Source organism: Myotis yumanensis, unplaced genomic scaffold (assembly GCF_028538775.1).
Source record: "Myotis yumanensis isolate MYYU_CA2020_CCGP unplaced genomic scaffold, mMyoYum1.0.hap1 SCAF_1, whole genome shotgun sequence".
Taxonomy (NCBI): domain Eukaryota; kingdom Metazoa; phylum Chordata; class Mammalia; order Chiroptera; family Vespertilionidae; genus Myotis; species Myotis yumanensis.
Genome location: NW_027223752.1, coordinates 93,975,033 through 94,119,211, shown reverse-complemented (window position 1 = coordinate 94,119,211; position 144,179 = coordinate 93,975,033). Strand labels below are relative to the sequence as shown.

The window sequence follows — 144,179 nt, the reverse complement described above, 5'->3', positions numbered from 1 at the left end:
TAAACAAACGGATACAATGTGTTACGGGCGGGGGGGGGGGGGGGGGGGGGGGGGAGGCGGGGAGAAGGCACCAAGAAGAAAGCATTTAGTGTTATGGGTGCTAGGAAGATGGTGGTACAGGAAGTGCTTCCTTAAGATATGTGCTTAGTCTAATATGTATTCTTAATCTGTACTTGCAAAACAATGGCTTGGCCTATATAATTATATTTGACTTGTTCAAAATATAATTTGGGGGCAATAGTAGTTTATTTTGGATTCCTCACATTTTTCCTGGGTTCTCCTTAATTTGGAAATTTTAACCCTCTTATTGAAATTTGTTTTCTCTGACTCTTGAGACACACTGATGATCTTTTGTTCTTGAACAAACTGGTTGCAACTGCTTTGGAATGTGTTTATAAAATTAAGAGATAAACAAAACCACAAAATGGTACAGTTCAAAATTTGCTTCTTATTAGATCTGCTACTTTACTTGAAACTTTAAACTCTACACAGATAAGTGCAAATTACAGAAAACCTAGGTTACAGGAGCATACCTAGTTGTGAACCCCATTATTACAAAGAACAAGTTATAGCAAAATTAAACTTTAGGCTATCCTTGAAGACATGCAAAGAAAGTTATATGTTACTAATAGACAATTTATAAGACTGAAGCCATTCAAAAGCCATAAAAGCAATATTCAAGCCAAAACAAAATTTGCTACTTTGTTAGAAAAGAGAATATGCTTTTGGGTGGGGAGAGACTAAATCCGAGGAAAGACAGAGACTAAGTACTCCATAAAGAGCAAGCCCCAGAGGAGATTAAAAACGGCGCACTCCCAGGAACAAACTAGAATTACAACTACCATACAAAGAAACCATCCTGAATAATCAACTGAAGACTAGCTGGAGAGAACCCTGATAACCAAGGATGGAAAGTGGAGAACGCATAGAGACTGAAAGGAAGGGCGGAGGCACGAAAGGGCTGGCTGGGCTCCCGCAGACAGCAGCTGAAGTTCCAGAGAGATATCTCAGCTGTGGGGGTTTGCCACTGAGAAGTCTAGGGTCTAAACCCCTATCTGAGAGCACCAGGACTGAGAAAGGTACCCACATAACATCTGGCTGTGGAAAGCAGCGGGGTTGCTGTCTGCCAAGGGGAGGTGGCTAGAAATGCAGGTACCCTCTTAAAGGGCCAAGGCACAACACCTCAAGTGCAGCCGCTCACCTTGAGCTCTGACAGAGGGTGGGCAGGGTGGACTGGAGCTGTGAGCAGAAGCCAGGGTTGGGGGTTCTGGTGTTAGAGCTCGGGGGTCAGGCACCCCAGTTCCTGTCCTGTGCTGAGTCATTCCCTCACTTGTTTATTTTTACTACCACTTGATTTCAATAGAGACATGCTGAAAACAAAGGGCTGAAGTAAATAAGTAATCATTAACATAAAATAATAGAACATTTCAATAAAAATTAATATTTTTTTCTTGAACATTAACTTACCAGACACTGAATAACTGAACAAATTAATAAGCATAACACAAATAAATCTATTTTTCTTGTTCTCCGAAAACGAAATATTTCCTGTTGTGCACACCAAACAAGTCAGTCCAAGACTAATGACATGGCAATCGGCTGCTAAAATATTCACTGCTGGTATTAGTGGAGAGAAATGGTGCGCATGCGCGTAAGGGAAATGAATGCAACATGATTATAGTAATCAGTCATAAGTGAACGGTGTAGTTTGTTATTAATAATTACGCATAACAGGATATTGTAAAAATTAAGTTACAAAATTTTTATTAAAACATTTCTTACATACCGTTATATTGGCTGGGCCGCAAAAGTATTCATTGTGGGCTGCATGTGGCCCGCAGTCCATGAGTTTGACATGCTTGCCCTACCCTGTTGGAGAAACTCTCGCCCCACCTGTGGACAATTGCCTGAGGCTTCTCAAGCCTGAATCCCATCAGTCTGCAGGCCGAGGCAGGTCTCTGGAGGCTTTGAGTCTTTTAGTGAAAAATAACGTTTGACACTGTCCTGAACTAGAGATTGGGAGATATACCAGATCTACCTAATACATAGTCACAAACACAAACAGGCAGCCAAAATGGGGAGACAAAAAAACAACCCCTAAATGAAAGAACAAGAGAATTCTCCAGAAGAGCTAAATGAGTTGGAGATAAGAAATTTTTCAGACATAGAGTTCAGAATAATGATGGCAAAGGGGCTCAACAGCATGAGAAAAGATATAGTAACTATGAAGAATGACATAGCATTAATAAAGAACACAATTGAAGGAATACATAGCAGATTAGGAAAGCTGAGGATTGAATTAGTGAATTAGAAGACAGAGTTGAAAAAAATCACTCAATCAAAGGACCAAAAGAAAAAACAGTTAAAAGCAGGAGGACAGCTTAAGGGAGCTGTGGGACAACATGAAATATAATAATATTCGCATATTTAGTGTGCCAAAAGAGGCAGAAAGGGATAGAAAATGTGTTTGAAGAAATAATGGCAGAAAACTTCCCTAACCTGGTGAAGGAAAAAGTCACACAAATCCAGGAGGCACAGAAAACTCCAAGCAAGAAGAACCCAAACAGGCCCATGCCCAGATACATCATAATTAAAATGCAAAAAATAAAAGACAAAGAGAGAATCTTAAAGGCTGCAAGAGAAAGCAGTTTGTTATCTACAAAGGAGCTCCAATAAAGCTATCAGCTGCTTTCTCATCAGAAACTTTACAGGCCAGAAGAGGGTGGCATGAAGTACTCAAGTTAATGAAAACCAAAGATTACTATATTCAGCAAGGCTATCATTCAAAATAAATGGTGAAATAAAGAGCTCCCGATACAAAGAAGACTAAGGAGTTTACCACCACCAAACCAGCACTACAAGAAATGCTAAAGGGACTGCTATAATGAGAAGAAGAAATAGAGAGAGAAAGCTAGGTATACAGAATTTAAATGGCAATAAATAAGTACCTATCAATAACAACCTTAAATATAAATGGATGAAATGCTCCAAACAAAAGACATAAGGTAGCTGAATGGATAAGAAAACATGACCTAACTATATGCTGTCTACAAGAGACCTACCTCAGAACAAAAGACACACACGGGATGAGAGTGAAGGGATGGAAAAAAAATTTCCATGCAAATGGAAAAGAAAAAAAAAGCTGAGGTAACAATTCTCAAATCTGACAAAATAAACTTCAAAATGAAGGCCATCACAAGAGACAACAAAGGTCACTACTTAATGCTAAAGGGATATCCAACAAGAGGATATAACCCTGGTAAACATATATGCACCCAATCTAGGAGCACCTAAATATATTAAAAAACTTCTAGAGGACTTTATGGGAGAGATAGACAACAATACAGTCATAGTAGGAGAGACTTTAACACCATGCTGACTTCACTGGATAGATCTTCCAGACAAAAAATTAACAAAGAAATCGTGACTCTAAAGGACACACTGGATCAGATGGATTTAATTGACATTTATAGAACATTTCACCCCAAAGCTGTAGACTATACATTCTTCTCAAGTGCACATGGGTCATTCATAAAGATAGACCATATGTTAGGACACAAAACAAGCCTCTACAAGTTTAAGAAGATTGAAATCATATCAAGCATCTTCTCAGGTCACAATGGAATGAAATTAGAAATCAACTACAGCAAAAACACCCCAAAACTCAAACACCTGGAGGCTAAACAGCATGTTATTAAATAATGAATGGGTTACCATCAAGATCAAGAAAGAAATAAAAAACTTCCTGAAAACAAATGAAAATGAACACACAACAATTCAAAATCTCTGGGATACAGCAAAAGCAGTCCTGAGAGGGAAGTTCATTGTACTATAGACATACCTCAAAAAACAAGAAAAATTCGTAATAAACTATTTAACCCTATAACTTAAAGAATTAGAAAGAGAACAACAAGAAAATCCCAGAGTAAGTAGAAGGAAAGAAATAATAAAGATTAGAGCAGAAATAAATGACATAGAGACTAAAAAAAAAAAAGATACACCCCCCACCCCCACCCCCCCGCAAATAAAAACACAATGAAACTAAGAGCTGGCCGCTGAAACGGGTTTGGCTCAGTGGATAGAGCGTCGGCCTGCGGACTGAAGGGTCCCGGGTTCGATTCCGGTCAAGGGCATGTACCTGGGTTGCGGGCACACCCCCAGTGAGAGATGTGCAGGAAGCAGCTGATCGATGTTTCTCTCACATCGAAGATGTTTCTAACTCTCTATCTCTCTCCCTTCCTCTCTGTAAAAAATCAATAAAATATATTTTTTTAAAAAAAGAGCTGGTTCTTTGAAAAGATGAACAAGATTGATGAACCCTTAGCCAGACTTATCAAGAAAAAAAGAGAGAGGACCCAAATAAATAAAATCAGAAACAAAAGCAGTGAAGTAACAACTGACACCACAGAAATACAAAGGATTGTAAGAAAATACTATGAACAATGATACGCAAACAAGCTGGACGATGTGGATGAAATGGACAAACTCTTAGATAAATAAAATCTCCCAGAACTCTATTAGGAAGAATAAAAAACCCGAATAGGCCATTAACAACTGAGGAAATAGAAGCAATAATCAAAAAAAAAACAAAACAAAACAAACAAACAAAAAACACCCAGCAAACAAAACCTCTGGTCTGGATGGCTTCACAGAAGAGTATTACCAATCATTCCAAGAAGAACTAACACCTATGCTCCTCAAATTATCCCCAAAAATCCAAGAGGAAGGACACTTCCAATCTCTTTTTATGAGGCCAGCATTATCCTAATTCCAAAAACAGATAAAGACTCCACAAAAAAATAGAATTATAGGCCAATGTCCTTGATGAACACAGATGCTAAAATCCTCAACAAAATATTAGCAAATCAGATCATCAATATATTAAAAATATCAGAAACTATGAACAAGTGAGATTTATTCCAGGGATGCAAGGCTATTACAATATTTGCAAATCAATTAACATGATACATCACAAACAAATTGAAAGACAAAAATCACATGATTATATCAATAGATGCAGAAAAGCATTCGACAAAATCCAACACCCATTTTTAATAAAAACTCTCAGCAAAGATGGAATAGAGGGAACATAATAAAGGCCATACATGACAAACCTATAGGGAACATCCTATTCAATGGGCAAAAACTAAAACCAATTCTCCTAAGAACAGGAACAAGACAGAGATGTCCACTTTTACCACTCTTGTTCAACATTGTACTGGAAGTCCCAGCCACAGCAATCAGACAAGAGGAAGAAATAAAAGGCATCCACATTGGAAAGGAGGAAGTAAAACTCTCATTCGCAGATGACATGATATTGTACATAGAAAACCCTACAGACTCCACCAAAAAAAACCCTAGATTTAATAAATGAATTAGGCAATGTAGCAGAATAGAAAACCAACGTCCAAAAATCCATGTCATTTTTATACACCAATAATGAATCCTCAGAAAGAAAAACTAAAAAAAAAATAAAAATCCCATTTATCATTGCAACAAAAAAATTAAGATACTCAGGAATAAACTTAACCAAGGAGGTAAAGAATCTGTGCTTGGAAAACTACAGAAGTTTGAAAAAAGAGATAGAGGATGTTATAAACAAGTGGAAGAACATACTGAGTTCATGAATTGGTAAAATTAACATCATTAAAATATCCTTACTACCCAAGGTAATCTATAGATTCAATACAATCCCTATTAAAATACCAATGGTATATTTTACAGATCTAGAACAAATACTCCAAAAATTTATATATAGAACAAAAAAAAAACACCCCGAATAGCTGCAGCAATCTTGAGAAAGAAGAACAAAGTTGGAGAATTACTATACCAGATATCAGATTATACTACAAAGCCACCATAATCAAAACAGCCTGGTACTGGCACAAGAACAGGCATATAGAACAGAGATCCCCCCCAAAACCAACCCAAGGCATTATGTTCAATTAATATTTGACAAAGGAGGCAAGAGCATAAAATGGAGTCAAGACAGTCTCTTCAATAAATGGTGTTGGGAAAATTGGACAGATACATGCAAAACATGAAAATAGACCACCAACCTTCACCATACACAAGAATAAACTCAAAATGGATAAAAGACTTAAATGTAAGTTATGAAACCATAAAAATTCTAGAAGAAACCATAGGCAGCAATATCTCAGATATCTCTGGTAGCAATATGTTTATTTATGGAAACATCTCCTAGGGCAAAGGAAACTAAGGAGAAAATAAACAAATGGCAATACATCAAAATAAAAACCTTCTGCACAGCAAAGGAAACCATCAACAAGATGAAAAGGGAGCCCACTGTATGGGAGAACATATTTGGCAATGATACATCTGATAAAGGGTTAATATCCAAAATATATAAGAAACTCATACAACTTAAAAAAGGAAGACAAACAATCCAATTAAAAAAAGAGCACAGGACCTAAATAGACCTTTCTCCAAAGCAGACATACAGATGGCTAAGAGACATATGAAAAAATGCTCGAAGTCACTGATTATCAGAGAGATGCAAATTAAAACGACAACAAGGTATCACCTCACACCTGTCAGGATGGCTACCATCAACAAATCAACAAATGACAAGTGCTGGCAAAGATGTGGAGAAAAGGGAATTCTAGTACACTGTTGGTGGGAATGCAGACTGGTGCAGCCACTATGGAAAACAGTATGGAGTTTCCTCAAAAAATTAAAAATGAAACTCCCGTTTGACCCAGTGATCCCACTTCTAGGAATACATCCTAAGAAACCCGAAACACCAATCAGAAAGAATGCATGCACCCCTATGTTCATAGCAGCACAATTTACAATAGCTAAGATCTGGAAACAGCCCAAGTGTCCGCCAGTAGATGAGTGGATAAAAAAGCTGTGGTACATTTATATCATGGAATACTATGCAGCAGTAAAAAAAAGAAGGACCTCTTACCCTTTGAGATAACATGGATGGACCTGGAGAGTATTATGCTAAGGAAAATAAGCCAGTCAGAGAAAGACAAATATCACATGATCTCACTCATATATGGAATCTAATGAACAAAATAAACTGATGAACAAAATAGATCCAGAGACACAGAAGCATAGAACAGACTAGGGAACCTCAGAGGAAAAGTAGGGGAGGGTGGTTGGATGGGAAGAGATCAACCAAAACACTTGTATGCATATATGCATAACCCATGGACACAGGCAATAGGGTGGTGAAGGCCTGGGGCAGGGGGGTGGGCTGGGGCGGGCTAGAAGGGATCCATGCAGGAAAAAAAGGGGACATATGTAATATTTTCAACAAAAAAGATTTAAAAAAAGAAAAAAGAGCAAGTCCCAGAGAATCTTACTTTTGAAGTGAGAGATCGAACCACCAAATGACCCAAAGACTTTCCTAGAAAAGAGAAGTGTTGTCCCAGTGTTGCTGTTGCTGTTGCTGTAGCTTACAAGTCTCAGAGTGTTTTTGGTGAGTTAGGTCAGGAGGCCTACATGAACTCTGGGGAAGAACAGAAACAGCATAGGAATAGGGTTGAAATGTGTGTGGGGGGCTGGGGCTTTGACAATTTATAGAGAGTTTGGGCTCAGATCCTGTTACACTGGGTGCCCACCCAGCATTTTTTAAAAGGTAAACTGAAGTTAAAATGGACATCAAAGCCTAAACGTAGAAAAGAGATCTTTCAGGTTGTAAAGATAAGGCATGATCAGTCCCACTCTTGGTGGGAGGGTGAAGAATAACATTGGCCACTTTGATTTTGCTACTAGGTAGAAAGACTGTTGTTATAAATATGAATACTGTTTAAGGGGAAGGGAGAACAATATTAAGTGCCTGTTATAAACGAACATTGTGCTTAGCACTTCTCTGAAAGGTAACAATTAACTTTTTCATTAAAGAAAAGCAATTGGAGCCCTGGTTGGTGTGGCTCAGTTGGTTGGAGTGTCCTCCCACACACCGAAGGGTACACCGAAGGGCCGTCGGTTCAATTCCCAGGCAGGGCACATACCTGGGTTGTGCATACAGGAGGCAAACCATCCGTGTTTCTCTTTCTTTTTATTTTTTATTTTTATTGATATCAGAGAGGAAGAGAGAGCGATAGAAACATCAATGATGAAAGAGAATCATTGATCGGCTGCCTCTTGCATTGTCCCCACTGGGGATGGAGCTCGCAACCCAAGCATGTGTCCTGACCGGGAATTGGACCATGACCTCCTGGTTCATAGATCAACACTCAACCACTGAGCCACGCCAGCCAGGCAATGTTTCTCTCTCTCTCTCTCTTTCTCTTTCCCTTTCCCTTCCCTTCTCTCTCTAAATTCAGTGAAAACATACCCTCGGGTGAGGATTAAAAAAAGAAAACAAAAAACAAGCAATTAGGCCCCAGTCAGTTTGGTTCAGTGGTTAGAGCAGGGGTGGGCAAACTTTCTGACTCGAGGGCCACAATGGGTTCTTAAACTGGACCGGAGGGCCGGAACAAAAGCATGGATGGAGTGTTTGTGTGAACTAATATAAATTCAAAGTAAACATCATTACATAAAAGGGTACGGTCTTTTTTTTTTTTTTAGTTTTATTCATTTCAAACGGGCCGGATCCGGCCCTCGGGCCGTAGTTTGCCCACGGCTGGGTTAGAGTGTCAGCCCCAGGACTGAAGAGTCTCGGGTTCTATTCTGGTCAAGGACAGGTACCTTGGTTGCAGGCTCAATCCCTGGCCCTGGCCCTGGCCCTGGCCCCAGTAGGGGTGGGGCAGGAGGCAACCAATCAATATGTCTCTCTCACATCAATGTTTCTCTCTGTCTCTCTTCCCTTCCTCTCTCTCTAAAAATTAATGGGAAAGTATCTTTGGGTGAGGATTAACAACAACCATCAAAAAAAACAATGAGAAGATTTAGAAATTTATTACCAATGCTTAGGGTTATCTGATCTTTGCTAGCCAATAGATTTAATGATCAAATTGATTTACTAAAACAATAATTTTTCAAAAGCCATTTTTCATGTATTTTTCTATTAACCGTGTCATTAACAGAAAGAGAGAATTGTAAAGGAGAAAGTAAGTGATGTTCAGTTGTGGTTGCATTACCTGAAATAAAAGCAGTGTGGAGGCAGGTGCAATGACCCAGACTTTAGGGACTGGACTGTGCTGCTTTGGGGACATCCATACTTGCATTTTGTATTCTTATTATTTAATTATATTGCCAAAGAAAATCTATTTTATCATGTATTGTAAACAACACTTTTCCCCAGACCTACCATAAGGTTTACAATGACGTATTATCTTCCAGTTGTCATAAAAATTACTGAGTTGCAGCAGTTAAAGACAAAACCCAGCTAATCTTGTTTTTATTCTTATTATAAAAACAATATATGCTCATTACAGAAAACTCAAAACAGCAAAAAAAAAAAAAATTTTTAAGTGAAAATAAAAAACACCAATTACCCAGCAATCCAGAAATAAATACTGGCCATTGTTAAAATTTTGATATCTTTTTGAAACATATGCATATCGTTTTGTAACATTATTTTTCACTTGAACCATATATTTAAAATATTTTTCCATGGAACTAAAATACACTTTTACAAGATCATTTCTAATGGCAGTACAATGTTCAGTTGTTTGGATATACAATAATTTATTTCATCCCTTTTTACTAAACATTTGAATTGTTTTCATTTTCTTTTTTTTACTAATATAAATAAAATTTTGATGAACATTCTTATAGGTAAAATTTTGCCCACAGTACCCAAAACTTCTGGGGAATATAGTAATAGTTTAAAAAGTGGGCAAATTTTGCACCTGAAGATTAATAAATACAAATAGGTGTGTATATCTCTAAGTTCTAAGGAGACATCATCTTTCTCCAAATGTTGGTCATTTGTATTTTTTCTTTTGTAAGGGGCTTTATGTGCTTTGTCCATTTTTCTATTGGGTTCTTTCTTTTTGTTTATAAGGCCTCTTTATTTATTAAGGATACTACTGGTAAACATTTACCTGTCATAATTATTACAAATATTACTGTGTTTTCCATGCTTTTAAATTTTATTTTTAGGTAAACAAAAGATTTTATTTTTATACTACTGGCCTGGTGCACAGATTCGTGCACATTGAAAGGAAATTAATTAGAAGAAATATTTTAATATCACTATTCACCCTTTCTTTATAATAGAAGTGTCAACCAAATTCACAATTGACAATAACAGATCAAAACACACACATGTGATTGGCATCAGCGAGAGCTTTATATGTATCACACATTCGAGAGTCAACTTAGCCTTTTATAATATAGAATAAACTTGCTTAATTAGACCTGCTTTCTGATTTAGCTAAACTTTTTCCAGCCCAGTGAAGCACCCAACTTCTCTTTCAGGTCATTGTCAGCAACACAGCAGTAAATATCAACACAAAGCAGATTGTTATTGTAGATCACGCAGGGAGAACAAAGGGTAAAATATTTAACTGTAGCAGTGTTTGACTATATTCTGCACAGTGAGAAAACCTGAAGTCATTTTCAAGGTCCACCATTTCTTACTTCTTTTCAGTCGGGTCAAGTTTCTAAGCTTTCTAAATCTCCATTTTCCAGCTAATGAAAAGAAAATAGGATTCCACCGAGTCTCCTATCTACCTACTCCAGGACTTCTGTGAGGATCAAATGAGATGAGGCATGGGAAAATGCTTCACAAACATTTGCTTAAAGTGTAAAATGTTTGCACCTGGCTATAAAGCAGTGGTTCTCAACCTCCCTAATGCCGTGACCCTTTAATACAGTTCCTCATGTTGTGGTGACCCCCAACCATAAAATTATTTTTGTTGCTACTTCATAACTGTAATTTTGCTACTGTTATGAATCGTAATGTAACTATCTGATATGCCATATGTGTTTTCTAATGGTCACAACCCACAGGCTGAGAAGCACTGCAAAGCAAGTCATGTTCCTGGGCTGAAGAAACTCCAAGGAGGCAGGGCTGGGCTGTGGGCCGCATTTTGCACCATAGGAGTCTTGGCAGCATTGGCTGCGATTTGGTGGGATGTCGCTCTGGGGTGGTGGCAGGGCCTGTGTCCCACTTGAGGGAAGCCGAGTGTTGCTTTGTTGGCACCAGATCTGTGGTGCTATTTCTTTGTACTAGTAAATGGCCAGTGCGTGTCATGGCAGCTCCTGCATTGAGTACCTGCCCCCTGGTGGTCAGTGTGTATCATAGTGACTGGTCGGATGGTTGGAGGGACACTTAGCATGTTAGCCTTTTATACATAGACTAGTAGCCCGGTGCACGAAATTCGTGCACTGGGGTGGGTGGGGGGGAGAAGGGCCCCCTCAGTCTGGCCTTCACCCTCTCCAATCTGAGACCCCTCAGGGAATGTCCAACTATCTGTTTGTGCCCACACTTTTAACAGATAACAGCTCCATTGTTGTTCCTTTCTTATGCTTAAAACCATTGGAATTAGTAGGTATTCAAAGTGTGTATACATTTTCGGGGGACACCCTGTATATCTCTAGTCAGTGGTGAAAGAAACCAACAGCAGATTTGAACCCCCAGACAAGGAACCTTGCTCATTCCCCACATGTCTCCCCACTTCACTTTCCACCTTCATGGGCAGCAGGAGAATCAACATTTTCTCTCATTAATTCGGAAAAGCACGTCCTGTCACCCGCTGCCCGGCAGGAGTGCGCTAGGCCCCAAGCAAGCAAGGCTCAGTCAGGGCAGCCTTCACTCATGGGTGCTGGCACCCAAAGTGCACATTACTCCTCTACAGTCGCCCCGACTATCCCACTGTTTCACTGAGAGGACAGAATTCCTCTCTGCCTCTGGGCTCTTGATCTTGAACGCTGACTGAAGGCACCTCAGAGAGGGCCGCCCGCGCCCACCAGGTGTGTCTATCTGCACCTGCTCCTGCCTCAGCACCTGCATTAACTCCCCAGAGGTGATCTCGTAGCTGCACTGGCCTCCGTGGGAACAGGGCATCACCACTCCGCCCTCTCACTGTCATCTCACAGGCGCCCACTCTCAGCACCCAGAACACCCAGACACTCTCCAAAGGATGTGAGCGCATCAGAGGGGATGTGTGCACATCCTGTGGGGGTGTTAGGCATGCTGGGTTGATGGAAGTGCGATGGAGAGGCGGGGGGGGGGGGGGGGGGGGGGGGTGGGGGGGGGGGGGAGGACTTGTGCACGCCTTGGTTTGCAACTGTTGCAGGCGCGGGAGGGTGACAGTGTGCTGGGGGATGTTTGCATGCCAGGGGGGATGTGCACACCGGAGGCCTCTGGCTTTGCAGATCCGCAAACCCCCGTGGTGCAGCCAGGAGGACATCAGTCTGGCCCGCCACGGTGGCTGTCCCTGCAATCCTGCACCTTCTGGACCAGGAGGCGGATCTTGCGCAGTCACTCCTGGGCACTGATGGCTGCCTCCCCGCCGTGAAGGTTCACGGATCTGAGTCCCAGGACCGTGCACAGCCTCAAGTGCTGCCTGCCGGGAGCCGGTCCATCCTTGCTGCTTGACACAGTCGCTGCAGGAAAGAAACATCTGCACAGCATATGTTTCAAGGGACCTGGTATATATAGCATATTGTTCTTAATATGTTTGCTCTCTTTAGCGCCATGTGTTTTAACCAAGGTCACCTCTCCGAGAAAGGTTGTTTCCCCAGGTGGGGATCTTTCCCTGAGGTTAGGGAGGGGATACAACCCCTTAATTAAGTGCCAGGCGGGTAGTTAAGCTACATAATCTTTACTCCCTAGAATGGAGATAAGAAACGCCCTAACCTTTGTAATAGAAATTGACAGGATTAAAATCGGCTGGTATAAATATGGATGTAACAAGACAATAAACATCAGCTCCTCATCAGCTCCTCATCAGATCCTAACCAGAACCTAGCCAGAAAACATGGCAAAAGATCCTGGACAGAACCTGGCTACAGAACTTCACTGGAGAACCTAGACAGAACATGGCAAAAGAACCTGGATAGAACCTGGTGACTGAACCTGGAGAACCTGGCTGGAGAACCTAGCGAGAGAACATGGCACCAGAACTTCGCTGGAGATCCTGACCAGAACTTCGCTGGAGATCCTGGAGGGAGAACCTCGCTATGCTGATGAACTGAAACCAGTTTCCATGTCATTCATTCTTCGCCGACTCCGTCCACACCTTTGGGAACCCCTGGAACAGGATTCCCCTAGGTTAGCTCCCCCCATTGAGAACCCCCACACTCGGGACGGATAGGACTCCACCAGGGTGCTACAGACCCCCCTATAGAGGATAAGTAGGGTAAGAAGGTGGATAGTACAGAACTTAGATTGAGAAGATGTGCCATACTGAGTCCAAGAAAGAAGACTCTGTATTGATCTTTAGATTAAGAAGATGTGCCATACTGAGTCTAAAGAAAAAAAGACTCTGTATTGATCTTTTAACACATATGCTTGCTAGCAGAGGAGTTAAGGTTACTCCCAGTCAGATGCAATGTTTTATACAAGAAGTATGTCCATGCTTTTCTGAGGAAGGAAAGGTGCCGGAAAGGTAAATGTAGAGGCATGGGAGAAGATAGGCCCAAGGAGCCTTATCCTTAACCCCACTGCAGCCTTTCCACCCCGGAAAAGTGCAGGATTGGAAAGCTCTCCCTGGGGTGATAGATCAGGACTCCAGTAATATCAGAAAGCGCCAATCCTACTCTTAAAATGGATACAAGAGAGCATTTGGGTTTTTTTTCTTTTTAATGCCTGCCTTGGATTGAGTAAATGCATTATGTGCGTCACCACAATGGATCCAGAGAAGCTCCTTGTCTCATCGTTCCAAAGACTTGGAGTTGCCCCATGACAGAAAAGCGGAAAAAAGAAGAAAAGGAAGGCTATGCAAGGGACTGAGATGCCAACATGGGGTCAGCTGAAGAAGTTAACAACTGAGGCCCAACAAATGGTAGAAAAGCAAGAAGTGGAAGCTACTCTCTCAGCTAAGTCCGAGGACTCTGAGTAAATCAGCAAAAGAAACTTTCATTTATCAGAAACTCACTTATTTCGTCAAATGGAAACACTTACTGACTGGAGCCTGAAAGGGACCTGATGTACTTTTAACCTGGGGGAGAGGAGATGCTTGTATATTTCCATAGGATGCAGACTCATCTGTGTGGATTCCAGACCATCTAATCTGACCTTATGTCACACCACCCTCCATCTCCGCCTCATCCTCCTCCCCGGTATCATCCATATCGTCCGACCCAGAGGGCACAGCTGACTCCTCCTCGGACACCGACACCACCATCAAGCACGGCCCTGATGGACCCTTTGATGCAGCCCTTCAACTCTCTGACACGTCGGGAAGCCCGTCACCAGTGATGCCACCCGCTAGCCAGACCAACAAAGACAATCAAACCAACAACTTGAGGACAGCTGAAATCTCTTGACTGAAGAGGCCGGCAACCTCATAAGGAACGGGGCTCCTTGTGTGCTTCATCCACTATGTTTATAGCTATGTTTGTTGTCATTGCTTGCCAGTCTTCTTCCGAGTCTTAAACAGCCCAATCTGAGAGGTGGCCGCTGATTTGCATGCGCTATCATTTGAAAAATAAAAAAGGGGGAATTTGCCGGGAGCCGGTCCATCCTTGCTGCTTGACACAGTCGCTGCAGGAAAGAAACATCTGCACAGCATATGTTTCAAGGGACCTGGTATATATAGCATATTGTTCTTAATATGTTTGCTCTCTTTAGCGCCATGTGTTTTAACCAAGGTCACCTCTCCGAGAAAGGTTGTTTCCCCAGGTGGGGATCTTTCCCTGAGGTTAGGGAGGGGATACAACCCCTTAATTAAGTGCCAGGCGGGTAGTTAAGCTACATAATCTTTACTCCCTAGAATGGAGATAAGAAACGCCCTAACCTTTGTAATAGAAATTGACAGGATTAAAATCGGCTGGTATAAATATGGATGTAACAAGACAATAAACATCAGCTCCTCATCAGCTCCTCATCAGATCCTAACCAGAACCTAGCCAGAAAACATGGCAAAAGATCCTGGACAGAACCTGGCTACAGAACTTCACTGGAGAACCTAGACAGAACATGGCAAAAGAACCTGGATAGAACCTGGTGACTGAACCTGGAGAACCTGGCTGGAGAACCTAGCGAGAGAACATGGCACCAGAACTTCGCTGGAGATCCTGACCAGAACTTCGCTGGAGATCCTGGAGGGAGAACCTCGCTATGCTGATGAACTGAAACCAGTTTCCATGTCATTCATTCTTCGCCGACTCCGTCCACACCTTTGGGGATCCCTGGACCCGTTGGGGTTGGACCCCAACAGCTGCCCCCCGCCCGGCAGGGTCACAGATCCGTGTCTTGGTCCCATGGACCGTCTCAAGCACTGACCCCCACCTGGCAGGGTCACAGATTCGGGTCCCGGACTGCAGACAGCCTCCCGTGCTGCCCCCCTGCCCACCAGGTCACAGATCCGGGTCCCAGGACCACGGACAGCCTCAAGCACTGCCCCCCGCCTGGCAGGGTCACAGATCCGGGTCCCAGACCGCAAACAGCCTTGCCTGCTGCCACCTGCCTTCTGTAACAAATTAGCCACCATCTTGTTGCTTCAGGGTGGGTGTCCCCACTGGGGTGCCTGGCCAGTCTGGGTGAGGGGCTGAGGGCTGTTTTCAGGCTGGCGGGCGACTGAAGCTCCAAACCTCTCCTTTTTTTCTTTTTTTTTTTTTTTATTCTGGCATTTATTTACCTTCTATGCCTGTCACTGGAGCTGAGAGCCGGCTTTCTCTCTGAGGTTCAGCTGCTGAAAGCAGGTTTCTGGCCTTTGTTTACCTTCTGTATTTGAAACAAACAATGTTGCGGTCTTGTTGGCTGAAGCCTGGCTGAATAAAGCCGGTTTCTGGGGTTTTGTTTAGCTTCTATATTTGTTACAATGTTTCAAACTGCAAGCTCAGAGGCCTGCAGCGCAGGCGGGGAAGCTTGGCTTCCTCCGTCACTGAAGCATGCAAGCCTCCCTGTTCGCTTCAAGCTGCCTGCCTGCCGGCCGCCATCTTGGCTGGCAGTTACTTTGCATATCTCACTGATTAGCCAATGGGAAGGGTAGCGCTGTATGGCTAATTACCATGTTTCTCTTTTATTAGATAGGATAGTTAATTTTATCAGTCTTTTCCACTTTATTGTTATCTATTGTATCATTCTCAGGCAGGCTTTCTCTACAGTAAGGTTAAATAATACAAACATTTTCTCCTAAGAGTAAAATTTTAAGTCAGAATAATATGGCTTACACTTTCATGTTTCTTTTCCATATAGTATATATTCCATATGAAACTTATTTTGAAATAAGACATATGATAGAGATATTATTGATCTTTTTTCCCAAATAGTTTGCACAGTTGATCCAATACCATTTTGATCCATCTTACCCCACTGATTCAAAATTCTACCTTTTTGTATTCTAAATTCTTAGCTATACTGGGGCTATTTCTGGACTTCTTTTGTTCCATTGATTGATCTGTCTATTCTCCCTTCCCTTTTCTTAAAGCGAAACAAAGTTTATTTACTTCGAGGGCAAGACAACACAAACCAGTAAAAAAAAAAAATTAGTTCACTGACTCACTAAAGGAGATTATTTTCCAGAGCTACTAAACTTTTTACAATCCCACCAGCAATGAGTGATTCAGTTTCTCTGCTTTCTTGCCAGCATTGTTGTCATTATTTATTATTTTAACCATTCTGATAGGTGTGTACTAATATCTCATGTGGTTTTGATTTGCATTTCCCTGATGGCTAATGATGTTGAACATCTTTACATATGCTTATTATCTGCCATCCACATATCCTCTTCAGTGAAATGTCTGTTCATGTCTTTTGTCCATTTTCTAATAGGGTTGTTTTTTAACTGTTGAATTTTGAAAATTCTTTATATGTTACATTGAATTTACATAATCCCTTTGGTGATGGATATTAGTTTGCAAATATTTTCTCCCAAGTCATAGCTTGTCTTTTCATTCTAGAAAGGGGAGAAGTCTTTCTAAAGAATAGGAAGTGGAGATGAGAAAGGAATGATGAGAGCAGCAGACATACAAAGGTATAGAAAAAGTGTTCCTCTTACGAGGGTGTTGGGTGTTATGGATCGTGATTTTTAGGTGTCAAGACAAAGAACTCTTTGCCTAGCCCTAGGTCCCAAAGATTTTCTTCTTCTAAAAATTTACAGTTCTTATGTTTTGTATTTAATTAAGACTATGATCCATTTTGAGTTAATTTTTGTAAAAGATGTGAGTTTTAAATTGAAGTTTATTTATTTATTTTGCCTATAGCTATCCAATTACTCCAGCATCATTACCTGCTTTAGCATCCTTGTCAAAAATCAACTGAGCATCCTGTTGGGGATTATCTGTGGCTCTGTTCCATTGATTTGTGTGTCTACCTCTCTTGCTTATTCTTTTTTATTTTTATAGATTTACAATATGTTTTTGTTTCTGGTAATATAAGGTCCCCTCATTACTTTTTTTCAAAAGCGTACTTGCTTTTGTGAGCCAGTGCAGCCTGCTGTAAAGCGCATAGGCGCCAAAAACAAGTGGCTCCTCCACTCCAGTAGCTATGTGACCTTGGGCAAACAAACAAAAATCATTACATGGGTATTTTCTCATCTGAAAATGAACTTGTGAGGACTAAACTACTTACAGTGCTATAATATCTGACATAGAGTAAATGTATTTATTCTAACATTGTCATAAACAACCCAAATTTTTTTACTGGTAAGAAATAAACGTACTTCCTGCTCATGCAACAGGCCAGCGTGGTTGTTTCTGAGCGGGCAGCTCCCTGGAGCAATTCTCTTCTAAACTGTGGTTCCATCTTACTTCCAACTTGTGTCTCCACCATCTCTAGGTCTTTGGAATATTATCACTTAGTTGACAGGAGAAGAGAAGGGGGAGTAGAGAAATGCTTGAGAATTTTCCGCCCCCGGCTTTACAAGTGGCATTTTCTCCCATATTACATTGGCCAGAATTCAGTCAGAGGGGTCCCACTAACCACAAAGGAGGCTTGGAAATGTGTTCTGTGTGCCCAGGAGGAAAAGTAAGCACGTGCAAACACTCATAGCAGCAAAACGCTTAGTAGTGTTAGGGCCTCGAAAGGGGAGAAGGCTTTCTAAAGACTAGGAAATTAAGATGAGAAGGGAGTGATGAGAGCAGTAGACATACAGAGATGCAGAGAAAGTGTTTCAAGCAGAATAAATATCAAGTGAGAATTCTGGGTTCTTTTTGAATGGGATCTTGCTTCCCCTATATTTTCCAAATGGTTACTGCTACTGTACAGGAAAGTTATCTTGTAACCAAACATCTTTCTGAACCTCTCTTATTAGTGGTATTTTTTTTAGGTGATTCTTGGTTTTCCAATTAGATCATCTACACATAATTACAAATTTCTCTAAGATTTTAATACCATACTTCTTACTTATTTTTCTTGTTTTATTAGACAGCTTCCTGAATAGATATGAATCATAGCAACAATAGTGAGGATTTTTTTATTATTTCAAATTTTGATAGAAATGTAATTAAGGTTTTAATGTTAGTTTCAAATTTGCTATTTATACTTCATTGTGTCTTCATTTATACTTTTGTTGTTGTTTTTTTATTACAGTGAAGATCAGACAGTGAATTTTATCAAGTTCTTTTTTGTTCCCTCTCAAAGCAATCTTGGATTTTTACTCTTTTGATCTATTAATGTATTGAAATGTATTTTTTGATCTCATGTTGAACCATTTGTACAGTCTCAAAATAACCTTCTTGGTTAGGGTGTGTTATTCTGTTAATATATTACTGGATTTTATGACTAATACTATATTTGGACTTTTTTTGGCATCAGTTTTCATTAATAATATTGCTCTGTGGTTTCTTTTTCTGTGTGTGCTATGTGTCTCAGATTTTGTTCTCAGGATTATGCTAACTTTGTAAAATAAGTAATAAAACTTTCCATGGGATTGTATCTTCTAGAATAGACTAGATAGTATGGATTATAATGTATATATGCCTTAAAGTTTTGATAGAATTCACATAGAAACATATATAAGTCTAGAATCTATCGCCACTCTTTATAGATAAGAAAACTTTGTTTCCCAAGGATTTATGTGCCAAATGGGAAATTTAAAAACCCAGTCTTACAAAGGCATTTGCTTTCTGCAACAGCCTATTGTTTCTCTAGCATGATTAATTATCCTTAACTATTGTAGGGATGTCTGGCAAATAAGGGATGCATTCTTCTCTTATTTAAAGAAGAGAATTTACCAAAAGCTTCAATAATCTGACAGGAGGGGAAGTGAAACTGTTCTGAATTTGTGAATTCCCCATATATGATCACCCAGTGGTTAGCTGTCCCTCCCATCCAGCCCCCATTGCAACTTCACTTTTAGCCTATGAGGGAGGACCAGTCAGGCTTACAGTCTCTCTTTAAAATGTTTTCTGATTATGAGACTCTTTTCTGCTACCAAAAGCCACTAGAACCTGATTGGAGTTCATCTTTGAGTTAATGTCTTCTCTCTCCTGAGGCCTGGAGGGAATGTGATGGGGCAGAGTTCCTCTGGCCTCCCTGTTCTTGTAGACACCACAAAATTTACACATTACACTTTGAAACAGATAACTTTCCCTAAAGCCTATTGAGAAAATAATAACTTCCCTGTATTTGCAGGCCTCAAGCTCAGTACATAGAAACAATGACTCTATGTTGTAAAGCAGAGCAACTTTTGGTCTTTTCTTGCTTTGCTCAAGAAGCCCAATAAGTAGCAAATTAAAGAGCTGTGATGGCTGTTTTTTGCCCCTGTTCTACCTAACAAAATTTTTTGTGTCTATTTGAACCACTTAATATCAAAATCTTTTCAGATGTAAAAAGGATATCACCAAAGAAAAATGTAAATGACAAACATGCAAAAAGATAATCTACCTCATTAACAATCAGAAAAAGGCAAATTTACAGTGTGAAAGGCAATACCAAGTATTAGTGGGGATATGCAGCCACTGGAACTTATGTAATGATGCTGGTGGGAGTGCCAATTTATATAACCACTTTGGAAGACAATTTGTTTCCATTAATGCTAAAAATATGCATATTCTGTGACCTAACAATTTCACTCCTATCTACATATTCACATATTCACCAGACATGTACAAGAATATTCATAGATAAAACTACAAGCAACCCAGTGTTCATCAATAAAAGAATGGATAAATTGTGGTGAATGTATATGATAGAATACCACATAGTAACAAAAATGAATAAACTACAGCTATATGTAACAACTTGGACAAATCCCATAAATATTGGGGTTCAGGCTATGTTTTCTTTCTTTAAAAAATATTTTTATTGATTTCAGAGAGGAAGGGAGAGAGATAAAAATATCAGTGATGATTATAAACTGATGAACAAAAATAGATACGGAGGCAGAGTAGCATTAAACAAATTGTCAAGCTACAGCAGGAAGGCTGGGGAGGGTTGCAGGCGGGGGCGAGGGGGGGGTGGTGGTAAGAGATCAACCAAAGGACTTGTATACATGCATATAAGCATAACCAATGGACACAAGACACTGGGGGGTAGGGGAGGCTGGGGGAAGGTCAAGGGGGGAAAAAAGGGAGACAAATGTAATACTCTTTGTAATATTTTAAGCAATAAAAAAAAGTTTTAAAAAAGTTAAAAACAATATCAATGATGAGAGAGAATCATCAATCCTGCATACCCCCTACTGGGATGGAGCCCACAACCCAGGCATGAATTGAACTGTGACCACCTGTTGATGCTTAACCACCGGGCCACACCAGCCGGGCTATGTTTTCTTTCTTTACCTGGGTAGTTGTTGTTGTTGTTGTTGTTGTTGTTGTGTGTGTGTGTGTACAGTACACACATTCTCAGACTCCTGAATAGTACATTAAACATAATTTTATCTTTTTTAAATTTCTTTTTGTTGTTGTTTCTTTTTCTTTCTTTTTTTAATTTTATCTTTTCTTAATGATTTAGAAGCACTATAATAAACATTGTTATTACTGGGCTGGAATACACTTGATTTATGTGGGACTTTTTGTCCTAACATTAAGTTACTCTAAATTTATGCTTTTAAAATTCTTGTATCTGCTTCTGAGTATGTATCTTGAGTCAGAAGCAGTTCTGAGTCACCTGATGAGTGGTAGAAATTATGTCTGATTTCTGTACTAGCTTATAGTTACCTCTATTTTCCAGTAAAATATATGACACAATGAATATGAATATATCATCTTGTCTGTACTAGAAAGATCTTAAAAATGTGAAAAGAAAGATCCTAGATGATTTCAGGAAAAGGTAGCCAATTTTCTGACTTATTCAACATCTCACTGTGATGACAGTATTCACAGGAGAAGGTCCCTATTCCTTCTTCTTAAAGATACTCATGGGTATACTGTAGTAGACACACCATTCTTTTAAAGCTAGGCTAAGGAGATTTCTCATCCGTTAAGCAGGAGTTCCCAGGAGTGCTTAGCATGGTTAATGTGGTAGAGAAATGGAGAGGCATGAGGACTGTAAACAAGCTTTGGAAGGAAAACAAGGTATCAAAGGGTTAGAGAGAATGAGTGCTGTGGGATTTGGAGTGTGGTGCAGAACAAGAAAAAGGAATGGAAATAGGGACAAGTAGAGGCATTTTTCAAGATAAGACTTTTGTATATTAATATTTTTACATGGAAGTGGAAGAGGCAATAATTGATTAAGCCAGATTTCAAAGGAGACTTGTGATAAAGACGATCTAGGTAGAAGGGTTAAGCTTGGGAAAGTAAATTTTTCTTTATTTGTGTAGAAAAGAGGCAGGGGATGGGGCAAAGGAGTTGTCAGCTAATAAATATAAGCACCAAGAGTTCAAGAATCTTCTGTTTTCTTCCCTGATGTGGCCCAAGTCTCTATAACAGTGTCTGGCATATACAGGCACTCCGAAATACTTGTTGAATGAATAGACTTTGACATCTAATCAATCTGAATTTAAATTTCACCTCTTCCATTTACATACTGTGGGAATGTGGACGATTTCTTTACCCTGCTAAACTTCAGCCTTATTATCTATACAATGAGAATAATAATATAGAATGTATTTCTATATATGTTTGTAACATAGGCCTTTAATATGAGCCACTATGACTTTCTTATATTTAAATATCAAGCTCAGTACTTGGCAAAGTGTTTTATACCCAGCAGTTGCTCTCGAAATGATTTTTAATTCAATTTTTATATTTCACTATAAAAAATAAACTTGTATTACTGTAAATCACAATATTCTTAAGTATTTTTCAGAAGCTTTCTAGTTGTGGAGATTTAATTTTGTTAGAATAACAGAATACATATTTTATTTTTATAAATTTATAAAAATACCTTTTTCTAAAAATTGGTTATAAAAACTAATTTGTTTTCAAATATTTTATTCTTAAGCACTTAGCTCAAATACTTTGCAGCACATTCTGGCATTTTCTTTAACTTCGTCAACAATTCAGGAAGGCAGCTATTGTGAAACAGGGCTAAAAGGTAGCTTTTTGGGATAGAAGGAGAAATGTAGGTGTATATGTAGAATACAGAGGAGAAGTCAATATCAACTTTCAAGTAAATAACTTTTATAAAGTCAAATTGATTTTACCTAAATTAATAATGAACAAAATTAGTGTTCTCATAATGCTTTACAAGTTTAAAACTTAACTGCTCACTTCTCACGCTAACATCTACATTTGTTGCTGTAAGAGTTGCCCAAGACTCTTGCTTACAGCCTAAAATGAGTATAATTGCAATTGTTATAGACATCAGAAAAATCCTGCCTATGATTAAGAGATAACCATCACATGATAACTCTAAGTGCATTTACACTTTTAACTACTTGGAAGCAGATAAAGGCAAAGTAGTATTATATTATTTTTTTTTTCCTCAGAAGTCAGCATCCTAAATCTCACAACTATTTCTTGATTAGTCATAGCTGAAAAAATTTTATGATTGAGTTATATTATTTCTGTCCTACAGAAACTTTCGGAGACTCTGACACAAACAAATAGGACATATAACACAAAAGTGCCCTACCAAGAATTCAAACCACTATCAACATTCTTGCCCTGGCTGGGTGCCCAGTGGTTAGAGTGTCGGCCCTCAGACAATCAGTGTGTCTCTCTCACATTGATGTTTCTTTCTCTCTCCCTCCTCCTCCCTCTCTTATTCTCTCTATAAATCAATGGAAAAAAATATCCTCAGGTGAGGATTAACAACAACAAAACGATTCTATATAGTTGTAAAATTTCTATTAATTAGTAACACAGAAAAAGAGTGATAAGATGCTAGCTCTGAGGGGATCAAAGTGTTGGGAAAATGGTTTTTTAAGGATAAGGCGGATTTGCATGCTTTCATAGACCAAAAGAAAAGAATAACTGACGTGGGGAGATATTAGAGAAGGAAATCATATAATAAGGTCCTGCAGGTTGAGAGAAATGTGATCAAATGCACAGATACAGCCCTGGAAAGGAAAAGACGATAGGGAAGGAAAAAAGAGTGGGGTGAGAATAAAAGAACATTTGGATTGAGAACAGAAGTCATATTGAATGGCCCAGATTTTGTAAATAAATTAGGAGGCAGAGTGAGTGTTGAGAGCAAGATAAGGCTAAGAAAGAGACATTTTGGCAATAATCAAAGAGTAGCAATGGAGATGGTGAGTGGTCAGATTCTGGACATACTTTGAAGGTAGAACCAATAAGATTTCTGGAAAGATTACATGTGAAATGTGAGAGAAAGAAAGGAGTCCAGGACTGGCCTTGAGCAGTTGACGAGAGAGATACCATTAACTCAAATAGAGGAAACTCAGAGAGAGGCAGTGTTTAAAAATCTTTTGTGCATCCTGTTATATCCTTCCAGCCTTCCCTCTCATTCCAATGCTGCCCAATGTTCAACTCTATGCAGGCATCAACCACCTTCTCTCAGGAGCAACATAATGTCACCTTGCCTCTCTCACTCCCTGCATAATAAAGGGATACCTGCAGAAACCAGCTCTCCACACACATGTGCAACAAGAAGCATGTGGTACAACCTTGAGCAACGGTAGATAAGAACTGATGGATAAATTCTTTCCTCTTTCTTCTTCTTCACTCCAGTACAGAATCGTGAGATATATTTCTTAAGACCTCTCACAAGGTACCACAGGATCAACCAAACAGTTGCCCATGGCATCAGTCAACTGAATAATGCATTCTTGTATTGACTTTTCTTTCTTGTCTATGTTGTTTACCCTGAGCCCTTTATTCTATTCCCTGAACTCATATTCTCCAATAAACTATCTTTGTCTAAAGCTCTGCTTTCAAGGGAACCACAGGCAACAAATGTGGCGCTAGAAAGCAAACCCTTAGGTTGGAAGCTTGGGGAAAATGAAGAGGTTTAGAAAACCGGTTGTAAGGGTGTTCAATAGAACATCAACATAAGATGACCTAGAAAGGAGTTTAGCATGTCTGTGAAGGCCCTAAGATTAGAGAGCATGTTTTTGTAGTATCTTGCAATGATCAACCAGGAAGAAGCAATAGAAAAAGCAAATGCTGGGGGTTACTTACAGTAGAAGAGAGAGGTATTGTGGAGTGTTGGTGAGTATCTTGGGCATCCTATTGCTTGCACTGGTACTTGAATAGAGGAAAAAATGTCAAGGGACTTATTTATTTAGTAAATGTTAATTACCTACTGTGTACCCAGCAACCTGAGTAGCTTTTGTTATCTTATTTCTGGAAACAGATCCCTAATTTATAGCCTCAATCCTGATTTCTCTTTTGATTTCAGACTCCAGTCTTCCACCTGCCTGTGGGGCATCTCTCCTTTGATGTTCCATATCTAAAACTGAAGGCTTCATCTTTCTCCCAAACCTATCTCCTATACCTAATCACCCCATTTCTGTTAATGATGGTATTACCTTTCTAGTCTTTCATGTCTGAAACTTTTGAGTCATCTCTGGCATTTCCTCTCCTTCCTTAATGCATCATCAAGTTCTGTCACTAAATATAGGTATATCTTGGAGATATTGTGGATTCAGTTGCAGACCACAGTAATAGAGTATCACAATAAAGCGAGTTGTAATCTTTTTTAAAGAATGCTTTTATCTTGAAATATTTTTTTATTGTTTTCTTTTATATATATGTTTTTAGAGAGAGAGGAAGGGAGAGGGATAGAGAGATAAAAGCATCAATGAGAGAGAAACATCATTGATCGGCTGCCTCCTGTATGCCCCCTTCTAGGGGTCGAGCAGGCAACCCAGGCATGTGCCCTGACCAGGAATCAAACCTTGATCTCTTGGTTCCTAAGGCAATTCTCAACCACTGAGCAACACCAGCTGGGCATGAGTTGTAACCTTTTAGCTGGTGGAGTATCTTGCTTTCAGTTTGTAAAAAAATGCAACACCTGTGAAGCTCAATAAAGTGAGGTGCGATCCAATGAGGTATGCCTGTACTTATACTGAAATATTTCTCTGGCTTTTCTTTCTTTCTATTGCCAAGGCAGTGCAGGCTGTTGTTATTTCATACTTGTACTCCTATGCCTTTGCAACTGGTTTCCCTGCCCCCAGGCTCTACCCAATACATTCAGTCTTACATACCACACCCAGATTAGTCTTTATAACATGTCAGTTTGATGAGTCATTCTCCATCTCAAAAATCTTGAAGGAGCTGAGGTAGAGTCCCTAAGGAAACAAGAAGACCCTAGAGGAGTTTACATTCCAGTAAGAATGGGTGCAATTACCAGTAACTAAACAGGAGGCGACCCTGATTAGAGAAGCTTCCTGGAGGAGTGAGGAGAGAATGTATGGAAGAAGGTCTGGAAACCCCAGGTTAGGGAATAGGTTGTGGAGAAAGAGGTGATGCCAAGGAGACTCGAACAGTTCAGAGGGGCCGGAGAACCAGGGGAGAGTGTGCCCCAGAGGCTAAGGTAGGAGAGGATGTCAAGGAGCAGAGTCAATAAGGTGGACTCTTCCCTGGTGAGAGTCGATTGGATTTGGCATTAGGAGGACAGAATGAAGAGCAGTTTTAGAGGAGTGTATAGGGAGGCTATGGAAGGTTCAGAAATAAAGAAGTAGAAACAAGGAACATAATATTCCTTTTTAAACCTTGGCTGAGAACAGAAAAGAAACAGTGCTGAAGATAGAGATATACTTAATTTTTACCCCTACAATGATGGAGACTTGCACTAGATTACAGCCCAAGGGCAGAGATCTCAGTGGCAAAGGAGAGCTTGATATTAGATAGAGGGCAGTGGACTGATGGAGCAAGATCCTAAGGACATCTGAGGAAATAGACTCTAATGAGGGAGAAAAGTCATTGTCCATTTATAATCATCTTCTTATTACTTACATACTAATTTTGGCTAGATATGTTATGTTATGGTTGTATGTGGTTATGAAGTGACTAGATGAATTTATGCAATTTGAAGGGGTGGCAGTTGGATAAAGCATTACAAAAAATTCTAGAAGTAGAAGTTGCTAATAACCTTAGTTTGAAAGAGCGAAATCACTCTTAAGGTTCAAAGATATCTTTCACTATCACTATGAAAAACAGCTGAGGATGAAGAATATTTTCTGATTGGGAACTGGATGCATTCACTTTCTGCTGCTGCTCTAACAAACTACCAGAAATGTAGTGGTAGGTCAGAAGTCCAACAGGTCTCCCTGGGCAAAAATAAAGGTGTAGGCAAGACTATGCTCTTTTCTGGAGGCCTCTAGGGGAGAATCCTTTCCCTTGCATCTTCCAGCTTCTTTCTAGAGACCACCACATTCCTTGGTTTCTCCATTCCAACCCAGCAACCCCTCATCTCTCTCTAACTTTTCTTCAGTCATCACATCTATCTCCGACCACACCCAGGAAAGTGTCGTCACTTTTAAGGATACAAGCGATTAGATTAGACCCACCAGGATAATCCAGGCAAATCTCCCCCGTCTCAAGGTCCTTAACTTTAATCACATCTGCAAGTTTCTTTGGCCCTTAAAATAACATATTCTCAGGTTCTGGGAATTAAGCTGTGGACATCTTTGGGGGCTAATATTCTGCCTACCACATGGGAACTAAGGGTGAGGTCTTTATTTTAAGATAGAGGTTTGAAATGGGAAAAAGAAATGTGTTTAGTACCGGGGGATGAGAGGGAGAGATACACATCGATTGGGGGAGGGGAAAAAGAGAGACACGTCATTGTGGGGTGGGGGTGGGAGGAGAGCGGGGGAGAGAGACATTGACCAGAATTGAACCTGGGGCCCTTCATTCCTCAGGCAGACACTCTATCCACAGAACCAAACCAGCTAAGGCAGGCATTTGCTTTTTGCACTTAAAATAGGCAAGATGCTAGTTCTGGTAAGCAAACTGGTTCCTAGATTCTAAGAAGTTTTTAAGAAACAGTTTACTAGTAGGCTTAGAGAGAAGTTAATCTATTTTTCAGTTAGGCTCAGAAAATAAGAGATGGGTGTTTTGACCTAAATATTTAGACTAGAGAAAATAGGATAGTAGCATTACTCCTCGTTTCTAGGTATGACGATAGCAACAGAAATAAAAGAGAGAAAACCTTAAATGTTTTATTCTACAGGCACCCGTAGTATTAGAATATATTTCACTAGGAGCTCTTAGATTAGAATTTAGTAACAATATATTCAGATATGGGTTCTGAATTTCAACTGTGTTAATTCTCTCTCTTCATCTATAATTGCCAGGTAGTTTATAGATGCATGCATTGTAATATGGGGCTAGTCATTGGTGTCAAACTTGGTAATACCATGCTACAACCACAAGAGCTAACTGGTAGGAAAAAAGATATGGTCCTAATTATAATGTTATTAATTGAATATTATAAATATTAATTATTTAAATGTTATAAGAAAATGAAATGACATTGTACTTTTTATAATAGGGTTTGAGTGCCTACTATGTTCTAGGCATTATAGTAAATATTTTAAAAATATTTTAAAAATTGTATAGTAATATTTAAAATGATATCTGATAGTAGGTTATAGCCTGAACCCTAAAGGCAAAGTAAAAGGCAAACAAAGTCTAGTCCATTTTATACCCCAGGATTAACAGAATTTAGTCAGTAAATGAGATGGAAAATATTAGTGCAACTTTTATCTGATAGTTATTTTACTAAACATAAACTAAAACTTAAAAATTAGTTTGGCAGTTGATAAAAATAAGAAAAAGAACTCTGTAATTTACATTTCAAAACCTTCTACTTGTTTTTTTTCTGTGTCTTAATTTAAAAACAAAATAAATCAATTTGGCTGATCATTAGTAGGATTTGTTCTGTAAATTGATATATAACTATCATTACCATAAATAATTTAGATAGTTTTTTGGAAATGTGTAATCTAAATTCCATTTCTATGTTAAGATAAAAGCAACCATCTGACTCTATTTATTTTACTGTAATCAAATTAAATTTGTATTTTATATATCTATCTAGCCATTCATCTATCCAACAAATATGTATTGGACTCCTGTCATGGGAAAGGCACTATGCTAGGTCCCATAAAATATTTAACACACATTTTTTTAGTTTTTATTTGCAATTCTAAGCTTATTCCCAGTTGTGACGTGAAAGACTTTATTACGTCAGCTATCTGTCCTGACCTGCCTCTTTACCGTCTAATCTCTGTATCTTAAAATTTTGTATTCATCTTTCCACAATATCCCCTGTCATCCCTGTCCCCTGGCAATTCTTTTCCCAGAGGCAACCAGTGTGTTATTTTCCTGTATAACCTTTCAAATGCATTTTATGTATCAAGCAAAAATGTATATATTAAGTCCCATACATATTTTTCTGCATTTTGCTTTTTTCTTTAAATGTCCTCATTTTTTAAAATTGTTTTATTGCTTAAAGTATTACAAAGAGTATTACATATGTCTCCTTTTTTTCCCACCCTTAACAATCCCCCATCCTCCCTTACCCCCCAGTGTCTTATGTCCATTGGTTATGCTTATATGCATGCATACAAGTCCTTCGGTTGATCTCTTAGCCCACCTCTCCCACCCCTCAACCCTCCCCGGCCTTCCCACTTTGGTTTGACAGTCTGTTCAAGGCAGCTCTGCCTCTGTATCTATTTTTGTTCATAAGTTTATAATGGTCTTTATTATCCATGAGTGAGTGAGATCATGTGGTGCTTTTCCTTCTTTGGCTGGCTTATTTCACTTAGCATAATGCTCTCCAGTTCCATCCATGCAGTTGCAAATGATAAGAGTTCCTTCTTTTTTACAGCAGCATAGTATTCCATCGTGTAGATGTACCACTGTTTTCTAATCCATTCATCTACTGATGGGCACTTAGGCTGTTTCCAGATCTTAGCTATGGTGAATTGTGCTGCTATGAACATATGGGTGCATATATCCTTTCTGATTGGTGTTTCTGGTTTCTTGGGATATATTCCAGTCTCTATGCCGGCTACACCTTCGGTCCTTAGGTATCAGGTTCTCTCCTGTGAGTTTTCTGTTGATTATTCAGGAAGCCTTCTCGTATTTCAGTTGTAATTCCAGCTTGTTCCTGGGAGCATGACCATGCAGCATCCTCCTACTCTGCCGCCATTTTTAATCTGTCCTCATTTTTTTTATGTCTTCATACTATTCCACTGTATGGACATATTATAATTTTTTAATTATGGACATTTCCATTAATTTTAATATTATGCTGTTCCAAAGTAAAGAGTCTTATGTTAAGTCATATTTGCGGGATATCTTCCTAAAGATTGAATTTCTGTGTGCATTTGTAATTTTGGCTAAATATTGCCAATTTGCCCCTTATGGAGGTTGTGCCTGTTTCCCCAGACTTCGGCAATATTTGATGGTGATTTTTGCAAATCTGAAGGATGAAAAATATCATCTCAGTGTAGTTTTAATTTGTATTTCTCTTATTATGAGTGAGGTTAAGAATGTTTATATATTTTAAAAACTATTTGTATTTCCTTTTCTTTTTCTCTTGGGTTACTATAATTTATTATTGCTTATATGATAGAGAAATAGGAAATTATATATTAGGGAAATTAGCCCTCTATCAGTGAGTTGCAAATAATTTTCTTCCAGTTTGATATTTGTCTTTCACGTTTGTGGTAGCTTTTGTGATGCAGAAATTTTTATTGTATATAATTATTTTATGAATTTTGGACTTTGCGCTACATTTAGGCTTTCCCGACTCTTGAGATAATTTTTAAAAAGTCTTCATGATTTTCTGTAGTACTTTTCTGATTAACAAACATTCTTGATCATCACAAGTTTTAAATTTTTTAGGGCATTGGATCAAGTTCCCTGTTTCAATTTATATTTAAGCTATATTAGCAAATCATCCCATGGAAATATAGAATACTGGTAGTAATAAGGAGCTTGGACTCTGGAGTTGATAATTGGAGTTTTTCTACTTCTGGGCTGTATGACCTTGGGCATGCTACTTAATTAACCTCTCTGAGCCTCAATGGCTTCATCTGTAAAATGGAAATTATAAACAGTACTTAGTTTGTTGTGAGAATTACATGAGATGATTCATTTAAAGCCCTTAGCGTACTGTTTGACAAGCTGCAAGTATTCATTAAATGTAAACTATTACTGTGATAATGATGATGCCCATAGACTCTTCTTTCAACCCTTACCATCCCATAATTCATTACTTTAGTCACAAAGGGTTGAATTTAAAAAATGCAAATCTGCAAACATTACCACTTCTGCATTAATAATTTCTAAGCATGTAGTTCTCAACCATGGCAGTACATTAGAATTGCGTGTGTAGAATTTTAAACTCCAAACACTTAGGTCCTTATCCCAGAGACTGTTTTAATTGGTCTAGGGTGTGGCCAGACATTAGTATTTTTCAAAAACCCCTTTGGTGATTTCAATGGTCATCTAAGTTCTAGAATCACCATCCTAACACTAACTGGTGATTTCAGATATGAAATGAAATATATTCATTGCTTCTAAAAAATAATATGTAGAAATCTTTTATAGTAAAATGCCATGAATTTTTTACAAAGACATTAAAAAGAGAACATAGAAGAGTTGAGACAGGTGTCAGAGATATGGAGGAAGAGACTTTCAAAGTTGAAGTTATCTTAATTGGAAGAACTTAGGGCAGCTTTACTCTAAATACTTTAATAACTACTAGTTAGAGGTAAGGAACATAAAGTGTTTATATTTGTTAAATGTGTTAACTGAAGAATTTAAGATTCTTACTACCCCTATTGCTTTCCCGGATAATTCTCAAAAATAAATTATTTCTGATCATGAGTAATATATCTTATCCCCTTGCACATTTTAGCAGTTTAAGAAGGATTTAAAATGGCGTTTAAGCTCATTTATAGATACAGAGTAGGACATAGAAGAAAGTTAGATGTTACTGAATCCAAAGAAAGAGCAGCATGGTCGAGAGACTGGACAAGGAATCAGGAGGCCAAGATTCAAGTTCCCGAGCTTCAGTTAGTTACCTCAGCTGCAAAATGAGAGAAGAGTTCCCAAAGGTTTCTTTCAGCTGTCTCACCAAGTTACCTAAGGAAAGCCATTCTTAATCAGTCAATAGAATACAGGGAATTTATTCTGGCCCAAGATTTTAAAATTTATATTTCATAGTCTTGTTTTGTCTTAGCTGTGTATGGCAGTATACCTTCTCAAGTATTAAACTATGTCCTGATGATACTAGATTAATACACGTCCTACCTAACCAGTATATTTACATTTTACATTTAATCAGGGGCCATTGGTGTCTTCATCCAGAGGGGTGACTAATGGAGGGTTGGGGGGTGGGGGTGGGGGTGTGCACCTTGAGACTTGCCAGGATACGTTGGGACATGAGCTTTCTGTTGCCCTTCAATGCATGCCCTGTGGATGACTTCCCAGTCCCCCTTCTACATTTTCTTCTAATCCTTTCTACTTCTCTTTTTGTATTACATTACTTGTGATCGTTGGGATTCACAAAATTCTTGTATTGGTCGTCTTTACATTATCTCTTCCCCACAAGAGTGAACATTTTTTGAGGCAAGGATACATTTATATTATATTCCTTACATGAGCTAGTACAGTGTCTTGGCACATAAAACAAGTCTGACAAATGTTTAATTGAATTAAGTTGTTAAAAATTATTTCAATTTCATTTTTTCTCTTATCTTTTTGTGTGATAACGTACCTTTCATAATTTGCATTATAATATTTCAAAAATTTTTACCCTGTGCTATTACACAAAGTCTTATTTCACAACAGTGCCCTTTACTTTCTGAATACAGCAATGAACTTTTCACTCTCAAAAGCCTAGAAGTAGTTATTAATAAAGCAAGGAAGTAATCATGATACCAAAATAAAAAAATAACATATTAGGTAAGCTTTTAATAGTAAATATGTAGGATAACTTAAAGTGTTATTTTGAGGTAGCTTAGGTATGCTATCAATTTGGTTAAATATAATAAACACATCAAAACTAAACTTTTAAGTATGTTAATTGTAAGTTACCAAACTGACATTATTCTGAGTTAACAATGAATATCTACGTATATAACATTAAGTATCACAAACCATTACAATAAATCCTATGTATGTACCTCAGAATTGAGATAATATTGAAATTTGAGTATAGCAGTAGGGAAATTGAGTATGATAGTATTTTGATGAAGTAGAATAAAATGTTAATATTAAGTTAGTATAAAAAATCCAATTGTTTAAAAATCTGTATTTAATACAATAAAATCAACATTATTACTTTTGATCATGGATTTAACCAAATTAACAGCTTATCAAATAGTGAGATACAAGAAATATAAATACTATTTGTTCAGAGAAAATTTCATGTTTTTAGCTTAATAGTTAAGCTGGGATTTCGAACTGTGAGAATGTTTCAATAGTGGTTGAAAATTATCTACCCTCTTTGTTCCCCTTTTGAATCTAACTTTGTGGGCTTTGAGAGAAGTTTAAAAAAGGTTAACTCTTGAGATTTGAATATACACATTTTCAGCTCCAATGTTCACGTGTACTTAAAAGATGATCCCAAAGAGTTTCTATAACTATGATCATTTCATAGTATTGGTAGTTAGTTGCATCCTTTGTTGAATAACTGTTCTTCAAACTTACTGTCTTTTATATTAGTTCTTTCATGGTAGCCTACAAGTAAGCAACTATCAAGGGCAGCAGCGAAAAAGGCCTTTTAAAACAAAGCTGGCAAACATTTGGAGTTATCTGGAGTTTGGACAATTCTCTTTAATTCAAAAGTCACGTGTTATGTGCATTAAAATTCATTTCAGAAATGAATTTCACAGATATGGGAAAAAGTTGCTTTGGGGGAAATTTCACTAGTAAATCCACGATCTTTAAAACTCTGAGTGAGTGAATTAAACATTGACCATTTGCAAACTATCTTCACGGCGTATCCTAGGTATTACTTTCTAAAGGTGTGTTTTTTTAGTTTTAAATATTTGGGGGTCCAGGGGAATGATGACGTTTTCCAGGATACACTTTTTTGGTCTTTTCCTCTGCTAAGTCTTGGAATTGCCCTCTCTAAGTATTAAAGAGAACTGCTGTCAAGAAAGGTATTTCCTTTTCAAGATGGACGTTTCACCCAAGCAAAATATTGTTTTAGGCAGGAGAATTCTAATTTTGAAGAAGGAAACATCAAAACACTTTTTATTCCCGATTCCTCGTCCCGCGTTTAGAAAATACCAATTAAATCTTAATTGTAATCTTTGCCCATCGTGTAACCGAGCGATGGGGCCAGACTTGAGGGCGAAGGCTTTACTCGGGGAGCGACGCGCGCGTGAACCCCCGGCGCTCTCCCCCGATCTCGGGGCTGATAGTCTCCAACATGGAGGATGCTTCTGATTCTTCGCGAGGGGCTGTTCCATTAATTAATAATGTGGCTCTCCCAGGCTTTCCGCCGTCTCTTCCTGTATCAGTGACAAGCTGCAAAAGTCACCGAGCAGCCAATAAAAAGGTAGCAGCGAGAAGTGCAAGGCTCCTCCCAACAGCTCTTCCTCCTTCGGAGCCGAAAGTCGCTCAGAAACTTCCCGGGAGCTCCGCGAGGCGGGGAAGTGGCGGCGGGACGCGATCCCGCGCGGGGCCAGGCCGTGGCAGCTGAAGCCTCGGCGGCCGGCGGCGCGGCGGGCCGGCGGGCGGCGCCCCCCCGGGAGGTCGGAGCCCCCCGCTCGCGGCCGGGGTCTCGGCGAAGGTGAAGTGTCAGCCGGCGCGCTCGCAGGTGAGGGCTCCGTGCGCTCGCTCGGGAGCCGGCCGGCGCGGGCGGGGAGCGGAGGGCAGGGAGCGCGGGAACAAAGCGGCGGGGGCCGGGGCCGCCCGCGGCGAGCTCCCCTGCGGCGTCGGGCCGGCTGCGCGCCGAGCACGTTGGGAGCCGGCGGCGGGCGGGGAGCCGCGCGGGGGGAGGGGGCCGCCGCCGCCGCCGCCGCTCCCGCACCGCCCGCCCGGGCGGCCGGCCCCATTGTGAGCCGGCAAACCGGCGTGCGGAGGTGGGGCGCGCCGGGAGGGCAGCGGCGGCGGCGGCTCTGCTGGCTCCACGCCGGGGCGGCGACAGCAGCGACCTCGTCTCCGCTGGCAGCCGCGGCGCGTCAGTCGCACAAAAGGCGGTCGGGCTCCGCGGCGCGTGGACCGGCCCATGCCGCCGCCGAGCGCGCCCCGGCTGACGGGCTCTCCTTTCCCCCCAGTGCCGATCGGGAAGCGGGGCCGACGCGGGCGGACGGACCCCGGGGTGAGCCCGCGGGCGGACGGAGATGCCGCTGCTCCACCGAAAGCCGTTTGTGAGACAGAAGCCGCCCGCGGACCTGCGGCCCGACGAGGAAGTTTTCTACTGTAGAGTCACCAACGAAATCTTCCGCCACTACGAGTAAGGACCGGGCCGGCGCGGGGCGCGGGGCGCGGGGTGCGGGAGGGGGGTGCCCTCCCCGGCGTCCTTTTGTCTCCCTTTCCTCGCCCTGGACTTCAGGCGGGGAGACGTGAAAGTGCCAGGTGGCCCGGGCCGCGTTTCTCGGTTCCCCGAGCCCGACCCGGTGACGTCGCGGGGCCCCGGGCGGCCCGACCCGCGGCGGGTCCGGGGGCAGCGGGCGGAGCCGGGAAGGCCGGGGTCCGCGGCCGGCCGTGCGGGCGGCTGCTTCGCCGGGGCTGCCCCCTCGGCCGGGCGGCGGAAACTCCGCGCCTCGCCCCTCCCCTCCCCTCCCCTCCCTTCCCCGCCGCGGCCACACGCGCACTCCGGGGCCAGTTCCGGGATCCCCGCCCGGCAGCGAGGGGATCCCCGCCCGGGTCAGTGGCACGGGGCCGCGGTCCCCGGCCCGGAGAGGGAATCCCCGCCCCTGGGGGCCGGAAACGGCCGCGCTGGGCGTCGTTTTCTGGGACCGGAGCGGAGCCTGACATTGAGCCGCCCGGGGTAGGGGCGGGAGGGAGCGGGCTGGGAGTCCGGGAAGGAGCGGGGCCGGGACTGGACGGTCCCCCGGGGCCTCGGGAACGGGGCGGCCAGGCCTCGCAGTGGGCGCCACGAGCCGTGCGCTGTCACCGCCTCTTCTTGGTGACTAACTCCGGGCCCCGGGGAACTCGGCGTCTCCGCCCCCGGGAGACGGGTGAGGAAGAAGTCGGGGCTGGGAGGGGGAAGAGGAGGGGGAGGGAGCCAGGCCCTGGGCGCCCCAGTTTTCACTTTCGCACAGCCCCGGGGCCGCCCGGAGCGTCAGGGGAGGGAGGAGGGGAGGACAAGTTCAACGGCAGCCGCCGCCGGCCTCTCTGTCCCCCGCGCATGTGGCTGCCTGACATGTGCCACTCGCTATTGTTTTGATAAGAATCCGGAGCTGCTGCCTGTGTAGCTTCATCCCCTACGTTTTCAGTCCTTCTCCTGGTTCATTTATCCCAAGAGATCCCCTTATCTTGTTACACCAAACAGCGAAGTGCTTTAGAGATCTTTGTTTAAACACAGAATCACCAATGAATTGATCAATCACGAAAACAGCCTAATTCTCCCTTTGCTTATGCTCTATCCTCTCCGCTCAGAAGGAATCCTTTGTGGCTTAGAAACCAAGGGTTCCAGCAACCAAATAGGTTGTATGTTAAGACGCACCTTTTCTGAGTAGGGGGCTTGATCCAGGGAGGACTTGAGTCAGATTGCACCTGTCTGAGAAATGAGTGCGTGGTGAAGTTAGAAAAGGCATTTCCTTTGAGCCTTTTTCTTCAGCTCCACAGAAAGAATTACACATAAATATGTTAGATCTAGAGAAGTTTTTCAGCAGACAGTACTTTTTAATAGGAGTGCACATCTTACTCTGCTCCTGTACAGACTTGTTTTGTTACTTGTAACTATTTTAAGTGAGCTTGGATTAGGTAACTTGACAAGGATGATGCCTCATTTTTCAAAGTTTTAAGTTAAAATCCTTGGTAATAATTCCAATATTTTTTTTAAAATTGTACTTAAGAACGACAACAAAATAGGAAAGGGGCTTAGATTTCAAACTGTTCTCTCCTTTGATATAAGCGATCTTAACTTTTTAAGAAGGTCTCACTTTATCTGGGAGACTGCACATGGATGTTATCTTTTTAAATCAAACACTTTTCATATACTTTGGTTCTTTTTTTTAAATACATTTAATTGATTTTTTACAGAGAGGAAGGGAGAGGGATAGAGAGTTAGAAACATCAATGAGAAACATTGATCAGAAGCCTCCTGCACACCCCCTACTGGGGATGTGCCCAGCAACCAAGGTACATACATGCCCTTAACCAGAATCAAACCTGGGACCCTTCAGTCCGCAGGCCCACGCTCTATCCACTGAGCCAAACCGGTTACGGCAATACTTTGGTTCTTGATAATTTACTATTCATGGAGAAATTTGAAATACCAAAGTAAAGGAAGAGACTTTTGTTATTCCAAATGTACTACTTTCCACTAATAAAGAACTGTGTCCTTTGTAGCCTTATGATATTAAATTAAAAAAAACAAAAACACTAGTTTTTTGTTGTTTCCTCTGTGCTGATATGTTTGGGTTTTGGGAAATTACAAGCAGATCAGGAGATGCAATTGGCTTGGGAGCAAAGATATTAAATCATTTACCCTGAACAAAGCAGAGCTACTGCTGTTCTTAGGTATTCATCTTCAGAACTTTGAATTGGCAAAACTGGAATAATTTAATTGTGTTAAATTTTTGATTACTTTATCTTTTTCTTAGATGATTACAAAGAAATCTTTTCAAAAATATATTCACAGTAGATGGTATATAGTAATGTGACCCTTGGCTGAAGAAACTATGAAGGAAACCTCTGTTTCACTCACTCATTAAATCACCAATTGGTTTATGTGAATTTGTTTGAAGATTCCTTAAGTGCATTCTCTTGAATTTATTTTATATTTGTCCAGTATGCTCACCTATTTGCTCAGGTTTTGGATTTCTTGAATATAACTTTCTGTTTCAATCAGTCTCAAAGAGATCTTCTATACTATCCCACCTTGTTCATTCCTCAACACAATGCAAAATAACTTTTCCCTCTAACTCTGGTTAGTAGAGGTTGCTAGTGACTTTTTGATTGCCAAATAGTTTTCTGTCTTTATCTTACTTGATATTATAGTCTAACACTTCCTCCTTTGACCTCCTAGGCAGCTGTGGCCAATCCCTTCATTTTATCTAGTGTGATGCCTATTATTGTACTGTAATGTAATGTATTTGTTGCCTCACATTTTCTCTTTACCTAGTCCCTGAATTCTTTGAGAAAGAGACTATGACCAGGATAGATATTTAATGGTTATACAATGCAAACTGCTTTATGTTGTTTATTTGAACTACATATTCTCTAACTAATTGCTAATCCTTGTTTGACTTGCTTTCCATAAGTAAAGAAGACTTGTTAAAAATAGCACATTGTCTTGGCCGGTTGCTCAGTGGTTAGAGCATTAGCCCGAGGGCTAAAGGGTCTTGGGTTCAATTCATGTATCTCAGTTGCAGGCTCAATCCCCAGTTGGGGCACATGCAGGAGGCAGCTAATTGATGTGTCACTCTCACATTGATGTTCTCCCTCTCTGTCTCTCTTCCTCCCTTCCACTCTCTCTAAAAATCAATGGAAAAAATGTCCTCGGTAAGGATGAACCAAAAAAAAGCACATTAACCATAGGTAAATGCATAAGCTAAAGTGCAAAAGAATGAAATTGAACTACTGTTTTGCTATATACAGAAAAATTAACTCAAAATGGATTAAAGACTTGAACATAAGAACTGAAGCCATAAAACTCCTAGAAGAAAACATAGTTGGTAAGTTCCTTGACATCAGTCTTAAGGATAATTTTTTAAATCTGACATCAAAAGCACAAATAACAAAAGGAAAAATAAAAAGTGGAACTACATCAAACTAAAAAGCTTCTGCACAGCAAAGGTAACCATCAACAAAATGAAAAGGCAACCTACTGAATGGGAGAAAGTATTTGCAAGTCACATAGCTGATAGCAGTTAATATCCAAAATATATAAAGAACTCATACAACTCAATAGCAAAAAACCATACAACCTGGTTTAAAAATGAGCATAAGATCTGAATAGATACTTTTGCAAAGAAGACAAACCAGTGAGCAACAAGTAATGAAGAGGTGCTCTACGTCATAAATAATCAGGGAAATGCAAATCAGAACCTTAATGATTATCACCTAACACCTGTTAGAATACCTATTATCAAAAAGACTAGAATAACAACTGTTGTTGAGGATGTAGAGAAAAGGGAGCCCTTGTGCACTCTTGGGGAGAATGTCAGTTGGTGCAGCCACTATGGAAAACAGCACCATATGGTCCAGCAATTCCATTTCTGAGTATTTATGCAAAGAAAATAAAAACATTAATTTGAAAAAATAAGCTTCCCCATGTCCATTGAAGTATTTACAATAACCTGGATATGCAACAACCTAACTGTCCATTGATGATATACTGGGATAGCTTTTCTCACCAGATGGTCTTTCATCCTCAGAAGGCTAATCTGGGCTTCTTCACTTGCTGGTCTCAGGGTTCCAAGAGAGTGAGAGCAGAAGTCTCTCAATGTCATCTCTTTTTGTGTTGGTCAAAGTCAATATCAAGCCCAGCCCAGATTTAAGGGTTGGTAAAATAGACTCTACCTCTTATAAAAGGAATGTCTGAGTCATATTTCTAAGGAGCCCACACACCTTCAACCCTCTTTACAAACAGTGTAAGCAGTTGATAGGATTTTATGCTTAGGTCATCCTGATTAGATTTTGGGATATTTCCTGATAGTTCTTCTTCCTATGCCCCTTCCCAGGGCCAAACTTTCTCTTCAAAGGTTTTCAAGTCTTATGTGTTCCTCTGACGTTGTTCCGCTATTATACTAGTTACTAGAGACCCGGTGCAGGAAATTCGTGCACAGGTGCAGTCCCTAGACCTGGCTGGCAATCGAAGCACGAGTGTCCTCTGGGGCCTGGGCAGCACCTGGGCTCCCTTGCACCCCACCTCTGCCTGAGTCATCAGGCTCCCACCTGGCTCCCTCAGTGTCTGGGAGCTGGGCGGCAACCCCGCCCCCTACCACCGCCATTGGTCGCCATCTGTGGGGCGATCAGGCCCCGCTCACACTCGCCTTGACCTGGCGGCGCCCACTCACCTTCTCCACCATCCCGCCACAGTCCTGCTCTCATTGGGGCCAGCAGCGCCTCCACTGCCACCCACTGCTGCATCGCCAATGTCCACCATGTCCCGCACTGCCTCCTGGTGGTCAGTGCATGTCATAGTGAGCGGTTGAACTCCCAGTTGAACTCCTGGTTGAGGGGGCAATTTGCATATTAGGCTTTTATTATATAGGACTAGGGGCCTAGTGCACAAATTCGTGCACCTTGAAAGGAACTGTGGGCCGCGAGGCTGCAGTGGGCACAGGGGTGGGTCTTGGCCCATCCTCTGCACCACAGCCTGGGCCCTCCTGCCGTGGCCCCCAGTCCCTTATCTGCCAGCAGCCCCACTCCTGCCGCCGCTGCTCCCATGCACTAACAGCACCAGCCCCACTCACACTCGCTGACGGCGCAGGGCGATTGGGGCTGGCGCTGTCAGCAGATGCGAGCAGAGGGTGCGAGCAGTGGCTGCTGCCCCGATTGCCCCTCAGGAGCCGGGGGAGGTGGAGAAGCCCTTGGGTGATCGGGGCTGGCAGCTGCTGCTCACACCTGCTGATGGTGCCAAGCCATCAGGATTGGCACTGGCAGCGGGTGCAAACAGTGGCTCCAGTGGCAGCTGCGGGTGCGAGTGGTGCCGTCGCTGGCAACGGGTGCAAGAGGCAGCTGCTGGCCCCGATCACCCCTCAGGAGCAAGGGGAGGTGGAGAAGCCCAAGGCAGAAGGTGCAAGCACCCAGCAGGACCATGGCGCATGGGAGCAAAGAATTTTCAGTAACCACCAAAGGCACGCCCTGATGATAGTGATCGGCGACCCGCCTTGGCCTGGAGCCCCCCCCCACCTGCTCCACCATCCCACCACGGCCAACGGCCACCATGTTCTGCACATGCCCCCTGCTGGTCAGCTCACATCATAGCAACCGGTTGTTCGGTTGTTCCACTGTTGGGTCTATTTGCATATTAGGGTTTTATATAGAGAGAGATTTTCCTATGTATTCTTCTGGGACCTCTCTGCAAATACGGTACCCGAACAATAAGAAATTGATACTATTACTGAGTGTGCGTATAATATGCATGTAGTACATATAGTATTATATATTATTTAATTTTCATATTGACTGTTCATGAAAGATATTATCCTCATTTTACAGAAGGGGAACCAGGTTTAGTAAGTTGTATAACTTACCCAAAATCACATTCTACAAGTGGTAAAGCTGAGATTCAGATACTTTCCTCTCTCCTTCCCATTCATGTGTACTTTCTCTGTCTAAATACACAAAAACAAATGACTGCCAGTAAGAATACATTTATTTATTCTTTTTTAAATTAATTTTAAATTTAATTTTCTACCTCCATTTACCCCCTCTATGTCTTCTTCCACCTCCACCCACCCCCTTCCCACCTCCACAGTCACCACACTTGTCCATGTCCATGAGTTCTCTCTCTTTTTTTTACTTTTTTGTTCATTCCATCTACCCTCCCCTGAACACCACCACCCCACACCAGAGCTATCTGCCTGCTTTCTATCTATGAGTCTGTCTCTATTCTGTTTGGTAGTTCAGTTTGTTCATTAAATTCCATATGTGAGTGAAACCATATGGTACTTATCTTTCTCTGCATTTTTTATTCTTTTTAAAAAATATTTTTTTTTATTGATTTCAGAGAGGAAGGGGAAGGGAGAGAGAGAGAGAAACATCAATGATGAGAGAGAATCATTGATCTGCTGCCTTCTGCACACTTCCTACTGAGGATCGAGCCTGCAACCTGGGCATGTCCCCTTGATCGGAATCGAACCCGGCACCCTTCAGTCCTCAGGTCGACGCTCTACCCAGGGGCCAAACCAGCTAGGGCCATTTGTTTATTCTTGACACTATACTTTGATGAGTTTTTGGAGATGCTGAGATGATTTTTCCCTGCAATGAGAAATTAATGTATGTCTACAACACAGCATAAATCACATATGTGCTATGGGAGTCAGTAATGGTAGTATAGAAAATTGAGCTGATAACTGCTGTGAAGTTGAGGAGACCCCCCCCAAATTGGAGATATCCCAGTTGGGTCCTGAGAGATGAAGCTGTCAAGACACAGAATGAGGAAAAGGGCATTCTAGGCAGAGAATGCTCTAAAAATACTTTTTAAGCAGAAAAAATGATATAAGGCACAGAAATGTGAATTTGTAGTTTGGTTGAAATTTGCCTTTTTCATATTCATTATTGTTAAGCTAGGAAATTTATTAAGCTTTTATAAAGTTCCACTTGTTGATTTTTATGTAAGTTTTTAGTCTCTAGATTTTAAAAATCTGCATTGCTAATCCTCACCTTGGTATCCATCTGCAGATTTTAGGAGCCTGCCTTGTATGTCGTCATTAACTAGGTCTATTTGATAACACTAAGTGCAAAAGTAATCTTTCATTAAAGTTTTTTTTAAAACTAAGCTTTATATTTTTAATTAGTCATACTTTCCCCCTGACCATTCATAGTAAATGTAATAAATATAATTTTCAGCCCAGCGTTCATGACTCAGTGATTGAGTGTGGACTTGTGGACCTGTGAACCAAGAGGTCATGGTTTGATTCCTGGTCAGAGCACAGGCTTGGTCCCCAGTTGGGGGTGGGGGGATGTAGGAGGCAGCCAATCAGTGATTCTCTCTCATTGATGTTTCTATCTCTCTCCCTCTCCATTCCTCTCTGAAATCAATAAAAATATATTTTTAAAAAGTAAATGTAGCCGAAACTGGTTTGGCTCAGTGGATAGAGCGTCAGCCTGTGGACTGAAGGGTTCCGGGTTCGATTCCGGTCAAGGGCATGTACCTGGGTTGCGGGCACATCCCCAGTAGGGAATGTGCAGGAGGCGGCTGATCGATGTTTCTCTCTCATCGATGTTTCTGGCTCTCTATCTCTCTCCCTTCCTCTCTGTAAAAAATCAATAAAATATATTTTTTAAAAAAAGTAAATGTAATTTTCATCTAAGCTGGGATTTCTCTATATCTGTACTAATGAAAGGGTAATATACTAATTAGAATGGGAGACCTTCCAGACATCCTTCCAGACAAAGCCATGGTGGCAGGGCCAAGGCAGAGGCGGTTAGGGGCGATCAGGCCAGGAGGGGAGGGCAGTTGGGGGTGATCAGGCTGGCAAGGGGGGGGGGCGGCAGTTGGGGCTAGCAGGCTGACGGGGGTGGGGGGCAGTTGGGGGCAATTAAGCCAGTGAGGGGGGGCAATTGGGGGCGAACAGGCTGGCAGGGGGGCAGTTGGGGGTGATCAGGCCAGCAAGGGGGGGGTAGTTGGGGGTGATCAGGCTGGCAGGGGGGGGGGCAGTTGGGGGCGATCAGGCTGGCTGGGGGGCAGTTGGGGGCAAGCAGACTGGCAGGGGGGCAATTGGGGGTGATCAGGCCAGCAGGGGGGGCAGTTGGGGGCAAGAAGGCCGGCGGGGAGGGTGCAGTTGGGGATGAGCAGGCCGGCATGCAAGAGTGGTTAGGGTCGATAAGGCAGGCGAGCGGTTAGGAGCCAGCAGTCCCAGATTGCGATAGGGATTGGGCCTAAACTGGCAGTTGGACATACCCCAAGGGGTCCCAGATTACAGAGGGTGCAGGCTGAGCTGAGGGACAACCCCCCCGCCCCCCACCCCCATGCACGAATTTCATGCACCGGGCCACTAGTTGTATAACATAAGGCATGTGAAATCTACCATCCCCAGGATTGTTTGATCTGTTTTTGTAACTCAGTCAGTAAAGGAAATTGTTAGAACAATATATGCTGTCTTCTAGCAATTACTATTTTTCTAAGTTTAGAAGCCATACTTTCTTGTCTGGCTGTACCATATGCTGTTTAAGTCAGGAATTATGTTAATTTTTATCCTATGGCTGCATTTCTCAGTTATACTAATTATTTTGTGGATAGGGGAGTTTATGTCCCTTGGATCTTTTCTGCGTTATTGTCCAGATACCTAGTAATTTAAGAGTATGTTGCTCTTTGTTCCTTAGTTTGTTCACCAGAGAGTTGGTTGATTTTATGTTAGAGGTGCGTTCTTACCAGTAATGGACCTGGTAACTCAGAAACAATTTTTTGTTAAGAAAAAATGGTAAAGAGCACAGGTCATCAAACTTTTTCTTAAACGGCCAGATAATCAATATTTTAGGGTTTGCAGGCCACAGGGTGTCTGTTGCACCTACTCAACTCTCAGATTATATGTGAGAAAGCAGTCAGACAATACCTGAAGGTGTGGGTGTGGTTGTGTTCCAGTAAAAATGCAAAAACAGGTGGAAGGCTAGATTTGGCCTCTTGGCCAGTGATATGCCAGTTTCTGGTAAAGAAGATTGTTGAAGGTATATAGTAATAAATTAGAGACATAATAATCTGCACTAGCCTAAAGATATATTGTGTCAAACTGTACTTTGTATTTTATAAATTTTTGATCATAATAGTAAAATGTGCTTCTTGTAAAACTTTCATTTTATAATATAGAAATTGAACAGGCACTGTAACCTACACCCTAGAGAGTAGTTCTCAACCTTCTGGCCCTTTAAATACAGTTCCTCATGTTGTGACCCAACCATAAAATTATTTTCGTTGCTACTTCATAACTGTAATGTTGCTACTGTTAAGAATCATAATGTAAATATCTGATATGCAGGATGGTCTTAGGCGACCCCAGTGAAAGGGTCGTTTGACCGCCAAAGGGGTCTCGACCCACAGGTTGAGAACCGCTGCAGAGTTTAGTACTATTAACAAAATCTTAAAGATTTGAATGTATATGATAAATGGGTGAAGAGCAGAATTGCAGAAGTGGGAGAAAGTGAAGGTACATAATGTTAGAGATGTAATGTTAGAGATGGGGCCTTGCTGGTAAGGGGTGATGAATAGGAAAAATAGCCCTTGGGCTTTTTACCCCTTGCATTAAAATTGCCACTGTGGTGGTAATGTGCCCTGCCTCCCTCCTCCTGTGGGTAGATCTTTGTGCACAGCAGTATTGTAATGTAACAACAACTTTGTAGGTAGACACAAAGGAGGCAAATAGTACAAACACTTTGCAGGAGGTGGTGAAAATCTGGTGTAGAAGGGCAACTGTACATCACTGGTTACTGACTACCCAATTTTTCTGCTTGGTGACACATATAGTAGAGATTTCTGGCACTTGTGCCATTGCTGTCCTTGTTATTTTGAACAGTGTTAACAAATGTAAATAGTATTTGTTGCAACTCAGTGTAAAGTCTGTCCCCCTGAAATGGCACCAAATACTGATATACCAAGTACCTCAGGCTACCAAATACTGACCTGCTATTGCTGTCCAATATAGGAGCCAGTACTTGGTTAGTAAGAATTTGAAATGTGTCAAAATAAAGAAGTGTAATAAGTGTACGATACATACTAGATTTTGAAGACCTAGTACCCCCCAAATATAAAAATAATTCCAAATTGATTACATATTGAAATGAAAGTATTTTGGGATATATTGGGTTAAATAAAATAGAAAATTAATTTCATTAGTGTTTCTTTAAAAAAAATTTTAATGTAGCCACTAGAAAATTTTAAGTTATATGTGTGACTGGTGTTCTATTTCTGTTAGCACTGTTTTAGAGACTAGTTAATATGTAAGGTACCTAGATTTAAAGTTTGTTTTTCTTAAATAGTACCATAGTTTAAATAATAGTTTAAATTATTAGAAGTATACCTCACGTAATATCTATGTGCTAACCATGTGATGGCTTGGGAAGCTAAGTTTTACAGATATGTTTGTTTCTATAGAAAAAAGAAATTAAACCTATAAAGTCGTCTAAGTACATTACAGTTTTAGGCAGTAAAACAAATAAGACCTCTTTCAAGATCCATTCATTCCTTTTATTCTATACCAGTGGTCGGCAAACTCATTAGTCAACAGAGCCAAATATCAACAGTACAACGATTGAAATTTCTTTTGAGAGCCCAATTTTTTAAACTTAAACTATATAGGTAGGTACATTGTTATGAACTTAGTTAGGGTACTCCTAAGCTGGCCTTTGCTAAAAACGTCCTCAATCTGATTGAGGTACGTTCACTGAGGTCGACCCCTTCCCACTCTCCCATCCACACTCGTCTTGTATACTTGTTTTGTTTCGTCTATCTCCTTTCGTTCATCCTCTCTATATGTCCAAACCATCTCAACATACCTTTCTCAATCCTCGATACTACATCTTCTTTCACTCCACAAAGTTCCCTAAAATTAACTTAATAAACTTTACTTAAAGTTTTAAGTCTTAGTTAAACTATAGGTACATTGAATAAAACTTGATATCATACTTAACAATATTATTTATTGATAAAATTAAATTCCTTACAATTTACCTTACAATATCCATAAAATTAAATCATGACAATGACTGACAAACACTAATGTGAACAATGGCCTTGCATCTCCTTGGAAAGTTTGGGTAAGTCAGGTTTGGATGTTGTTTTTAATTTTGGGCATGATTCCGGGTTCTCATCAATAAGACGACTTCTCAATTTACTCTTGATAAGGTTCATGCTTGAAAATGATTGTTCGCATAAATATGTAGACCTGAATAAGGAAAAAACAGCAAACGCTAGTTTTTCCAGTTGATTATATGAGTCAGGAATACTATTCCAGGTGTTAAAATCAACATATCTTCCTTCTCCAGGTCTTTCAAAGCAGACCACTTGTGCTGTGAACTAAGTTCACATTTGTTTTTCTCCAATATTTCTATATCAGCACAAAGACGTTCAAATTTTGAGCTCCACAGTTCTTTTTTAAATCCAGCAATTGCATTTCAAAGTTGCCAATGTCAATATTAAAGGGAGAAAAATTTAATTCTGTTACAGTAGCATTGAGAAGTTTTTTAACAAAGGCTAACGCTTTGCTCTTTCTGAATTCCTGAAACCTGTTGAGAAAAGCTTCCCTCATATTTAAAAGTGTTGTTTTGAAATAGCAAATGTCAGTATCAGAATTATTTTCTTGGCAATGTTTCAACAGGCTTGGAAAGTGAATCAAAGTTTCTCTTTCAAAATCTTGAACAAAAAGAGATAATTTGTTTTTGAATGAAATAACTTCTTCTAACATCGAAAAAACTATGTTTCCTTTCCCCTGTAGTTTACGATTAAGCTGATTTAGATGAGACGTAACGTCTACCATGAAATAAAATTTTTGGATCCACTGATCGTTCGTTAGTTCTGGATAGTGAACACCCTTCTCAAGGAGAAATGCTTTAATTTCTGTTAATAAGGAAGCGAAACATTTCAAAACATTTCCTCTTGATAACCAACGTACCTTGTTATGCAGCAGAAGATCTGCGTACTCACTCTCCATTTCAACTAAAAATTCTTTAAATAGGCGATGATTAAGAGCTTTAGCTATAATGGAGTTGATAATCTTAATCACAAATTCCATAACTTTGCAAAATTCTTCTGGAAATGTCTGCACACAAAGCGCTTCTTGATGAATGATGCAATGGTAAATAAGTATCTCATGATTAATTTTTTCTTTTAAAATAGCAACAAACCCGTTTCTTACGCCGGTCATACTTTTCAACCCGTCTGTTGAAATTGAGACAATTTTATCGAGTGGAATATGATGTTTTTCAGTGCACTCAATTACAGCATTTGCTATATCCTCTCCATGTGTTTGACCTTTGAGTGGCAATAATCCTAAAAGTTCTTTAGGACCTGTAGATGAAATAAATCGTACAAAAAGTGAAACTTGCGCTGTATCATTTATGTCACAAGACTCATCAACTGCTATTGATAAAGCTGAAACCAATTTAAGATCTTCGACTTGCTGGTTGGTTATATTCGAAGACATTTTGACTGTTGTATCTTTCACTGTTTTAGCAGACAATGGTAACTCTTAAATTTTTTTAGAATATCTGCTTTGTTCTTAAAATCCCGAAATAGCTCTTCGGATGCATTTATAAAACAACTTTTTATGTATTCGCCATCTTTATATGGTTTTCCTCTCTTAGCAATCTCTTGACTAATCACAAAACTTGCAATATTAACATTGTTGGGAGATTGCATCCAGTAATTAAATACAGAACTTGATTTTTCTTGACTCTTCTGAAGTTCCTCAACTGCTTTCTGCCTTGCATCACCGACAGGATATTTAGTACTAAATGACACATGTTTAGTTGTAAAGTGTCTCTCCAAATTTGATTTCTTGTTATGCGCCAATTTTTCCTGTCAAATAAGACAGGTCGGAAGGCCATTTAAGTTTTGAATAAACGCGAAAGTCTCCGTCCATTAACTTTAAATTCACGGTTTTCGTCTTCCAGTTTTCTTTGCTTCTTTGTAGCCATGTCAAATAGGGCACCTAAAAAAATGTTTCATTTTATAATAATAAAGCCACCAACACAAAATAATTACAATTCTTAAATTGATGACAAAAATACCTGTAGGATTGCAGCTGGTTGGAAAAATACAGGTAACTTTAAGCTTCGAGTAGGTACTTTTGTTACCCGCTCGTGATTTGTGGACACGACTAGCACTAACCACTGCACAATGAGACTGCTGACTGACTGGCTCATGCAACTCATGCATGAATCGCGCGTGCCTCCCTCGTGCTGCGTATCCCGCGGCCCGCCTGCGCTGCATATCCCGTCGCCTGACCTACACCCCCCACTTCCGAACCACTTCTTCAAACTAGACTCACCCAGGCTGAAAACCGACTTCTGCGCACGGGCCACGAAGTTTCAATCGCACTGTACATGCGCGCCCGCACGTGGTATTTTGTGGAAGAGCCACACTCAAGGGGCCAAAGAGCCGCATGTGGCTCTCGAGCTGCGGTTTGCCGACCACTGTCCTATACCATTGATACCCATCTATTGGGTATGTCTGTTACCTCTCTCTAAGCTGATATTACTTATCTGACATAGATTTTCTTGCTTATAAGAACCAGATTATATTCCTTTTTTCTCTTTGGCATTTACTTCAACTCTGTTTCCTTTACAACCCAAACTCTTTAATGCCACTTCCTTCTAGTTTTTCTTGATCTTTTTTGCCTGCCTCTCCTCCTTTCCTTCCTCTGAATTCCCAAAGGATATCTGTCTCTGTATTATAAAGGTAGTCATTCTGTACTTTGTATTTTAATGATATACATCCATTATCTCCTCTACTAAAGCCAAGTCATGTAACTTGGTTTATGTATGCTATCTCTTTAGATCTCATTTATATTAAAGTATGAGTAGTTTCTCTTTATTTCCATATATTTCATTTTTTTGTTGTTGTTCTACAGACAAATATACAAATGAAAGTACCTTAATGGAATTACCCCAAATCTTTGGAGATCAGACTACTACAGGGATAACCTAAATAGATTTACTCACTAGGAAGTAAACATATACTTTTTAGAATGATGGGAGAAGGAAAGAGGGATTTCAAGAAGGAGAAAAGGTTAAAGAATAGTGAATTATATCGGCTACATGTAATTATTGCAAAGAAGACCAGAGTATGGGGGAGGGCGCAGAATATGAATGTCTTACCATTTAGAGGCAACCACTGTTAACCCTATTGCATATGTCTGACCTTTTCTCTTTGAAAATATGTTTGTTGTAGCCCTGGCTGATGTAGCTCAGTTAGCTGGACGTCCTCCTATGCACTGAAAGGTTGCCGTTTGATTCCTGAACAGGGCACATGCCCGGCTTACAGGCTCGATACCTCATAGAGGGCACTTTCACATAGATGTTTCTCTCTTTCTCCTCCCTTCCTCTTAAAAAAAATCAATAAATTTTTTTAAAAAAGAAAATATCTTTATTATTAAAATAATACAAGTACATACTCCTTATAAAAATTCAAACAGTGTAGAAATATTTAGAATTAACAAATTTTCCTTTTTCTTCCTTCTCAGTTCCTCCCTTTCTCCATAGGGAACATCTGTTTATAGTATTTGTATAAATACAAACCCTCTTGTTATTATAATCAGTGTATATGGGATTGTGTTATTCATTAATTTGATTTTTTTCTACTTAGAATATACAAAAAATCTTTCCAAATTATAGACCTCTTGCATTTTAAAAGTGACAGGATAAATTTTTTTTAAAGAAATGCTCATATTAAAAAATTCCAATAGTGCAGAAAAGGATTGAGTAGAATGGTCATCCAGTCCCATGCCTATTACCTTAATTTTTGTATATTGTTTCAGAAATATTTTATGCTTTTTTAGGTTCTCTTTCTTTTTCTTTCTTTCTTTCCTTTTTCTTTTATTTTTAATGCAAATAGGATCATATTGTCATATGTAGAAAAACCTGAACATTTTTCCCTATTAACATATTATTTAAGAACTGTTCTTATACTGTGTAATGACTATGATTTTACATTATATGACGTACTATAATTTACTTAACCTTTCTCTGATTATTAGATGCTTACATTTCAGTTTTTCACTATTATGTTAAAGCCTTTTAAATTCATGGTTAAGCCCTAGCCGGTTTGGCTCAGTGGATAGAGCATCAGCCTGCGTACTGAAAGGTCCCATGTTCGATTCCGGTCAAGGGCATATGCTCGGGTTGTGGCTTGATCCCCAGTAAGGGACATGCAGGAGTAAGCCAATCAATAATTCTCTCTCATCATTGATGTTTCTATCTCTCTCCCTCTCCCTCTCCCTTCCTCTCTGAAATCAATAAAAGTATATTAAAAAATTCATAGTTAAAAAATAAAATTTGTAGTTAAGTGCTTGAATTCACTCCAGTGTTTGGATTGCTCTGGAGCAAAACTTAAAATTAGAAGAATGAAAAGGAAAGGTTGAGTTTATTTTCAGTTGCACTTTGAGTTTCAAAAACTAATGGAAATCAAAGTCTAATTTTGGCTAAATGTACTTTTAAATTGCAAATATAAATAACTAGTTTATTATACTTTTTCTCAGGTTTATATTAATGTGTAAGCTGTCCAGTTACTAAACCCTTGTTTGAGTTCTATGATCCTATGTAAATTTTTGCAATAGAGGCACAATTATTTACCAGCATTTAATGTAAAATTTGTGAAATGATAGGTAATAGATTTTTATTTTTGTTTTTTAATCAGTGACTTTTTTGAACGAACCATTCTGTGCAACAGTCTTGTGTGGAGTTGTGCTGTGACGGGTAGACCTGGACTGACCTATCAGGAAGCACTTGAGTCAGAAAAAAGAGCAAGACAGAATCTTCAGAGTTTTCCAGAACCACTAATTATTCCAGTTTTATACTTGACCAACCTTACCCATCGTTCACGCTTACATGAAATTTGTGATGATATTTTTGCATATATCAAGGATCGATATTTTGTCGAAGAAACTGTGGAAGTCATTAGGAACAATGGTGCAAGGTAAAGTACTTTTAATTTTTTTTTGATCTGCAGATACCCCCATTGCTTAAAATCCAAGATACACAAAAAGCTGAAATGAAGAAAGCTTCTCTTTTACTATCCTCCAGCTACCCTGTTACCCTTCCCACAGAGCTCTAATGTTAGTTTCTTATGTATTTTTCTAAAGCTAATATTTATTAGACCACCAAAAACACGCACAGGCAGGCGCGCGCGTGCACACACACACACACACACACACACACAAATCTCTTGCCCACTTTAATACAAAAAGGTAATATACTATACTGTATCTTTCATCTTGATTTTGATGAATAATTGGATACTTTTTAAAATTAATTGTAGAAGCAACAAATGGTAAAATTTGAAGAATTTTTCATGTCTAGAAAAAGTTATATCTTTAGCCCCAGCTGGTTTGGATCAGTGGATATAGTGTTGGCCTGTGGACTGAAGGGTGCCAGGTTCGATTCCAGTCAAGGGCACATGCCCGGGTTAAAGGCTCAATCCCCAGTAGGGGGTATGCAGGGGGCAGCTGATCAGTGATTCTCTTTCATCACTGATGTTTTTATCTCTCTCTCCCTCTCCCTTCCTCTCTGAAATAAATAAATAAATAAATAAATAAATGTTATATCTTTATTTTGTGGGGAGAGATTAACATGTCACCAGTAATCTCACCAAGAACATACCCTTTTAAAAACAAATCAAATTATAAATACTGTTTTGGAGTATGTTTTATGGTTTTTGGTGATATACTTAAAAAACAGATTTTTGTGTTCGATCTATATCACCAAAAGAAATAATAGGATCATTTCTGGGGAGGACAGTTTTTTTCTTCTTATAGTCACTGTTTTTATTTGACTTATGCCAGAAATGTTTTCTGAATTACAAATCATTGAGATGCATTAAACTTTAACATTAGGAATATAGCTTACATCTAAAAATGAATTGGTTCATTGTGTTTTATATAGTTTTTTTTTAAATATACTTTATTGATTTTTTACAGAGAGGAAAGGAGAGGGATAGAGAGTTAGAAACATTGATGAGAGAGAAACATCGATCAGCTGCCTCCTGCACACTCCCTACTGGGTATGTGCCTGCAACCAAGGTACATGCCCTTGACCGGAATCGAACCTGGGACCCTTGAGTCTGCAGGCGGATGCTCTGTCCACTGAGCCAAACCAGTTAGGCCTGTTTTGGGTTTTTTTGTGTGTGTTTTTTTTATAATACTTTAAAAATGAATTTCAGGTATTTGTAGCTGTTAACAGTGGTATACTAGGTTATATTACAGAAATGGGAAATTTGGGAGTCACAATTATTCATCAGGAAACATACCTCTTCTTAAGAAGGCTTTAAATGATAAAGTATGAAAAATTAGTATTTTTCTGCAAACTTTTAAGGCTTAATTTTCATAATGCACATTGACCATTCTTAATCTCTATGCAGGAAAGGAGAAATTGTGGAAGACTTCTTACTTTTTGCCTTTATCAGAAGCCTCAGGAAGTAATATTATGAGTCTAGCCATCTTTGCTCTCAGCTCAGGCCTAGATAGTTCTGATTGCTCTGATATTGTGTTTCACATGTTGCTTAGTGATTGTAAGTATCACTTGTAGGCTAGACACTGGTTTGGTACTGGGGATACAAAAAGGATAAAGATGCCCTTTAAGATTCAATTAAGAAAGAGACAACCATTTCAACTTGCCAAGTATTAAAATTAATGTATGAATGAAGTAATTCAGGAGCATCCAGGTTCAGAATGCCACAAAGGCTAGGTCTGGGTTCCCTGCTCTCATGCTAACACTAGATATTTTAGTTTTTTAGTCTTTGCCAGATCTGATGATATCTCAGTGTCTGTTTGTTCAGGTTCTTTGCCCATTTTTCTTTTGACTTGATTGTCTTCAGTAGATTTGTGAGAGCTATTTATTAAATACTAGGCATATTATACTTCTGTCTTACTGTTGCAAATATTTTGCCATTTCACTTTTTGTTTTTTCTTAACGATGCAGTTAGTATAAATTTTTAAAAATGTGTATGAACAATATAATATAATTAAGAAATAAAGAATAAAAGTGCAATCAATAGTTATGCCCTTGGCTTTAATGCAATATTTTTATCTTTAATTTTTGTTTATAGTTTGGGAAAAGTTATAAATTTCTAATTTTATGAGAGGCAGAATAGTGTGATAGTGAAGGATCTAGGCTTTGGAGTCAGACTGCCTTTTTGAACAATTGACATCCTTTCAGGTTATTATGAGACTATGTTGGGGGTATACATTTTGAATTGCTACATAAATAGAATATAGTAGTAGCATTTTACCATGGGGATAGGGTGGGATGATAAGGCTGCTATTGGCCAAATAGGCTTATATGGAAGTTAATATTTTTCTTCTATTACTCACTAGCTTTTCTATTAAAATTTAAATTTTATTATAATTAAGCTTCAAGCCTGACTTAAGATTTCTGCTACTTTAGATCTTGAGTTTCTGAGTACACCCTTTCTTTTTACCCTTTTCACTTAAATCTCAGTTAAAATAATTTTAATATGTAAACTTGCCTAATGACTAGATTTCCTTTTGGTTGGAATGGTGCCTCCACCACCTACTTACCACCTGCATAACTTTTGGGAAAATATTTAACATCATTCATCTCTCTTTTGCATACTTAGTAGAATTATTGTGAAGATAAACTGAGATGCTGTATGTGAAGTACCAGGCACATAGCAAGTGTTCAATAAATAAGTTAAAAAGTTAATCTTTTTCCATTTTGATTTTTGAGTTCTCTGTCATGCTTATAAACTCTTATTCTAATTGTAGTTTCTGGGATTTCTATTTGGGTTTTTGTTTTTATAAATTGAATTATAGGGTGGTGGTCTAAGCTGTTTAGATAGCCAAGGGCCTTATCAAGTCAGTGACCATTCCTATGTTTCTGGCACTTTTAAATAATGCTGTTCTGTCCTGTGGGGACAGCTTTTAAGATGACTCTTGTAATGTGTTCTCTTGCTTCCGCGTGTAGTGGTGAGAGTGTCTGTCCCCTTTAATAAACCATAGTCAATAGTACTGATTTCATTATTATACTAGAGGCCCAGTGCACGAAATTTATGCACTGGGCGGGGGGGAGGGTCCCTTAGACCGGCCTGCGCACTCTTGCAGTCCGGGATCCCTTGCTCCTTACTGCCCACCTGCGGTGAAGGCAGGAGAGGCTCCTGCCACCGCCACTGGGTTCACCAGCCATGAGCTGGCTCCTGGCTAAGCAGTGCTCCCCCTGTGGGAGCGCACTGACCACCAGGGGGCAGCTACTGTGTTAGCATCTGCCCCCTGGTGGTCAGTGCATGTCACAGCGACTGGTTGTTCCAGCAGTCATTCTGCCGTTTGATCGATTTGCATATTAGGGTTTTATTATATAGGAGAGGATTAGTGACTTTCCTTGCTGTTTTCCATGGAGATGTTTTGAGGGATAATACATTAGGTACAGGCCATCTTAAATATCCAAGCTGCTGCAACCCAGTAAAATAAAGATCTTTGTAAATTAATATTAGAAAAGGAAAAAAAAACTCCTGTTACGTTAATATGAGGAAATGAGTTGGCATGATGTTTTTCATTTGGACTGTGTTCTAGACCCCCAAGAATACATGTCCCTTCTGGCGTCACATCTACTTGTGTAACTTGATATTGAGTTCAATTTTGGGATGATGGAAGTGGTAAGATCCTGGCATCCTCAAAGAAGGGCTAGGATAAGTCCAGCTTCTGTGATGAGAGAAAATCCAGGTTGGCTTTCCTAAGTATTCTGTTGTTGTTTTTTCATCCTCACCTGAGGATACATTTATTGATTTTAGAGAGAGAGAGAGAGAGAGAAACATCGATTAGTTGCCTCCCATTTATGTCTCGACCGGGTATTGAACCTGCAACCCAGGTATTTGCCCTGATTTAGAATTGAACCCACAGCCTTTTGCTGTATGAAACCACTCTCCAACTAACTGAGCCCCCCCGCCCAAGGCATTCCTGTTGATTTTTATTTGTAGACTTCTTTGGCCTTTCTACCTTGCTGTGGCATGAGGTTTATTGGTAGGGGGCTTATTTAGAGAAATAAATGAATTTCTCCCAGTAACTGAGAAATAGCAGGCATTTACATGAGGTCCATTAGTATAAGATATCTGTGCTCCCACTCCCACCTTTCATTCTTCATCCTTTCTCCACAGAATGTGAAGTTGCAAGCATTTGCTTACATGGTGCACACATTTTCATCACTCTGCTTTTTGTTGTTGTTAAATGAGCGTTATTGAGATATAATTCATACACCATAAAACTTGCCCATTTAAAAGTGCAATTCAGTGGGTTTTCATATATTCACAAAGTTATGAGGCTATCACCACTACCTAATTACGGAATATTTTCATCACCCCAAAAAGTCCTGTGTTAGCAGACACTACCAACTACCCTCTCCCCTCAGCCCATGGCAACCACTAATCTATATGTTCTGTCTCTGGATTTGCTTATTCTGGACATCCTATATAATAAAGAGGTAATATGCATATTAACCCTCATGCCCTCACAAGATGGCTGCCTATGACCAGGCCAGCCGGGGGGGTTAGTGAGGGACGACCAAATGACTGAACAAGCAGGCTGCATAGGGCAACCAATCCGGCAGGAGGGCCATGAGGGGTGACCAGGCCGGTGGTGGGGCAGTTGGGGGCGACCATACCTGCAGGGAGGGGGCAGTTAGAAGCAACCAGGCCAACGGGGGGTGGGCAATAAGAGGTGACCAGGCAGGCAGGCAGGTGAGTGATTAGGAGCCAGTGGTCCAGGATAGTGAGAGGGATGTCCGACTGCCCACAAGGATCGGGCCTAAACCGGCAGTCAGACATCCCACAAGGGGTCCTGGATTGGAGAGGATGCAGGCTGGGCTGAGGGGACCCCCCCTCCCATGCATGAATTTCGTGCACCGGGCCTCTAGTCTCATATAAATAGAATCATAATATGTATCCTTCTGTGTGGTTTCTTTCATTTACTGTAGTGTTTTCAAGGTTCATCCACATTGTAGATCTATCTGTGTCTTATTTCTTTTTATTGATAAACTAGAGGCGCGGTGCATGAAATTCATGCATGGGTGGTGTCCCTCAGCCCAGCCTGCACCCTCTTTAATCCGAGACCCCTCAGGGGATGTCCGACTGCCGAGGGATCGGGCCTAAACTGGAAGTCGGACATCCCTCTCGCAATCTGGGACCACTGGCTCCTAACTGCTCCCCTGCAGGCCTGATCGCCCCTAATCGCTCTTCCCTGCCGACCTGATCGCCCTAACTGCCTCTGCCTCGGCCTCTGCTCTGAGCTTTGTCCAGAAGGATGTCTGGAAGATGTCTGGTCTATCCGGTCTGATTAGCATATTACCCTTTTATTAGTATAGATTCTGCTATATGGATCTATTACATTTTGTTTATCTGTTCATCAGTTCATGGACACTTCGGTTGTTTTCACTTTTGAGCTATTATAAATAACTAGAGGCCTGATGCACGAAAATCGTGCAGAAGTAGGCCTTCCTTCCCCTGGTTGCTGGCACTGGCTTCCCTCTGGCACCCAGGACCCGGGCTTCCCTTGCAGCCCCGGCTTCATTGGCAAGGTCGTCCGGAAGGACCTCCAGTCTAATTAGCATATTACACTTTTATTATATAGGATGCTATTAAGAACATTCATGTACAAGTTTTTGTTTGAACTTATGTTTTCAGTTCTCTTGGGTATATGTCTAGTATTCTAGTAACTGCTAAGTCATATGGTAACTGTGTTGGATGGAGGAACATCCAAGATGTTTTCCAAAGCAGCTCTGTCACTTTATATTCCCACTTGCAATGTATGAGAGTTCAAGTTTCTCCATTTCCTCACCAAGTCATATGTATGGACAATTTAGTATTGTCCATCTTTTTTATTTTGCCATCCTAGTGGGTGTGAAGTGGTATCTCACTGTAGTTTTGATTTACATTTCCCTAATGACTAATTATGTTGAGTATCATTTCATGTGCTTATTGATTGTTTGTATATCTTCTTTGGAGAAATGTCTATTCTGGTCCTTTACCCATTAAAAAAATATATCTTTTTATTGATTTCAGAGAGGAAGGGAGAGGGAGAGGGAGAGAGAGATAGAAACATCAATGATGACAGAGAATCATGGATCAGCTGCCTCCTGCATGCCTCCTACTGGGAATTGAGCTCACAACCTGGTCATGTGCCCTGACTGGGAATCGAATCGTGACCTTCTGGTTCATAGGTCGATGCTCAACCACTGAGTCATGCTGGTCTGGCCCTTTCCCGTTTTAAAATGGGTTATTTATATTTTTATTACATAGTTGTAAGTTGTTTTTTGATACTAAGGAGCAGATATATGATTTATTCCATTCTTTGGAATTGCCTTTTCACTTTTTTTTTAAATCAAATCTTTATTGTTCAGATTATTACTGTTGTTCCCTCTTTTTCCCCCCCATAGTTCCCCTCCACCCGGTTCCCCTCCCACCCTCACCCCCCCACCACTGTCCTCATCCATAGGTGCACAATTTTTGTCCAGTCTCTTCCCACATCCCCCACACCCCTTTCCACCCCAAGAATAGTCAGTCCACTCCCTTTCTATGCCCCTGATTCTATTATAATCACCAGTTTATTCTGATCATCAGATTATTTATTCACTTGATTTTTAGATTCACTTGTTGATGGATGTGTATTTGTTGTTCATAATTTGTATCTTTACCTTTTTCTTCTTCTTCCTCTTCTTAAAAGATACCTTTCATGCCCTAACCAGCTTGGCTCAGTGGATAGAGCGTCGGCCTGCGGACTCAAGGGTCTCAGGTTCGATTCCGATCGGCAGCATGTACCTGGGTTGCGGGCACATCCCAGTAGGGGGTGTGCAAGAGGCAGCTGATCGATGTTTCTCTCTCATCAACGTTTCTAACTCTCTATCCCTCTCCCTTCCTCTCTGTAGAGAATCAATAAAATATATTTAGAAAAAAAAAAAGATACCTTTCAGCATTTCATATAATACTGGTTTAGTGGTGATGAACCCCTTTAGCTTTTCCTTATCTGTGAAGCTCTTTATCTGACCTTCAATTCTGAATGATAGCTTTGCTGGATAAAGTAATCTTGGTTGTAGGTTCTTGGTATTCATCACTTTGAATATTTCTTGCCACTCCCTTCTGGCCTGCAAAGTTTCTGTTGAGAAATCAGCTGACAGTCGTATGGGTACTCCCTAGTAGGTAACTGACTGTCTTTCTCTTGCTGCTTTTAAGATTCTCTCTTTGTCTTTTGCTCTTGGCATTTTAATTATGATGTGTCTTGGTGTGGTCCTCTTTGGATTCCTTTTGTTTGGGGTTCTCTGCGCTTCCTGGACTTGTAAGTCTATTTCTTTCACCAGGTGGGGGAAGTTTTCTGTCATCATTTCTTCAAATAGGTTTTCAATATCTTTCTCTCTCTTCTTCTGGCACCCCTATAATTCGGATGTTGGTACGCTTGAAGCTATCCCAGAGGCTCCTTACACTATCTTCGTATTTTTGGATTCTTTTTTCCTTTTGCTTTTCCTGTTGGGTGTTTTTTGCCTCTTCATATTTCAAATCTTTGACTTGATTCTTGTGATCCTCTGGTCTGCTGTTGGGAGTCTGTAGAATATTCTTTATTTCAGTCAGTGTATGCTTAATTTCTAGTTGGTCCTTTATCACAACATCGAGGGTCTCACTAGATTTCTTGAGGGTCTCATTAAGTGTATTGGCGGTTTCTAGAAAATTCTTGAAAAACCTTAAAAGTATGTTTTTGAACTCTATGTCCAGTAGTTTGCTTTCCTCCATTTCTGTCATTTGTGTCCTGTTTCTTTGTCTCGGCATTTTTTATGCTTCGCTGTGTCGATAGAGTGGCTTTCTGTGCTAAGTGTCCTATAGGGCCCAGTGGCTCAGCCTCCCCAATTACCTGAGGTAGACACTCTTGGTGCACCCCCTTGTGGGCTTTGTGCACAGTCTTGTTGTAGTTAAGCCTTGATTGTTGTAGGTAACACTGGGAGGATTTGACCTCCAGGCCAATTGGCTGTGAGAATCAGCTGTGTCTACAGTGGGAGAACTTCTGTGCTGAAGACACCCTTCTGGGGCAAGACTTGCTTCAGTGGGTCTTTGGTGCTCACTGAGTCTGCCCCCTGACTGTGTCCCTTATGGATCTGAGGAGTTGTAATTGGATGGTCCCACTCTGACCACTGGGTACACTGGTTCTTGGATCTAAGGAGATGCTAATCTAGCCTCTGCCTGCGGCTACCCAGCAGAAGCCAGCTGTAAAGCAATGCAAGTTGCTCTGGGGCTTTGGGGCAGCTGCAGTTTGTTAAGTTATTTTCAGATTATAAAGGGCCGGGCCTTTCATATGCAAAAGCCTCAGTGCATGGCTTGGGCGGGGTGGAGTCCCAGGGGATCAACAGGGTGGGCGGAGCGAGCAGTATGGTTGCTCTCAGTCCTGCCCTCAGAGGCCCGGCAATCGCTGCGAGCGCCTCTGAGAGAAAGCTGCCCTTGAGTTCCGACCGATGGCAGACAGTCCCGTTTCTCCCCGTATGAGTCTGGGTCCCCAGAGACTCGCCCGGAACTGGAGCTCAGAGCCTGAGACTCCCTCCCGATTGAAAAAGACAATCTTGCCCTCAGCTGCCAGCCCTCTCCGCACCTTTGTATCTTACTTCCGCACCGCACCGCCTCTGAGTCTCGGTATGCTTTTCTCTTTCCTTCTAGTTGTAGAATTTCCACTCAGCCAGCCTTCCTGTGGTTCTGAATGATGTCCGTTCCGTCTTTTAGTTGTATTTTTGAAGTGGTTGTGCGAGGCAGCAATCTCCGGTGTTTACCTATGCCGCCATCTTGGTTTCTCCCTCACTTTCTTGATAGTACCATTTGTAGTGCCATCTCCCTTTGCTTTTAACTTTCGTTTCTCCTTGTCACTAGCATCTACCTTTTGTTTCTATCTCTTTGGTAGTACTTACCAGTGGTCCTAAAGACTGCTTCATTCATTAACATGAGAGTTACTGGAAAGAACATGTTAAGTTACAAAGAAATGGAATAGTGGTTGAATTAGTATAGGTTCTCTGGATCTTCTCCTCTCAGTATTCTTTTCTTATTGTCTCATTACCTTTAGGTATTCCTCCCCATTTTCTTTTTCATCTCACAAGTATAGATTAGGTGCTTCCCTCCCCACCAAGACTTAATGATTTAAAATAAGCAATCAGTTAACAGATTCTTCTAGAAGATCCTTTGTCATTGCTGTGACAGAGGTAGTAAAGAGAACAACTGACTACTTGACTGAGTCAACAGTTTAGTTCTTTACCCTCCCCATCCTAATAAACACCCAGCATACCTGCCAATCATGCTGACATTAGTTCTCTGCTACTTCCTTAGAGCCTACAGGAGAAGTGAGAAGATGGGTGGTGGTCTTGTGAAAAGAATACTAAACTTGGAGTCAGGTCTATTAATTCTTAAATAGCTACCAGATGCTTTGTGTACACATTGTATTAGCAAGAGATAAGGCAAAAGTTTACTGTTTCATTTACAGATGAGGAAACAGAGATCTAAAGACGTTAAATATTTTTTTTTGTAATTGTTCAGTCTATATGTACTGATCTGCTATTTACTTGCACTGTTCTAGACACTGGAGATATAGCAGTGAACAAAAAGTCATGGAGCTTCTATTCCAGCTTTTTACAAGTAGTCAGTGGTAGGATTTAAATTCAGGTATGGCTGACTTACAAAATCATTTCTTTCAATTTATCAGTCTCCTTGGTTTTGGATTCTGCCCTTTATGATTAGCTGTGTAGCTCTGAGCAAGAAATTTAAACTCTTTAAGCTTTAGTCTTTTTCATCTGCTAAATTGCCTCGTGGGATGAAATGAAATAATGATTGTGAATTTTTAAAAGCCAAATATTGTCATTTGATGTATATTGTAAGTATTTGAGTGTGTTTATTGAGGGCAATGCATTAGGGGTTTTTTTGTTTGTTTGATTTGGTTTTTGTTTTGAGAGATGCCAGTAGTGATGTGGGGCTCTAATAGCTACCTAAGCCACTGTTGCTTGGAATCAAATTTCCCTGTTTGAAACTCTGAAAGGAAACCCCACAGTTAACAATTTCAGTGTCTTTGAAAGATACAATTGTTGTTTTTGAAGACATTCATCCCACATTTGTATATGATCTTCTGAAAAACACTACACAAGCAGATTTTAAGGCATCTAAGTTTCATTTCACTTTATAATTTTTTTAACACATTGCGTACCGCATAGAAATCTCTAAGACATATGCCAGGGACCGCACGTTTTTGGGCAAACTGCACGTTATTTAAATCATCATAATGCACTTTCGGTGTTCTTTTTCAATAATTATAACATTTTTATTTACAAAAACAATTAAACAATTAAAGTTCCTAGTACTTTTTTAACGTATGGTACTGCGTAAAACATTTTCCTCTATGAAGAGGGACCAAACAAAATTTACATAAGTATCTAGATTCGCTCCTTTTTCCATGGGCATGAAAAACAGGAACACTCGTGAGCGGTCCTTAAAAGATGGCGCTCAAAACACGAGAAAACTCGTGAGCGGTACGAAATGTGTTAAACATATTTTTATTGATTTCAGAGAGGAATGGAGAAGGAGAGAGATAGAAACATCAGTGATGAGAGTCATTGATCAGCTGCCTCTTGCATGCCCCACACTGGGCATGTGTCCTGACAGGGAGTTGAACTGTGACCTCCCGGTTCATACGTAGATGCTCAACCACTGAGCCAGGCCGGCTGGGCTATCATTTCTTTTTAACAAGCCTGACATATCATTGTTTAGTGAAGGATTAGGAGGTTGGTGAGCTAGAGAACTCAAATGTTTACATGATAAAAAACCCATCTTCTGTCACCTACTGTGGAATTGGAGAGTTAAATTAGAAGAAAAGGAGGTAGAAATTGCACAACAAGTAAACATTTTGGACTGTTGAGTTATTCATTCTCAAGATAGGAGTAGAGTTTGAGAGAACCTGAAAAACTGAGTCAAAATATAATTTTGTATTTAGTAAATTTTTTTAAAAAATTAAAGAATTTTGAGCAACTTGCTTTCAGACATTTTACTAGCACAGTCAAGATATTCTGGGAGCTGAAAGAATTTATGAAGATTTGAAGCAACAGGTGTGAGAAGGTACTTCTAAAAGTTGGTATACTGGCAGCAGCAAGAAGTGGCACCTAATAGCAAAGCAGGAGGTGGAATAAACATTTACTAAGAAGTATACTGGCCTGGCTCAGTATATAATTTGGTAGCATTAGGAGATGTTGCAGAATTGAAACTATGCTCTTAAATTACAATTTTATTTAATTCTCAGATATTAATAGCTGACCCAAAATTTTTAAAAAGTTATATACTCCTTGGTATTTACCTAAAGGAGTTGGAAACTTATGACTGCACAAAACCTGAATACAAATGTTTATAGCTGCTTTATTAATAATTGCCCAAACAGAAGCAACCAGAATGTCCTTTAGTAGGTGAATGAATAAATAAACTGTAGTACATCTAGACCAGGGGCAGGGAACCTTTTTTCTGCCTATGGCCATTTGGATATTTATAACATCCTTCGAGAGCCATACAAAATTATCATCTTAAAAATTAGCCTGCTATATTTGATCAGACATTTAATTAACTCACCCCTAATGCCTTGGCATGGCCAGACCAAATAATTTCTTCGGCCTTATACGGCTCGCAGGCCAGACGTTCCCCACCCCTGGTCTAGACAAAGATTTGTTTAGAAAAGAAATGAGCTATCAAGCCATGAAAAGACATGGAGGAACCTTAAATGGATATTATTAAGTGAAAGAAGCCAATCCGAAAAGGTATATATGGTATGATTCCAACTATGACATTCTGAAAAAGGCAAAACTGTGGAGACATTAAAAAGATCTGTGGTTGCCAGGGTTGATAGAGATGAATTGGTAGAGCACAGAGGATGTTTAAGGCAGTGAAAATACTCTGGATGGTACTATAATGATGGATACATGTTAATACATTTGTCCAAACCCATAGAATGTACACCGAGAGTGAACCTTATGTAAACTATGGATTTTAGTAATGATGATGTATTAATGTAGGTTCATCAGTTATAACAAATGTTCCACCCTAGTGGGGGATATTGATAATCAGAGAGGCTATGCATGTGTGGTGGCAGAGAATATATGTCTTTCTTTCAGATTTGCTGTGAGCCTAAAACTGCTCTATAAAACTAAAGTCTTTAAATTAAAAAAAAAAAAAAAAGTGTGCTCTGCTTATTAAGACTGAAGTTTGTATGTTTTTTAAATCTGCTTTTTTTCCTATAAAGATTCATATGTATCAGAGAAAAGTACAAAAGGTGAAGGCATTTTTCCCAATGTGGGTTAAATCAGTAAAATAGCAGAATTGGATTTATATCGAAGAGTTTCATTTGTAGCTAAGTTTTCCAAAATATTATCCCAATACTATTTATATTTAAAATTTATGAAATGTTATCTAGTCAAGAAAAGGTTAAAAGATCACTGTTCAATAGTTTTTAGAACTGCCTTGTAAAATAAAGATTGTAGATACTTTTTAATCTTACAGACTGATACCAATTCTGGCTTCAAATAATGACTAATCAGAGCTCTTAACTATTGAACAATTAAAGTATATTTCCTGTGGCTATGTTGCATTGGGGGATTGCTTCAAGCACTTTAGTCTAATGAAGTAAGAGAAAATTAGCATAGCCTATCATACAGAGAGTAGGCATTTAATATATATTAGAATTGGAAATGAGAAAATGGACTTTTTATCTTTTGGCTCTTTTTATATTACTAACCTAAATGGTATTAGTGAAACATAATTAAAATGCATTCATATGTAGGACAAAGAGAAATACTAAATATATTGAGAAGATAGTAGGAACAAAAGTTATGTGAAGAAGAAATAGTTATTTTTACTTAAACATACATGCTTGGGTGTCAATGACTGGGTGCAGGGAATTAATCAAAGAAAAATTTTTGGAAAAGAGTTATTTAACTAGAATTTGAAGGCAGAGAAAAATATAAATTAGTAGAAAGGATTAAAGATGGAAGACTTCTTATTTAGGTGCAAAGATCATAATTTTTTTATCAACATAAATTTATTATAGCTCTATTTCAGAAAGAAAGCTTTCTGTTGGTCAGCTTACACTACTGACCTTTTAAGGTCAAAATTTCTGTTCTCAGCCAAGGAGTTGCTAAAAAAAAATACCAAAATTGTTCTTTTTAATCTTTTGTTCCTAATGACCCTAATATGTCAATGATACAATTTTTACTAGAAACGAAAAGGAGGCTTTGGGGACAGCTAGAGTTTTTTGTTTTCTTTTGTTTTTGGAATTCTAAGTTAGAGTGATACCCATCTTTTTTAGATAGATATTAGATTTGTTGTATGTACCAAGACCCATACTTACCACCTAATTGACTCCTGGATTGCCATTTCAAGTTTAACAGTTACAATTTAGAATCCTTATTTACTTGCATAATAATATAAATTGGGAAGCCATCTGGGAAACCTTTTTTATACCATACGAATCTTGATTTGTTAGTTGTATATATAATAATTTCTTTTGATGTATAGAAATCATCTGACTTTATTTGGCTTGACCAACTCAGGTTGTAAGAGAGAGAATACCTGTATATTGAACTCCCTTAATGAAAAATGGGTATTTTAAGATGAATTTTTTTAATGTTTATATTTGAGATGGAAAAAACTGGAGAATAGAACTCCCTTTACATAGATTTTGCATTACACAGAACTCTGGCTATTGTTCAGGTAAGGGTGGAAGACCAATCTATACTTCAGTGAGATCCAACAAGTGGACCTACTTCAATTTGCCATCTCATATGTGTTAATGTCTTCAGAAAAGCAATAAATGTTTTTCTTTTAGGTTAAACATCACTTAAATAACTTACATTCTGTAGGCCTTTATTCTAAATAGTCTAAACTAATAAATCTTTATTAAAGTACATTACTTTCTTATGATAAAAGTCACCCTTTTTAATGTGTATAGTTCTTGACATTTATACCTACAGTCACATAACCCATCACAATAAGACATAGAAGAACATTTTTATTACCCCCCAAAATTCCTTTGTTCCCCTTTGTAGTCCACCCTTGCCTCTACCTCCTATCCTCTAGCAACCACTGATCTGTTTTCTGTCCTTATAATTTTATCCTTTACAAAATATAAATATAAATGGAATCTTGGGTCTATTTCTGGACTCTGTTCTCCCATTTATCTGTATGGCTATCTTTTTGCCAGTACTACAGTGTCATTATTTACTGTAGCTTTTTAGTAATACATATAGAATACTTTATTTTCCTCATGTATTGATTTTTCCCATGATATGAAATAAGTTAGTTCTTAAGTTACTGTAACTCTATGAGCCTCACTAGGGTCATAGACTATTCCCTTCAATGGACTGTCAAACCATTTTAGGCATCACATCAACCATGCCTGCACCCAGAGTAGGCTTATTTACTTTGTTTTTTCCTTGTGACCATCATTACAACTTAGGGGACTCACCTAGGCCCTGACAAGGAAAACCATCTCTTTTTCTAACTTGAAGAACCTTGTCAAAGGTTCACTAAAAAGCTTCCTCATGGAACCCTGAGCAATACCGTCCTTGGATGTGATACCCAGGCGCTTCAAAAGTGGGTCCATTTGATTCCTTGCATATGTTTGTGAAGTTCATATCACTAATTACAGATTCTTTTTATCATTAGAATACATAATTACCTAACAAGTTTTGATACAATTTCCTGTAATTGTTCCTCTTTAGAAACACTAGTTTAGTTCTATCAGCCAGTAGTGAAAGTCAGCCTCCAGTTCTTTTGACACCATTTCCATTTGCTACCAATATAGACTTGGTAACTAAGCCTGATTAAGCTTCACTTTTAGGACAAAAAATTTTCTTTTTTTTTAAATAACATAATGTAAAATTTACCATTGTGAACCTTTTAAGTGTATAATTCAGTGGCATTAAGTACATTCACAGTGTTCTGTGACCATCATTACTATTTCCAGAACTTCTTCATCATCCCAAGCAGAAACTCTTACCATTTTTCCCTCATTCCAGCACCTGTTAACTTTTATTCTACTTTCTGTTTCTATGAATTTGTCTATTCTAGATACTTCAGATAAGTGGATTCATACAACATATGTTCTTTTGTGTTTGGCTTATTTCAATGAGCATAATGTTTTCAAGCTTCATCCATGTTGTAGCATGTATTATTAGCCTTTTATGGCTGCATAATATTCCATGGTATGTATACATACCACATTTTATTTATCTGTTGATGGGCACTTGAGTTGTTTCCACTTTTTGGCTATCCTCCTATATAATAAAAGGCCAATATGCAAATGGACCAAACAGTGGAACTACCAGTCGCTATGACGCACACTGACCACCAGGGGGAGATGCTCACTGCAGGAGCTGCCCCTGGTGGTCAGTGCGCTCCCACAGGGGGAGTTCCGCTCAGCCAGAAGCCCTGAGTTGGGCTCACAGCTGGCAAACGCAGCAGCAGTGGCGGGAGCCTCTCCCACCTCTGCAGCAGTGCTAAGGATGTCTGACTGAGGAGCGGGCCTAAGCCAGTAGTCAGACATCCCCAAGGCTCCCAGACTGCAAGAGGGCACAGGCCGGGCTGAGGGACACCCACAAGTGCACAAATTTTGTGCACGAGGCCTCTAGTTGTGAATAATGCTGTTATGAACATTGGTGTACAAGTATCTGTTGAGTTCCCCTTTTCAGTTCTTATGGTCATATACCTAGAAGTGGAATAGCCAGGTCATATGATAATTCTATGTTTAATCTTTTTAGGAACCGCCATATTGTTTTCCACAGTGCTGCACCATTTTACATCCCCATGAGTAGTGTTACAGTTTCTCTACATCCGTACCCACACTTAATCATTTTTTATTTTTTTAAAAATATATTTTTATTTCAGAGAGGAAGGGAAAGGGAGAGAGAGATATAAATATCAATGATGAAAGGGAATCATTGATTAGCTGCCTCCTGCACACCCCCTACTGAGGATCGAGCCTGCAACCCGAGCATGTGCCCTTGATCAGAATCAAACCTGGGACCCTTCAGTCCGCAGGCCAGTGCTCTATTCACTGAGCCAAACCAACCAGGGCTATTTTCCTTTTCTTTTTTTTATTTTCTTTCAATAGCCATGATAGTGGGTATGAAATAGTATCTCACTGCAGTTTTGATTTTGTATTCCCAGTATGACTAAGATCCTGAACATCTTTTAATGTATTTATTGCCCTTTGTATCTTTTGGGAGAAATGTGTGTTCAGGCCCAGCCAGTGTAGCTCAGTGGTTGAGCATCAACCCATGAACCAAGAGGTCACTAGTTCAGTTCCTGGACAGGGCACATGCCTGGGTTGCCCGCTCGATCCCCAGTTGGGAGCAAGTAGGAGGCAAGCTGATCAATGTTTCTCATCATTGATGTTTCTCTCTCTCTCTCCCCCGTCCCTTCCTCTCTCTAAAAATCAATAAAAACATTTTTAAAAAAGAAAATAAAAGTTTGTTCGGTTTCTTTGCCCATTTTTGAGTTGGATTGTGTGTTTTCTGTAGAGTTATAAGAGTTCTCTACATGTTCTGCCATGTCTTTGTCTTATTTGTGAATCAGGGTAATGTTAGTCTTTAAGAATGAGTTAAGAAGGGTTCTCTCCTCTTCAGTATTTTGGAAGATTTTGGGAAGAATTGGTATTGATTGTCTAAATACTTGGTAATTTTACCAGTGAAGCCATATGGTCCTGATCCTGGGCTTTTTTTTTTTTTTTTTTAAGAGAGAGGGTAAGGGAGGGAGAGAAAGAGAGAGCGAGCAATATAAGAGCGAAACATTCATCGGCTACCTCTTGTAAGCGCCTTGACCAGGGGTTGAACACGCAATCTAGGTATGTGTCCTGACTAGGGATCAAACCCACAACCTTTCGGTGTATGGGTTGACACTCCAACTCACTGAGCTACATCAGGCAGAGCCTAGGCTTTTTAAAAAATTTTTATTGGGAGGTTTTAGATTACTGATTCAATATACTTGCTAGTTATAGATCTCTTTAGATTATCTATTTCTTCTTGAGTCAATTATGATAGTTTGTGTGTTTCTAAGAATTTGTCCATTTCACCTAGGTTATCCAATTTATCAGCATATAATGGTTCATAGTATTTTCTTGTAATCTTTTTTATTTCTGTAAAATCAATAGGAGTGTCCCCACTTTCATTACTGCTGTTAATAATATGAGTCTCTCTTTCTTCAAAATTCTTTTTTTAAGAGCAAATTATAAAGGAGCCATACATGATACTTAAAATTTAACCTGTATAAGTCTCAGAGTGAGAGGAAATGAATGAAGGGCGAAGATAAGATGTTTTGAGTGCTTTGAATTCCACATGTCAACATTTTGTTGATTCTTAAATTTGGGTGCTGCAGAACCAGTTGCTTTCTTCTGTTTGGGTGTAGTGCAGAGTTCCTAATAGGAAATCCGTAGTCCTGATTCTCTCTGTACCTGACAGCAGTATTAGATGTTGTAGAGGATACTAAAGGTTGTTCTCCTGAAAGAGAATAGAAGCGTATTCTACAATGTACAGAAATGAAAAGTGGTATTACCTTATTAAAATCCACCAGCTTCCCAAAATGAACCAACTCTAACAAACCAACTCTGTCTTTCTGGAATTGTATGATTCTGTTTATTTGGGCTGTGACAAAAATTCATTTTGAAAAAACATGCAAAAGGGTAAATTATCAGTTTATTGAATCAAAGGAAAGATTAACCAGCTAATCCTGACATGGTAGGGTGTAGCTACATCTAACGAAGAACAAGAATAAGAGAACTGATTACCTCTAGTAGTACCTTTGCCATCTCTCCTCTCTTCTCCTTGGTAGGCTTTCTTTTCTCTCACTGCATACTGGCCCACTCCATGCAGCAGGGACCCTGGGTGCCAACAGGACCAGAAATTTATAGATTCCATGATAGCAGGGAAACTGATTTTTACTTTTTAGTTTCCAGATTTTAAAATCTTAGGAAAGATGTACTGGCTTAGCTCAAGGTGCCCACCCAGTATCAACTAACTATGACCAGGGTCTTGTGGGAATATGACAGCTCTACTAGTAGCTACTATATGAAAGAAGGTGGGGTATGGGAAAAATGAAGTTCTCAGGAGAATGGGGCTGGTGAAAGCCCACAGTACTAGTATATAAAAACTTTTTTATGGCAGGAGATGACCAAATGAATGATACAGTGAGCAAATTTTCTATTCTTGAGCTCCTTTTTTCTCTAGAAAATAGAAATTTACTCATTGGTAATATACTAATGTATGTGCTTAAGATATTAATAAAATCTCTGGATTGCCTAAGAGTTGTAGAAGTGCCATAGATACAATTCCAGCAATGCACGCGTTTTCTCTCTCTTTTTATTATACCCTGCTTTTACTTGTGACGGTGTTTATTTAACAAGTTGAGATGTATTCCACATACCATAAAATTTACGCATTTAAAATGTATAGTTCAATAGTTTTTATCATATTCATAGAATTGCACAGCCATCACTAGAAACTAATTTTAGAACATTTTCTACATCCCAAAAGGAAAGCCCAGGCCCATTAGCAGCCACTGCCCTTTGCTCTCATCTCTTACTCTTCCCTTTATTCCCCCAAGTTCCTGGCAACCACTCCTCTACTTCCTGTCTCAGTGGATTTTCTTATTCTGGTTTTATTTTCTTTGATTTTTCATATAAATGGGATCATGTACTATGTGTGGCCTTTTACATCTGTTTTCTTTCATTTATCATATTGCTTTCAAGTTTTATCCATACTGTAGCATTTATCAGTACTTCATTTCTATATTTTTTTCCATTGTATAGATATTCCACATTTTAATTATTTCAGTTGGAAATTAGCACAGTAAAATAGGATTGAGGAATATTTTTATTGTGATGAATGAGTCTGAAACTGCAGTGCATAAAACCCAGATAGAGTAGGCAAAGGTAAGGGAAGCCAAAATAGGGGTAATAAAGTTAGTGAATAGGAAGCTTTCCAGAAATCAGAAATCACAACAAAAGTTTCAATAAGGCCCTGGCGGCATAGCTTTTGGTTAGAGCATCATCCGGATTTGCCAAGGTTGTGGGTTTAATCCCCAGTCAGGGCACAGTTGACCAATCACTCTGGCCAGTTGCTCAATGGTTAGAGCATTGGCCCTTGGATCCAAGGGTCCAGGTTCGATTCTCAGTCAAGGGTACCTGGGTAGCAGGCCCAATCCCTGCCTGACCTGGGCAGTGTGCAGGAGGCAACCGATAGATGTGTTTCTCTCTCTCCCCCCTCCCTCCCTTCCACTCTCTCTAAAAAATATCCTCCGGTGAGGATTAGCCAAAAAAAGAGTCTACCAATGGATACATAAGTAAGTGGACCAACAAATCTTTCTCTCTCCCCCTCCCTCCCTTTCTCATCCTTTATTCTCTCTCTAAAAATCAAAATGTTTAAAAAAATGTTATAGTGAGAATGAAAAAGATTGTGATCAGGAAATTTTCAGAATTTAAAATATTGGAGGCTTTGAAAAACTTTTAAGGCCCAATCTGTATAATGAGATATTATGAATTTGATTTTCTAAATAGTAACTTTAGTTAAAAACAAAATTGCCAAGAATCTTGATAAATTGACCTTTGAAATAATTTTGTATTATTTTAAACTAGAGACCCAGTGCATGAAATTCATGCACTGGGGGATCCCTCAGCCCGGCCTGCACCCTCTCGCAGTCCAGGAGCCCTCGGGGGATGCCCAACTGACAGCTTAAGCCTGTGAGTCCAGCTTCTGGCACACTGACCACCAGGGGGCAGCTGCATTGAGCGTCTGCCCCCTGGTGGTCAGTGCGCATCATAGTGACCGGTTGTTCTGCTGTTGGGTCAATTTTCATATTAGCCTTTTATTATATAGGATTATAGCCAACCGTTGCTTAAATTGAATGTTACAGATGTTCTTTTTTGTAAAATTGGTTACATCAATCAGTCATAGTTTCCATAAAACAAAATAACTTTTCAGTTCACAATAATTACATCTTTTGAAATGTTTGATTTTAAAATGTCAAATTATTTGCATTTTTAAATGTATCATTTTCTTTCAGGTTACAGTGTAGGATTTTGGAAGTCCTCCCTCCGTCACATCAGAATGGTTTTTCTAATGGACATGTCAGTAGTGTAGATGGAGAAACTATTATTATCAGTGATAGTGATGATTCAGAAACACAAAACAGTTCTTTTCAAAATAGGTAAGTGATTTTTATTCATTTTAAAATGTATATCAGATTGGCTAATGACATACCATTGAAACAATTTTTTCTTTAATCGCTCCCTTCTTCTTTTCTAGTCATATTGTGGTATACTATTCAGCTAAACAGTGTGTTTCCACAACATGTTAGAGTTTATAAAACTGAAACGTAGTTAACTCTAGTTAGCAGCTTAAGAGTAATTGAAGCTCATCTCATTCAATTATATTTACACATTCCACTTTTGTTTACTTGGGAAAACTCATTCTGGACTTTATTAGACTTACTCACTTTATGATACATGTGGTAAAGAAATTCTGTAACTTCCTGAAATGCATTCATTTGGCAGCCTTATTCTGCTGAGTGCTCTTAGAGAAAAAGTACACACACATCTAGATTAGCACTCCTTGCAGGTAAATTTAAAATCTCTGCTGAGTCCTCAACTGATTAAGTGTCTAAGTGTTTTAGCTCAGTTCCTCCTGTTCTCTACAACTACCTAATTCTTCACTGCTTCATTCTGTTCCCACTCTACCTTTTAGGAATCTTAGACGTAAAAACGCTTTCTCCAGCCTTTTCTTATCTTTTTCTTCCCTCTTTTCAGTGAATAGTACCATAATCAAATAAGAAACTGGAGGCCACTCTTAAATACTTCCTTTAACTCCTTTGCTCCTGAAAATGCTAGTGACAGGTTCTGTCCCTCAAAACCTTGTAATTCAAGTTCTCGTTTTGTCTGACTTGAACTATTGTATCCATAGCTAGAATTTGAACATTTACTGTGTCCTGGCACTGTGCAAAGTGCTTGATTTGCATGTTTGTCGGCTCTGAAAGAGTATTGTTATTTTTACTTAACAAGAATCTGAGCCTTAGAAAGGTTAATTGGCTTTGCACGAGGTCATCTAACTAATACATTGCCTGACAGAAAAAAAACGATTTTGGGGTGAGTGAATGAAACGTGATATGGTCCTATATAAGTCTTTTGATACATCTCATTTTTTTCTTGAGTTGCTGTTAAGCAGAAAAAGAAATTAATAGATCACTTGTCTGTGTGTCTTATTGAATACATAGTTTGGCGTGCAACATTAGTGGATATTGTGGTAGTTAATGTATGTTCTTTAGCAACTCTGAAAGTAGTTCATGTGATTTTTTTTTTTTTTTGGACTATTGCAAAGATTGTAACCCTTAGATTTAGTTATATATTAGATAAGTCTTGAACAGTTAAATACAGATTTTGTATGTAAAAGATATTTTTTAAATTGATGTTTAAATATGGTAAGCATTTGTTTATCTATTTTTTTCTTTTTAAAATAATTTATTTAAGATTATTTTATAGTAACTTTTACTATACTCTTCTAATTCTTTTATGTGTTTTGAGATGAGGAATGTCTAGCTTCTTAGGTTTGGCACTCTCTTATTCGGTGCATTAATGTCCTTTCCCTTCTTTTTAGATTTGAATAAGAGCTACCTACATATTTTGTGGCTAATTTCTTACCTTGAGTACAAAGCAAATTAATTCAGAATCCCAATTAGTAAGTGAATATTTTGCCTGTTATATGTAGCATTTAGAGGAGTATTTCTATTGGTCAATCTCACTTGTGCCACTTATAACAAGCTCATTACAAAGTGTAACTGGATTTAGCCATAGGAATAAACACTTGATATAGGAAAAATGAGTAAGCTGGTCTATTATTTAGTCATAGATATTTTTAACCAGTTTGTGATTCTCAAAGAATCTGAGCTTTCATTATACATCAACATCATAAAATGCCAGGTTGTTTATAGATTGTTACTGCTATATCCTGAGATATCAGGAAAGGTGAAACATAGATATCTGTGGACCTTTACTCTGTTGAGCTATTTTTTGTTGTTGTTGTTAATCCTCACCCAAGGATATTTTTCCATTGATTTTTAGAGAGAGTGGAAGGGAGGGAGGAAGAGAGAAAAAAGAAGAGAAAGAAACATCAATGTGAGAGAGACACATTGATTGGTTGCCTCCCACACATGCCCAAATGGGGCCTGGAATCGAACCTGCAGCCCAGGTACTCGCCCTTGACCAGAATCGAACTGAAATCCTTTGGTGCTTGGGCCGATGCCTGACCACTGAGCGTCACCAGCCAGAGCATCTGTTGAGTTATTTCTATTAATTCCCTAACTTAAGTGATTTACTTCTTGGTTGTTCCCTCCAAACACAATATAATCTGGATTTTCTTATGTTTTAGTAGGTGGCATTTTCCATGAGTTAAACTGTGTAACAGCACCCACATATGTTGTCTTATTTATTTCTCAGACCCATTCTATAAGGGTAGGTAGTCATATTCTTATATCATTGAGGAGAAATAGAAGTTGAGTTAGAAAAGTATCACATAGTTCATAATACCTGCAAGATATACTAAAGCAGGATATTGGAAATAAGCCTAGGTGCTCAAAATGATCACCAGCATTTTGTGGGAGAAAAGGTGAGGCAGATGGAGAGAAAGAGAGAGAACATGTATAACATAATCACTTGCCATTTTAACCATTTTAAATGTATAATTTAGTGGCATTAATTACATATTTTCATATAAGTGGGATCATACAATATTTGTTCTTTTGTGTCTGGCTTATTTCACTTTGTATTATTTTTTAAAGTACATCCATATTGTAGCATGTTGAAACTTATAACTGAATGAATGAATATACCCTCAAAGTGAAGAAAAGATAAGTTGATGGAAGTGGAGGTTTTAAATATGTACTTCTTTGCCAATTCTTAAAATAGGATAAACTACATTATCTCTACTTTTGTTCTTGAATTACAAAGCTATGAAGAGGAAAGTTTAAAAGCAAATATAAGAGCTATTTGTTTGTTTATTAATTTAAACTAAACTGGGTACTTTGTGCTAAGTCATCTCTAACTATTTTCTTCACCCAAGGAAAATTTTATCGAATGAGAAATTAGAGTATCTACCTAACAAAATAGTGCTTTGTACTATTCTGGCTAATAGAATGGTAAGGAATATCAGTAATATTTAAAATTCTAGTTAAAATTAAAATACACAGCCCTGACCAGTTTTTTCTCAGTGGTTAGAGCATTGGCCCAGGGACCAAAGCATCTTGGGGGTTCCATTCCCGGTCAAGGACACGTACCTCAGTAGCAGGTTCGATCCCTGTCCCAGTCTGGGAGAGTGCAGGAGACAACCAATCGCTGTATCTCTCTCACATATCTCTTCTTCCCATCATTCCTTTATTCCTCCTTCCCTCCTCCTCTCTCTTTCTCCCTCCCTTCAAGCTCTCTCTGAAGATCAATGGAAAAAATCTTTGGGTGAGGATTAAAATAAAAGAAAATATAAAAATATTTTAGGCCCTAACTGGTTTGGCTCAGTGAATAGAGCGTCGGCCTGCGGTCAAGGGCATGTACTTTGGTTGCGGGCACATCCCCAGTAGGTGTGCAGGAGGCAGCTGATTGATGTTTCTCTCTCGATGTTTCTGACTCTCTGTCCCTCTCCCTTCCTCTCTGTAAAAAATCAATAAAATAATTTTTAAAAAATATTTTAGGTTCTGTTATAATATGTTCTTAGGAACTAGATTTCTATTTAAAACCTCACCTTTCCAAATAAATTATTAACCAATTTATATCTCTACACTTTTTAGGAAGAAACGAGATGCAGTTGATCCCTTATTATTCAAGTACAAGGTGCAAGCCACTAAAAAAGAATTATTTGAGTGTGCTATTGTTAAAGCCACACAAATCAGGTAAAAATTCAGTATCTTTTCTGTGCTGCTTTAAAGTAGTATAATTATGGTAGGTTAAGAAGATTTGATGTAAAACAACTTGGAAGCAGTTGCTTCTTTTTTTTTTAAATAAATGTACATTTATATGCTCATAGGCTGATAACATGAATCTTAATGGACTCCATGAGCCCTTTATTTAGATTTGTAAATAGTCTTCACATCTAAGAAATTATGAAGGATGCTATTTATGAAGTACTTCTCATGAGAGAACTCAATTTTCAAAGGTGAGAAATCTGATGGTGCTTACAAATATGTCAGTCACATTTGTAATAATTTATTCATTAGATACAAGCATCTGATCAGTCTTTTCTCATTTCTTAAGAAAGTTAAATAATTGAGTATCTTTAAAAATTCCTCTTTGAGACCTAATCAAAAAAAAGAGAGGTAATGAGTAGTTAACGAAAGAATCAGCACTGCACATAGGGAAAATTCCTATTTTGGCCTGCTGAGGTTAGGCTCTTAGTCATCTGAGTAAGTTGATATTATCAGCCTCCTATCAACTCGCCACATAGGAGTCCATCTTGCATTTTGTTTGATGTGAAGTGCTTTTACTTATTTTCTCATCCCTTTTGTCCCATATATACTCGTGTGTTTGAAGAAAAGTGATAATAATATTTTGGGGAGGGCCTTTCACTTAAAAACTTTTTAATAGTTTATTTACTCATAGAAGCTTTTAATGTGGCTTTTTCTTGAAAGGAAGACATTGAGTTGAATTAAATCATTATTCCAGAAATTCTTGTGTGTCATTTGTTTATGTTTTGTTGTGGTTTTTGTTACTGTTGTAGTAACTCTTTTTTAATTTGGGAGCAAGGGAGAATAAAAAATAGTATATTATTCAAATTTTAAAAATTCTAATTCTCTTTCATTCTAATCCCATGAATATGTTGGCTGCCATATGAAGTTTAAACACAAAATATTTTAGAATTTGATAAAACCCATGTCCTACTCTATTCACAATATCCATTTGAATGTTGATTTACCTACTGTTACTGATAAAGACTACTGATTTTAATTTTTTAAAGAATTTTAATGGTGATAACTTGTAGGAATGATCATCTAATTTTATAAGATTTGGTTTTCTCTTAGTAGTATATTTTCCTTGCGGTTTATTTCTAAGTGGTTCCTAAGCAATAAATGCATATACTATTTTAATGGACTTTTATAATAGATCCAATCAAGTAGATGTTATAACATTCTACTAAGTACTTCTGTATAAAGTTTCTTGCTACTTCTACATAAATACTCTTAGAAAATGAAATGTCATTTTCCTAGGCTTGAAATTGAGGTTATGGATTTACAGAGATTATGAAGTTCGGATTGAATTCTTTGATCCTAACACTTTCCTCTCCTTTTTTCCCCGTTAGCCGGAGAAAACACCTATTTTCTCGTGATAAACTAAAGCTTTTTCTAAAGCAACACTGTGAAACACAAGATGGAGTCATTAAAATTAAGGTAATTAGAACAGTGTAATTATTTGTTAGAAAGAAGAAAAAAGGAGAAATGGATAGTGTGATTGTTATATATATAGGCTAAGCAACCATCCGACTGGCCGGTAGGTATGACACGCACTGACCACCAAGGGGCAGACGCTCAATGCAGGAGCTGCCAAGCTTCGGTGACTTGGCAGCAGCGGTCCTCGGGAGGCACACCTGGGAACCAGAGAGGAGGGAGCCCAATTCCTTGCGGTACCATGTGATTCCACCTTTGGCCATGGGTTGTGTTGTTGCTGGGGCACTGTCGGCCTGAATCTGGTTTATTGCCAAGCTGCGGTGACTGCAGATGCCCTTTGAGCCGCAACACCACCCCAGGTGCGGCCAGAAGGGGAGAGACCGCGGGAGGTTGGCTCCAGGGCATGTCCAGCCTGTCTCGCCCAGTCCTGTCCAGCTGTCCACCTCCTAATTAATTTCCTTTCAGTGTGCACAAATCCGTGCACCAGGCCACTGGTAAAGTTATAATATTGCAGAAATGTTCGTTCAAAATTGGTTAAAAATAGCTCTTTTTACCTAGAGCCAATTTTTAGTAATTTTCTTTACATACTAGAGGCCCGATGCATGACATTCGTGCACTCGGGCGGGGGTGTGTCCCCTCAGCCTGGCCTGCGCCCTTTAGCAGTTCAGGAGTCCTTGGGGGATATCCAACTGATGGCTTAGGCCCACTCCCCACTAAGCCACAATTGGACATCCTTGGCACTGCCACGGAGGCGGGATAGGCTCCTGCCGCTGCACTCGCCAGCCATCAGCCCGGCTTGTGGCTGAGTGGCGCTCCCCTGTGGGAGCGCACTGACCACCAGGGGACAGCTCCTGCATTGAGCGTCTGCCCCCTGGTGGTCAGTGCGTATCATAGCAACTGGTCGTTCTGCCGTTTGGTCGATTTGCGTGTTACCCTTTTATTATATAGGATTGGATTAAATACTGTTTTTGCAATTTCTAGAATTGCTACATGGTATAGGTACTACCACTTTTTTTCCTGATAAAAATGATTAACCAGGTGAGAATAGAAGGAAAACTTGGAAAAGGAAAGGTTGTGGGTGGGGTAACTATAATTTTCTAATAGTGTGGTTATGGCTCACAAAAATAGATCAAAGAACAATGCTGAAATAGATCCTACTAGATAGGAAAACAATATATATAATAAAAAGAACATCAGAGACCAATACTAAGATTATAATTTATTCGTAACTGTTAAAGGAGGACAAATAAAGTTTATAAACCTCACATTGTACACTGAGTAAAAAGTTAAATGGTAAAACTAATTCTTTAGAATGAGAAAAACACAAGCAGCAGTGTGGTGTTGCCAGAGGGAAGGGAGTGGGGGGGAGAAGGGGGTCCTAATATATGGTGACCAAACAAGATTTAACTTTGGGAGGTGAACACATGGTACAATATACAGATTTTGTAATATAGAGACCCACACCTGATGCCTATATGATCATATTGACCAATAAATTTTTTATTAAATTTAATAAAAAATTAAAAAATAAAATTCATTTATCAAAATACTAAAAAAAGATGGTGAATGATTAAATTACTTTATTTTTTATATTACTACTAGTGTCCCGGTGCACGGATTCATGCACATTGAAAGGAAATTAATTAGAAGAAATACTTTAATATTGCTATTTGCCTTTTCTCTATAATAGAAGTGTCAACCAAATTCATGATCAACAATGACAGATCGAAACACACACGTGCGATTGGCACCAGCAAGAACTTTATATGTATCACAAATGTACGGGTCAACTTAGCCTTTTATAGATATAGAATAAACTTGCTTAATTAGACCTGCTTTCTGATGTAGCTAAACTTTTTCCAGCCCAGTGAAGCACCCCAACTTCTCTTTCAGGTAATTGTCAGCAACACAGCAGTAAATATCAACACAAAGCAGATTATTATTATAGATCGTGCAGGGAGAACAAAGGGTAATATATTTAACTGCAGCAGTGTTTGACTATATTCTGTGCAGTGAGAAAACCTGAAGTCATTTTCAAGGTCCACCATTTCTTACTTTTCAGTCGGGTCAAGTTTCTAAACTTTCTAAATCTCCATTTTCCGGCTAATGAAAAGAAAATAGGATTATACCAAGTCTCCAATCTACCTACTCCAGGACTTCTATGAGGATAAAATGAGATGAGGCATGGGAAAATGCTTCACAAACATATGGTTAAACTGTAAAATGTTTGTACTGGCTATAAAGCAAGTTGTGTTCCTGGGCTGAAGAAACTGCAAGGAGGCTAGTCACTAGGGAGAGGAGGCTGGGCGTTGCTACATGACATCATTACGAGGCGCCCACAGCAGCCCACAGCAACCCTTTCTAGGCTGGGCTGGGCTGGGCTGGGCTCTGGGCCGCATTTTGTGCCATGGGGTCTTGGCAGTGTTGGCTGCAGTTTGGTGGGGTGTCACTCTGGGTTGGTGGTGGTGCCTGTGTCCCACTTGGGGGAAGCCACGTATTGGTTTGTCTGGTGCTGTTTATTTTTAAATGGCCAGTGCACGTCATGGTAGCTCCTGCATTGAGCATCTGCCCCCTGGTGGTCAGTGCATGTCATAGCTACTGGTCAGATGGACAAACACTTTAGCCTTTTATATATATAGATAGATTACTAGTTGATATATTTTAAAATAAATTTGACTAGTACTAATTTGAATTCACATTCTGTAATTTATCTATGATACCTTGGGTAAGTAAGTAAAATAACCTTTTGGGGCTTCACTTCTGTCTTCCTCAAGTGATGGTAGTAATACTTGTCACCAGATCAAGGGTTGGCAAACTAGCACCAGTGGGCAAATACCTGCTAGCTGCCTGGTTTTGTAAATAAAGTATTTTTGGAGCACACATATAAAAAGAGAGAAATATTTAACACACATTGCAATAAATGCTAAGTCTAAGTAAAAAAGCAATAGAATGGGTAAGGGAGATGTATTACATGCATCATAAATCAGTGATTGTATGCTTAAGATTGATGCATTTCATTATATCTAAATGTTACATCAAAAGAAAATAAATGAAAAAATAGATTAGTAATCACTAGAGACCAAGATAGATTACAGGCAGTCCTTAGGTTACGTGGGACTCGACATATGTCATTTCGTGGTTACATCACCATCTCCCATTTATTAAAAAAAAAAGTTCTGTCATTTCAACGTATGTACATATCTGCTTTGTTTTTTATTATTTATTTACCACAAGTAAAGGTCAGGAATTGTTATCTTTCTTTTAAATTTTTTTTTATTGTTTCACTTCATTACTGCTGTGTATGTGTTCCATGTGAGTGACATAGGTGCTTATGTAGGTGGGTTCCAACTTACGGCAAAAATCGCGTTATGTTGTTCCTGATCTCCGATGTAACCCGAGGACCTACTATATTTATTAAATAAAACTGGGCCCTGCCAGTGTGACTCAGTGTTTAGAGCATTGACTTGTGCACCAAAGGGTCTTGGATTTGATTCCCAGTCAAGGGCACATACCTGGGTTACATGTTTGATCCCGCACACGTGTAGGAGACAATCAATCAATGTGTCTCTCTCACATTTATGATTTATCTTTCTGTCTCCCCTTCCTTCCACTCTTTCTAAAAATCAATGGAAAATAAATAAAATAAATCTGGGACATTTGGTTAACTAAAAAAAAAGAAAGAAATGAAACAAATCTTAATGTCATGCATTCTCTTTTTTTTATTTTTCTCTTATTGATTTCAGAGAGGAAAGTAGAGGGAGAGAGAGAAAGAAACATCAGTAATGAGAGAGAATCATTGATTGGCTGCCTCTAGTCTTATTGTTGAATAAGTGCTATAGATGTCCCCTTTTTCTCCCCAGTGACCCCCTCCACTCCACTCCTGCCCCCCCCCAATTATGCTTTATCTATGGCATTGAATATCAGATAGCCACATAAAATAATGCTTACAAGAAGTTAACAATTTGGATACTTGTGTTAAGTGGCTAGAACAGTGTCTGGCGTTTGGTAGGCAATCAGTGAATATTATGTATGAGTAGCTGTATATGTGTATTGTAAATAGCCAATTGACCAATTCCTCTAATTTACAAAGATCTCTTATATATCAATGAACAAAAACAATCCGATTAGAAAAAGTAGTGAAGGACATCAGCAGTTATTCTCCAAGGAAAGTAAGCATTCAATAAACATGGAATGAAGTTCAACTTTACTTAATAAATAAATGAAAATTAAGGTGACAGTAAACATTTTTCTCTTAGAGTATAATGAAAGATTATTAATGGATATCTGGTGCAAGCACATGCATGTACACACACAGAGAGAGAGACACACACACACACACCCTCGACAAAGCACAGTGATATTCAGTGTGGTAAATGTAGACTGTTTTAGGAATGCCTGCAAATATGCAAATACACAAAGATACTGGTATTTATCTGTGAATAAGGAACCTTAGTAATTAATACATTAAAGCCTATTTTGACTTCTTTTAATATATATATTTGAAAAGAAACTACGTGCCTTATATTCATACTTACAGGGCAATTCTATATATTCAGGGGTTATTTAAGTGGGATAGTAGACAACTATCTTAATGGAATCTGTGTAAAATCTTAATAGATTCTTGATTTCTGATGGCCAGAACTAATTGAGTTTTAGATGTTAAAAGCTATGTTCCAGCCAAGATGGAACTGTATAGAAAATTGAATTCCCAATAGAAGTGGTGTTTTGTTAATAATTTGAAGTTGTGTATCATTATATTCTTACACATTTCCTGAAAGATATTTTTGTAAATGGCACATTTTCTTCAAGAGAAAGAAAATTCTTGGCTGGCTGGTGTGGTTCAGTGGTTTAGCATCGACCTATGAACCAAGAATTCGCTGGTTCAATTCTTGGTCAGAGCACATGCCCCGGTTTTGGGCTTGATCCCCCATGGGGGTGTTCAGGAGGCAGCAGATCTATGTCTCTCTCTCTCATTTATATTTGTATCTCTCTATCCCTCCCCCTTCCTCTCTCTAAAATAAATTGTGTGTGTGTGTGTGTGTGTGTGTGTGTGTGTGTGTGTAGATGGAGGGAGGGAGGAAGGGAGGGAGGGTGAATGATAATCTTGGCAATTAGACAAAAATAATCTTCAAAATTGCTAATAAAAAATCTAGAGTTGGACATGGATAAAAAAGGTGAAAAAGTTCTGAATACAAGGTGAAAGGAGAGAAACCCTTGGATTTATCAGTTATTCTAGAACCACACCACTTCTGATAAAAATGAGATTGATTTCTCTGAACTAAAATTCTGAGTTGAAACTTTATAGGAATTTGTCAGTATTTCTGCTTTTATCCAGGTCAACTTTAAAATTCGATACATAAAATTACCCCAGGGTAGGGAGGAGCTAAATAAATGTTTAGCAATTAGGAAAGGTTAAGAAAAATTTATTGGTTAATACAATGGATTTTAATGTTAAATATATGGATTATTTATTTACATAGAAAATCTCATACAGCCTAACCGGTGCGATAAGTGGTTAGAGCATCAGCCCATGCACCAAAGGGTTGAGAGCACTTATCTGGGTTGTAGGTTCGACACCCCCTTCGCCCAGCCTTGGTCAGGCATGTGCAGGAGGCAACCAATCTCTCACATCAGTATTTCTCTCTCCTTTCCTCCCCCCCATCCTCCCTTCCACTTCCATTCTAAGAAAATCAATGGGAAAAAATCCTCAGGTGAGGATTAACAACAACAACAAAAGAAAAGAAACCTCATACAAAATGATTCAAAAGCAAAGCAAATAAAAAATTATTCTTGTGTAAATGTAATTTTGAAATAGTTTTAGAATTCGAGAAACTGTTGAAACATTCTTCTTGAATATTCATTGTACTTCAATTTTGGTTTTCTTCCTAGTAAAGCTAATTAATTATGCAGTTTTTTTTAAAGGAGCAAGTAAACTAACTAAAATATATATTACTTCATAATAGCACAAGAAGTTTTAATGTTCTGGGCCTGGCCTAATATGTTAGTCATATGATATGTTAGAGGATATCCACTTGTGGTTTACTAATGTGTTATTGTATCCTATGTTGTTGTTTTTTATGAAGGCATCCTCTCTTTCAACATATAAAATAGCAGACCAAGATTTTTCTTATTTTTTCCCTGATGATCCACCCACCTTTCTCTTCAGTACTGCTAGCAGGAGAAGAGGGAGACCACCCAAACGAATATCTATTAGTCAGGTAAGTAGAGAATAGATAAAAACTACCTTGTAGCTCTGAACAAAACTATTTAAAATCAAGTATTGTTTAGCTCCCCCACCTCCATAGCCTGTAGGAAGGAACACATTCCTTTACACACAGAGAAAATGTGTGTACTATATGGTGATAACTGCCCAGCAGTGAGGTTTGTAGAAGCTTCAGGTGTGAATTTTAGACATGGCTCTCATGCCACAGGAATTTAATACAATGGAAGCAAGCATAATAAGCAATTATTAAAATGTAAACCAGGAAGAAATAGAGGGAATAAATGATAGTATTGAAACATAAAGAGTATTTAATATATAAGAGATAGTAAAGCAGGCTAGAGACATTATTTTCACAAGAAATAAACGACATTTTAACATTAGCCACAGAATGTTTCTGACATGTCTTTTCTCTACCTCTTACATCGTTGATGTCTATACCATCTAGTTTATAAGGATTTTTTTTTTTATCTAGTGCATATTTTTTTAAGTCTCCCTTCATAGGTTACCAGTTGTTTTTTCTGGAAGATTTTTGGACTAATTTGTAGACTATAGAATTAGTTCTATAATTAAAGTTATTAAAAGTTACTATGATACTATGATTAGGGTTATTAAAAATGCAGTTATAAGTCAGACTGAAAAGGACAAAAACTTATTAAGTGGAATATAAAACAAAAAGTAAGGTGAACTAACAAAACAAAAAGAAGATCATAGATATAGACAACAGAATGGTGGTTACCAGAAGTGAATTAGGTAAAGGGTGTCAAATATATGGTAACAAAGGAAGCTAGACTTTGGGTGGTGAGCACACAATAGAGTATACAGATATTGAATTACAATGTTACTAGAGGCCCAGTACAAGAAAATTCATGCACTGGAGTGGGGGTCCCTCAATCCAGCCTGTGCCCTCTCACAGTCCGGGAGTCCTCAGGGGGTGTCCGGAACGGCGCCACCCCCATCACTCTACCACTATGCTGTTGCATCTGGGCCGATCAGGGGATGGTGCTGCCCCCACCACCCTGCTGAAGCCATCATCTGCCCTCCCTCTGCTGGAGGCAACTGGATGGGCTGATCAGGGGACGGTGCTGCCCCACCCCCGCATCACCCCTCCGCCACCGCTGGTTGCCGCCCCCGACCCATCCCGTTCCCTCCCTCTGCCCACTGGCATGCACCTTGGCTGGCCTGGCGCCACCTGCTCGCCAGCCCCGCCCCCCGCCTACTGGGTGTTCCGCTGTTCAGTCGATTTGCATATTACACTTTTATTATATGGGATTAATGGTATCCTAATAAGTATATTTTTACTTTTATGTAAATATTTTTATTGATTTTAGGAAGAGAGAGAGAAACATCAATTTGTTGTGCCACTTAAAGTTCAGTTATGCTTTAGTAAAACCTCATTTTAATACAAAGAAAGTATAATTGAGGAGGGCTATTCAATATTTTGTTTTTCTTACTGTAAAAACAAGGCAGACTGTCAATTTGTAGAAGTTGTGGTTCTACAACCTTAGTTTCGTGGTTTGTTTTTTAGGAGGCCAGTCTTGCTAATAAACAGACTATTGGAAATTATAAGAATAAAGCTACTAAAGAAAAAGACAAACTTTTGAAACAAGAAGAAATGAGATCACTGGGTGAGTTTTAACATTTTGTCCAAAATCTGATTAGATACAGGAAAGAATACTTCTCTGTGCCCGGTGGGGGGTGTTTCTAAAAATGCATATTTCTGGGGTCTTTAAAAAGCATAAATCAGGTTGTTTTTTTTCCTTTAAGTATCTATTGATTTTTATGATAAATGAGAACTCTGCTTATCTTAAATCTATTTCAAGGTATAGCGTATCCCATGTTAAACTGACCTAATGCTGAATTAAGCACAACTTGGAGTTTTTGGAGGTTACAAACTGTTTTGGGCCATTTTGTTTGAGTCCCACAGCCTTATAAAACATGGCTTCCCAAACTTGACTGTGCATATGAATCACTTGGGAACAGTATTACAAACAAAGATTCTAAATTGGTAGTTGTGCATTTCTAAGAAGGTGATAACCTGGCTGTTGCTCTTAGGACCACACTTTGAGTAGCAGGGCTTTTAAAAGCAGGTAAATGTTTGTCCCACTGCAATAGTTTATCTTAAGCCCAGCCAACTTGCTTTTTTGGTTTTAATCACCTGCTGGCTCCCTTCAGGAATTTGTAACCCCTGTGTATCTCTGCTTATCTAATTTAACCATAAATTATTACAGGATTTTTATGTTACATTACAAAATACGTTGTTTTTTGTCTGTGTGCAGTTCTAACTTTGACCTTCTTCACAGCTTTTGAAAAGGCTAAATTAAAAAGAGAAAAAGCAGATGCCCTAGAAGCAAAGAAAAAAGAAAGGGAAGATAAAGAGAAAAAGAAGGAAGAGTTGAAAAAAATTGTTGAAGAAGAGAGAATGAAGAAAAAAGAAGAAAAAGAAAGGCTTAAAATAGAAAGAGAAAAGGTATTCATTTAAATATATTAGCTATGCCCTGTACATATAGTTAATAGTGCTTTACACATTTGAATTCCTGGTTAATTTTCAAGTTCCTTTACCATTTTCATTTACATTTATAGTTGTGTATAGAGCACTGATAAACAATATTGATTTACCTCCCTTTTGATTTGAAAAATTTAATGAATTATTTAAAGTTCAACATATGTACACACACACACACACACACACACAACCCTGGCATGACCAGGAATGGTGTCACTCAACCACTGAGCCACACCGGCCAGGCATGAGTAAAACCTTTAAAAGTAAAATACATAGTTAGAAAAATACAATAAAATCTGACTCAACAAGAATTATTACAGAGTTGTTATTCTCCTTAAAGAATAATAAGAACATTTCAGTAAATCTTTATTATAATCTTTAGTGGTAGATACTCCTTAGAGAATTCTATAGCTGGTTTTTCCAAAGGTGGTAATAGTCACTGGCTTTCTGAGATACTCACAGGTAGCCTTGGATAATCATGTCATACACAGTGCTTATTAAATTGCCTGAAGTTCTTTGGATTATTTCCATAGGCCATTGCAGGGGTACCTAATACATGTTCATTCCGAAAAGGCAGAGATCAAAAAACACTTGTAATCTAAATGGTAACATAAAGAGATAGCATTGTTAACACTTTGGTTAATTTATTTCTAATCTTTATTCTGGACCTTAAAAAAGAGATCCAGCATTTATAATTTTGTGTACTTTTTTATTTAACATTATAAACATTTCTTCATGTTATTAAGTAAGGTGGAATTCTTAGTGACTGCTTAATAGTTAATCAGATAGATGTAGTTAAGTGGATTATAATTTTTGGCCCATGAATAATGATATTCTATACAAATTTGTGAATAAATTTTCTTTTTATGGATTATGTTCCTGGATAAATTTGTAGAAGTAGAATAATGGGTCAAAGGGTAAGAACATTTTTAAAACTTTCTATACATGTACATGGGTATTTGTTTAGCAAACATATTGTGTTATTTACACTCAGCAATAGTGATGAGATTACCCATCCTGTTACATCCTATAGGAGTTATGTTGTAGTGGGGGAATAACTTATTTCAGCAGATTACTCAAAGCACAGTTAAGTTCTGTAACCATCTAGTCATTTTATGTTGAAAGTTTGATAAGTGCACATCTGTTTACCTTTGGTGTTTCTAAATTTCAAAGGGAAAATGTTAACACATATTAAACATTTATTGGAAAAATTATAATAAAATATACTGTGCTTTATTGGAGACTTTTTTAGTGTCAGTATTTATCTTGCAGTTTCAAATATCAGAACCAAGAAGTAAGGGTTTCAAAAGACCCAAGTGAGCAAGAGAATGGCCTGTATTAAAAAGAAAGAAATTTACCAACTGTATTCTAATATTGCTCTTACTTACTGCTCCCTCTGTGTATCTCTAGTCTGTCAAATTTAAATGAATCTTGAAAATGACAAGTATATTGCAAATATAAGGGGAGGTTTTATTTTAGGTACTCTAATAATTTGTTACCTACTTTGTCAGGATCTAATTGATTTGAAGTATGGGGAGAGCTGCTATAGGCAGAGCCAGGTTGAATTAATACTTATCTAAGCACTACTGTGTTGGACATTTTCCATCTTTGTAGCAGTTATGTCAGATAGGCATTGTTTTGATCAGTGATTCTAACACTTTAGCATGCATAAAAAATCACTAGAAAGACTTCTTAAAACATTAATTGTTGGGGCCCAACCCCAGAGTTCCTGATTCAGTAGATCTGGGGTAGGGCCCAAGTATTTGTATTTTTACCAGTTTCCAGATGATACTGATGCTGCCTTATGAATTTCTTATAAGAATTTCTATTAACCTTTTGTTCTAGGAAAGAGAGAAGTTACGTGAAGAAAAGCGAAAATATATAGAACACTTAAAACAGTGGAATAAACCTAGAGAAGATATGGAATGTGATGATCTTAAGGTATAAGTATGTTATGTGATGTTTCACACACCCATGTTCTTTGTGCCCTATGTGGCTTTGTTGATGAAATATTTCTTTCTTATTAATAATGGCCTCTTTATATTTAACTGAGAGGAAATAGTCGAGCAAATGCTATATTTAGAGTTTCAAGGTAGCATTTCCTAACAAGCTTTGATAATGATTTTTTAAAAATATATTGTTATTTATTTTAAAGAGGAAGGGAAAGAGAGAGAGAGAGAGAGAAACATCAATTATGAGAGAAAATCATTGATAGGCTGCCTCCTGCACACCCCCTTCTGGGGATTGAGCCCGCAACCTGGGCATGTGCCCTGACCAGGAATCTAACCGTGACCTCCTGGTTCATAGGTTGGCACTCAACCACTGAGCCACACTGGCTGGGCGATAATGATTTTTATCCTGCAGAATAATTGGTCAATCATGTGATCCTTGATAATCTAATAACCAGTGGACCAGGCATACATTTTTAGCTTGATTGCTAGATAAAGAATTCTTCCATGCCCTGGCCAGGTGGCTCAGTTGGTTGGAGCATCATCCTGTACACCAGAGGGTTGCAAGTTTGATCCCCAGTCACGGTGCCTATGGGAGGCAATCGATCTATCTGATCGATGTTTCTCATTTTGATTTTTCTCTCTTCCCCCACCCCCATTCCTCTCTCTTTAAAATCAATGAAAGTATATCCTCAGGGGAGGATTAAAAAAAAATTATTTCTGTCTCCAGAAATGATCACAATATTCACACCAAGCTCATTCAGCTCAGTGTATAAGAAAACATTTCTAAGTCAGTAGGTGGCAGATTAATTCTGTTCCATATCTTAAGGAGATCCCATATTGAAGATAATACTGATACAACTGTCTTGACCTCAGAATCTAGGTTAAAAGTTCCTCTTAACTAGAAAATGTAGTCAGAAATACACTTCAACCTAAAGTTATGTTCTTAATTTGGTGAAGGAAAAAATACTTAGAAACTGGTTTAGTAAAGTTGGAATAAGGCCAGAACATCTGTAATTTTAAAAGTTCTAAAGGTGATTGTTGAAAACATTCAGGGTTGAGAACCACTAGTTACATGAAATAATTCTTATTTGGTAAAGAGTATATCATATCTACTTTTTACAACTTCCTACACTTGATTCAAATAGTTACATAAATTGTTTAATCTTGCAGGAACTTCCAGAACCAACTCCAGTGAAAACTAGACTACCTCCTGAAATCTTTGGTGATGCTCTGATGGTATTAGAGTTCCTTAATGCATTTGGGGAACTTTTTGATCTTCAAGATGAATTTCCTGAGGGAGTAACCCTAGGCAAGTGCTTTTGTTGTGTTATAGTTCACCCTAAAATTAGTGGCTTTAAAGAACAAATTATTATCTCTCAAGTTCTGTGGAATCAGTGGACCTACCTCTCTAGTCCTCTCTAGTTACTGTCAGACAGTGGCTGGAAATGGAATCATCTCAAGGCTTACCTGGCTACATGTTCAAGATGGCTTCTTTACATGCATGTTTGGTGCCTTAGCGCTCCTCCACATGCATCCCACTCCATCAGAGTAGCCTATACTTCTTATGTGTCAACTGAGGGCTCCAAGAGTCAGGACACAGAAACTGCCAGCCTTCTTAAATGCGAGGCCTGGAACTGGCAAGCCCTATTTCTGCCCTATTCCATTGGTCAGGCCTGCTGGTATTCAAGGGGGTGAAAGAATAGACTTCACTTCTTGAGAGTGGCTTGGTAAGTAAGTGCAAGGAAGGAAGAAATTGACATCAGTCATATTTGAAAACAAGTTGATGCCTACCTTTAATTTGTGATTCTGCTTTGCCTCTGTACTTACATTCTTTAATTTGTATGAACTTAATTTTTAAGAGCTAACTTACTATGATTAGAGCTTTGGCTCCTATTTTGGATCTTCTCCTGTGAAATGGTAAAATAATGTCTTAGGATCCAACTAAAGACCTCAAAGACAGAATTATAACGTCACTCTTATTTCAATAAGAGTGTATTCTCCACGAGGGCTTTTACATTCCCTAAATTTCTCTTTCTGAGCTAGGTGAGGTATGAGTCATTGTTACAGGTCTAAATAATGCTGGTTTAGGTAAGATGAATTTGATGAGAGACTTTTATGACTTGGATTTGATACTAGGGTTACACCTAATCTTGATTACCTCTCCTTTGCACTATTGGTAAAAGTAATGTCCCACATAGCTCTTAAGAACAGTGGGGCAACAATAACAAATCTTTACATTGTTATTCAAATTAGAGTAAAATCATAATTTTAAAGATGTACCTTAATTTACACCTCAAGTTTAAACTTAGGTGAAATATTGTATTGATCTACTGAGTCTAATTTGGCTTTCTTGAATGTGGTGATTTGGGCTTATGATTTTATTGGAATTTATAATAATCATTATAATTGGGGGTTTTTATTTTACCTTAGATAATGCTTGGCTCTACTTTGATAAATGGGCATTTTAAAAATAGTTACATAGGCTATTGTTGATTAAAATGTTTATTATTCCATTGGAGTTGATTTTTTTCAGTACATGAACAGAACTTTAAATTGATTTTAAACATTTTATTCACAGAAGTGTTAGAGGAAGCTCTTGTAGGAAATGACAGTGAAGGCCCACTATGTGAATTGCTTTTTTTCTTCCTGACTGCCATCTTCCAGGCGATAGCTGAAGAAGAAGAGGAAGTTGCCAAAGAGCAAATAACTGATGCTGACACCAAAGGTCAGAATTCATATTATTGTTGATTGGTAGTGGCTTTGTAGTGATACTCATTTTTTAAGATTATTTTTAAATTATCTTGGCTTTTACATTTATAAAACATAGTTGTTCAAGTTACCAAATTCTTGGGTCATATACTAGGAATGCAATATCAGTTGTTTTATAAAACCTTTCTTTTGATGTATCCTGTGTCTGATGACCTTGAAAATATTTTCTCCCTGATCTATCTTGCTTTTTATTCCATTAGATTTCTCCTATGATATAGTATCATTACAGATTTCATTGACTAGTATCTGTAATTCCAAGAGATTCTGCTAGTTGCACTGTTTTGCCCCACCTAAGGAAATACTTTTACTGTTGTTATTAATACCTTAAATTGAAAATACTACTGCTGATTTCATTTCAGATCTGACAGTTTTAAGATCAAAGTTAAGTAGAATTTAATTTTTTTTAATTTCGCTACTTAGTTTGATCTAAAAATCTTGCTCTTTAAATTTTGTGTACCTAAATATCTGGAGTCAATGTGTGGCACATATTAATGTAGGGATAATTCTTGGATAAACCCTTTTTTATTTTTAATATTTTGTTCAGGATTTTCCTCAATCAGAGGAATTGTTAAGCCATATTAAGAGATTGATTTGGCTTCCTAAATAATACTCTCTGTGAACTTTGCCACCTATGAGATTTAGGATCAAAAGCTTTACTAAACAACACTAATGTATTGCATACAAATTCACAATAAGAAATAACTTGGGAGACATCTTGATAGCAGAATCTTGGTACAAAAAGGTAGGAAATTCCTCCATTCAAATAGTATTTCTGGCCTTAGATAATTTGAGCTCATTTTCCATTATGCTGGTCCTTGGAGCAACAGGATAATGATGAGTATGCATACAATGTTGGTTGCTTTTGGGTTTTATAGCCGAGTTCAAGTAAAATATATTCTATAGCTTGAGTGCTAATCACCATAGATCCCTTATCAAGGCCATTTTAGCAATGTGATCCCTGTTGTCATCACAGATAACTTAGTCAATTAAATGAGATTCTACGAAAGGGAAGATAGAAGGGTAAATCCATTTTTAAAACATCTAAAGTTTATCTAAGATGACATGCACCAATACTAAAGATGGATTATCTAAGACAGACAATGTAGCACATATTCATTCTTGTAGCCATTAGTTGCCTTGATCACCAATAACATAACAGGGTTATTGACCAAGTTCTGACCTTAATACAGGACATAAAACTGTAGTATTTAATTCAGAAATTGAAGCAGATGAAATCCCGATGACAAAAAGTGGGTGACAAGAAAATTTTGTTGGAAAATCCCCTGTGTAAAGGGAAAATATATGTGACTGTTGGTATTTGTATTGTCATTATATTTTGTTTTCATGATTTGTTTGATCTGTAATTTCTATAGCTCTACTCCTTTGTAGAGCTGTCTATACATATAAATGTAAGGTCTTTGAATAAGTATTGGCCATTAAATAAAGGTTGTAATGCTCCTTTTGAAAATATTTATTTAAATGTTAGGGAGGGTAAAAAACATACTTGGGAATTTTTCACCTTTCTCTCACTTCCTTATTATTTTTCATCACATTTTATATAGTTATTTTAGTTTCTATAAGAGCCCTAGATTGTTCCCCCAGGTATCTTTCATTTAGTCCTCCCATTCAGTAACAAAAAAGCCTTTCCGCAGTTTTCCTAAAGCAATGGAATAGTCATATATGGGATTGAATATTCTCTTGCTTCCTCTTTAGCTGGCCTTAATAGTAAGGTATTTTCCTGCTATTTCCAGAAAGGGGGAAATTGGGCAGAAGAGAAAAATATGAATTTATCCTAGTGACGAGAAAACAGGTTCACTGAGATTATTTACTGAAGATTACATAGATAATAAGTGATATAAATATTGTATATGCATTATTTCATATAATCCTCCTTGTCACCCTTGATGAGGTAGATATGATTATTTTCTGCCTTTTACATATAAAGAAATTTAGACTTAAGGAGTTTAATTAATTTGCCTAAAGACACATAGCTAATAAGAAAGTGATGGGATATAAACTCTGGCAATGCTATAAGGGCAAAGAAGATGAAATTTTGAATATTTGTTTCCCTAGCATGGCCATAAATTTATCTGTATTCAAGAAGATCTAATTACTTTGCCCCTGGTCTCTATTATATCAAATCTTGGAAGTTTTTACCAGCAGTTTTTAAAATCTTATATTAAAAATATCTATTCCTCACTTTAATATTACATCATAAACTTGAAAGCCCTTCAGAGCATAGGAATAAGAGTATCCTCCTTATCCTATCTAATAAATCGGGAATATGCTAATTGACCCTCACACCATCACAAAGATGGCAGTACCCACAGCCAATAAGGAGGAAATATGCTAATTGACTGCCACGCCCTCAAAGATGGCAGCCCCCACAGCCACAAGATGGCAGCACCCAGTCCCCTCAGTTCCCCAGCCGACAGGGCCAGCTTGAGGCACAGACAAGCCTCAGATATTGGCTGCCCAGCTGCCCAGGGCTGCCTGAGGCTCAGGTAACCAGGCCTGGCCGAGGCTTGCGCTGCCAGCAGTGGCAGCAGCAGAGGTATGATGGGGGCGTCGCCTCCCGCCCCTGAGGCTCCCGGACTGTGAGAGGGGGCAGGGCAGGCTGAGGACCACCTCCCCCCCTTCATGCACCGGGCCTCTAGTATAGAATAGTTTTGTCTGTTGTTTGGTGTTGGAATGTTATGTACATAATTCTAGTTTACTATGATATAAGAGTATCTTTTAGATAGCCATAACACATAAAGTTCAAATGTAGATTTTCTTGGCATGATGTACCCAGAAAACCAGCTCTAAGCTAATCTTAGAGCAGCGATCGCCAACCGGGGGTCCGCGGACCTCTGGTAGTTCGTGAGGTCCAAAAGGTTGGCAACTGCTTCCTAGAGTGATATTTAAAGTTTCTGGAGAGTACCATTTGGTAAATAAATTGAGTTAAGTAATATTTTACATGTTAATATAACACAATTAAAAGTAAATTGTTATTTTATTGGTTGTCCATTTCCTAAGCCTTTAAATAGTAGGTTGAGTGTATGATTGCTTCAAAGGAAGAGAGCCAATACACTTTTACAGCTCACAACTAGGACTGTTGTTAATTTTACAGTGCCTATTAATTTTGTTTATTTGGCTTTAAGTAGAATGGAAATTGAAAAAGTTTTAGGTCTAGTATTTTCCTGGTGAGGAAGAATATAAAGTCTGTGATTCGTGGCTTGGTAAGAAGTTCTGCATATATGTAAAATTTAGTCAGGTAATTTCTCCTGAGTGGTATTGTTTATTCTTAAGTGCCATGAAATTATCAATGATTGTAATCAGACAGGATATCAGAGCTGCCTTTTTCCTTTAGTAAAGGACAGCAGTTCTGTTTTCTAAGGTTTATTTTGTGAGCTTGTGAACTTTGGGAAGGAAATCATATAGTAGAAAGTTAATGAATCACAGAACCAGTTTAGCCTAGGAATTTTCCAAACTAATCCATAGAGTCCTTCAGGTTGTACAGGGGTTCCTTGGTGCCACTGCAGGAGAGTTAGAAAGATGAATGTGCAGGATTGTCATCTCCATAACCCTACTTTAACAAGGGCATATTTTATCCCTTTTATAATGGACTTCCAAGAAATAATTTGAAAACTGCTGATCTAGACTTACCGCATCCAGAAAAAAGAAACCAATTAAGCAACTTTTCTAAAGACTACATAACAAGGAACTAGAGACTGACTGCAGAAGCCTAAGACTAGACTATACATGATCTGATTCTTAGTCTGAAGCTGGGTCCACTGTACTGTGACATAGGCTTAAGTTTTGTAAGCTTAAAGTTTTTCATAGTTGACACTTTAATTTTTTGTCATCTCTGTATTACAATTAGAAATAATTATATATGCTCTAAGTACATTTGTGCTTGTTGATTTGCTCATTAGTCCTATTTGTAAGCTAAGCACTGTTTTCAAAGCTAAAGCAATTTACTTAGAAAATACAGGAAAATCTTCCTATTGTTTTTTAGATTGGAGAGTTTTCAAAATCAAAGCAAAATTTAAATGTATAGGATAAATCAATGGTTAAGTGACAGCAGTGCTGTCTTTAAATTCTTTTAGCTCTTTTTCTTTGCTGGTTTTGTGATGATTACAACCTATACTTTGTTATGATTCAATCTTAAGATATTTAAAAAAGATTGGATATCTTCGTCAGCTGGTGTGGCAGAGTGGTTGAAAGCATCAACCTATGAACCAGAAGATCATGGTTCGATTTCCTGTCAGGGCACATGCCCAGGTTGTGGGCTCAATCTCCAGTGTGGGGCATGCAGGAAGCAGCTGATCAATGATTCTCTCTCATCGTTGATGTTTCTATCTCACTTTCCCTCTCCCTTCCTCTCTGAATCAGTAAAAATATATATATTTTTTAAAGATTGGGTATTTTCAAGTGGATTTTGATTTTCAAAGTAGTATTTTCCAAAGTTATATTGAGTGAATGATTTGTTTTTCATTTTCAAGTGTATTTTACCTTTTTTTGGAAGGTGTATGTGCATGTTGCTGGTAACTTGGAAGTTGTCTTCTCTATGTTAAGTAAGGAAAATATTAATATGTAGTGCATGTCGCAGGATTTAGAGTTTTAGGTGGAGAGTAGGAAGAATATAAATGATGCTTGTACCTAGTGCTGGTTCTTTTGAGGTTTGTGAATATTAAGCTGTTTGCTGTTTCATCATTGTGAAAGGGCATTGTTCCCAAATATTCCAGCTTTGATTTGCACTAGAATAAAGTATTTATTTCCTTAAAGATTTAACAGAGGCTTTGGATGAAGATGCAGACCCCACAAAATCTGCACTGTCTGCAGTTGCATCTTTGGCAGCTGCTTGGCCCCAGTTGCACCAGGGTATGTGTGGGCTTTTTTTTTATTGGCTTTTTATTTTTAATTTTATAAAGGTACATTTTACATTGCTGAGGATTTATGGTTTACATCCTAAATGACTATTTTCATTTTTAACTATAGGTTGCAGTTTGAAAAGTTTGGATCTTGATAGCTGCACCCTTTCTGAAATCCTCAGACTGCACATCTTAGCTTCAGGTGCTGATGTAACATCAGCAAATGCAAAGTACAGATATCAAAAACGAGGAGGATTTGATGCTACAGATGATGCCTGTATGGAGCTTCGTTTAAGCAATCCCAGTTTAGTGAAGAAACTGTCAAGCACTTCAGTTTATGATTTGACACCAGGTAAACTTTGCAAGTTGGAATTTGTATAACCTTTCCACTTTCTACTCTCTTATGTCTCTTACACCCAGAAAACTAGCTAATGAGATATTTTAGATGATAAGTAGTTTTAAAAGAGAAAGAGAAAATACAGTCTTTAAAAGAAAAAAAAGTGTTGGGCCCTGACCGGTTTGGCTCAGTGGATAGAGCGTCGGCCTGTGGACTGAAGGGTCCCAGGTTTGATTCTGGTCAAGGGCATGTACCTTGGTTGCGGGCACATCCCCAGTAGAAGGTGTGCAGGAGGCAGCTGATCGATGTTTCTCTCTCATCAATGTTTTTAACTCTCTATCCCTCTCCCTTCCTCTCTGTAAAAAATCAATAAAATATATATTTTTTTTAAAAAGTGTTGGAATACCAATAGTGACATATGTTGAAACTACTATTGTTCATATTATCTTTAATTATTTAGGATTTTCTTTTCTCTTTTATATGGGTTTTCTATTTAAATTTTTTTGATTTGTCTACTGAATCTACTAAGTTTAAAAGGATAAGTGAGAATTAGCTTTCATTTTTATTAGTATATCAGAAGTTTAAGCTGTAACTACTAAATTCCAACACTTGCTTGAATAAGTGTTTGAGGTTTGAGAAACAGTATAAAAATTAGTTACTTTTCACTGCCTTTTAAAATAAAAAAAATTGTAATATACAAATATATAGAGTTTAATTTTATATGATGAAGAAAACAGAACATAGAGGACTTTAATTCCTACCATTCATATAGTTTTTATAATTTATGCTAGTGTTTCTGAGCGGTCTTTTCAGAGTAGCAATTTGCCTATTGCCATTTTAAAGAAAATTCATGTGATTATAATTTAGTTTTGATTTGAACTTTATATATGAGCCTAAAAATTAAAACTTGAAAAATAATTCTTTGTAGTTAGAAGTTTATCCATGCCATAGCCAGTTTGGCTCAGTAGATAGAGCATCTACCCATGGACCAAAGGGTCATGGATTCGATTCTGGTCAAGGTCACATACCTCAGTTTGCAGGCTCTATCCCCAGCCCCGACTGGGGCCCCATATGGGAGACAATCATGTGTCTCTCTTACATCAATGTTTCTCTCTCTCTGTCTCTCCCCCTCCCTTCCGCTCTCTCTAAAAAAAAAATCAATGGAAAAATATCCTCAGGTCAGGTGAGGATTAAAAAAAATTTTTTGTCATGTCTATTTCACTAGTATATGAGGTAGTCATTAGTATTTGAAATGGCTTATATAGCACATAACTGTTAATTTTGACTCAATGTTGCTTTTTTCTGAAGACATGCCATTTACATGTATGATCTTAAGAGACTTTCCCTTATTCATTCTTAAACATTTTCACATTGCACCACAAATTAAAATTTTTCAAGCATAATTTCTTTTTTGTCATTGATAATACAGAAGTTATTTACCAATTTTTGACAGGAGAAAAAATGAAGATACTTCATGCTCTCTGTGGGAAACTACTGACCCTAGTTTCTACTAGGGATTTTATTGAAGATTATGTTGATATATTACGACAGGCCAAGCAGGAGTTCCGGGAGTTAAAAGCAGAACAACACCGAAAAGAACGGGAAGAAGCAGCTGCTAGGTAAGAGACAATTATTGTCAGTTGTGCCAATGAAAGCTATTTATGTTTTTGCATCTAGATTCTAGAACCATATTTCACATAGGGCTGTAATATGACATTGGCTCACACTGATCTTTTCTGGCTTTACTAAGAGGTTATAAATGGATTGCTACATTATTGGTTTTGTGATAACGTTTGCATGACTAATTTGATGATTAATGGCAAGATACTAAAAGTTAAAAACATCTGATAGACTATAATTTTTTTTTTACTTTCAGAATTCGTAAAAGGAAGGCAGAGAAACTTAAGGAGCAAGAACAAAAAATGAAAGAAAAACAAGAAAAACTGAAGGAAGATGAGCAAAGAAATTCAGCTGCAGATATGTCAATTGGGTATGCTTTGAATTACACTGTTCATCTTGCTATCCGTAAAGAATAAAAATCAGTACCTTGAACTCTAAAACGCTTTCAGAATTTTTAGAAAACTAATATTCTGTAGACACAATAACTGTGTTGTGAGCCTATGAAAGTTACCTAGTATAGACAGCCCTTAGTATATGTGTTATGTGGTTTTTGTGTGTGTGTGTTTTATGTTTATTGTTGAGATTATTACAGATTTCCCTCTTTTTTCCCCCCATTGCCCACCTCCACCTGGTTCCCGCCCCGCCCCAGGCCTTTGCCACCCTAATTGTCTGAGTCCATAGGTAATGCATATATGCATATAAGATCTTTGTTTAATCTCTTCCTACCTCCCCGCCCCCCTCCCTCGGAGAATCGTCAGTCTGTTCCATTTCCATGCCTCTGATTCTATTTTATTCACCAGTTTATTCTGTTCATTAGATTTCTTATTCGTTTATTTTGATTTTTAGATTCAATTATTGATAGGTATGTATTTGTTATCATTTTGTTGTTCATATTTTTTTTTATCATTTTCTTCTTCCTCTTCTTAAAGAATACCCTTCAACATTTCATGTAATACTGGTTTGGTGGTGATGAACTCCTTTAGCTTTTTCTTGTCTGTGAAGCTCTTTATCTGAACTTCAACTCTAAATGATAGCTTTGCTGGGTAGAGTAATCTTGGCTGTAGGTTCTTGCTATTCATCACTTTGAGTATTTCTTGCCACTCCCTTCTGGCCTGCATAGTTTCTGTTGAGAAATCAGCTGACAGTTGTATGGGCATTCCCTTGTAGGTAGCTGACTGCTTTTCTCTTGCTGCTTTTAAGATTCTTTCTTTGTCTTTTGCCCTTGGCATTTTAATTAGGATGTGTCTTGGAGAGGTCCACTTTGGATTCCTCTTGTTTGGGATTCTCTGTGCTTCCTGGACTTGTAAGTCTATTTCTTTCACCATGTAGTGGAAGTTTTCTGTCATTATTTCTTCAAATAGATTTTCAATATCTTGCTTTCTCTCTTCCTCTGGCACCCCCATAAATCAGATGTTGGTACGCTTGAAGTTGTCCCAGAGGCTCCTTACACTATCTTCATATTTTTTGAATCGTTTTTCTTTTTGCTCTTCTGGTTGGGTGTTTTTTGCTTCCTTATATTTCAAATCATTGATTTGATTCTCTGGATCCTCCAGTCTACTGTTGAATCCCTGTATATTATTCTTTATTTCAGTCAGTGTATGCTTAATTTCTGACTGGTCCTTTTCCATTTAAGATCCTTGAAGGTCTCACTAAGTCCCTTGGAGGTTTCTAGAAGATTCTTGAGTAACCTTATAACCATGGTTTTGAACTCTATATCTAGTAGTTTCCTTTCTTCCATTTCTTTCACTTATGACATGCTTCTTTGTCTCCATATTATGGCTGCTTCCCTGTGTTTGTTTCTATGTATTGGTTAGAGCTATGTCTCCTGAAGTTGGTGGCCTTATGTAGTAGGTGTCCTGTAGGGCCCAGTGGCTCAGCCTCCACAATTACCTGAGCTAGGCACTCTAGGTGCACCCCTGTGTGGGCTATGAGCACAGTCTTGTTGTAGTTGAGCCTTGATTGCTGTTGGTGTCACTGGGAGGAATTGACCTCCAGGCTAATTGGCTGTGAGAACCAGCTGCGACTACAGTGGGAGAGCTACTGTGCAGGAGACACCCCTATGGAGAAGAACTTGCTGCAGTGGGTCTTTGGTGCTCACTGAGTCTGCTGCTTGAGTGTGTGGCTTATGAATGTGAAGAGTTGTAATCTGGTATGGTCTCACACAGACCACTGGGTACACTGGCTCTTGGTCTTCAAGGAGGTGCAAAGTCAGCCACTGCCTGGGCCATCCAGCAGTAGCTACAGAGAGATCTACAGATTTCTCCTCTTTGTATCAGGTTTGGAAGTGCCCAGATGAGGCCCAGCTGTGGAGCAAGGCAGGCTGGTTCTGGTGCTGGGTCTTGGGCCTTTTATTAATAGGTTTGGGGCTTCCTGACCCAGCTGCAGCTTGTTTGACAGATTTTAGCCTTAGCAAGGAAAGGCCATTCATATGCAAAAGCTACTGCACACAGCTTTGTTGGGGTTGTAAATTAGATGGGTCACGGTCTCAGGGAATCACCAGGGTGGAGCTGACAGAAATGGCTGCCAATTAGCCCAGGGAGCATCTCCTGGGAGAAAGCTGCCCCCACGTGCCTGCCCCAATGCCAGACAGTCCAGTGAAAGGGAAAAAAAATATTTGCAAATAATATATTTGATAGTGGTCTAATATCCAGAATAGATAAGTACTTATACAACTCAACAATAAAAAGATAACCCAATTAAAAAATTGACAAAGGATTTGAACAGGCATTTCTCCAAAGAAAATACATAAGAAGCCCATGAAAACATGCTCAACATCATTAGTCATTAGGGAAATGTGTTTCAAAATCACAATGAGATATACTTGACACTGACTAAGATGGCTATAATCCAAATGAGAGATAATAACAAGTGTTGGTGAGAAAGTGGAAAAAATTGGAACTCTTGCCCTGGCCAGTATGGCTCAGTGTTTAGTGTTGGCCTGCACATCAAAGGGTCTTGGGTTCAATTCCTGGTCAAGAGCACGTACCTGGCTTGCATGTTGATCCCCACCCCAGTCAGTGTATGTTCGGGAGACAGCCAATCAATGTGTCTCTCTCACATCATTGTTTCTCTCTCACCCTCCCTTCCTCCCATTTAGAGAGAGAGAGGAAGCGGGGAGGAAGAGAGAGAGAGAGACACATTGATTGGTTGCCTCTGGCACAGGGTATGTGCCCTGACTGGAAATCGAACCAGCAACCTCTCAGTGCATGGGACGATGCTCAACCAATTGAGCCACACTGGCCAGGGCACAGCAACATCATTATTAATAGCCAAAAAATGGTTACAACCCAAATGTCTATCAATTGATGACAAATGATATATAAACAAAATGATATATCCTTTCTGTGGTATATCCATACAGCAGAATGTTATATATATATATATATATATATATATATAAAAGGCTAATATGCAAAGTGTCCCCTCGGGAGTTCACTGGAGAATGGAAGTTCAGTTGCTCGCTATGACATGCGCTGACCACCAGGGGGTGGCACAGAACATGGCGGGCAACCAGTGGCGGCAGGGCACTGAGGGAGTGAGGGAAGGAGGAGGTGGGGGGAACTGTGCAGTGGCAGTGCGGGTGACTAGGGAAGGAGGAGGCAGGAGGACCTGATTGGCCCTGATCATTGGCCAGGCCTAGGGACCCTACCCATGCATGAATTTCATGAATCAGGCCTCTAGGTCAGCCGTAAAAAGGAATAGAACTCTGTTATATGCTACAATGTTAATGAAATTTGAAAATGTTATGCAGGTGAAAGAAGCTAATCCTAAAAGGCCATGTAGTGTATCATTGTATTTATGTGAAAAGTCCAGAAGAGACAAATTCATAGCAGAAAGTAGATGAGTGGTTACCAGGGGCAGTGGGGAAGAGAAAATGGAAAGTGATTACTATAGGGTTTGTCTTTGGGGATGATGAAAATGTTTTGGAATTAAATCAGGGTAGTGATTGTACAACTGTGTGAATATACTAAAACCAGTGAATCCTACACTTTAAAAAGGTGATTTTTATGGTATGTGAATTATATCTTAATGTTTTTACATTTTATAAACTTTTTCCAGTTATATTAAAATATAATTGACATGTAGCATTGTATTAGTTTAATGTGTACAACAAAATGATTTAATATATGCATATATTGTGACATGATTACCACAGTAAGTTTAGTTAATATTAACCACCTCACATAGTTACGAATTTTTTCCTTGTGATATCTCAGGTGTTGGGTTTTTTTAAAGAAAATAAACATGTATCTGTCCAATTTTCCCAACATCATTTATTGAAGAGACTGTCTTGACTCCATTGTATGCTCTTGCCTCCTTTGTCAAATATTAATTGAGTGTAATGGCTTGGGTTGTTGATTTCTGGGTTCTCTGTTCTGTTCCATTGATCTGTATGCCTGTTCTTGTGCCAGTATCAGGTTGTTTTGATTATGGTGACTTTGTAGTATAACATGGTATCTGGTATTGTCATTCCTCCAACTTTGTTCTTCTTTCTCAAGATTGCTGCAGCTATTCAGGTTCTTTTTTTATTCCATATAAATTTTTGGAGTATTTGTTCTATATCTGTGAAATATGCTGTTGGTACTTTAATAGGGATTGCATTCAGTTTGTAGATTGCCTTGGGTAGTATAGACATTTTAATGATGTTGATTCTACCAATCCATGAACACAGTATATTCTTCCACTTGTTTATATCTTTCATCTCTTTTTCCAACGTCCTGTAGTTTTCCAAGTGCAGGTCTTTTGCCTCCTTGGTTAAGTTTATTCCTAAGTATTTTAATTTTTTGTTGTTGCAGTGGCAAATGGGATTGCTTGTTTAGTTTATCTTTCTGATAATTTATTATTGGTGTATAAAAAAAGCCATCGATTTTTGGGTGTTGTTTTGTATCCTGCTACATTGCTAAATTCATATATTAAATCTAGTAGTTTTTCATGGAGTCTGTAGAGTTTTTTATGTACAACATCATGTCATCTGCGATTAATGACAGTTTTACTTGTAACCTCCTTTCCAATGTAGATGCTTTTTATTTCTTCTTGTCTGATCGCTGTGGCTAGGACTTCAGTGCTATGTTGAATGAGAGTGGTGAAAGCAGACACCCCTGCTTGTTCTTGTTCTTAAGGGAAATGGTTTTAGTTTTTGCCTGTTGAGTATAACGTTCACTTTAGGTTTGTCATATATGGCCTTTATCATGTTGAGATATGCTCCCTCTATTCCCACTTTGTTGAGAGTTTTTATCAAAAATGGGTGTTGGATTTTGTTGAATGCTTTTTCCCCGTCTATTGATATGATCATGGGTTTTTGTCTTTCAAGAAAATAAACATGTTATAAGACCCCACAACTTCATTTTTTATACTCATTTAGCCTCACTCATACATTATCTCTCTCTCTTCTGAATACATTTGAGTTTACAAGCCTCGCTTTGCATATAGAACATAAATGGAATTTATTTCAAAGTTCATACAATTTTCGTTTTAATTTGAATAGAATGGATTTGATAAAACATCATATAGTGTTCATTCTGCCTACTTATATCTGAAATTTGTCTACCTTCCTCCGCCACTATTTGTCTATCTACTTTCTACTCTGAGCCACCATCACCTCCCAGCCAACTTCCTAGACTATTATAGTGGCCAATTTACTGGTCTCCCCTCATCTATTCTGCCAGATAATTTTCCACATAGCAACCAAAGTGCTTTCTAGTCACATCATTTCCCTTTACTAAACTCTTCTACCTTTTCACCATTGCTTTTTCCTCTCTCGTTTTTTACCATTGATTTTTGAATAATGCCTACAAGATCTAGTATGATCTAACCCTGCCTTTTTCTTACTTCTTTTTGTTTTACATTCTTTTTTTTCTTTTTGTTGTTTTACATTCTTAAAATTATATGCTCTTTCCTGTCCCTTCAGCCTTTGCACATACTATCACCTCTACTAGAAATGGAGATTTTTTTTCCTGCCACCTCACTCCTCCTCAGTCTCTGTAGCCTTTCCGGTTTTTTTATTTTGTTTGTTTGTTTGTTTGTTCATTCGTTTGTTTTAGTCTCTCCATTTAAATGTCACTTCTTCAAGCAAGTCTTTCTTGATCCCTGAGACTAGATTTGGTTCTCCTTTAAATGCTTCCACAGCACCTTGAAGTTCTCCTTTTTTAGTACTTATTACATATTTTAACAATGGTTTATGTATTCTCTACAAGTCTATAAACTCTGTCATCTTGTCTACTACTTCATAAGCACACTTTGTAGGCAGGCAATAAATATCTTACGAATGGAATTATATAATCACTAATGAATATTAACTTTGTTTTTATCCTGAAGGGAGGAAGAAAGAGAAGATTTTGATACTAGCACTGACAGCAAAGAAATAGAGCAAAAGGAACTAGATCAAGATACAGTCACCGAAGATGAAGATGACCCAGGATCACATAAAAGAAGCAGAAGGGGTAATACAGAAATTTCTTATGGACATGCTTACTTGTTTTTAGTTGATAAGGCACTTTATTAATTCAGCAATTCTGACATATGAATTAGATTACTTCCATTTGTGATTCCAAGGCGTGTTTGTTTTTTAAGTGCCCAACTCATAGCTGTAACCATTTTGTTATAAAATGGTTATGAAGTTACATTAGTATATTTATGATTAGATATTTATTTATATGTCATTTATACTTTAGGGGAAAAAGACAATATATCTATCTCTTTAATAGGTCAGTTTCTCTTAACTTCTACTTTTGGTTAGTCAATGAGTTTTGTTGAGTTATGTACCCATTCAACATTCATTGAATGCCTCTTAGGTACTAGAGATACAGAGATCAACAATGCTTGTAATTGGTGTCATATTTCTGAGAATGGAAATCTCTGCTGCCTTAACATAATTTTATAAATTCCTGTATCAAAGGAAAAGTTATTTCTACCAATAACTTTTGAAAGTTATTGATAGGAATTACTTCTGAGGGTCTTTAATAATCTTCATTTCACAACTTAATCCTTAAGTTTATTCTGTGCCTATAATTCGGATGCTATTTTTTTCTACATTATTTTCTAAACGGTTATTATTACAGAAAATTTCATGTATCGTGGAGGTTATATTTTCTGATTGCAGTCCAATTGATTTAGAAATTGAAAACAAAAACCTCATATGATGAGCGTTTTAAAACATATTTCCAAGCAATGTATCAAAGGAGAAACCATAATGGAAACTAGAAAATATTTTAAACTAATCAATACTGCATGTTAACATTTGTTTGATGTAGTCCCTCTACTTTGAGGAACATTTATAGCTTTAATGCATATTAGGAATCAAGAAAGGCAAATTGAGGTAGACATTTATTTATTTAAGAAGTTAGAAGTAGAAAATAGAATAATACCCCCAAATACAAGGAAACAACAGATATGAGTAGAAATTAATAGAAAATAAGACTACAATAGAAAAGAACAACAAAGCCAAAAGTTTGTTCTTTGAAAAAGACACAAACTAGACAAACTTTTTTTTATATATTTTTATTTATTTCAGAGAGGGAGAGAGAGATAGAAACATCAATGATGAGAGAGAATCACTGAGGGGCTGCCTCCCGCACGCACCACACTGGGGATTAAGCCCACAACCTAGGCATGTGCCCTAACTGGGAATCGAACCAGTGACCTCCTGGTTCATAGGTGTGATGCCCAACCACTGAGCCACGCCAGCGGGGCTAGACAAACCTTTTTTGAAATTGATTTTCTGTGTCCAATTTTATGGCAATAAATTGAATAATGTAAACTATAAAAATGGATTAATGGATTATGTGAATGGTTCTAAACCATTAAAGATTTAGAATAAGTATTAAAAGTCTTCCAACAAAGAAAACATCAGTCCTGGACAATTTTATAGGTGAATTCTGCCAGTTTTAAAGCAAATAATTCCAACTTTATACAAACTCATTCAAGGAAGAAAAAAAAAGTAGAAAAAAACACACTCCCCAACCATTTAAGTAATTTGACAGTGACTGGAATAGGAGATAAGTTCAGTTCTTCAATACATTGTTAAAGCCAGGCAGGTTACCAGGAATTCAGGCTCTTTCTATCTTGTTGGTGTTTCTATCCTCATGTTCAAAAAACATTTATCATCATGTCTCCATTTTGGCTAGTTGGAAGAGAGAAAGAAGAAAGAGAAGTATGACTCTGAAGTTACATGTAATGCTTCTGTTCCCCATTTATTTCACCAGAAGTTTCTCATGTAGTCATGCCTACTGGAGAAAGGTTGTCTGGGAAATGTCCTTCTTTTGGCTTGCTGGGTACCCAACTAAAAGTTAAGGGTTCCCTTACTTGAAAACAGTGGTTAGTAAACTACAGCCCATTGGCCAAATCTGCCCTGCCCTCTGTCGTTAAAAAAAGAACATTTTTTTAATGTGAAATTTATATGAAATTCAGATTTCAGTGATCATAAATAAAGTTTTATTGAACACAGCCATGCTCATTCATTTACATAATGACTATGGTTGCTTTCATGCTGCAATGGCAGAGCTGAGTAGCTTGTGATAGAAACAATATGACCCATAAAGCTTAAAATATTTACTAGCTCGCCCTTTTTAAAAGTAGTTTGCTTACTCCTGCCTTAGAGGAAGGACTGAATATATCGCAGAATAACAGATTCTGCCAGACTTTCCGGTTACAGATATCACAGATATTTGTGTGTCTTTTTATATTTAACTGTACTAATTTCTTATTAACATAGTGTATTAGTCTATTAGTGCTGACATAACAAAATACCACAGACCAGGTGGCTTAAACAACAGGAATTTATTTTCTCACAGTCCTGGAGGCTGGAAGTACAAGATCAAAGTGCAAGCAGGGTTGATTTCTGGTGAGGCTTCTCTCCCCAGCTTATAGGATAGCACTTTCTTACTGTGTCCTCACACAACCTTTCCTCCATACTCACAGTGAAGAGCAAAAATGCTCTGGCCTCTCTTCCTCTTCCTATAAGGCTCCGAACCTTAGGATCTCATTTCACCTTAATTACTTCCTTAAAGGATCTATCTCCAGAAGCAGTAGCATAGGGATTTAGGATTGCAACCTATGGATTTTGGGGCACATATTTCAGTCCATAGCATATAGTAATTTGGGGTAGCCTTAGATCTTATTTTTCTAATGAAAGTTTAAAATATGATGGTGATCAAATGTTACTTCAACTCTAGGGAAAAGGGGACAAAATGGATTTAAAGAATTTACAAGACAAGAAGAGATCAACTGTTTAACAAGAGAGCCTCTTACTGCTGATGAGGAAGAAGCTTTAAAACATGAACACCAACGAAAAGAGAAAGAGCTCTTAGAAAAAATCCAAAGTGCCATAGCATGCACTAATATCTTTCCCTTGGGACGTGACCGAATGTATAGGCGATATTGGATTTTCCCTTCTATTCCTGGATTGTTTATTGAAGAGGATTATTCTGGTCTCACTGAAGACATGCTGTTGCCTAGACCTTCATCATTTCAGAATAATGTACAGTTTCAAAATGCTCAGGTATCCACTAAAACTGGAGAGTCTTTGATGTCTGAATCTACCTCCAACATTGACCAAGATCCATATGATGATTCTGTGCAACTGCCAAAACCAGTGCATAAGCCAAATCGGTGGTGCTTTTACAGTTCTTGTGAACAGCTAGACCAGCTTATTGAAGCTCTTAATTCTAGAGGACATAGAGAAAGTGCCTTAAAAGAAACTTTGTTACAAGAGAAAAGCAGAATATGTGCACAGCTAGCCCGTTTTTCTGAAGAGAAATTCCATTTTTCAGGTAAATTTTCAGTGAAAACTATTGCCTTTATTTTTCTCTCCCCATAAAACTCTGGTTCAGGATTAAACATTTTTCAAATTATTAGATCTATATTAAAACATCTTATCTTTCATTTCGACCATGCTATGTTTGAGTGTTTGCGAGTTAGGGAAACAAGGTTCTCAATATTCCACTGGGTTTCATTTGTAAAAGCAGCAAAACATTTTAGATATAAGTTTTTGTTTTTGTTTTGTTTTTTTAATCCTCACCCAAAGATATGTTTTTATTGATTTGAGAGTCAGAGAGAGAGAGAGAAAGACAGAGACAGACATTGATGTGAGAGAAAAACATTGATCGGCCGCCTCCTGTATGTGCCCCGACTGGGGATGGAACCTGAAACCTAGGTATGTGCCCTGACTGAGAATCAAACCTGTTATATGCTCCAGTCAACTGAGCCACCTGGCCAGGGCTAGATATAATTTTTATATTTCTAAATGAGATTCTCTAGGTAGTGTACTCTTAAATTTGGGGGCATATTACCATCACTACTTTATTATTATTTTTTTTAATCCTCACCCGAGAATGTTTTTTTCATTGATTTTCAGAGTGGAAGGGTGTAGAAGTGGGGGAGGGAGAGAGAGAGAAACATAGACATGAGAGACACATTGATTGGTTGCCTCCTGCATACACCAAGACCAGGGATGGGGAGTAAACCCAAAACCAAAGTATGTGCCCTTGACTGGGAATCGAACCCTTGACCCTTTGGTCCACAGGCCAACACTCTAACCACTAAGAAAAACCAGCCAGAGTGACCATCACTACTTTAGTTCTCTTCAGGATTAAAAACTGTAACTCACGATTCTTTTTTTAACAGCTTTATTAAATTTAATTCATACACCATACAATTCACTCATTAAAAATATTCAGTTCAGTGGTTGTATAGTATATTCACCAATATGCGCAACCATCATCACATGGTTAATTTTAGAACATTTCATCACCTTATAAAGTAACACCGTACACTTTAGCTACTGCCCCCACCCAATAGACCTAAGCAACCACAAATTTATTTTCTGTCTCTATAAATATCCCTGTTTGAACATTTTATATGAATTGCATTGTGTCACATATGGTCTTTTGTGGCTTACTTCTTTCACTTAGCATAATGTTTTCAAAATTCATCTAAGTAGTAGCATGTATCAGTATCTTATTCCTTTTTATGGCCAAATAATGTTCCATTGTATACCACTTTTTTTTTATCCATATGTTAGTTGATGGACATTTCTATTTCCATCTTTTGGCTATTTTAAATAATACTACTATAAACATTTGCATACAACTTTTTGTGTTGACATGTTTTCATTTCTCTTGGGTATATATCTAAGAGTGAAATTACTGGGCCATATGGTAATTCTGTTTAATCATTTGAGGAAGTACCAGACTGTTTCCCAAAGTGGCTACACCATTTTATATTTCTGCCAACAGAGTGTGGCCAGGGCTAGATATAATGGTTAACATTTCTCCACATCTTTGCCAATACTTGTTATTATCTGACTTTTTTATTCTAGCCATCCTAGAGGTGTGAAGTGATACTTCATTTCATTTTTTACATTCATTTCCTGAATGAGTAATGATGTAGAACATTGTATCATGGTCTTATTGGCCATTTATATATCTTCCTTAAAGAAAAGTCTATTCAGATCATTTTACCATTTTTAATTGGATTGCCTTTTTATTATGAGTTTTTTATGTATATCCTATATTCAAGTCCCTTTTCAGGTATACAATGTGCAAACATTTTCTCCCCCTCTCTTTTTTTTTTATTGCACTTGAAGATTTACTAAGGGTTTTGATATCCATTATCTCATGATCATAACAGTTACATGAGGTGATTATATTTTTAAATAAGGAAATTATAATAAAGTATTGGATAACTATTTCAGACAAACCTCAAATTGATAGCAAACCTACATATACTCGGGGAAGAGCTTCCAATGCATATGATCCATCTCAGATGTCTGCAGAGAGGCAGCTTGAATTGAGGCTGAGAGATTTTCTTTTGGATATTGAAGACAGAATCTACCAAGGAACATTAGGAGCAATAAAGGTTTGTACCTGTTCCCATTTTTAGTTTATCAAATTACCAGAATTTTGGTCATACGTGTTTATTTCTTTGCTATAGGCAACCCATGTGTGTTTTGAATACCAGAGTGATACATTTTTTATAAAAACAGCCTATTATTCCCCTGTATCAAAATGTTTATGTGTGGATATAAATCTTTCTTAATTATGCTATATGACTATCAGCTTTCTTAAACCGAACTTAGTGACCATAACTGACCTTTTTAACATTAATTTTTAGTATTTTTTAAATATCTGTTATATGGTATATTCATCCAAGATGTTGAAATGTGTAAGGATATTTTCTTCTTCCTTGACCAGCTCCTGCCTGCTCTGCTGAGTCTGGTTTGTTTATTGGTTTCTTTGTTACCTTTTTAAAATCTGTAAGTAATTCATGTTTGACATGTGTGTTCTATTCATTGCTTTGCTATCATCTGTCACTTTTTTGCTACTATCAGGTGACCAATCTTAGAATTGTTTATGATTTTCCTATATAGTGAGGTACTAAAGCTTCCATCTGTGAATGATATGAATTTCATTTTGACCACTTAGTAATCTTATTTTTATTATCCCTTTTTGATTCACAATATGTTCTAGAACATTCATGAGTTTTTCATATGTACATTAAAACTCATACTCCTTAGGAACAACATATGCCAGTTTTCAAGATTAGTAATTTGAGTTTTGTTACAGGTTACAGATCGACACATCTGGAGATCAGCATTAGAAAATGGACGGTATGAGCTGTTAATTGAAGAAAACAAGGAAAATGGGATAATTAAAACTGTGAATGAAAATGTTGAAGACATGGAAATTGATGAGCAAGCAAAGGTCATAGTAAAAGACAGGTACAAAAAGAATTTTTTAAAATAACCATCACTTTTCCTTGCCACTCATGTTTTTTCTAATGTAAATGTTTCTTTTTCTTCAAAAAAATTGTTTTAAAATCTTATTATGAGGACTTTAATACTTATAACCACTGAAATGATTTTGCTTAAACCACAGGCACTTGTTATTCTACTTTGTACTGATGCAACCAAAAGACAACATAAGATAATAATTTAGCTCAGCCAGAGTGGCTCAGTGGTTGAGTGTCAACCTATGAACCAGGTTCAATTCCTGGTCAGGGCACATACCTGGGTAGCCGAGTTTGATCCCCAGAAGGGGGCGTGTAGGAGGCAGCCAATCAGTGATTCTCTCTCATCATTGATTTTTCTCTCTCTCCCTCTTCCTTCCTCTCTAAAATCAATACAAATATATATTTTTAAATAAGTAAATAAAATAAAAGGCCCCTGGAAATTCCCACATTAAAGTTTGTTTATTTTTTTAAAAAGATAATTTATCCAAGTTTTTAAAAGTCTAAAAATGTTTTTATTAATTTCAGAAAGTGATTCTACACTTCTATTTCTTTTTCTGTCGGAAAATATAGTAAATTGTGGTAGACTTAAATATCATTTGAACTAATAATCAGAACCTGTACCTCTATATCAATAGATAGATACTTTTACTTTTTTGGAGTTATTTTCTATAGTATCTTCCTTTAAGGCAGTGGTTCTCAACCTTCTGGCCCTTTAAATACAGTTCCTCATGTTGTGACCCAACCATAAAATTAATTTTGCTGCTACTTCAAAACTGTAATGTTGCTACTGTTACGAATCGTAATGTAAATATCTGATATGCAGGATGGTCTTAGGCGACCCCTGTGAAAGGGTCGTTCGACCGCCAAAGGGGTCTCGACCCACAGATTGAGAACCGATATTTTAAGGAGTTGTTGTTTTTTCATTTTATATATTAACTATTTTACTGAACCTAAAAATTAGCGTGAAAAACAAAACACATTAAAAGGAAATAAAGAAGCTAAAAAATGCAATGATTTATTCCTAGTTGAGGCTGAAGATATATAACTTGGTGTGCATTGTTAAATAAGTCCTTATGTTTCTTTTTTTTAATTAAATCTTTATTGTTCAGATTATTACAGTTGTTCCTCTTTTTTCCCCCATAGCTCCCCTCCACCCGGTTCCCACCCCACCCTCCGCCCTCACCCGCCCGCACTGTCTTCATCCATAGGTGCACGATTTTTGTCCACTCTCTTCCTGTATCCCTCACATCCCTTTCCCTCCCAAGAATAGTCAGTCCACTCCCTTTCTATGCTCCTGATTCTATTATATTCACCAGTTTATTCTGTTCATGAGATTATTTATTCACTTGATTTTTAGATTCACTTGTTATAGATGTGTATTTGTTGTTCATAATTTGTATCTTTACCTTTTTCTTCTTCTTCCTCTTCTTAAAGGATACCTTTCAGCATTTCATATAATACTGGTTTGGTGGTGATGAACTCCTTTAGCTTTTCCTTATCTGTGGAGCTCTTTATCTGACCTTCAATTCTGAATGATAGCTTTGCTGGGTAAAGTAATCTTGGTTGTAGGTTCTGGGCATTAATCACTTTGAATATTTCTTGCCACTCCCTTCTGGCCTGCAAAGTTTCTATTGAGAAATCAGCTGACAGTCGTATGGGTACTCCCTAGTAGGTAAATGACTGTCTTTCTCTTGCTGCTTTTAGGATTCTCTCTTTGTCTTTTGCTCTTGGCATTTTAATTATGATGTGTCTTGGTGTGGTCCTCTTTGGATTCCTCTTGTTTGGGATTCTCAGTGCTTCCTGGACTTGTAAGTCTATTTCTTTCACCAGGTAGGGCAAGTTTTCTGTCATTATTTCTTCAAATAGGTTTTCAATATCTTGCTCTCTCTCTTCTTCTGGCACCCCCATAATTTGGATGTTGGTACGCTTGAAGCTGTCCCAGAGGCTCCTTACACTATCTTCGTATTTTTGGATTCATTTTTCATTTTGCTTTTCCGGTTGGGTGTTTTTTGCTTCTTTGTATTTCAAATCTTTGACTTGATTCTTGCGATCCTCTAGTCTGCTGTTGGAACTCTGCATAATATCCTTTATTTCAGTCAGTGTATGCTTAATTTCTGACTGGTCCTTTTTCATAACCTCGAGGGTCTCACTAGATTTCTTGAGGGTCTCACTACATTTATCGGCAATCTCACCAGACTTTTTGAAGGACTTACTAAATTTATTGGCGGTTTCTAGAAAGTTCGTAAAAAACCTTAAAAGTGTGGTTTTGAACTCTATATCCAGTAGTTTGCTTTCCACCATTTCTGTCATTTGTGACCTGTTTCTTTGTCTCCTCATTTTTTATGCTTCCCTGTGTTGATAGAGTGGCTTTGTGTTCTAGGTGTCCTATAGTGCCCAGTGGCTCAGCCTCCCCAATTACCTTAGGTGGACACTCTTGGTGCACCCCTTTGTGGGCTTTTGCACAGTCTTGTTGTAGTTAAGCCTTGATTGTTGTTGGTATCACTAGGAGGAATTGACCTCCAGGCCAATTGGCTGTGAGAATCAGCTGTGTCTACTGTGGGAGAACTTCTGTGCTGAAGACACCCTTATGAGGCAAGACTTGCTTCAGTGGAGCTTTGGTGCTCACTGAGTCTGCCCCCTGAGTGTGTCCCTTATGGATCTGAGGAGTTGTCATTGGATGGTCCCACTCTGACCACTGGGTACACTGGCTCTTGGATCTAAGAAGGTGCTAATTTAGCCTCTGCCTCAGCAGAAGCTACGAGGAGATCTGCAGATTCCCCTTTCTTGTTTGGGGTTTGGAGGTGCCCAAATGAGGCCCAGCTGTGAAGCAATGCAAGCTGCTGTTGAGCCTTGGGCCTTCTCTTGGAAGTTCTGGGTCTGTCTGGCCCAGCTGCAGTTTGTTAGGTAATTTTCAGATGGCAAAGGGCCAGGTCATTCATATGCAAAAGCTTGGGTGGGGCGGGGTCTCAGGGAATCAACAGGGTGGAGCAAGCAGCTATGGCTGATCCTCAGCCCTGCCCTAAGGGGCCCTGCGTCTCAGTGTCCCGGTAATCGGTAATCGCTGCATGCACCTCTGAGAGAAAGCCGCCCTGGAGTTCCGAGTTCTGCCCGCTGCCAGACAGTCCAGTTTCTCCCTGTATGAGTCTAGGTCCCCAGAGACTACCCAGAACTGGAGTTCAGAGCAGTTGGGGGCTTGTGACTCCCTCCCGATTCAAAAAGACAGCCGCATCCTCAGTTGCCAGCCCTTGCACCTCCTCTGAGTCTCAGTGTGCTTTTCTCTTTCCTTCTAGTTGTAGAATTTCCACTGAGCCAGCCTTCCTGTGGTTCTGGATGATGTCCGTTTTGTCTTTTAGTTGTATTTTTGAATTTGTTGTGGGAGGCAGCAATTTCCAGTGTTTACCTATGCCACCATCTTGGTTTCGGTCCCTGCTTTAAGGAGTTTATTGTGTAGAAGGAAATAGTAGAAAGGCATTAAGCTAGTAATTCTGGAACAGGGTGAAGTAAATACCCAGTGCAAATATAGTTCATAGGCGGGCTCTTTGTCTTGGTAGAACATGGAAAGCAGCAAAGAAAATGCTAGAAGAAGTAAATCCAAACCTCAGACCTAAATGTGGGGAAGATGTGATTCTGGGAAGGGAAGACTGTAAACCAAAGACTTCGAGTGTATGGGTTTGTCCTTTTAAATGACCATTTTAGCCCTGACCGGTTTGGCTTAGTGGATAGAGCGTTGGCCTGCGGACTCAAGGGTCCCAGGTTCGATTCCAGTCAAGGGCATGTACCTTGGTTGCAGGCACATCCCCACTAGGGGGTGTGCAGGAGACAGCTGATTGATGTTTCTCTCTCTTCGATGTTTCTGACTCTCTCTCCCTCTCCCTTCCTCTCTGTAAAAAATCAATAAAAATATATTTTTAAAAAATTTTTTTTAAAATGACCATTTTAGCTGCAGCATGGAGATTTATTGCAAAGGGAGTAAGATTGGAGGCTAATCTTATGTAGTTAGGAGACAGCTATATAGTCCTACCCAGTAAAAGACGAAGCAAGAGAAATAGAGATAAGCTGCCTGAGATACTTATCCTTTAAGGGTCAACACAATGTCACCTCTCTAAAGCCTTTTCCCTTTGCCTTGTCTCATCACCTCCCCTCCTCCAAATATTTGCCCTCTAACCCCTTCAATAACGATATATTGTTTAGCTCTTGATTCATGTATATATCTCCCTTTCCTACTATTTTATTAGAGCTCCTTGAGATTGAGGAAACTTTTTTTTTAATATATTTCTTTAATGATTTCAGAAAGAAAGGAAGAGGGAGAGATAGAGGCATCAATGATGAGAGAATCATTGATCTGCTGCCTCCTGCACACACACCTCCCTACTGAGGATCAAGCCTGCAACCCAGGCATGTGCCCTTGGCCACAATCGAACCTGGAACCCTTCAGTCCGCAGGCCGACACTCTATCCACTGAGCCCAACTGGCTAGGGCAAAACTATTTCTTACACAGGTGTAAGCAAGCATTTGGATGAATGAGAGTACTCAACTCTCACCTAATAGTGTTTTGTTTTTGTTTTTGTTAATAGTGTTTTTAAGTACCATAAACTCTTCATTGTTTTAATTGTAGACTTTTGGGCATAAAAACAGAAACTCCAAGTACTGTCTCAACAAATGCAAGTACACCGCAATCAGTGAGCAACGTGGTTCATTATCTGGCAATGGCACTCTTTCAAATAGAGCAAGGCATTGAGCGGCGTTTTCTCAAAGCTCCACTTGGTAAGTATCTGTTTTTAATTCAGAATACTAGTTATCTTTTAAATGATTTTGAAATTGCCCTTTAATTAATAGAACTTCATTGGCTAACATAATGAAGTTAATTTATTTGAAAAATTTGAGATTGTATTTTCATTTTAATACATGAGTTCTTTCAGATGAGATTTACTTTTAAAATCTTAAAAAAATATTATGAAATACTATTTTTTAAAATTTATTTTAGGTATTTAATAAATGTCTTTTTAACTATTTCTGTCAATATCTTCTTTTGTGAAACCTTAATCAGAAGTAAGATTACCACAACCTATGATTAACCAGACTCTGAAGAATCAAAGATTGTACATAAATTTTTTGTTAATTTTTAAAAACAGAACTCCAAAGAAGCTACTTAAATTTCCACCATTAAGGGTATGGTTTAATAATGTGGATCACTAACCTGAACACTATATTAGAAGTGCTAGATCAGAAATACCAAATGTTGCCCAGCCAGTGTGCCTCAGTGGTTGAGCATCAGTCGACCCATGAACCAGGAGGTCACAGTTTGATTCCCAGTCTGGGCACATACCCAGGTTGTGGCCTCAATCCCCAGTTGGGGGCGTGAAGGAGCAGCCAATCAAAGATTCTTTCTCATCATTGATGTTTCTATCTCTCTCTCCCTCTTCCTTCCTCTCTAAAGTCAAAAAAAATATTTTTTTTAAAAAAGGAAGAGCCTTGACCAGTTTGGCTCAGTGGCTAAAGTATCGGCCTGTGGACTGAAGAGTCCCGGGTTCGATTCCGGTCAAGGGCATGTACCTTGGTTGCGGGCACATCCCCGGTAGGGGGTGTGCAGGAGGCAGCTGATCGATGTTTCTAGCTCTCTATCCCTTTCCCTTCCTCTGTAAAAAATCAATAAAATATATTTTTAAAAAAGAAGAAAATAAGCCTTATTTTAAAAAAAAAAAGAAAGACCAAGTGTTAAATGGTACATAGATGAGGAAATGTTCTATAATTTATTATTAGAATTATAGAAATAATAGTATCTGGATCATATTTCAGCAATTTATGAAATTAATATGCTTTCAGGGACTAGTAATTAAGGAACATAATCATTGTGTCTTTAGGAAAACATGTTTCAAGTTTCAAATCAATTTTCTGTCATACTCTACTTCCCTGAAATGTTGAATTAACTTACAATTCATCATATCGAGATAGATTTTTTTTAAATATATTGTTATTGATTTCAGAGATAAAGGGAGAGGGAGAGAGAGAGAAACATCAGTGATGAGAGAGAATCATTGATTGGCTCTCTCCTGGACGCCCCCTACTGGAGATCGAGCCTGCAACCCCGGCATGTGCCCTTGACTGGAATCAAGCCCAGGACCCTTCAGTCCACAGGCCAACGCCCTATCCACTAATCCAAACCAGCTAGGGCTCGAGATAGCTTATATCTCAATAATAGGTACTAGAAGAAACAATTCTTTAAAACCATCTCTTTTTGGTCTCCTATTGAAAGAGCAACTTGAATAGACTAAAATCTTTTAAAATGTTATTACTTGTTGAGTAGTAAGAACAAAGTTTTATAAACAGATGGTGCTATCAGAGCAATTTCAAAATGTGAATATATTTGTAAAGTGTCTATTTTTAAGTTGAAGAGCTTCAGGCCAGTATCTCATTGTTCTGATGAACTTACTCATATTTTTTATAAATTGATAATTCTACCATGAGCTTAATAACACACTTTTCACATTGAAAGTAACATTTGTAAGAAATAAAATACATATGATCACAGCTCACAAAGATATCAGAGTTTGTATTTACTATATCACTGTTATTTCCCAGTTTTCAGTATTTCTCAATATTTTCTGTCTAAATCAAATTACATGTACAAGGGGTCTCTCTGTATTATTTCTTACAACCACATATTGAAGCTGTAATTACTTCATTTAAAATTTCAATTAAAAGTTATTTGTAAATTACATAGCTCTTATAAATGTAAGATGCTACTACTACTCATTAATCCTATGATTCCAAAAGGGACAAGGGATAAAATACAGTTCTGCTGATTTTTATATTTCTGAAATTTCCATCAGTTAAATTTTATAAGTTCAAGAGGAAAAAAATCAAATTAGTTATTTAGTGTATCTGTATTTTCATCAGTACATCTTATTAACTATTTAGACAAAGGAAAAAAATTAACATGGGAAGATGTTGCAACATATATCTGGTAGCTGTATTAGAGCTATAAAGTTCTTAAATGCTGGTTTGTGTATGGCAGTATTAAAACATTCATTTCATCCCAAAAGATATTTTAAAAACAATTTTAATTTGGAATTTTAAAATCCTATGTAATAAAAGCATAGTATGCAAATTGTCCCCTCGAACTGGATTTCAACCAGGGGGCTGGGCCGGCTAGGGGAAGGCAGGAAGTACCAGGCCGGCAACTGGCAGCCGCTAGGGACCCTACCAGTGCACGAATTTCATGCACTGGGCCTCTGGTAAGTAAAATAAAAAAGGTCAACTTACCTTACTTATTTTGGTGGTATATGTTGGTCAAAGCCAGATATTGGTCATTTATCATATGGATGTTACCATTGCTGCCCGCTAAAAAGTTAATAGTAAAACTGATGTCTGTAGCTCTTTATTTTATGTTTGTCTTTGAGGGGTTTGTTTTGAATGGGACAACAGGAAATGGAGGCAGCAATGGGTTTTAAGATAGCCTGAATATTTGGAGCAAGGTAATAAAGACTATCATTCAGGAGAGAAAAGGGGGTTCCACTTTATAAATGTTTGAGTAGAATATAAAAATTTCCCATTCTTGATAATTTTTCAACATAGCAAATTAACTATAGTAGGAATTTTCCCAGTTTAGCTTCAGATATTATTTCAGTTTCTTGATGTGTGTGTGTGTGTGTGTGTGTATACACACACACTTTAATTGATTTCAGAGAGGAAGGGAAAAGGAGAGATAGAGACATCAATGATGAGATTGACCCCACACCCCGGGCATGTGCCCTGACCAGGAATCCAACCGTGACCTCCTGTTTCATGGGTCCACCAACGCTCAACCACTGAGCCATGCCAGCCTTGCTATTTCAGTTTCTTAAGGAAGCAAATAAGAAATAAAAATTCTACTTATGTTCTATCTTCCCTAATATGTCCTTTTTACTCTAGGGATTAATCACATGGATAAAACTATGCTTGGGAATATCATCATATTTCAATTATTTTATGTAAGATTTGTGAAAATCATTTAGGTTAATAATTGTATTATTTATAAAATCATGCTTATGGTTAAACCCTTAAGCTATGAAAAAATCTTCAAACTATCAATTTGAAATTAGGTAACACAGAAATTAATAAAGATCAAAAGGGAGATAGAAAAATAAAGAACCAAAAAAAGAGAGAGGAAGATCAGTCTAGTTCTTTAACTTTTTAAAGAACTTTGTCTTTTTAAAATAATTATGACTTCACTTCCTGTATTGCTAAATACTGGTCTGCTTATTTAGCTTTTGAAGGAAAACCTTGGTTCTGATATTTTGGAAGGGAATATCATCTTCCTAACATTTTCCTTTCTACATTTCACACCTTGGCTAATCAAACTCTTCTAAGTTTGTTTATAAAAGTTAACATTGGTGAATCTTAGCATACTTAGATATTAGTGAAAAGATTGAAGAGGTATGGATTGCAGGATTTACAGGTTAGGAGTTTTTGTTGTTTGGATTTCCTAGAGTGGCAGTTAACAGTATAAAATCTCTCAGTGTAATAGTAGATCATATGACTCTAACAATATTTTATGTTAGTTAAATACTTTCATTTAGTAATTTCTTGAGGAATGTACCTGTGCTAGCATAATGGAAGATAAAAGAAAAACAAGACATTTCTGCCTGTGAGCATTGTATAATCTGAAGAAGAAGCAAGGCTGAAGATAAACAATTAAGAGGAAAATTGAATCAATTGTATATTACTGTGTTTACCCTTGTTTGAATGCTATATAAAAATAGAAAAATATAGACAACCATTTATATTTATTTTATATTTAGAATAGTTGAAAGTAGGTAGGAATAGGTGGGATAAAAATTGGACCTTGAGCTTGTTTAATTTTCTTAAAGCACCTCTTTGATCAAAACCCAGTGTTTCACCAACATTTGAGTTAAAAATAAAAGCCATTCAATAGAACCAAGATGGCAGCATAGGTAAATGCCTATTATTACTGCATCCCACAACCACATCAAACTTACAACTAAAATACAGAACAACTGTCATCCAGAACAGCCTGAAAGCTGGCTGAATGGAAGTCCTACAACTAGAGAGGTAAAGAAGAAAACACACTGAGACTGGTAGAAGAGACAGAAACTTGGAGGCTGGTCCGGCACCTGGGTGTGCCACTTTTTTAATCGGGAGGGAGATCGCCTCTGTGGAGGCTCCCGGAGGAGTGAGGGGTCCCAGCCCCACCAGACCACCAAGCCAGGGTTCCAGAGCTGGGAAAAGAAGTCCCTATAGGCAGTAAGAACTACGGACTGTAAAAACCAGTGTGGATTGGATCTGAGTAACACACAGGCTACTAGAGACCCAGCTGCTCCTCTTAAAAAGCTGGCACCCCAAACTGAACTTACAAGCTCCCACTTCCTCTGTGCTCCAGTGCCAGGCGAGGCTCTGGGGGACCCAGACACGTACAGGAAGAAACTGGATGGTCTGACATTGGGGCAGGAACTCGGGGGCAGCTTTCTTCCAGATGGAAGTGCTCACAGTGGTCATCATTCCTGTGCTGGAACTTCCCAGGTGTAAGGCTGACTGGCAGCCATTTCTGTTTGCTTCACCCTGGTGATTCCCTCAGATCCCCCTACCCAATTTACAACCCCACCCAAGCTGTGTGCAGCAGCTTTTGCATAGGAATGGTCTGTCCTTTCTCAGGCTAAAACTCTGTCAAACAAGCTGCAGCTGGGTCAGGAAGCCCCAAACCTATCAGTAAAAGGCCCAAGATCCAGCACCAGAACCAGCCTGCCTTGCTTCAGAGCTGGGCCTCAACTGGACACTTCCAAACCCAATACAAAGAGGAGAAATCTGCAGATCTCTCTTTAGCTCCTCCTGGGTGGCCCCAGGCAGTGGCTAACTTTACATCTCCCTGGAGACCAATAGCCAGTGTACCCAGTGGTCAGAGTGAGACCATACCAGACTACAACTCTTCACATCCATAAGTGACACACTCCAGGGGCAGACTCAGTGAGCACCAAAGCCCCACTGAAGCAAGTCCTGCCCCAAGAGGGTTTCTCCTGCACAGCAGCTCTTCCACTGTAGGCACAGCTGGTCCTCATGGCCAATTCGCCTGGAGGTCAATTCCTCCCAGTGATACCAACAACAATCAAGGTTCAACTACAACAAGACTGTGCACACAGCCCACAAAGGGGTGCACTAAAAGTGTCTACCACCTCAGGTGATTGGGGAGGCTGAGCCACTGGGCCCTATAACGACACCTACGACACAAGGCCACTCTATCAACTCAAGGAGACTTAAGCAGCTACCCAATACATTGAAACAAACACAGGGAAGCAGCCAAAATGCAGAGACAAAGAAACGTGTCACAAATGAAAGAAATAGAAGGAAGCAAACTACTAGATATCGAGCTCAAAACCACAGTTATAAGATTACTCAAGAATCTTCTAGAAACCTCCAAGGGACTTAAAGAGACCTTCAAGGATCTTAATGCGAATGCCAAAAAAATGGAAAAGAACCAGTCAGAAATTAAGCATACACTGACTGAAATAAAGAATAATATACAGGGATTCAACAGTAGACTGGAGGATCCAGAGAATCAAATCAATGATTTGAAATATAAGGAAGCAAAAAACACCCAACCAGAAGAGCAAAAAGAAAAACGATTCAAAAACTATGAAGATAGTGTAAGGAGCCTCTGAGACAACTTCAAGCGTACCAACATCCGCTTTATGGGGATGCCAGAAGAAGAGAGAGAGCAAGATATTGAAAACCGCCCTGACTGGTTTGGCTCAGTGGATAGAGCGTCAGCCTGCGGACTGAAAGGTCCCAGGTTCGATTCCAGTCAAGGGCATGTACCTTGGTTGTGGGCACATCCCCAGTGTGGGGTGTGCAGGAGGCAGCTGATTGATGTTTCTCTCTCATCAATGTTTCTAACTCTCTATCCTTCTCCCTTCCTCTCTGAAAAAATCAATAATATATATATATATTTTTTTAAAAGATATTGAAAACCTATTTGAAAAAATAATGACAGAAAATTTCCCCTACCTGGTGAAAGAAATAGACTTACAAGTCAAGGAAGCGCAGAGAACCCCAAACAAGAGGAATCCAAAGAGGACCCCCTCCAAGACACATCCTAATTAAAATGCCAAGGACAAAAGACAAAGAGAGAATCTTCAAAGCAGCAAGAGAAAAACAGTTACCTACAAGGGAGTGCCCATATGACTGTCGGCTGATTTCTCAACAGAAACTATGCAGGCCAGAAGGGAGTGGCAAGAAATATTCAAAGTGATGAATAAGAAGAACCTACAACCAAAATTACTCTACCCAGCAAAGCTGTCATTTGGAATTGAAGGTCAGATAAAGAGCTTTACAGACAAGAAAAAGCTAAAGGAGTTCTTCACCACCAAACCAGTATTATATGAAATGCTAAAGGATATTCTTTAAGAAGAGGAAGAAAAAGAAAATGGTAAAGATAAAAAATATGAACAACAAAGTAACAACAAATACATACCTATCAACAATTGAATCTAAAAATCAAATGAATAAAAATCTGATGAACAGAATAAAATGGTGAATGAAATAGAATCAGGGGCATGGAAATGGAACAGACTGAGGATTCTCAGAGGGAAAGTGGTGTGGGGGGCAGGGGAGAAGAGATTAGACAAAGATCTTATATGCATGTGTGCATTACCTATGGACACAAGACAATAGGGTGGCGAGGGCCTGGGGTGCGGTGGGAACCAGATTGGGTGGAGCAATGAGGGGGGAAAACGAGGGACATCTGTATTAATCTCAATGATAAAGATTACTTTTTTAAAAATACCCTTAAATTAATTAATTAATAAAAACCATTCAAATTAATTTTCAAGGATTCAAAATATCTTCATAATTTGTCTTTTTCTTCAACTCTTCCACATTGGCCTCTGCAAGCTTATTTCTTGCCATTACCAATAACAATGCACTCTGATTTATCCAGAAAGATTTCTTCAAGATCTTTGAATTAGAAGTTCTTATTGTTGCCTTCCTTGGAAGTCCCACTCAGGCTAGACTTTTCATGAAGCCTTCTATCAAAAACCAAGATAAATAGAAAGCACAATATGAGCCTGGCCTGTGTGGCTCAGTTGTTGTTTGTCGACCCATACACCAGGAGGTCCCACTTCAATTCCCCATTAGGGCACATGCCCAGGTTGTAGGCTCGATCTCCAGCAGGGGGACATTCATGAGGCATAGAATGGATGATTCTCATCATTGATGTTTCTATCTCTCTTTCTCTCTCTCTAAAAATTAATTTTATAACATTTTTTAAAAGAAAGCACAAAGTGAGAGGATGGAAATAAGTCAAATGAACTATATTGCATTTTTTCCCACCTTACTAATATTTCTCTTTAGCTTTGTCTGAGGAGCCATTAGAACCATCCATTTTTTTCCTCTCCCATTGAGTGATTAATCTCTTGTAGAAGTTCTAGTTCTTTTTCAGACTGCTTATTTACTCACGTTTTCAAATGTTTATTTCTTAAAACATATACAGCTATTTAATATTCTGTTTGTAATTCTAATATCTCAAGTCTTTATGGGTCAGATTCTGCTGACTCTTGCTTATAGTGTTTTGTTTCTCTATAGCCTTGTGGGTTTTGACTATAGCTCTCATTCCTCAGAACTTTATGGATATTTCTTCAGAGTGAATTTGCAAAGATTTGTACTTGTTTCTACCATTCACCTGAGATCACTACCAACCCTGAACCTCTATAAAATCTTAGCTTGTGGTTTTTCAGGTTTTAAACCTGTTCGAAGTTCTGCTTATAGTTACATATTCTTAGGGTATCTTTTTATTTTTTTTCCAAAGAGGAAAGGAGAGGGAGAGGGAGAGGGAGGGAGGGAGGGAGAGAGAAACGTCAATGATGAAAGAGAATCACTGATCAGCTGCCTCCTGCATGTCTTCCACCTGGGGATTGAGCCCACAACCCGGGCATGTGCCCTGACCAGAATCAAACTGTGACCTCCTGGTTCATAGGTCGACACTCAACTGCTAAACCACGTAGGCCAGGCTAGCTAATTTTTTAAATTAGATCAAGATTTACTACAAAGATTAGATTGAGAACACATTGCCTAAGTTATTTTTTTAACTGTTGAAATCCCCAACCATTTGATATACAGATTTAACATAAACAAGATGTGATTCAACAAATATTTTCTTTAACTGATATTTTTGTTATTAATATTAACATGGTATTTTTATTAGGTATTACAAGAACTGTAAAATTTATCCTGTTTAAACTACCAAGAAAATAGTTCTAGGGGATGTCTAAAATTTGCCTAGAAACTTTAATCACTTGTGTATTTTTATTTAAGATGCCAGTGACAGTGGGCGTTCTTATAAAACAGTCCTGGACCGTTGGAGAGAGTCGCTTCTTTCTTCTGCTAGTCTATCCCAAGTCTTTCTTCACCTCTCCACCTTGGATCGAAGTGTGATATGGTCTAAGTCTATACTGAATGCTCGTTGTAAGATCTGCCGAAAGAAAGGTGATGCTGAAAACATGGTACTTTGTGATGGCTGTGATCGGGGTCATCATACTTACTGTGTTCGACCAAAGCTCAAGGTATTTTTTTCTTTTTCTAATTCTCAGATTGTAATTGAAACATTGAGATTTTGAATGACCGATGATTAATGAACATTATGTGGCTTTTCAGACTGTACCTGAAGGAGATTGGTTTTGTCCAGAGTGTCGGCCAAAGCAACGTTCTAGAAGACTTTCCTCTAGACAGAGACCATCCTTGGAAAGTGATGAAGAGATGGAAGACAGTATGGAAGGTGAAGATGATGAAGTTGATGGTGACTATGAAGAGGGTCAAAGTGAGGAGGAAGAGTATGAGATAGAACAAGATGAAGATGACTCCCAAGGAGAGGAAGAAATCAGGTAAGTCCTAACATGCAATAAAAATGGAGGATTCACGAGTCTTAACTAGACAATCTCTTTACTGAATCAAGTATAAATGGAGTGGTTGGGGTCCATCATTTTTTTTAAAAACTAGTATTTAAAGTAATATAGTAGCGTGAAGTTACCCTTGCTTTATGTATTATAAGCATTCAAATTTTTCCCAAGGAAGTATAGTAGCTTTGTGAACTTTGTCAGATCATAAAATCAAGTATGAGTTCAAGGTTGGACAGGATTTCAATCAGACCCACCTCAAGGGTGATTTTACTTAATTTTATGTTTAAAGTAGCAAACAAACAATCCAGAGGATATTCGTGAGATGAAGATAGATGCAGCTTCCCAATGCCTCTATACACAAATTTTGGTTGATCTTGGCAGTCTACAGAGAGAGAGACAGAGAGAGAGATGCCAGAAGCACATTGTATTTGTTTATACTCCTACCACATCAGCACACAGAAACAGTCTATACTACCACATAACCAAGTGTTCGGCAACTTGCAAATTATGCCACCCACACCTAATCAGTGGGTTTAGGGCCGGGTTATTCCTACTATGCCAGCTATGGGGCAGTCTCTCCTTATTTGTCCCTAAAACCTTGCCCCCTTTTTAATATTTGAATCCCATTCGTGTGGAATCAGGAAAGTGAATGTGAAACAAGGGCAACCTAGAACTAACAAAGTACAAAAAGGCCACCATCTAAGGAGATTAAGTTGAGAAAACTACCCCCATCAGTTTCAGACAAGTTGTTGTTTAAGATTTTACTGATTTTTTTAGAGAAAAAGGGAAAGAGAGAGAGAGAGAAACATTAATGTGAGAGAAACACATTGATCGGTTGCTTCCTGCATGCCCTCCCACAGGGGATCAAATCTGCAACCTGGGTATATGCCCTGACTGGGAATCGAATCTGCCACTTATTGGTGTACAGGATGATGCTCCAACCAAGGGAGCCACACCAGCCAGGGAACAAGTTGTTTTGTTTTGTTTGGGGGGGGGGGGGGGGTGTTGTTGTTTTTTAATATATTTTTATTGATTTCAGAGAGGAAGGGAGAGAGAGACAGAAACATCAATGATGAGAGACAATCATCAATCCTCTTGCCTGCCCCCCACTGAGGCTCAAGCTGGCAACCCAGGCATGTGCTCTGACTGAGAATTGAACCGTGACCTCCTGATTCATAGGTCGATGCTCAACTAAGCCGCACCAGCCAGGCACAAATTATTTTTTAAATAGCTCCAACTAGCAAGAGCCATATTCCCTGTAGCTTATAAGGGTAGTATTGTGTTAAGCATAAAGATGATAAAGAATTTGAAAACTTCTTGGAAATATTTTAGGTAAACTGGAAGTCTGGGTATATGGAAAAATGGATAAATGGAGGCTTAATGGAGTTATTTCATCCTTGTCTCCAACTTAAATGCAATTAAAAGATTGAATCTAGTTTTGTATTTTCCAGTAGAATCAGGATGGCAAAGAAGTTCTTGATTGGTATTCGGGAACAACAGATTTAAGGCTTACTTTAATGGCAGCTGTTGGCCGAAACAATGGTAATGAAAAGTGATAATACAGAGACAAAAGATTTACATTTTAAGATTAGTTCATCACTCTATAATCAACATGATTAAGTCTGCTTATTGGTCCTCCTGTAGATTTTATTATAGTTTATCACAATTTAGAATTTGATTTTCATGATGATATCCTGAAATCACTAAGAAAATAATAAATATTCTCTGCAATACAAAGAAATATATGAAAGCACATTTTAGATTTCCATAAAAATTTGTTAACTCCAAGTTTAAAGAATTGAGCATAGGATAAGTCTCATTAATATAGAAAAGTAATATGTAGAACTTATTGGCTGAATACTAGAACCAGGGGAATAGAAGTAATTATACATTCATCATTGCTCTATATAATAATTGTATTTTCTAACAATATTTATAGCCCACCAAAACGAGGAAGACCACAAGTTAGATTGCCAATTAAAACAAGAGGGAGACTTAACTCTTCTTTTTCAAGTCGTGGCCAACAAGATCCTAGAAGATATACTTCAAGAAGTCAGCAGCGTACACCCAAAACATCTGTTTCTTCTAAAACTACTAGTAGAAACCTAAGGAAGATAAAGTCTGCTCCTCCTACAGAAACTAAATCTTTAAGAATTGCCAGTCGTTCTACTCGCCAGAGTCATGGTCCATTGCAAGCAGATGTATTTGTGGAACTACTTAGTCCTCGTAGAAAACGCAGAGGCAGGACAAGTGCTAATAATACACCAGAAAATAGTCCCAACTTGCCTAACTTCAGAGTCATTGCCACAAAGTCAAGTGGTCAGTCAAGATCTCTAAATGTTGCTTCAAAACTTTCTCTCCAAGATAGTGAATCCAAGAGAAGAGGCAGGAAAAGACAATCTGCAGGTATGAAGAAGTCTGATTTAAACTATTCTTACCTAAGAAAATTGAATAATTTGGAAAGATTAAATGTTGGGATATTTTGGGTCATTTTTTAAAAGCTGTCACTAAGATATACAAAGTTTTTAGGGAGCAACCTTCCCTGACGCATAATATTCATTGAAGGGGCAGCTATTTGAAGAAAAAAAGGTAAACTATATCACTAGTATTTCTACTAGTATAGCAGGGTAGTTGTGAGAAATTTGCTAATGGAGAGACTTGGCCAATACTTGAACAGTCTCAGTATACCACATTATGACACATTTCATTCTCTTCCACCTTTTCCTCCTTAAAACATGCATACTCATTATCATCTAAACAAGCTGTATTAGGTTATTTGTTAAGGTTCCTATCTGATATACTGAATTTGGGGCAATAGAGAGTTGGGGGCAGTACTATTGTTAGAGTGATCACAATCTATCTAATTCTAATAATTGTTTATAGTAATCTTTATCCACATAATCTCTTTATCCATTTATCTATTTAATCTTATCTTTTTTCTTTAATGTCAGTAGTAATAAAACTTTATTTCCAAAAAATGAAGTGAAACAAAAAATGCTATTATCCTTTGAAGAATTATGTAGATAGGTTGTATTGCATAATTTGAACAATGACAGGAGTAAAGAATTTATTGGTGAAAAATGGGTTATAATTAGTGTACATGTTCTCAGGTTTTGGAGGGAGGGAGGAAGTATCAGGTAATTTAGCTTTTCTTATCCCTTTATCTGTTTTGCCTTTCCCTGAATCTGAACTTCAAACTAGTAAACCTGAACTGTTTTTATTCAAAAACACCGCTGAAAAAATTTGTGTTGTTATTGATTTGTGAAATCACTACCCTGTTTCTAAGGACAAATAAAGGGGGAATATGTGGATTTACATTTAAGTAGAGAATTTAAACACCTGAATTCATATGTGGACTATACTACTACCCTTTTCTACTAATTCATATACTTTAGATTTCAATTTAGGTATATACTTAGATTTTATGAGAAAGCATCTTGCTTTAAGAAAATTTTCCATATAAAATTAAGATTTAAAGAGGCCTAGTTTCTAGATCTGAAGAGGTAACTTTCCAATTGATATGTTTTAGGAAATACTGTAGAATTGCTTACTGCTATTTTACTGTAGTTGAAAATATATTTTTAACAAAATGGTAAAAAATCCACAAATTTTGTGTTCTAGAATTTTCTTTTGTATTACACTCATTTTTCAATCTGTTCCCAATGAATTTTCAATGCAATTGGAAATTTATCCCAAATGTAAGTTTCACATCTCAGTATATAATGTCAATTTTGTTCAAATTTAGTTTGTATTTATAGGCCCTGTTTAGCTTGTAGTGATCAAATAGTTTGCTTTGTCATCACCTAAAGTTAATTTAATTATTTATTTAGAATCATCTCCTGTGACACTGAATCGAAGAAGTTCAGGCCGACAGGGAGGAGTTCATGAATTGTCTGCTTTTGAACAACTTGTTGTAGAATTGGTACGGCATGATGACAGCTGGCCTTTTTTGAAACTCGTTTCTAAAATCCAGGTAATATTTTTAGACTTTATAAAATGTATTCCTGTACATTATTTAGTCTGCATGACAGTTTTGAGATAGTCCAAACACCTTTTAATCACTGCATTTTTTTAAACACTTGAAAAGTTGGTCTCTATATTTTTTAAAAAAAGGAATTAGCATAGTCTCCTCAGTCCTTTCTAACTCTGTGACTGATTTTCTTCCTTATTTTTATTTATTGATTTTTAGAGAGAGAGAGAGAAACATCATTTTTTTGTTCCATATATTTATGTATTCATTGGTTGATTCTTGTATATGCCCTTACCAGGATCAAACCCACAACCTTGGTGTATCAGGATAATGCTCTAACCAACTGAGCAACTCGTCCAGGGCCCTGTGACTGATTCTAATAAATGATGACTGTGTTGAAATAACCTCAATGTTGTTTATTCAAGATAATGAATATGAATGAATATGAATAGAGTTAATTCAACTGAGTACCATTGTTGGTATTTCTATTATGTAAAACTATGGTTCTCAAAATTCAACATACACCAGAATCACCTGGAGGACTTGTTAAAACACAGATTACTGGGCCCTACCCAAAGTTCTTGATTCACTAGGTCTGGGTTGATGCTGAACCATTTGCATTACTGACAAATCCCCAGATGATGCTGATCATGCTGGTCCAGAGACCACAGTTTGAGAAACATTGATTGTAAAAATAAGTACTCTTAAATAACAGAGATTGCCTAACCTAAGGGATTAGAGTTGGTGCTGTAATTGTTCATACAATTGACCCTTGAACAGTAACAGGTTTGAACTGAGTCCACATACATGTGGAATTGTTTTATATATATATATATATTAGAAAATTCTTTGGAGGTTTTCTTACTGCCATGAAGCAATCATAACTGATTACACTAGGTCAGTGGTAGGCAAACTGCGGCTCGCGAGCCACATGCGGCTCTTTGGCCCCTTAAGTGTGGCTCTTCCACAAAATACCACGTGCAGGCGCACACGTACAGTGCAGTTGAAACTTCGTGGCCCATGCGCAGAAGTCGGTTTTCGGCCTGGGCGAGTCTATTTTGAAGAAGTGGCGTTAGAAGAAGTGGGCGGAGTCAGTCGGGTCGGGCGACGGGAGACATGGCCGCAGGCCTGCAGGCGGGCTGCAGGATACGCAGTGCGGGGGAGGTACATTGTTTTGAGGTAAGTTCGCTGAGGTCAACCCCTTCCAACTCTCCCACACTCGTCTATCTGAAACAAGTATACAAGACGAGTGTGGATGGGAGAGTTAGAAGGGGTCGACCTCAGCGATCGTACCTCAATCAGATTGAGGACGTTTTTAGCAAAGGCCAGCTTAGGAGTACCCTAATTAAGTTAATAACAATGTACCTACCTATATCGTTTAAGTTTAAAAAATTGGGCTCTCAAAAGAAATTTCAATCATTGTACTGTTGATATTTGGCTCTGTTGACTAATGAATTTGCCGACCACTGCACTAGGCCAGTGGTCAGCAAACTCATTAGTCAACAGAGCCAAATATCAACAGTACTTCTTCAAAATAGACTCGCCCAGGCCGAAAACCGACTTCTGCGCATGGGCTACGAAGTTTCAATCGCACTGTACGTGCGCCCACACATGGTATTTTGTGGAAGAGCCACACTCAAGGGGCCAAAAAGCCGCATGTGGCTCGTGAGCCTCAGTTTGCCGACCACAGCACTAGGCTATCATAAAGCAATCATATTGCTGCTTCTTCGTTATCAATAAATGAATCATTATACTTGTAAACAGATGAATTTCTTGTTCATATTTTTTTCATATTTGATGTCTAGTGTTAGTAATATGTATAACATCTACAGTGTTTTGTATCATATAAAACAATATTGATGTAGATACTGACAGGTGACTCATTTCATAAATAGATGATGTAAAATTATGGTATTGATAAATATATATGGTACTCTAAATGTATTAGCCTTATGATTTTTTATAACATTTGCTTTTCTCTAGCTTACTTTACTGTAAAAATATAATATATAATACATATAACATGTAAAATATGTGTTAATTGACTGTTTATGTTATTGATAAGGTTTCTGATCAGCAGTAGGTCATTAGTTGTTATGTTTTGGGGAAATCAAAAGTTATACACAGATTTTTGACTGTCTGGTGGCTCAATACCCCTAACCCTCACATTGTTCAAGGGTCAACTGTGTGTGTGTGTGTGTGTGTGTGTGCGCGCGCGCGCGTGCGCGCACGATGTGATATGCTAGTGGTGTGGTATGCTGTAGTAGAGATAGGACAGTGTTATAGTATTACTAGAGGCCTGATGCACGAAATTTGTGCATGGGTAGGGTCCCTAGGCCTGGCCAGTGATCAGGGCTGATCTGTGGGGCGACTGGCAGGGCAATCGGGAGCCCCCACTGGCACCTGCCTTGGCCAGCCCCACGCCTCGCTGCCGCTGGTCACCTCCCTCTGTGTGGCGACCAGGAGGGCAATTGGGGGGCTCCTGCTTGCACCTGACTTGGCTGGCTTGGGGCCTGCGGGCTGGGGGCAGCTCCTGCATTGAGCGTCTGCCCCCTGGTGGTCAGTGCACCGCATAGCAACCTGTCATTCCACGGGTTGTTCCACCATTTGGTCAATTTGCATATTAGGCTTTTATTATATAGGATAATAGAAGTTATATCATGGTCTTTCAGAAATACAGAAGAAAAGGAGATTGATTTGAGCACTTCAGAGGGAGGGAATGGCAGAACTACTTGAAGAAATATTTAGTCTGGTCATTGAAATAAGATGGAATTTCAACAGTGAGAACTGGAATAGAGGAATTTCAGAAAGGAAGAGGGATGATAAGTTAAAGACCCAGAAATGAGAATATGGGGAATGATGGGTAGTTTGAATGGAGCAGATTAGCTAGACACAATTAGAGTATAAAGCGTCTCATTTGTCAGTGTTAGGTGATGGTTTCTGAATGAAAAAGTGACATCATCAGAATTCTACTTTGAGATTTCTAGAGCAAGAATGTAAAGGATTGATTCCAACATGGTGGACGGCAGGGCTGAATTGGGGAGAGAGAGACCGATCGCACAGGAGTCTTAGTGGCAGTGGTTCAGGTTTTCCTGGCCAAAGAGCCCCTGCTACTGCCACAGACACTCCCCAGGCGGGGCTCATGCTTGGAAACCACACCATCTTGAAGGGTTTGCAAGGTCCTTCTTGGGAGGAGGCTGCAGGGAGCAGTAGCAGCTAGGCCCCCAGCCTTGCCTCCACCCAGAGTAGCCATGCCCCATGCCTGAACCCACGGGCACCCGCAAGGACACATCCCAGACCCCGTGCACCTGCCACAGATACCACCCCAGACTGCGCAGCTAAGGGGAAGCCAGTGGGACCTCGCAAGCCTGCAGTTGATACCTGCGGAACCAGTTCTGTGGGGGAAGGGAGTACAGCTCAGAACAGGTACAATCCAGGTATGAGACTCAAGGCAGACCCAGCCTCTGGGCTAAGGAGTCCACACCTGCTGGACTATTAGGAGCCTCAACCTCTTAGACCTCAATCAGGTTGCCCAGGGCCAGAAAGAGACAGTGACTCATAGTGACCTGCACCAGAGCAGCTTCCAGGCGGCCCAGGATAGACACAGCAAGGGACCAGATTCAACATCAGAGGAAAATCTAGCAAGCGCCACAAATAGCGGACCCAAAGGTTTTTGAGTGTGTGTGTGTGTGTGTGTGTGGTTTTGTTTTTTGTTGTGAGTGGATTTTTTTGTGTTTGTTTTTTCCCCCTTTTATTTTCTTCTCGTTTTTCTTGCATATCTCTAATTTCTCTCTTTCCTTTGATTCTATTCTACTTCAGACTATTATTACTGTTATTATTAATTTTTCTTATTTTGTTTTTATTTTTTCTCATTTTTCCCCCATTTTACTTTTACTTATCTATATCTTAACATACCCATTATTACTTGGTTTTAAAATCACCATGATCATTTCATTTATATTCTGTTTCCTTTTCTTTTTTCCTCCTATACTAGTTCTTTTAGCTCCCTTCTTGCTTCCATATAGCCATTTTTTCATCGTCTTCTTTCTCCCTTTTTTTAATATCCCCTCTAAGTCTTTGGTCACCTGTCTTTTAGTATTCTTTTTATTTTTTCTTTGCTTTGCTTTCTCTTCTTTTTTCTTCTTAGTCTTTTCTGTTATTGCATTGAGTAGCTTAATTTTTGTGGTGTTTTTGGTTTGGTCCTCTTGTGTGTTATTCTGTTCTGTCAGCACCTATATAATAGCTGGCACAACGATGTAGGGGTTGAACTTCACTGGCAGCAAGTCAGAGGGGATCCTCCCACAAATGAGACATCAACCATCAAGTCCCAATTATAACAGGAGAGCCCAAATAACGTACACAAGGGGCATTCCTAGAGTATCCAGTTCAGGTGTACAAAGAGACTGCACCACTGGGCCCCTTGACACTTTATACATAAGGCCATCCCACAAAGACTGGGAGGCATAACAGTTCTATCTAATACATAGAAGCAAATACACAGAGACAGCTAAAATGGGGAGACAAAGAAACAACCCCCAAATGAAAGAAAAGAAGGAATTTTTTCTGAAGAGCTGCTTTGAGTACAACCCTCGTAACACAAGTGAAGCAAAAGCAACCTATCAGACATAGAGTTCAAAGTAATAGTTATAAAGGTGCTTAAGGAGCTTAATGCGAATTACAAGGAACTCAGTGAGAATTATAGCAGTGTATAAAAGGAAATAGAAACCATTAACCAGAACCAGACAGAAGTGAACAATAACATATCTGACATCAAGAACACCACTTGGCTCATTAATAAACAATATTTACATAGATTTTTTAAAGAATATAAAGTATTAACAATGAATAGCATCTTATAAAATTTAATCTCAGTTTGACTATTTTTTAAGATTTTTTTTAATTGATTTTTAGAGAGAGAAGAAGGGAGGGAGAGAGAAACGTCAATTTGAGAGGGAAACATCGATTGGCTGCTTCCTGCATGCCCCCTGCTGGTGATCAAGCCTGCAACTCAGGCATGTGCCCTGACTGGGAATTCAACTGGCAACCTTTTGGCACATGGGACAACACCCAACCAACTGGCCATATCAGCCAGCGCTCATTTTGACTCTTAACTCATTTTTCCTGAGTAGTTCTTGTGCTGACTTAAGTTTTGTTGCATACATGTTTTTCTTTATTACAAATGCAGTAATATAATTAAAGAAATATTTTAATATGTTTTTATTGATAGTTTAGAGAGGAATGGAGAAGGATAGAGAGATAGAAACATCAATGAGAGAGAAACATCCATCACCTGCCTCCTGCATCCCCCCTCACTGGGAATAAAGCCCAAACTTGGGCATGTGTTCTGACCGGAAATGGAACGGGGGACCTCCTGGTTCATGGGTCAGTGCTCAACCACTGAGCCATACTGGCCAGGCTAAAGAAATTTTTATAGATACATATATGTAAGTATATATAAAGAGAGACAGAGAAAGCACACAAAACCATAATTTTTTTCACAAAAACTTTTTATAGTATCAAATAGGCTTCTACAGCATTAAATGAATGAAATGTATTATATGGTTTTAATGAAATAATAGAATTCAGTGGTTAACACAGTTGCTTTTCAGTGCAACACCTTCATTTATTTGACCACTTATCTCTGATAAACTTTTTATAGGAGAGATAATATTTGAATTATCTTACAGGTTCCAGACTATTATGACATCATCAAAAAACCCATTGCCTTAAATATAATTCGTGAAAAGGTGAACAAATGTGAATATAAATTAGCATGTAAGTAATTTATATGTTTATCTTTTTGTTTAAAGAGGTAGAGGCTATTTTTCTTTTTACCTTTATGATAAATTAATGCAATTGTGTAGATGGCATCCCAAGAGGTCTCTCAAATGCTTGTCCATGTATATGGAAATGAAAGACGGATGAGGATTAAGTGAGTTAAAGATACTTTATAAACTCTGATCTTAATAGAAGTTACTTACTGAAACTATGCAGTTATGCCTAATTGCATAGTTTCAATAAAACAGTTTAAAGTATTTGTAGTTAAAGAGTTTTTTTTTTTTTTTTTTTTTTTTTTAATAATAATTTTTATTTCTTAAAGTATTACAAAGAGTGTTACATATGTCTCCTTTTTCCCCCCCATGACATTCCCTCGGCCCCTACCCCCCCGCCCCCCCCCGTCCCGTGTCTTGTGTCCATTGGTTAATCTTATATGCATGCATATAGGTCCTTCAGTTGGTCTCTTAATCCCCCCCCCAACCCTCCCCAGGCTCCCCATTGTAGTTTAACATTCTGTTCAATGTTGCTCTGCTTCTGTATCTTGTAGTTAAAGAGTTTTAAGCTTCGGTTCTACTACCTTGTTTCCAATTTCTAAAGAAAAAGGTGGGCTTCTGTTCCTTAATGACATTTCTAGATATGATACAAATAAAAGGTTTAGTTAGAAGTTATAAACTTTCATTCTAATCTCATTTGTGTTTTTCTTTCCAGCTGAGTTTATTGATGATATTGAATTAATGTTTTCGAACTGCTTTGAGTACAACCCTCGTAACACAAGTGAAGCAAAAGCTGGAACGAGGCTTCAAGCATTTTTCCATATTCAGGCTCAAAAACTTGGACTTCACGTCACAACTGGGAATGTGGATCAAGTTAGCACTCCACCAGCTACAAAAAAGTCACGAATCTAATTTTGTCCTTCTAAAGGATATATTTGAGGAAAACAAATTATTCGTGAAATGGGACATTAAATCATGCTACAAAGCAGATATATATGTATAAAGCAATAACAACTGATTGACCACTTTGAAGTGTGGCCTGCACTATATTCTCAATTTTAATATTAAGCACTCAGGAGAATGTAGGAAAGATTTCCTTTGCTACAGTTTTGTTCAGTATCTGATAAGTTTGACAGATGTATTGGATACAGTACTGGTTTACAGAGGTTTTTGTACATTTTGAGATCATTCATGTGTCCCAATATCTTAGAAAATATTTTTTCACCTATGATTTATTTTGTCATTGATGACTTTTCTTAGACATGTGGTATTAAGAGAGATTTATCTACACAGATAAATCTTCTGTTTATAGCACAGAAAAAAAAGTGTATATGTCTAAAAATCTTTAATGAGCACATTCTTTCAACACTACACATGAATGAATCTAATTTTATATCCTTGAAGTGCTGGACCAGTGCTGGCTAGAGGTATTAAGTCTGAGTTTATTAACTAGATATTTATTTAGCATTCAGAGTTAATTTGTGAATTTGTTTTGTATTTATAAAATTTGTACCTGGAAAATGTTCTTTAATTTTTTAAGCGTTTTATTGTTTTTGTTTTATTTCTCGTAACTTCATTAATGAACATTGAATAAAAGGTAACACCCTTCCTTTTCCCTGACAGTTCTTCCAGTTTTACAGAATAAATTTCTGTGTACAACTTTTTAAGTGTACAAATAAAGTGATACATTTTTTCAAATATTCTGAATTTCTGGAATTTTTACAAATCAGAGTTGGACTTCTATACATGATACATACAGACCATAGGAGCCAATGTTTTATTGTACCTGAATCTTAGAACAGTAGATTTCTACCCAAGCCCTTTAGGAGTAAGATACCTCCAGTCAGTAACAGTGAACATTCTATGGCAGGGGTTGTCATTAAAAGGAGGAAAGTAAGTTTGGAGTGTGCCCACTTAGTTAAAAAATACCTCTCTGGCTGGGCTGGTGTGGCTCAGTGGTTGAGTGTTGTCCTATGAACCAAAAGGTCATGGTTCAATTCTTGGTCAGGGTACATGCCCAGGTTGATGTTTCTATCTCCTCTCTGAAATCAATAAAAATATACTTTTTTAAGGAAAAGAAACACCACTGTGGAAATTTTTTTTAAATGAAACAAAGTGAGAGAACCAAGATGGCAGCATAGGTAAACACCTGTACGCGCTGCTCCCACAACCACATCAGAATTACAAGTAAAATATAGAACAACCATCACCCAGAACTGCCGGAAAGCTGGCTGAATAGAAGTCCTACAACTAGGGAGGTAAAGAAAAAAGCACACTGAGACTGGTAGGAGGTGAGGAGACACGGAATAGGCTGGTCTGGCACCCGAATGTGCCACTTTTTTAATCGGGAGGGAGATCACCTCTGCAGAGGCCGCCGGGAGGAGCAAGGGGTCCCAGCCCCACATCAGACGCCCAGCCCAAGGTCCCAAAGCTGGGAAAAGAAGTCCCTATAGGCAGTAAGAACTACAGACTATAAAAACCATTGCAGATTGGGGCTGAGTGACACACAAGCTGCTGGAGATCTAGCTGCTCCTCTTAAAAGGCCGGCACCATGAACTGAATTTACAAGCTCCTGCTCCCTCTGAGCTCCAGTGCCGGGAAAGGCTCTGGGGGACACAGACACATAAGGGCAGAAACTGAACTGTCTGGCATTGGGGCAGGAACTTGGGGGTGGCTTTCTTCCAGATGGAGGTGCTAGCATTGTTCCTCTGCTGGGACCTCCCTGGTGCAAGGCTGACTGGCAGCCATTTCTGATTGCTTCGCCCTGGTGATTCCCTGAGACCCCACCTCAACTAATTTACAACCCCACCCAAGCTGTGTGCAGCAGCTTTTGCATATGAATGGTCTGTCCTTTCTCAGGCTAAAACTCTGTCAAACAAGCTGCAGCTGGGTCAGGAAGCCCCAAACCTATCAATAAAAGGCCCAAGACCCAGCACCAGAACCAGCCTGCCTTGCTTCAGAGCTGGGCCTCATCTGGGCACTTCCAAATCTAATACAAAGAGGAGAAATCTGCAGTTCTCTCTGTAGCTCCTGCTGGGTGGCCCCAGGCAGTAGCTGGCTTTGCACCTCCATGGAGACCAAGAGCCAGTGTACCCAGTGGTCAGAGTGAAACCATACCGGACTACAACTCTTCACATCCATAAGTGACACACTCCAGGGGCAGACTCAGTGAGCATCAAAGCTTCACTGAAGCAAGTCTTGCCCCAAGAGGGTTTCTCCTGCACAGCAGCTCTTCCACTGTAGGCACAGCTGGTCCTCATGGCCAATTCGCCTGGAGGTCAATTCCTCCCAGTGATACCAACAGCAAACAAGGCTCAACTACAACAAGACTGTGCACACAGCCCACAAAGGGGTGCACCAAGAGTGTCTACTTCAGGTGATTGGGGAAGCTGAGCCAGTGGGCCCTATAGGACACCTACGACACAAGGCCACTCTATCAACTCAAGGAGATTTAAGCAGCTACCCAATACATTGAAACAAACACAGGGAAGCAGCCAAAATGCAGAGACAAACATGTCACAAATGAAAGAAATGGAAGAAAGCAAACTACTGGATATAGAGTTCAAAACCACGGGTATAAGGTTACTCAAGAATCTTCTAGAAACCTCCAAGGGACTTAGTGAGACTTTCAAGGATCTTAGTGAGAATGCCAAAAAAATGGAAAAGAAACAGTCAGAAATTAAGCATACACTGACTGAAATAAAGAATAATATACAGGGATTCAATAGTAGACTAGATCCTGAGAATCAAATCAATGATTTAAAATATGAGAAAGCAAAAATCAACCAGAAGAGCAAAAAGAAAAAAGGTTCCAAAAATATGAAGATAGTGTAAGGAGCCTCTGGGACAACTCCAAGCATACCAACATCCGCATTATGGGGGTACCAGAAGAAGAGAGAGCGCAAGATATTGAAAACCTATTTGAAGAAATCATGACAGAAAACTTCCCCTACATGGTGAAAGAAATAGACTTACAAGTCCAGGAAGCACAGAGAACCCAAAACAAGAGGAATCCAAAGACGACCCCTCTAAGACACATCATAATTAAAATGCCAAGAGCAAAAGACAAAGAGAGAATCTTAAAAGCAGCAAGAGAAAAACAGTTTGTTGCCTACAAGGGAGTGCCCATACAACTGTCAGCTGATTTCTCAACAGAAATTATGCAGGCCAGAAGGGAGTGGCAAGAAATATTCAAAGTGATGAATACCAAGAACCTACAACCAAGATTACTTTATCCAGCAAAGCTATCATTCAGAATTGAAGATCAGATAAAGAGCTTCACAGACAAGAAAAAGCTAAAGGAGTTCATCACCACCAAACCAGTATTATATGAAATACTGAAAGGTATCCTTTAAGAAGAGGAAGAAGAAAAAGTTAAAGATAAAAATATGAACAAGAAGTGAATCTAAAAATCAAGTGAATAAATAATCTGATGAACAGAATAAACTGGAATATAAGAGAATCAGGTGCATAGAAAGGGAGTGGACTGACAATTCTCAGGGGGAAAGGGATGTGGGGGGTGGAGGAAGAGACTGGACAAAAATCATACACCATGGATGAGGACAGTGAGGTGGGGGGGTAAGGGTAGAGGGGTGGGAACCAGGTGGAGGGGAGCTATGGGGAGGAAAAAGAGGAACAACTGTAATAATCTGAACAATAAAGATTTAATTTTTAAAAAATATGAACAACAAAGTGGCAACAAATACATATATCTATCAACAGTTGAATCTAAAAATCAAATGAATAAAATCTGATATACAGAATAAACTGGGGAATGGAATAGAATTGGGGGCATGGAAATGGAACACACTGATGATTCTCAGAGGGAAGGAGGTGTGTGGGGGCGGGGGAAGAGATTAGACAAAGATCTTATATGCATGTATGCATTACCTATGGACACAGACAATAGGGTGGTGAGGGCCAGGGGTGGGGTGGAAACTGGATGGAAGGGAGCAAGGGGGTGTGGGGGAACGAGGTACATCTGTAATAATCTCAACAATAAAGATGATTAATTTAAATTTTAAAAATGAAACAAGCTCAGTTGGTTAGAGCGCTGTGTCAATGTACCAAGGTTGCACGTTCAATCCCCAGTCAGGGCACATACAAGATCAACCAATGAATGCACAACTAAGTAGAACCACAAATCAACATATCTCTCTCCCCTTAAAAAATGAATCAATAAAAAAATGAAACAAAGTTTTATTTCTTTTATTTTAATATATTTTATTGATTTTTTACAGAGAGGAAGGGAGTGGGATAGAGAGAGAGAAACAATGATCAGCTGCCTCCTGCAAACCCCCCATTGGGATGTGCCCGCAACCAGTACATGCCCTTGACCAGCATTGAACCCGGGACCATTCAGTCCGCAGGCCAACACTCTATCCACTTAGCCAAACCAGTTAGGGCCAAAGTGTTATTTCTTAAGTGTAGAAAACATACAGGGGCCTCAGTTTTGGAGGAGTAGCTGTTCCTTTTTAGGATGCAAAAACAGGTGTGTTCTTTAGGGCTTTTGGGGAAGAGAAGAGAGAACTGGCCCTCTATTTTCTCATCTAAAATCCTGAGCATGCTGTATTCTTTTTTAAGTAGGCTTGCTTATTTGAGAAGTTACCCTCTTTATTTTCATTACTTTCTCAGATACTTTGAGATTATCAAGTTCTCTGGATTCTTTGCTTCCTCATATCTATAAATTTTGGTAAATTTGTAATAATTTCATATGCCAATAACCAAATTTCTTAGAAAGGTTTACTTAGTGTTTAAATATTCAGGAGGGAATTCTAAAATACAGTGGGGCCTTGACTTAGGAGTGTCCCGACTAACGAGTTTTTTGAGATACCAGCTGTCTCTCGGTCGATTTTTTTGCATTGAGTTGACAGAGTAATTTGAGTTAACGAGCTCCTTAACGAGCTTGGTCTCGGAACAAATTAAACTCGTAAGTCAAGGCCCCACTGTATAATTATATTTTAAAGTAAATTACTTAATTGCTTAATATTCTTTATTTGTTGATGTTAGTAACAAGTAACGTTTATATTTGTTTTTCTTCCAGACAATAAACACTAAGAAGGAACCGTTTCTGGCCAACTACTTACTAAGTTATTTAGTCTGAAAGTCCGTCTTAAAATTTGAAATTTATCTTACATGTTGTCTTTCTTAGATCCATTAAAATAAGACATTGCTTTTTAATCTGGCCTCATACACAATAATCACTTATTCCCACACATGTCTGCATTTAATACAGCAACAAGGTAAACACACAAGAATATATGGTAGAGGCTGAGAATGTAATGTTGACATGACCAAGAAAGCAGTCAGCATTATTCAACTTCTATTTTGCTTTTATGTTTTTCTTCAAGGAGAAAGTGCAACATAATGGAATATGTAGAACAAAAACATAACTGAAAAAGCTAAAGTCCAAGATAGTGAAGGAGACATATCAGTCAGCTGGGTACTTCTTACTGAGATCAGTCTCTAAGCTCAGATAAATTATATTTGTAAAAGCACTTAATTTGTAATTGCAAGAGAGTGCCAGAGGGGAAGAATGAACACACCCTATTACATGCCAAACCCATTAATAGAGAAGTTTATATCGTTTGTACCTCATAACTATGATAGCCCATTAATAGAAAAGTTAATAACTATGGTAAATGCTTTGTGTGTTAAGGCAATTCTGAAAGGGTTTTTTGTTGTTATTCTCTCTCAAATGAGGTTTAGACTCAGACTTCTTTTTTAAGTACTTGTTCAATATCAGAGCAAATGACATGAGGCTGTCAAAGTTTCGTCTTTCATCACACTAAGATACCTCCAGGTGGATGAGAAATCCACAGATTTATCTTTGTGCACAATGTAAAAGGATGGACAAAAAGGAAACTATATGGGAGAAAGCATATGGGACAAATCTATGTCACATTTTGCAGTGATATTCATTGTAAGCACATGATTCTTTTCCTTTTTTATTTGTAGTTTCTGAAGATCTCTATACCTTTTAGCCATGTGCTCAGGCTGCATGAGCACTGGAAAAGCTGCTGCCTTCCAAACTTTGAATTTAGTCATATGTATATATGACTATAAGTCCAATTAATATTGGCTATAAGGTCCTTATTATCTAAGCATATACAGAAACATATTTTTGTAATTATTTTTTAATTACAGTTGACGTACAATATCATATTAGTTTCAGGTGTACAACCAAGTGATTAGACATTTTTATAACTTACAAAGTGATCACCTCAATAAACCTAGTACCCATTTGGCACCATATATAGTTATTACAATATTATTGAATCTATTGCCTATACTATAGTTAACATCCCCATGACTATCTATAATTACCGATTTGCCCCCAGGTCCGCTTCCATCTGGAAACCATAAAAATGTTCTCTGCATCTATGCGTCTGTTTCTGTCCTGCTTGTTCATTTATTTTGGTTTTTAGATTCCACATGTAAGTGAAATCATATGCCAATTGTCTTCCTCTGTCTGACTTATTTCACTCAGCACAATGCTCTCTATCTAGGTCCATCCATGTTATTGCAGATGGTGAGATCTCATCGTTTTATGGCTGAGTTAAATCCCATTGTATATACAAAGGTGGGCAAAAGTAGGTTTAGAGTGGTGAGTACATAAAACAGTTTAATCTTGTATTCTTATTTATTAATTATTGTATTACTGGTATTACAACTGTAAACCTACTTTTTCCCATGCTTGTGTAGACCACTGCTTCTTTATCCATTCATCTATTGATGGACACTTAGGTTGCTTCCATATCTTGGCTATTGTAAATAATACTGCAATTAACATATGGATGCATATGTATTTTCAATGTAGTGGTTTGGGTTTCTTTGGATAAATACTCAGGAGTGGAATTGCTGGGTCCTTCTTTGTCTCTTGTTATAGCCTTTGTTTTAAAGTCTTTTTGTCTGGAACAAGTATTGCTACCCCAGCTTTTTGTTTGTTTGTTTCCATTTTCATGAAATATCTATTTCCATCCCTTTACTTTCAGTATGTGTGTCTTTCTATCTGAAGTGAGTCTCTTGTAGACAGCATATGTAAGGGTCTTTTTTTTTTTTTTTTTTTTTTTTGTTATCCATTCAGTCACACTATGTCTTTTTATTGGAACATTTAAGCCATTTAAATTTAAAGTAATGTTGACATTTTATTACTCATTTTTTTATCTTTTATTTTCTACTTCTTAAAGATGACCATTGAACATTTCTTGGTTTGGTGGTGATGAACTCCTTTAGCTTTTTCTTGTCTGGGAAGCACTTTATCTATTCTTGTAAATCAGGGGTAGGGAACTTTTTTTCTGCGAAGGGCCGTGTGGATATTTACAACATCATTCATGGGCCATAAAAAATTATCAACTTAAAAATTAGTCTGCTAGCCCCGATCATCGTGGCTCAGTGATTGAGTGTCTACCTATGAACCAGGAGGTCACGGTTCAATTCCCAGTCAGGGCACATGCCCAGGTTGTGAGCTCAATTCCCAGTGGGAGACATTCAGGAGGCAGCTGATCAATGATTTTCTCTCATCATTGATGTTTCTATCTCTCCATCTCTGAAATCAATACAAATATTTTTTAATTAGCCTGCTTTATTTGGTCAAATATTTAATTAATTCACCCCTAATGCCTTGACAGGGCCAGGCCGAATGATTTTGAGGGCCAACCCCTGTTCTAAATCATATCTTTGCTGGGTACAGTAATCTTGGTTATAGGTCCTTGCTATTCATCACTTTGAATATTTCTTGCCACTCCCTTCTGTCCTGCAAATTTTCCTTTCTTTCTTTCTTTCTTTCTTTCTTTCTTTCTTTCTTTCTTTCTTTCTTTCTTTCTTTCTTTTTTTTTTTTTCCTGCAAATTTTCTGTTGAAAAATCAGCTGACAGTCATATGGGCATTCCCTTATAAGTAACTGCTTTTCTCTTGCTACTTTCAAGATCCTCTCTTTGCCTTTAACCTTTGGCATTTTATTTATGATGTGTCTTATGATGTGGGCCCCTAGGTTCATCTTGTTGAGGACTCTACACTTCCTAGAATTGAATGTCTACTTCCTTCACCAGGTTATGGAAGTTTTCTGTCATTTTTTCAAATAGATTTTCAATGCCTTGCTCTGTTCTTCTTCTGGCATCCCCATGATATGAATGTTTGTATGCTTGAAGTTGTCCCAGAGTCTCCTTAAACTATCCTCATTTTTTTCTTTTTGCTATTCTGATTGTTTTCTGCTTCCTATCTTCCAAAACACTGATTTGATCCTCTGCTTCATCTAATGTATTGTTGATTTTTACTAATGTGTCCTTCATTTCAGTTATTGTATTCTTCATTTCTGACTGATTCATTATTGTATTTTCTATCTCTATTGTTATGTGTTCTATCTCTTTAATGAAGTTCTCACTACGTTTATCTACTCTTCTTCTAAGTTCGTTAAACATCCTTATAACCAGTGTTTTTTGTTTTGTCTTATTTTTTTGTTTGTTTTTATTAACTTTCACCCAAGGATATTTTTCTCCATTGATTTTCAAAGAGATTGGAAGGGAGAGGGAAAGAAACATTGATGTGAGAGAGACATATCTCTTAGTTGCCTCCCACACACCCCAACCAGGGTTGGGGATGGAACCTGCAACCCAGGTATATACCCTTGATTGAGAATTGAATCTGCGATACTTTGGTGCACAGGTCAGAGCATAACCACTTAGCCACACTGGCCAGGGCATAACCAATGTTTTGAACTCTGCATCTAGTAGATTGTTTGTCTCCAGTTTGTTTAGTGCTTTTTCTGGAGTTTTTTAAAATTTATTTCAGAGAGGAAGGGAGAGGGAGAGAGAAATAAAAACATCAATGATGAGAGAGAATCATTGATCGGCTGCCTCCTACGCACCCCTCATCAGGGACTGAGCCCACAAGCTGGGAATGTGCCCTGACCAGGAATCAAATGGTGACCTGGTTCAGAGGTCCATGGTCAACCACTGAGCCACACTGGCCAGGCTGGAGTTTTGTTCTATTCTTTCATTTGGGACATGTTTCTTTGTTTCCTCATTTTGGCAGCTTCCCTATGTTTGTTTGTATGTATTAGGTAGAGCTGCTACATCTCCTACTCTTGGTAGAGTGGCCTTATGTAGTTTGTGTCCTGTAGGGCCCAGTGGTGCAGCCTCCCCATTCACCTGAGTTAGATGCTCCAGGTATAACACTCCACCTCCATGGGGGCTGTGTGTATAGCCTGTTGCAGTTGAGCCTTGACTGCTGTTGGCACATCAGTGGGAGGGATTCACTCAGTGGAGGATCTGCTGTGCAAGGGCCAACCCCACTAAGCAGCACTCATCTGGTGCCCAATGAGTCCGTCCCTTGAGTGTGTTGCTTGTGGAGGTGGTTGGATCGTGCTCTGGAATGGTCTGAAGCTCTCTACCTGGTATTCTAGCTCTAGGTCTTGTGCAGTCCAAGGTTACCTGCCGCTTGTGCCCTGCGTGAGCTACAGAACAATCTGCAAATAGCTGCTGCTTGTGCTGGGCTTGGAGGTGCCTGGAAAAGGTCACGCTGTAAACCAAGGCAGGCTGCAGCTAGTACTGCTGCTGACTGGAGCTACTTAGCAAGAGATATGGGGCACTCTGAGGCCAGATGATATTTGTTTGGGGTTTGTGATCCTTTGAAAGATTTTAGGAAAGTCCTCAGCGTGGTCATTTATATGGAAAAGCCACTGGAAATGGCTTGGGTAGGCCCACAGGTCGGATGGGGCAGGGTCTCAGGGAATCACCAGGGTGAAGCAAACAGTGTTAGCCAGGTTGATTGAGATTCAGATATGGCACCTGCTTGCCAGCTCTGTGAGGAAGGGATCAGCAAAGTAACAGTGCCTCTGCCAGCACTTCTGTGTGGGAGAAAGCTGTCCCTTCAGCTCACACTGGACACTTCAGTTCCTCCCTCTGTGTACCTGGTGCCTTTCAAACTGCTGCCCATTGCTGCAGCTCAGAGTGAGTCAGTCAGTGAGAAAGTCTATGTATAGACCCTTTAAGAGGAATGCCTGGAACTCCAGCAGCTCTGTCTCAGCCACAATCCCCACTGATTTTTACAGCCAAAGGCTAGAGGAACTTCTCTTCCTGGCATTGGAACTTTTGGCTGGGGGACATGGCACCCCCTCACTCCTCAGGGGGACCTGGGACCAGACCATTCCACATCTCCACCCCTCCTACCAGTCTCGACATGGCTTTTCTTTATATCCTTAGTTCTAGGACATTAGTTCAGCTATATTTCAGGTGGTTATCAATGATGGTTCTATAGTTTAGTTGTAATTTTGATGTGGTTGTGGAAGGATGCGAGTACTACATTTACCAACTTCACCATTTTGT

The 144,179-nt window shown here is 38.7% G+C and overlaps 1 protein-coding gene across 3 annotated transcripts; it reads left to right on the top strand.

Moving 5' to 3' along the window:
- Positions 1–34,009: 34,009 nt before the first annotated feature.
- Positions 34,010–134,554, top strand: BAZ1A (bromodomain adjacent to zinc finger domain 1A). 3 transcript variants are annotated; one of them, XM_070427900.1, is made up of 27 exons: positions 34,010–34,114; positions 34,575–34,753; positions 50,486–50,764; positions 70,892–71,035; positions 74,657–74,758; positions 76,162–76,249; positions 82,330–82,464; positions 83,995–84,094; positions 84,770–84,936; positions 86,818–86,913; positions 88,095–88,233; positions 89,503–89,649; positions 94,464–94,559; positions 94,677–94,901; positions 96,340–96,505; positions 96,763–96,876; positions 102,822–102,946; positions 105,677–106,273; positions 108,196–108,359; positions 109,067–109,221; positions 113,848–113,996; positions 122,535–122,782; positions 122,874–123,100; positions 125,055–125,521; positions 126,946–127,088; positions 132,773–132,860; positions 133,572–134,554. In XM_070427900.1, exons 2-27 carry the CDS (start codon positions 34,641–34,643, stop codon positions 133,766–133,768), a joined length of 4,671 nt encoding a protein of 1,556 aa, XP_070284001.1. In that variant the 5' UTR covers positions 34,010–34,114; positions 34,575–34,640; the 3' UTR covers positions 133,769–134,554. The 3 variants fall into 3 exon arrangements, with proteins under 3 accessions (XP_070284001.1, XP_070284020.1, XP_070284010.1); XM_070427919.1 differs by lacking the exon at positions 50,486–50,764; XM_070427909.1 differs by lacking the exon at positions 34,010–34,114 and having other exon boundaries at positions 34,552–34,753.
- The last annotated feature ends 9,625 nt before the right edge of the window (positions 134,555–144,179 follow it).

What these genes read in the sequence shown, in the direction of transcription:
- BAZ1A (XM_070427900.1), top strand. Translation starts at nt 34,641, where the DNA reads ATGCCGCTGCTCCACCGAAAGCCGTTTGTGAGACAGAAGCCGCCCGCG. An exon ending in AGTTTATGATTTGACACCAG is followed by an intron (nt 94,902 to 96,339) that starts GTAAACTTTGCA and finishes AATTTTTGACAG; the next exon opens with GAGAAAAAATGAAGATACTT. An exon ending in ATGTGAATATAAATTAGCAT is followed by an intron (nt 132,861 to 133,571) that starts GTAAGTAATTTA and finishes TTTTCTTTCCAG; the next exon opens with CTGAGTTTATTGATGATATT.